Source organism: Trachurus japonicus, chromosome 11, assembly GCF_045865225.1.
Source record: "Trachurus japonicus isolate A0001 chromosome 11, Traja_1.0".
NCBI lineage: Eukaryota > Metazoa > Chordata > Actinopteri > Carangiformes > Carangidae > Trachurus > Trachurus japonicus.
In genome coordinates this window covers 13783903-13924890 of record NC_140917.1, presented here as the reverse complement: position 1 = coordinate 13924890, position 140988 = coordinate 13783903, and the positions used below count along the sequence as shown (strand labels likewise).

The following is a 140988-nucleotide window of genomic DNA, read 5'->3' as shown; positions in this document are numbered from 1 at the left end:
AGAAATCCATAAAAAGTGAAAACACCAACCCTGATCATTTCCTACAACTAATCCATTTTTTGTGTCAGTCAAACCAATCTCAACCATTACTGTGCATGTTTAACGTAGATTCATTACTGTTACCATGATGAAATCAGTTCAGTACACCTGCCTCAGATCCACTCCCATGAATAAACTGTGTGTGTGGAGATAAGACTTAAGTCTATTTTGGTTTGTGGTAAGCCTTCACTCACCCATCTGTAACTTAAAGAGGCCACGCCCCCAAATATACATATCTCTATGACTTGACAGGTGAGTTAACTCCCACACACTCGCCATAAAGGAGGGAATTACCTGTAAAGATAAAAAACTGTTTTCAGGCTGTTTATTTCTGCTGTGAAGTTGGATATTTTAACATTTTTAATTGACTCACTACTTGATCCAGACTCTAGTGGTCATTAGAGGAACCACAACTGCTGAATTAGCACCGTTTTGTAGACGCACATGTTGACTCTTATCCTGTCTCTTCTTATCCCCAGAGAGAAGGGATAAACAACACATAGCGGCTGTTTAGGTTGCAGAGCTCGGTTGGTTAAGATACAGCGAAGCAGCTGAAAGGTGAAGTGGACAGAAGGACGGAGGACAGCGTGTTGTTTGTGGAGCAGTGAGTCACAGTGCACAGAGGATTTACTGTGTGCCTGCTCAATATGTGCAAGATGCAGCACTATTAAAGGAACTGTGATACAGTGTGGTTGGATGGAGCTGATTTCATGCGGCTTAGTCAAATTATCCACCAGCTTAATGTTGTAAATAGGTTGCATTTATTCATGCTTTGAGGTCACAAAAGTGGTTTTGTTTAATTTCTGCTACAAAGGCCATACCGTCTTGTAATTACTTTTTGCATCATATTACCTTATATCATATATATTTTAATTTATAATATCTATGCATAATAAAGTGGTGTTATATTTCATTCTTACCGGAGGGCTTAACGGTATCTTCTTGAGGTCGTGCTGCCCTTTGCTGAAGGTCAGTGGACAATGCTACATAAATAACTATCAGGTCTGAGTCTTAGGTTCAGTTTCTGCAGGATGATATAAAGGTGAGAGTGAGAGGAGGAGAGAGGAAAACTGGACAGAGATCCAGCTACATAAGCACTCATCCATTATAACCCCACCACCACCACCACCACCACCAACACCAGCCCCTCCTCTGCAGATTCATAGCTGCAGCCATGAGATGACTGGTAAACAAGTCGGGGGAACCTGGGGAGCGCCTCGCAGCCTTGACCAAACACACAACACTAAGACCAGGATAAAATCTATAAATGGACAGATATGCTCATCTGTAAACATCAACCCACCTCAATCTGTACACAGATGAACACGTAATGTAATCGTTCCTTTAATTCAACTGCAGCCTGTTTATGAAAAACCATCAGAGAGCAGTGGACTGGTCTGGTCTGTGAGAAACCAACATATAGAAGCTGGAATATGAATATATATGAATGAAGGATGTGCTCTGGATGAATCCTTCCTCACACAACAAGCTGGCTCAGTTTTTACAGCCAAGTCACACACACACACACACACACACACACACACACACACACACACACACACAGACACACAGGACTGATGCCAATTAATGCTCCTGCACAGAGCTGCTTCAGCACAGAGGATGGCTCTGGGTTTCTTTGTCCATGTTTTGAGGTTTCTGCCTCCTCCACAGTACAAAGAAAACCGAATTGAATTTGACTTGAAGTGTTTCTGGCATTCAACATAAAAGGTCTCTGCAGAAACAGAGTTCCTCATTACTCTGGATCATCCATAGGAATCTCACTGCGCACTGTGCTCAGCTCCGCTCAGTCAAAGGATCTGCAAACCATCGCCCCGACCCTTAGATGTCGCACAAGAGCACCGGCTTCGCGGATCAAAAGAAATTCTTCATTGGCCACGCCTCCCCCTCCTCCCTTCATGTTCTCAGTCAGCAGGTGTTAGCTCAGTGAAATCATCCACTAAAACACATGAGAGGTTCATCTGAAAGAAGTTACTCTACGAACACAAGAGCCAACAGAAACAAATCTAACCACAAACATTAGCCCATGGCAGCATCGCTGTAATATGCTCCCGCCACGCTGACAGTTAGCCAGCTGGTTCAAGATCAGCTACCGAAACAAAAACCAGAGAAACTGAGATTACTTTTTTTTTTTTTACCAGTCTTAAGACCAAATTTTCAAGGTTTTGATCTTGTCTCGTTCTCTGTTGAGCTGGATTTGGGATTTTTTCTCAAGACCAGTCAGGACCACAGCTGCAGTGACATCTTTTTTTAAAACCGCAAATGTCTCTTTGTGACTCGCTCCCTTTTGTTTATGTAATTCAGTAATTCTAAGATAATTAAAATTGTATGTGCTTGTGTATGTGTAACCGTCTGAAAAACTTGGTTGCACCAGTGACAAAAGTGACATGAATAAGTCCTTCAGCAGGTTCTGTGTTGTCTTCTTCTGTTAAATCCAAACTTTGTTTCAGTTGTTTTTATAGAAAATTATCTTTTCTTTTTAGCTGAGAAATACCAAGCTACATGATTATTAGGAGTAGGCAAGGCAAGGTAGCTTTATTTATAAAGTGCATTTCATATGAGTAGCTACTGGTACTGAATACAGTAATGGTCTCGCATTGGTTTGGTCTCGGTCTTGGACTTGGTCTAGCTCCCCTGGGTCTTGGACTTAACTCAGTCTTGGGTTAGGTGGTCTTTCACCTTCAAGTATCTTAAAATGTATCCACATCCACAGAGGTAACTGGACCGAGGAGAGACTGTGTGAAAAGAAGCTCATCACTTTTTCATCAGATTTTGTATGTAATTAATATCAACTCTGCAGTTTCCCCCTCAACTCCAGTAAGTTACTTTTTTGTTGTAAAGTTTCTGTCTCCATGGTGCTGAATCAGTGAAAACGTTTGCTTGCAGCAGTCACTGTTGGACTTGGCCTGACTTGGCGAGTGCAGCTATTTTACAAAGGCAAACTGGTGTAGTCTTCACACAGGCCTACAGATCACCTGTCAATCATATCTCCTAAGAAAGGTTGTGCAAATAACTTTCCTGCTCCTCAACAGTCTCTCTCCAAGAGAAAAGCAATGCAGAGGCAGGAACAGTGTTTGTGCTGTTATCAGTGAAGAGACTGTGTAAGAGCTCAGTCATTTGTTGGCTGCGATCCTGGTGGGTGAAACAAAAAAGGACTCTGCTGATAAGTTCCCCCAGGAATCTGCACGCTGTTAAGTTATACTTAAAACATTTTATTACAAAGCTGCAGAGAGATTTCAACTCCTACAGTCACACTATACAGAACTGCTCTGTATTCCCATTTCAGAGAGATATCTCGAGTGTTCGTCAGTTTGGAAGACGGCTCAAAATACAATACCCACGAGCCTCAGGGGTGCAAGTACAAAACACTCTGCAGCTGAGGATAAAATGTAACTGCAGAGGAATCACAAGTCATTTTGTGGATTTGAATGAGATTCAAAGTCAGTGACTTCGTGGGTCGCTGACTTTTTTTCTTCTCCCCCCTAAGCCGAGCAGCCGCAGCAGCTCAGTGCAACAACAGCAAGAAAACACATCACTGTTCGTATACACTTGTTTACAACCGAGTGAGGACACGATTCTATCTTTTAATTAGCATTAATGAGGAAGGAACATGCTCTGGGTCATCAGATAATCCAATAATGATAAAAGGAACTGCCATAAACAAAAAAACAGACCTTTTTTGTTTTAGTTTCTTTTGTTTGCTTGTTGGTTTGTTTTTTGATTCTAGAACCCGAAAATGGATTAATAAATTATGGATTATCCCATAATACTCAGACCCTGTGAATCACTAAGATCACTGAGCTGCATTGCTTAGGGTGTATTCCAGTGGTTCCCAACCTTTTTTGGATCAAGCCCATTTTGACATCACAAATTAATTTCTGACATCAATCAAGATGCGCCAGTTCAGATATTTTTATAAGCTGCATTTTATTTAACTCAATTTATATTCAAGAACGTGAAAGTATAGAATACAGTTGTTTAAGATTGTATGTGGTGTTTTTAATCATAATTTTAAAAACAATAATAATTAGTTTAAGAAAATATATTTTTTAAACAATTACTACACATTTCAGGGGACCCCATTTGAATTCCAGGTGACCCCACATGGGCTCCCGACCCCAAGATTGAAAAACACTGGTGTAGTCAGACCTGTGGCTCATTTGCTTTGTTCTGATTAGGGGCTAAAACGATACAACCAACTGTTCTCTCATTGGTCTGAAATCTTACCTGGAAGGAGGAGGAGGAGTTTACTAAGGAAAAACAAAAACCACGTATCATCAGCAACATGATCGGCTGATTTGTTTTTTTGAGTGAGTTGTGTCAGTTGCTGAGTCGATTACGTTTTCATCATTGCAAACAAACTGCTCCAGGGCTCCACTTAGACTCCATCGATGTGAAGCGTCTTCATGAAGCACAGGCCCAGACGAACAAAGGAGACAGAGTCTGGTCACTGGTCTTGGTGGACAGAGCCATCACGGAGGAAATGTAAACAGATAGGTCACAGCTCAGGTAGTTTCCACCTGGGCGCGAACAGCTCACTTGATTCATGATATCTGAGATTCTTCAGCGGTACAATAATACATTTAGTTTGGGATCGGCTGTAATTTGGGTCTGGTGATGGATGGTAGAAGGAGGTTGTATTGAAAAAGAACAACAGCCTATTTATTTGAATAAACAGAACAATCTAATGTGAACTTGTTCATTTCCATCAAGTGAGAAACTAGCAGAACACAGCAAATGTTCCCGCAAAATGCAATAATGCAATAATGTCTTCAAGAAAGCTTGTTTACATCGTTCTCTGCTTATGAGTGCTGCGTTTTTAAAAAAAATCTGGCTCAAATAACAGGAACTGAGAGAAACTTAATTGTTTAATTATTCAGCTGTTTGTTTGTCTGACACTAAAAGGCCTCTGTGGTTTTGTTTTCCAGCCTACATGTTCTCTTTGGAAATCCATAATCACAACAACATTAGTACATTACTCTGTAATTATTGCCAAATATGAAAAGAGCACAAGCAGTCAGTCATATCTTGAAAATGAGTTTCTGAGTTTAAAGGCGCCATTGTGATAAAAAAAAAAAAAAACTAATTCTGTATCGGTCGGTGACCTTGTGAAGGTTTGAGCGTGATGCAGGACTGCTGCAAAGCGGCGCTCGAAGACCCCAACCACCCAGCTGTTGGTTCACGATGTGGGGAACCAACTTTCCACAGATGAGAAGAGCTTTAAATGCTCTAATAGCAGCTACATTTGAATTGCAAGCAGAGTCTGTATATTACCAACTTTGACAAGCTGATTTCCACACTGAAGTGAAATGAATAAAGAACAAATGCCTGAGGGGAAAGCGGAAGAACAGAACACATTATGAAATCCACACGGTGAAACTCCCACGTGTGATTTGGAAGCGCTTCAGCAACAGTGTCTGCACGCTTCGTAGGAAATGAGCTGAAACGCTGATAATAAATAAATAAATAAATAAATAAAAAATGGGTGAAAACACAAACTTCAGACAATGTGGAAATAATTACCCTGCTCTCGTTTCATCCTGGAGATGCCACAGTTTCACTAATCCCTACTTGCCAAAGCTCTAATGCGTCCGGGGCGTATTTAGCAAATGGACGGCAACATTCACATGCTTGTGCAAATGGTCCTGGTAGCATCTTGAATCAATAGAGCCATTCATTACAGTCAGGAACCTCTCTCCTCTGGTTTTTTTTTTTCTTTTTTTCGCTCTGTTGTGGTTGGCAGTGTGGTGAGAGTTCGAAAAAATCAGCTGAGCAGATGTTCTGAAAAATATGAGCTCAGAGTTTTTCACATCTGCACCCTCTTGACCTCCTGCAAACCATGCACTCCTTCCTTCCTTCCACCTTCCTTTGCTTTTTTTTCGCCACAGAGGGCAGAAGGAGGTCCGACCCCGCTCGACTTTTTTTTACGAGCTGGTGCGAACCCAGAAGCCATCTTGTAAATGACCAATTAAAGGAAAAAAGAGATCACGAGGGACTGCATACCTGCCCGGAAGGAACCATAAAATGTAATAAGAAGGGGGAAAAATTTGGAGGCTGCATGAGGCTCCTGCTGAGTAATTGCAGCTGGGGAGTTCCCCACCAACCACCACCACCACCACTCAGCTCAGCTCAGCTCAGGGCCGCTTCGAAATATCAGGTTGGCGTTGTGGAGCGCGAGAGGGAGAAAATTCATTCCACACATTTTCATTCATCAGGTGATAAAGTGAACGCCGGTCTCTCTCTCGCTCTCTCTCGTCTCGAGCTGGATGTTTTCAGCCTGAGGAATATGGATGGAATGCAAAGTCTCCGTCGGGGTGAGGGATGAGGTCGCGCGGCGAGATGATTATTTGCTGCATGCATGCACAACACAACCAGGTGCTGTTACCTTGACAGTGTGAATATAAGAGACGACAGCACACGGGCACAGCTTTTTTTTTTCTTATTTTTCTTCTTTATATTTGCAACAAAGTCATGGCAATGTTGTTTTTTTTGACCGCGTGGTCGCCACAGCTGTCGATGGTTGTGTGAGACCACTCATCATATTGCTTGGTAATACACACAGAACACAAAGGGTCACACGTGGCATACAGAACAGGCAGCACAGACAGAAAGAAAACCAGAGACTGTTGATCTAAAACAAGGAAGGGAGGGAGGGGCGGGGGGGGGGCTCTATGCAGGGTGTCAAGGGTGGGAATGGGGAGGGGGGTGCATGAGGCTGATTTATCTTCTCTTTCTCCTATTACAGAGGCACACACCTCACTAAATCTAACTGCGGACTCGCCGTCGTACGCAAAATCCATTCTGTCCATTTGATCAAAGGTTGGTTAGGGCAGAGGGGTGGGGGCGGGGCTGACAAGGAGGAGGAAGAGGGTGGGGGGGGGGGGGGGGCTGCATTAGGGAAGGAGTAGATGAACAAGAGAGGAGCAGGAAGACGCACCCCTGTCTGTGTTTCAATACGAGCTGATATCTGAGACTGACAACAAAGAGAAATTTCCTCCTTCATCGTTACTGAAGATAATTTGACTTATAGTCTTATAGAGAGCCTAAGCGGAAGCAGGAAGTAACGCTCGCCACGGGACCTCAGTTCGGAAAAAAACTCCATGTAAGTGAACAGGAGTCAAAATTTTATTTTGTGATCCGATTGAATTGTGCCATGAGAAAAATATATGACCTCTACCCAGGGCCGTTGTATAGGGGAGAAAGGTGATGATAATTCTAGGGGCCCCAAAAAAACCCAGTAGTCTAATCTTTGTATGACTGAATTATTCTGCTTTCAGCATTCACCCGTATTTCCTTCAGGAAATGCATTCTCTAGACCCTGACTAATACTTATAGTAATGCTGCATTAGCATCAAAACAAAGTAGGCTATTTTTTTTTACATTGCGTTGCGTTGCCTACGAACTGATGAAGCCCCTTGGATAAGAGGCGAAACGTCTTCCCAGACAAATAAAAGTCCAGTTGCCTATGATTCAATTCGCCCAGAAAAGAACGATGAGCTGCATGAATGAGAATGTCCATAGACAAAGTAAAGGCTAAATAAAAAATGATAATACATACGTAGCCTAAGAAAAAAGAAAGTGGAAAAGTCAGGGGGGTAGGGGCCCTTTAGTATTCTTCAGGGGACCCAGAATTCCTAGCAACAGCCCTGCCTCTACCTATTTAAAACATTGCGTTTCATGCCAAGAAATCAGCATTGTTGTAAAACTATTATAAAACAAATGAAACGCAATGTTTTAAATAGGTTAAGGTCATCTATTTTTCTCATGACACAATTCAATCGGAACACAAAATAAAATTTTGGCTACCATTCACTTACATGGAGATTTTTTTCCGAATTGAGGTCCCATGGCGAGCTTCTCTCCCGCTCCCGCTTAGACTCTCTATTCTCACGGTTGTAGCCGTCTCTCTGATCAGCGACGACAACGACGACACTGTGATCACCAAGTTCACTGGTAGCTGAGGCCTGGGAACAGCGGTGTCCCTAAACGTACCATAAGTCTGAGAATCAATGCAACTCAACTAAAAGACACGTGATGTGGAAAAGTTAGGCTACATATAGGCCTACTAAAGTCTCCATGTTTACAAGCAGTATATTAACATGTAATAAATAGTTCATAACACATTTAAGTGCTTAGTAAATGTATTTGTATTTGTCATTTGGGAGTTGTAGGATATGTGCTCACTACATGATAATGTGTCGTAAACCATTTAGAAAATGTTTCTACATTAAACCTATTAGGAAGCATCCGTGGATCACCTCAGCGTTTTCACACACCACAAACCAGGAGGAACCAAACCGCTGAACCAAGGTCATTACAAGGAAGTCACAGACCTGAACGTGCTATCACTCATGGTCACTGACTCAGACTTGGTCCAGGAGGAGCTGTGGGGGGGCTGAGGGGGGGTCTGGGTAAAAGATTTGGCCCAGACATGCTGTGCTGCCTTTTTTTTTTCTTTCTTTCCCTGTTTGATCCCCGCAGTGGCTCCGAACTGCACGAGTCTCATTCCTGCGTTCCCTCAGTAGGAGGATGTTTTATTTACTCACATCTGGTTTCTGTTTTGACTCGTGAAGATGGGTAAAAATATGCTGATGTACGCAAGAACAACAGAGAGAATTCAAATGTGGTTTGTGTACATGGTGTGTGAAGGTGACTTGTGTGCATATGTGTGTGTGTGTGTAGATGAACAAAGCAAAGCCTCGAATGCATGATCCAGACCAGCTCCATATAAAAACTAATGCAAACTGTACAGGTATTACCCAGTGTCCACCACAACACGTCAGGGGCCAGATGCATAAAACTCTGTAGCTTCTTAAGGGATAGTTCAACATTTTGGTAAATTGGCCCATTGCCATAATCCCTATAGTCATAGCAGTAGGTTTGTTATCTTTAATTGTCGGTGCAAGATATTTTTAGAACGGCGGAGCAGAGCCGCGAGCTGCTCAGAGCTACACTACGGAGGCTAATGGGATTTCTTCATTAAACTCATCAAATACACAATCAAACAACTCCAAAACAGGTAAATTCATGCAAAACTGCTGATGCGCGTTGCCTTCAGGGACAGTTTATCAGCAAACAGTCTCTGTATTTACCTCTTAAACAACTCTGTCTCGTAACGTCCCGTTATTATCTCATAGCGTGGTGAATGTGCAGGTCACAACTTGTCCACGAGAGCGTTTTTGAGTTGTTGGATTGTGTATTTGATGAGTTTGATGAGGGAAACCAAGAAATCCCATTAGCCTCCGTAGCGTAGCTCTGAGCAGCTCACGGCTCTGCTCCACCGTTCTAAAAATAGCTTGCAGCAACAATTAAAGGTAACGAACCTACTGCTATGACTATAGGGATTATAGCAATGGACCAATTTGCCAAAATGTTGAACTATCCCTTTAAACTACGTGAACACACAAAACCAGGAATACACACAGTCTTTCGATCAGGATAATAAAGCCGTGTACTCGCATCGTTCAGCTTCATAATTGACTTGGTGCATGTGCACGAGCCTCATCTTCACTCCCACAATCAGCCACAAATGGATGAAGACTCTCCCGTTAATCAGTTTAGAGTCTAAATTCACTGAGATCGGAAACAGAGAAGAAAGACGAGACAGAAGAACAATATCATTGATCGGGAAACTGAGGCAACTGATGTTGTGCTTCAGATGCTGTGGAGAATCACATGTGTGTGTTCACACTGAACTGCTGCAGCTCTGTCTCCCTACAACGAGTCTGCAGGCTACTGAAATGTGGGATTTCACTTCATTGTAAATTTATTTCTGAAAGAAAAAATATCATTAAAGTGCCACTGTCTCCACATACGGCTGCTACAATGGTTAAGTAATATACTTATATTTTTCCATCTCTATCATTTTCAGATCGAGTCGAGACAGAGCAGAGGGAATCAGTTTTATGTGATGTTGCTGCTATGATGTAACTATGACATCAACAGGTCTTTCCTCTGTCTGTTTCTGCAGGGAGTCATACCACACATCAAAAAAAAAGAAAAGAAATAGACATGAGACTTAATATCTAGATCACGTTACGCAGCTGAAATGAAAATGAGGATGTTCTACAGCCGCGACACAGACGCCACACATACCGTGTGTTCCAGGCCTTAAGTACTGTCATCGGATGCTCCGGCTCTTCAGCTTGTTTAACTTAAAGCTGCATTAGCTGATTCCTTTGGCCGGAGTTGGTGCCGCCGACTGACATTTGCCAGACAATCTCAGGGGCTGGCACACAGAAACGCACAAACACCCACTCTCCCATTCATTTAGAGTGGACTGTGTGGCAGGAAAAGCAGAGCGCTCGCACTAACAACATGCACCCACAACCTCCGTGCTGTGAGGGGGAAGGTGCTAAATGCTGCACCGCTGAGTTGCTGGGTGTTAACACTGTGACTGTAAAACCAAAACAATGAGCTGAAAGAGGCTAAATAGTAGCCAGTTTGTCACTAACAGAGCAGTGATTGATTATGTGATTTAATAGGTGAGACTCCAGTGCAACCGAAAGGCGTCAGTGTGTTCACTCTAACCCATTAACGTTAGAGAACCAGGACGTACTGCAGATGTGATGCACATGTGCATCCAATGTGTTTCAGGCTGAACAAATGAGAGGCAAAAACCTGCATCAGCTTATTTTAGTATAATCACTGTAAATAGGTAAAGTCCTGTTTTACTCTGAGCCTCATTTACTGAGACCAGAAACGTATTAATGAGGCTCCAAACAGCAAAACTTCTAATGATGATATGATAGTGAATGAATGAAGCTCTCTGAAGTTTGTGATTTTGTTTTATGTTAACTTATGTGTCTTTGATTATTTTGTATTTCCATTTCTCTTTGATCGCTTTGGAAAACTGTGGATTCACATGGTCGAAGGAATGAACGATGTGTTTATTGAGACCAACGTAGGTGCAGGAAATGGTGTACACATGTGTTTTTTGTGTGTGTATTGTAATGTGTATGTGTGCATCATTTATGCATCTGGCCCCTGGTTCGTGTTCGTGTTTCCAGGCCTCAGCAGCAATGAAGTTAAGTGAGTACGACGTTATCCAGACGGATTCTGCAGGGGTAACGGCCAAAACATGAGAAAATTAGACCCAGACTGTAATAAAACAGAATTACCCTTTAACTACCATAACGTCTTATACACATAAAACCAACAATGACATAAGTCTGCATAATTATTAAGATGTAACATACTGTACATCACTGCCATGCATTGCATTTGGATTATGGGACATCATCTGAGGGGGAAAAAGTCCCATTTTCATAGCGCTGTCAGCAGCACCCTCTGTGTGACAGCTCAATGGGCTCCGGGGGGTCCAGGTAGTTTGGTTCAAAAGTGATTGCACAGTGAAAACAATCCTCGCTCCTGCACTTGTTTGTGCTCGCTGCGTCCTGGAAACGGGCAGACCCCATTTTGGCAAGTTAATTTCTCGCACTGCTGCCAAACTGTAGTGAACCGGCCTGTCAAATAGCTTTGCCCATGTCTGACAGTGTAGAGGATCTGCATATTGTTCCTCTCCCTCAGCAACGCAAAACATCTGCCGCATCCAGCCGAGCAAAAAGACGACGAGCTCCGTGCGTTATTATTCCACTGAAGATTGAGAACAGGCTCAAGTTCTGGAAGATCCTTGTGAGAAATACTGTACTCCACACGGTGTCGGGCTCAGTTTCTGTCGGCCTCACGCAGAATTTTAAAACAAAAAAATACAGTGCAGTTTTTAAATCCAGGGGAAAATATCACTTCTCACTGGAAAGGCCCCGAGCCAAAACTCTTATCCCACTGTGAGCACTGCTGCTCTAACTGGTCCAGCAGCTTGTCCACCGAGTCCTCTTTGTTCTCCAGCTTCAGGTACCGTCTGCCGCAGCCCAGGTCGAGCCGAGGCCAGCTTCGGTGAGTCTGCTCCTCCGCCACCTGCCCCAGGATGTTCACGCAAACCTGCGAGCCCGCCTCCCTCCTCGTGACTACTGTCTGATTTGTCTGTCCCTCGTCTGCTGCGGACGTGTGAAGACCTTCGTCCCTGCGCACAGCGCTTCGGCCTACGTAAGGGTTAGTCCTGTAGCTCATGCTGTGGCAGCGCCTCGGCTGAGCGGCTGGGATGTCCACCTCGTCCCCCCCGAGGGTGGACATGGAGCTGGCAGACACCAGGCAGTTGTTGAGCTTGGCGTGCGGGACGGACTGCAGGTTGAAGCCAAAGTTGCACCTGTGCTCAGCTCCAGACTGTGTGTTAAAGTCAATCTGACTGGAATTACATGAGTTGGAGTGGGAGGAGTGCAGGGAGGGCGGCGGCTCTGACTCCTGGTGGTGGATGGCCTCCGTCTGGAGCACGGCCTGTTGGTAGATGCCCTCCGCGCTGTCCTCGTGCTCTCTGTCGTGTCTGGTCTGCAGCAGCGGCTCAGAGCTGGCCAGCTGCTGCAGGCAGAGGATGTTGAGATGGGCAGCTGGCAGGCTGCTCACCCACTGGTAGTGTTTAGCCATCGAGTTGGCGGTCGCTATTTCCTTAAGGTCGGCCGAGGGCACGGCCGCGGACACGGAGCAGATCACGCTGCGCATCTGAGCCAGCAGCATCTGAGTCTCTCTGTCCCTGTTCTCATACAGGACCGTGTTGGCACAGATGAGGATGAAGAGTCCCACCCCCATGATGACCGGCCCCAGCAGCTTCATGCGTTCGCTGTGGATGAGGCTGGCCGTGGACAAGAGGTCCTTAGCGCCCAGAGTCCAACCAGAGCCCTGGGACTCAGACAAACCGTCCTCCTCTGTAGCTTCCAGGATGGTCGGTCTGGTTATCCGATAGGGCCAGTAGCCCGCCACAGCCAGGGCCGTGCCCACCACCACGACGATGACTCCCAGCACCAGGAAGGCTCCGGGCATGGAGCGGATGCGGAGCTTGCCTCGGATCACCCCGTCCTTCTTCTTCCGGCCTCGTAAGGTGAAGCGGGACTTCCGTCGGGAGGAGGGCGACGTCGGTTTAACGCCTCTGGATTTCTGGGTCTTCATGGCGCAGGTCAGTCCAGGGCTTCTGCTCCTGGTCGCACCCTGTCAGCGGACTAAAGGAGGAGATGTCGAGGGTTAATGTACAATAACAGCATGTACATGCATTCATAAAGTCAAATGCAATTTCAGCTTATATATATACACACAACGTCATACATAGATGATCCCAGGCTTGAATACAGGAAATATGCATTTTTCAATTAATTTCAACTATATTGAAGTAATTCTGATGAAGCTGGAAATTTAAGGATATTTCAAGCCTCAGTTTGTATAATCTTAACATTTCTGACAGGTGGGGACCCAGAATGAAAGCGACACACGTCTATGTAAAGCAGCTTTAAAGGACCAGTGTGAGGTTTTGGGGTGTTTTACTGGCAGAAACAGAGTAGTCATTATCAAAACATATTCTAAGTTTCTACAGGAGCCCAGAACAGACAAACCATGCACTGGTGCTAGAGATAATTTTTTGTGTGTTTTTACATAATTTGAAGGCCACCACAGGGGCAAAGGGGTTATTCAATCAACTGCAATCTGCGAATACCAGATGGCACCAAATCTCGTACACTGGTCCTTTAATACCTGAGGGCGTATTTCTGCAAATGTACTGCAGTAATGTAAGAGGCTGTCACGCATCCATCTGCTGTAAGACAAAATGTTTGTGTGACAGTGAATCTTTAGTGAGATTCCCTTCACAATACTCCACTGAATAAACTTTAATTGTTTAAAAGATACTGCTATTTTTGACAGTAATAAGTATAGGGGAGCATCATAGGATATATAATGCACCCATAAGTATACCCCAGTGGACATGGATTTAACATGGAACCATAATAATAAAAAAAACAGATATAAAGAAAATATATAACCTAGATAAGTTGACAAAAAGAAAATGAGAGAAGAATCTAAAATGACACCAAGAGCACAGATTAAACAGCACTTTTTGTTTTGTTCTGGGTCGACTAGTAGAATTTATCCTCATTTGACTTTAATAATTCATTGCTCATCCATTTATTTATTTACTGCCAAAACACACAGGTGGTGATGGAGTTTACAGCTGCTGCACCTTTTGGTTCGGTTCAGATAAACAGTCGTGTATCGTCTGCGTAAATCCTACATTTCTGCATATAGGTCCACATACAGTATGTCCATCCTACTCTCATAAACAGAATCTGTCAATAACACTGAAGGAATTTCTTAAAAATTGGTACAAATCATTCACTTCAATCAAGAAGACAAGAGTGAACTGATTAGAAGTTGGTAAGACATCATAATAATAAATGATTGTTGGACGATTTTCATTACAAATGGTTTTCAGGTTATCACAAAGCTGAACAGAGTGATCATTCAACCAATAAACCATCAGCTATAACAAGATTTTTAAAAAGACCAGTATTGGCTGTGAATTAGCTGGTCTTAATCATAGGTGAATGGTATCGGCATCAGCAGCAAAAAAAAACAAAAACCAAAACATGGTTGGATCATCCTTAGCTCTCTCTGGCCATTACTCAGTGCTGTGACTCAGAAAGGCCACGGAGCGACCATGTTTCCTGCAACTTGGCCCGTTGGCGGAGGAAACAACCACAAGGTGGGATTCCTTAGTTGTGAGAGTGAAAATGATCCAAGTATGAGGCAAGAGGCAGCTCGGACATATTCTTCAGGGAAGGGAGATCTTTCTTAAACTCACTAAAAGTCTTAGCACCGGGTTAAACCCTCTGTTTTATCTGATGTGTCCTTTTCTTTCTGCCTCTGTTTCTCTTTCCTCTTGTTTTATCTCGACAGGGAGAGAGTGTGTGTGCTGTGTGAGAGTGTGACTGTTAACATTGTCCCTGATATTGTGAGGATGGGTGGGTAACTGCGAAGATACTGAAAAACAAATAAAAGGGGAGGATATCAGGAATGTGATGATGTGATTTGTCTCTCTCTCTCTTTTTTTTCTTCCAGAGTTGTGATAGTCACGAGGAGAAGGCTTGTACTGTTTCCTCAATAACAACATTGTCTTCCAGCCACTCTTCTTGTGATCTCCCATCTCCTATCTCTGGCGGCGTCCTCCTCGCCCCTGGGTGCTACCAGTTTTTTTTTTGTGAAATCGCACCGCATCGGGGTGGTTTCCCTGGCAGCACTCGTACATCTGGCTTTCAACAGAGAGAGTTTGCAGAAACGTCAAATGCCTTCCTTCTGAAATGCATTTTATCTGTCATCGTGACAGATGAGACATTACACACAGATGCCGAGGATCCAGACGCGTTTAGCCCGGCCTTAATGCACTCGGTTCAACCATTAGTCAGTGGTTGTTTACGCACGCAGTCCCATTTTCTATGTAATTCACCACTGAAAGTCATTAAGAGTGAAACTCCTCAAACCGTTCCAAAGCCTCCATGTCTGTGGGCAGCTTGTAAACTCAATGAGGTACAAACAGACCCAAAGAAACTCTTGCACATGTGCTGTTCCTCCTGAGCCATACATGGTCCAACAAAGCCCAGTGAAATGGAAAAACAGCTTCTTATACTCTGACTGCAATTACTGTACGGCCCTGAGCCTTTTACAATGAGTGTAAAATGCTCTCACCACGCTGACGGTGAGACACCTCACAGCTAAGTCACTTCTCCTTCCTATTGTGTACAGAAGGGACGAGGGGAGCTGGAGGGGGGGGGGGGGGTGCTCTTCAGATCGGGCTTTGGTTCGTTGGGTTTGAAGAGAGCAAAGCTGTGGCCGTGAAAGTCAAACTGAAAATCATCTGAATCATGTCCTTATAGTAAACAGTATATTCACAGTTAAAGGGATAGTTCACCCAAAATTCAAATTTCACTCATTATCTACTCACCCTCATGTCGACTAAGGGCTGGGAGAAGTTTCAGAGTCCTCCGTGCCTTCTCTGAGTTACAGCGGGGCTCGGTGCAGCACTGCATGTCCATATGACGGCTGCGAACGGAGCTCACTTTTCTTCGTCCAAAAAGACACACCAAAAAACATCCAAATACCTCCATAGTGCTCATCTGTTATATCCCTCTTGTATTGAAGCCCCAACATGAGAAATTGTTCAGAAAAAAATTAAATAAGTCTATGTTTTAAGCTTGTTTGTAGCGGAAGCTCCCAGTGTCTCAGTTCACTGCTTTGCCTGTGTCTGTGCAAATCTTGCGCGATTTGCATTGACACCCAGTTCACGGCTCCGCAAATCGCGCAAGATTCCGGCAGAGCAACACTGGGAGCTTCCGCTACAAACAAGCTTAGTAGATAGACTTATTTAATTTTTTTCGGAACAATTTCTCATGTTGGGGCTTCAATACAAGAGGGACATTACAGACGAGCACTATGGAGGTATTTGGTGTGTCTTTTTGGACGAAGAAAAGTGAGCTCCGTTCGCAACCGTCATATGGACATGCAGTGCTGCACGGAGCCCCGCTGTAACTCAGAGAAGGCACGGAGGACTCTGAAACTTCTCCCAGCCCTTAGTCGACATGAGGGTGAGTAGATAATGAGTGAAATTTGAATTTTGGGTGAACTATCCCTTTAAAGGTCCATATAGTATAAATATAGATGTGCATGTGTGGGTTGATTATAAAGCAGCTCTAGGTTCTATATTAACACTGTGAAAATAATAACAAAGTCTCAGCCGACAGAGAAAACCACACAGCCTGTTTTCAGAAACTCAGCCTTAAAACCAGCTGTCAGGATTACTGTAACGTTGTGATGTCACAACAAAACAGTCACCGCCCCTATGAGACTGGCTCACCAACGTGTTTCTACATGAGCTCCACAACAACAAACATATCTTCTTATGGATCAACACTACAAATAAAACATAGGAGAAGAGGAAAATATGGGACTTAAATCATTTCATCGATTATCCCACTACTCTTTTAGCGACACTCTGCCTCTTTCAGCTCATTGTTTTGGTTTTACAGCTAACCCAGCAGCTCAGTGGTGCAGCATTTAGCACTTTCTCCCTCGCAGCAAGAAAGGTTGTGGGTCCATGTTGTTCTCTGAATGCTCTGTTTTCCTGCCACACAGTCCACTCTAAATGAATGGGAGAGTGGGTGTTTGTGTGTCTCTGTGTGCCAGCCTCTGAGATTGTCTGGCAAATGTCAGTCGGCGGCACCGACTCCAGCCAGCCAAAGGAATCAGCTAATGCAGCATTAAGTTAAACAAGCTGAAGAACCTGAGCGCCCACTAATATTAGTACTTAACATGTCTGACACATCCTACCTGGTATTTGGAGGACAGTGAGGTTGTATATACTTCAATACGTGATCTGAGCCTGAAATAAATACCCGTAATCTGAGCCATAACTAAATAAGGAGAGGCAGCACAGTTGTTTTTCACATTTAAAAAATTAATCTGCACATATAGGATATTTAAAGTCCTAAGACAAACAAAATGAAAGAGTTGAAGTCAATGGAAACTTCGCCTGCTGATGAAGACTACATGATAAAAGTCTGAACTGTAACAACCACACAGCCAAGGTTAAACAACACACAGGTCGTTTTTCAAGAGTCTAATATGAAGCACGGGAGTGTTTGTCATGTTTACCATAATAATGACATGTTTAACTTTGTGTTTATGACTCCAGCTTGAAATAAGCAACACACAGGCTAGTTTCAAGAGGGAGTCAAGTGTTTTAATGGCACATCCATCCATGATCCAGCTCAACTTGTCTACTGATGTGGATTTACACTAGTTGCGGAGCACCTAAATTGGGACACACATCTTTCATGTCTCTAACTTTATCCCACATGATTTTTGTTCCTATCATATTTACTATAACCTCTAGATGTCACCTGGCAACAAAATATAACTATAGATTAAAAAGCTGCTGTATGAATACGATCTATAACTAAAGAATGAACCAGGTTTGATTAAGTAGGCTACGTATTAAATTTATATTATTCCTTCAAGTTCCATATTTTTTTATTCACTTATGTTTTATTCAAAGTGTTGATTTATGTTATTTCAGTTAGTTCGAGTAATTAATTGATTAGTTTGTCGACAGAAAAAACAAAAACAATTTAATTAGCCAAATATGCAGTGGTTCCAGCCTCATAATTATGAATGACAGTGCACTGACTGAATATCAGAAAGTCCAGACTATAACTCCAAGGTGATCATGTCACCTTGAGCTCTGGGGAATTTAGATAATAAAAAATAATCATAATGAAATATTCATAAGTTGCAGCTCTGAATCATTTAGACAAAGGCTGATATTACGCATTGATTAGCCTATTACATGACATTTCTTTACATTACTAATGCTGCTTTGTTTTTGAATCATTCTTCACTGTATCCAGTCCCAGTAACCACCACCACCACCACCATCATCATCATCTGCTTTTTTGGATCATGACTGCAGTAACACAAACATGTCCACCGGTTCACAGCGGACTGCATTCACCAGCCCTGACTACAAGTTTCTGTTGGCGGAGGCTGCAGCCGAGTGTAAACACACATCTCATCCAGAGGATGCTCAGACATCCCGGCTGCGCTGCTGTCATCTCTTTAGGCTCCACAGAGCAGTGTCCGCGGGAAGGAACGCACTTTGATTTCAGCCCCCACGGAGGTTTATACCCTGACACGGGGTGGGCGCGCATCCACTGTGTCATATTAAGTCCTATATGGAGCCACCGGTCTATCTCCCCCTCCCCACCACCACCACCCAAAGGAAAGGAGGGAGCCGAGGGAGCTGGACCGGGGCCAAGTCACTCCTGAGAAGCCACAAGTTGCGCTTCATGACGGGAGTATAGACAGTTTGTTTGGAGAGAGATGATGATGATGCTGTTTGATGCCCCCCTCCTCACGACAGGGTGGGTGTGGGGGGGCTGGAGGAGCCGTGCGCACCGCTCCTTGTGATGCACACCAGCAAACCGCGCTTATTGTGAATGAACATGAGCAGAAAATCCGCATATCTTCTGCAATCAGCAGGGGGTATAAAAGAAAAGAAAGAAAGAAAGAAATAAAAAAGCGCATTATCTATCTCCCCCACCCCCCCAAAAAAAAAAAAATTGTGTCTTCTGCATGGAGGTGAAGAGACAGAGACTGACCGTGCTGCTGCATTCCTCACCGACAACACAACCACACACACACAGACGCACACACACAGTCACTTGTGCAGCTCTCTACCTGCCCAGTAACAGCCTCCACTGCCTCCAGTCCCACTTCTGGAAACTTGCCTGTATTTCTGGGATCCTGTTGCAGCTTGTTCATAGTTTGCGGACGCACGACATCCTGCTGCTGGGTTTCGAACCGGTGCTCCCCCCGCCCCCGACCGAAACCGGACCCGGCCAACAGACGTGTGTGTGTGTGTGCAGAAGAGAGCAGCTTGACCCCGTTAACCCCGCTCACCACCCGGCGTGCCCAGCTGGGAGAGGACCCTCAGCCCGCAGAGCTCAGCCCCTGCTCCGCTCCGTGCTCCGTCTGCCGCCGCCTCCTCCTCCATGGACCAGCAGCAGCACAGTGAAGAGGAGCAGCAAGTCACACCTCCGCCTCACAACACGCCCGCTCTTTCAAAATAAAAGCACGCACGGGTCCAAAAAAAAAAGAAAAGAAAAGAAAAGAAAAGCCAGCAGCATGGTAGAGCTCATAAAGAGGCTGCCTCCGTCTCCCAGGCGAGTCTGAGATGTTTAGACCCTCAGCTCAGTGGTAGCCTACTGGTGGAGACTGAGAGCAGCTACGTTTAGTCCAGAGCTTCAGCCACTATACATCTAATAACAGAGCAGGGGAGAGAAGTGCGGCTGCTTGTCTCCACCTAGTGGAAGACAAGTAAAGAGACACTGGAAACTTCTTTTAGATAAGAAAATAATAAAGACACTTAACAAAATAAAGTAAAATAACATGCAACCAGCCAACAAACTCTTGCATGAACACTGTTAATGTCAGTGTCATATAACCTGACCAAAAAAAGAAACAAGTGTTTATTAATAAAGAAAATTGTAAGAGTTTGATATTCTGGTTGTAAGATACCTCCTCTGATTTGGAGTAAAAAGTCACTTAAGGGGAATCAATGCTTTTTAAAGTGTATTACTGCTGATTTCAAGATTTCTGACAAAATATGTATATATATAATATCTTCATCTCAGACCATTATATAACAGAGCACTGTTATATCAGTCTCTGTTTCAAACAACCTGCATTCTGCTTTTTTTGACTACTGTAACCATGCATGTATGCGTATGTGTGTATGTGCATGTACTACATGCATTTGTGTGTGTGTATGTGATGATATGCATGTTTTCTTGTTTCTTGTACATGCGTTTTTTCATTTTTGTCTCTGCTCTGTGAAGCACTTTCAATGACTGTTACAGGTCTTTTTAATTGTGCTATATAAATATAAGTGAACTTGAACTTTTATACTGGTCTCAGGGGGTCAATAGACTTCACTGCGTCACTGATCCAAATATGTTCACCGACAGTTATGTTTATACTAACTCATAAATATTGACTTAATAAATTCATTACATCATCAAGGGTGTGATAATGATTCAAAAACAGCAGGAATGATTTATTAGGAAAATAAGTTAAATTCAAGCTCCACATTTTCCTATTCTCTATAAGCAGTTTTAAGACATTGGATCCATAAGAAGACATATTTGAGAACCAAAAACCATCTGTAGTTTTACATCTCATCTCTCGGGCTTCTCTCTGGAGCAGGTCAGTGTCGGCCAATCAGAAGAGAGAGGAGGCTCTGAGCTGTTTTGTGGTAGATAGATCGATAAAAGTATACTGGTAGCCGATTTTAGGTAAAACACTCAGGAAACCAAGTACTGCAAGGTTGACTTGTGGATCCTGGTGGGCGGAGTTTGGGGGAAGTTGTGACATCACAAAGTTTACAAGCTCAGTTTCTGAATACAGGTTGTGGACTGAGGCTTCGACACTTTCAGTGTTCATATTTAAACTTTTCCTGTTTGGACATGTGTTACAATGACAACAGCTCCAGGTATACTTTTTAAATCAGGCCTGAAAACAAATTGGACCAACACAGAATGATCTACATTCCTACATGTGGGGCTTTAATGACAAATACTGTGTATATACTGTATGTGTAGAACAAACAGTGACACAAACCTGCATTAGGTCAGTTGGTTGTTTGCTGTCAGATTTCTGTAGTAAATCAACTTTATACTGATGTACCGAGTTCAACCTTCAGGAATTGATCATATCATTACAACATGTTTTTTCAAAAACATTTTCAACATTAGAAAAATCGATTTCTCACTTGAAACATGTAACATGTTTTTGCAGATCCGCAATTAAATCAAAAATATTTATTTGTCGCAACTCAGAAATGTGCGCGGACACACACACACTCGGAGTCTGTACACGCGACCAAGATCTGTTCCCATGTGTCCTTCCTTAGAAAAATAATCCACGCTTCAACATTTCAGGAAACAGGGGGAAGTAAAATACCCATCAGGATAAAGTCCACAGAGGAGGGGGGGCGTGTTGTCGTCTCAGCAGGAGATGGGTTCTGGTAAACTGGACAACATCTGTTCCTGCTCTATAGAGAACTCCGCCGGCTGCCACTGACATTCGATCAGAGCGTCGTACAGCTCCTCGCTGACCTCCATGAACTTCCTGTTGGCCTCCACCACATCCAGCGCTGGACTGGGATCTACAGCACAGAGACAGGTGATTAGTGGAAGCTTCACAGACATACAGATGTGTACAGAGGTTGCATAAATGGAAAAAGTATTCGCCCCCTTCTTGATTTCTTACTTTTTTGCAATTTTTTGTTTGCTGGAGTCCCAAAGCTTTGTAACACTTTCCAGACTGATACATGTTAGTGACTTTGGTTTTTTCCATCTGTTCCCAGCATGATGTGTTGCTTTTTGAGGTCTTTTACTGTACGTTCACACCAAAAGTTTCCAAAAAGGCAAAATATTTTAGACAGCAGTTAACACTTTGGTCGCTCAGGTCGCCAGGCTCTCATTGAAAATGAATGACTTCTGGCGTTTTTGAAGTTTTGGACACTTTTGGTGTGAACGCACAGTTAGCCTACTTCAATTTGTCAGACAGGTCCTACGTAAGTGGTTTCTTGCTTCAACTGGTCTGGCAGTGATCAGGCCTGGCTGTGGAAAGTGAAATTGAACTCAGCTTTCCAAAAAAAAAAGATTTATCACAGTTACGTCATGATTTAACAAGGGGGGCAATTACTTTTTCTCACAGGCCCCGGTAGGTTTGGATAGCTTTTTTCCCTTAATAAATGAAATCATCATTCAATAACTGCATTTTATACTTGCTTGGGTTATCTTTGTCTAATATTAAAATTTGTTTGACGATTTTAAAACATTTTAGTGAAACAAATAAGCAAAAAAGTAAGAAATCAGGAAGAGGACAAATACTTTTTCACAGCATGTATAGTGATCAGTCATGACAGCTGAACCTGATGGCCACCATGCTGCAGCTAAAGGAACAGGGTGAAACATGGTGGAGGCGGCAGCACCAGGCTGTGGGGGGACAGGGTGACTGATGGATGAACGGAGCCGGGAATTAAAGTCCTTTGATTAAAAAACACAGCCCAGTGAAATGTTAAATCCCAGGCTTCAGTCTCCATCCTCCGGCCGTGGTTCACCGCTCAGCAGGACAGTGACCTGAGGGGTCGAGGTCTGAGTCGTCCTGAGCTCAGACTCAATTTGTCTTTATTGATTTTTGAGTGTAGATTTTAAATTAAATCTGCAACAGTTGAGTGTGCTGAATGCGAATGGGATACTTACTACACAACATGTTGTATTTATGTTTGTGTATAGGGCAGAGTTACTGTATCCCTCTGCTTTCTGCCTTCATGTCTCAACTAAACTAACGACACACAGACTCCAGAACAGCACAGATTTGATGCCCATCTCACTCTGTGAAAGAAAAATCTTCATCTGTTCCTCTTAAGGCCATAAATCCTTTTGCTGTATCAGATTCAAATCGCTTTGCTCTCACCGCCAAACACAGAACTGTACCAGAGACAAAGCTAGAATAAACAATCTGAAGTGATCACTGTGGCACGAAACAGAGTAAAAGGGGGAGGTAGACACACGCACATCCATGTTGCCAGGTGCTGAGTCCAAAAACATGATCAAAAATCAAATCATAATATAAAGCAGACAACGTTTTGAGCCAGTGTTAACCATCGGGGTGATGATCCCACATAGAAGTCGTATGACAGCCTTAATGGTCCTGAAAAACCCCACAAAATAATGTCTGGCCGTCTATAATTGTTATTTTGATTTTTTTTTTCAGGACCATTAAAGGGATAGTTCAACATTTTGGCAAATTGGCCCATTGCCATAATCCCTATAGTTTTAGGAGTAGGTTTGTTACCTTTAATTGTCGCTGCAAGTTATTTTTAGAACGGCGGAGCAGAGCGGCGAGTTGCTCAGAGCTACGCCACGGAAGCTAATGGGATTTCTTGGTTTCCCTCATCAAATACACAATCCAACAACTCCAAAATGCTCTCGTGGACAAGTTGTGACCTGCACATTCACCACGCTAGGAGCTGTTATACGACGGGATCAACCCCTATGGATAACATTGTTGTGATATATTGGTTGTTATGTGAATTGATTGATTATTGAGGTGTTGACCTGCTAATTTCATAAATGTGACCAGCTGAATAAAGTTCCATTTTTTTTATTGGGAGCAGTTACAGTGTTGCAAGTCTTTTTGACCACTAAACAGAGAAAACAATTTAAAAAATCGAATTAATACATAAATCAACAAAGAAAACGGCAACACCAACCTTCAACTCCATCCTCCTCCTCCTCCTCCTGAGGAGTTTCGCTCTCCTAAAAGAAAAGAAAAACACTTTGTGAGTTAACGACAACAACTGAGTGATGGGTGTGAATGCTGGCTGTGTAACAGAGAGCTTACCTGTGGGGGGGGGTACTGTGTGTAGTCGTACTGCTGGTAGTTGTAGCCGTACCCTGCTCCGGTCTGGTCGTAGCCCCAGGAGGGGTAATACCCGGGGTACGCCTGCTGCTGGTACTGGTTGTACTGGTCGTAGCCCTGTCTGTATCCCGAGTTCTGCTGCCACGACCTGTCTGTCTGCTGTTGCTGCTGCTGAGGCTGCTGCTGCTGCCGGTTCCTTAAACTCACAGAGGAGAGACAGACACACTGCTGAACTGCATCGATCGTCAGAGAGCACACGTCAATCAGCTTTCTGACAAAAAGGAGGCAAAATAAAAAAAAAGTGGTTTTAAAGAACTCACTTGTTCGCTGCCAGGCTCAGTCTCAGAGGTTTACTACCCAGTCCCGTGGCACCCTGACACTCCTCTAACGCCCGCTTCTGCAGCCGCTCATCTGGGAACTGAACAAAGCCACAGCCCCTGAAGGGACACACACAGAAGGAAAAACAAGGTTTAATCCTACAGCATCTCTACAGCTGCAGTGAATAACGGCCCCCTGTGTTGAGTGTCTGCAGCTCATGTGTTGTCAAAGTGATGAAGATGTTTGCTGTATTTGTTTGTGTTCAGGCTATTTGGCTGGGTTTGCCTGGGAGCTGTTCAATAATGGAGGATCGGTACCTGCATCTTTAGAAATCTTTTTTTTTTCAGTTTAGTTTATTTCAAACCAGACCACAGTGCACAATAGACACAATTCAACAAGACCATTAACAACCAGACAAAACAAACAATAGACACTAACATATCAATACAGTAACAGTACAGTTAGAAAATAACAATAGCTAGCTTGAAAAGGGGATGGATGAAACATAGCTTTTAAATTTCCATCCCCATTCCCTCCACTCTGAGTGATGGCACTTGAATTACTCACTTGGAGTTGCCCATGCTGTCCAGCACCACTTTGCCTCCACGACAGGAAGGGTAGCGGTTGTAGAAGAACTCATAAAGCATCCCATCATCCACCTCTGGGGTCAGATCTCCCACAAACAGAGAATACATCTGACTGGAGCAGAGACACACGACACAAAAACATGAGTTTCTGACCTTTAGCAATAGTAACTGTCACTAAAAACAAAAAATTATAGCTATAAAAATGCAAAACACAGAGACAGGACATGTGCTGACAAATCATCTGTGATACGTTGTTTCTCGAGTTGGACTCACCCAGGTTCCTGTTTCCCAAAGGTGGCCCGGTTTAACTTGAATCTTGTGGGCTGTGTGAAACAAACATGTAACATAACATCATAAACCACGACAAGAACACAAAAACTGGAGCTATACTGTGTCAATCCTCAATGCTCCTCCTACCGGAGTGGCTCCCGGTAGAGCTTTTCCGTTGATCTTGCGGAGACACCTCTCGGCCGTGGCCTCGTCCGTCATCTCCACAAAGCAGTAGCCCAGGGCGCCCCTGGAAGAGGACATACTAATTTAATTTAAGAGTAACGCAACTGCAGCGCGAATGGCGGCTCGCGGGTTTTGCCCTTACCCAGTCATCTTGTTGCGTATGATCCGCACGTTGACCACCTGCTCGCCCATGGTGGAAAAGGCTCTGGTGATGAACTTCTCGTCCATGTAGGTCTCCAGCTGCGGAGCAACACAAAGCAACACAGTGTCCATCAATCAGACAACCATCAGATTTATTCTATTCATCTCCATTTTTAACAATTTTATATATTACAGTGTTTGAGTTGCACCTGTATGGAGCTACAACAGATACAGCAACAGCATTTTGACATTGATAAATAAAATAAATGGCACTGAATGTAATGATTTGGACTTGTGGAAAGCATGTGAAAAATATGGATCTACTCTCAGTGAAGCATTGTATCGAGATTTTATTCATACTAATGTATATAAATTAACAGTAAACACACTCATGTCACTGCTCTGAAATCTGATTCAAATGATTAAAAATGCACAAAAGACAATGCAACTTTAGTGCACATACTGACAGTGGATTGTTGAATTGAGCTCCAAACCCCCATAACATGTCATTGCACACAACACTTTGTTATTCTGCAGTGTGTTGTTTGATGCTCATGCATTTGTTTTCACTCCATGCAGCAGACATTTTCATTTTAGCATTTGTTTTGCATCGCCATCATTTCTGAATTTGCTGCTTGTTCCTCGTGTTTTGTTATGGGGTCATTGGGGGTTTTTGTCCCTTGTTGGCGACTGTAATGCAAACTTTTTTTTGAGTACCAATATTTATTCCAGTACCGTTTTCCTTTACAGTTCAGAATTTACTTTCAATAATTACTATCGATGTCACTTTTCCAGCTACATGTACATGAGACCTTGTGAGTCTGACAAACAGGTATTTGGTGTTGTTGTCTAGTCTGCAGTAATAAATCCTGCAGCATTATCTTTGGGGCTTTGTGATCCGATCAGTGGCCAGAGTGAAACCAACTTGTGCTACATGTTGCATCACTATTGTGCTCAATAATAATAATAATAACATTTATCAACTGTCAAACATGTTTACACTAAAGTGATAGTTATTTTCAAAGCAGTTTTGTGTATCATTATGCTACTTAGGACGCACCGGGTTGTTGTTAACAAAGCTAACACGGTACCCACACTTTAATTTACTCTGGTGAAAAAAAAAAGTTAGAAAGTACTCACGTTGCCCATCCATAACGTGCTCATGGTGCCGCCGGAGCTGTGGACGTGGATTAACCGAGAAAATAAACTGTTAAATGGGACGAAACTTCATCGATAAACACGCTAACTGTTAGCAGCGCAGCGAGGGCGCGAGACGAGCGGCGACATTGTGACGTGACGTCACCGGAAGACGTCTTCTACTACGACTGAAATCCCGGCAGGATGTTACACGTAAAAGCTCAACACCGCCCCTCACAGGCAGGCGATGGGTACTTTTTACTTTTCTAATTTGTGTCTTTATTACAAAAAAGTTGATTTAAACAAAAAAAAAATTCAATCAAATAATAACTCACTTCAATAATAAAAAAGGAACCTTTTCAATCAAAGAAAAAGAGGGTTCAAACGCAATTTTGGGGGTCTCATTAGGCCTGAATAAATATTTTTTGCATTCAAACACTTTTTCTTTTTTGATTGAAGTGAAGTGAAGTTTGCTTTGATTGAAAGTATCTTTTTTATTTTTTATTTAAATCAACTTTTTTTTTGATTGAATAATAAAGACACAAGTGTACCTCCACAGCAAATTAGCTTCAGATGAACAAATAGATTTAAAAGACCCAGATCCTAATAAGTGTTTCCTTTCTTCTTCTTTTTTAAATGTCATTCATGATAATACAATACGGCAGCTGCCCCCATATCTCACTACTCAAGAGATAGATACCATCTGGATGTTTGCCATAACTTCCAAATACCTGGGTAAATCACAGCCTAGTTACAACATCATCCTCTTTATTTTAACAGAGGGCTAGAAGGAGCACTTTGCTCTTCCCTAGACACTTTTTGCCATTAAAAACTAGTATAGAACTTGCAAATTCAAAAATCATTCACATCATTCAGACTAATTTCCCCACTGTAGGACGAATAAAGGATCAGGGCTCCAGGCTGTCCCGATATAGAGGTATTTTGCCCCTAATTTTCTAAACAGTGCAAGTAAATCTTGATCTACGTACTTGCGCATGTGCAACCAGTTTTTTGTTAACGCTGGTGAAATGTGAAAGGGGCGACTCAAAGAATCTGGAATCAGAAACAAGAACTGCCTCCTTCTAAACACCTCAGGCGGAATGGGCTGTTAACGTAAAAGAAAAACAAAAAAACACAAGACTGTGCGTTCATTGAAGTTTATTGACAATTACAGAAACCACTGGATGATGTCTCGTTCTGGAAGGAGAGCAGTGAAAACCGCTGAGGAGAAACACAAGATCATTTACATGTTCCACCACAAATTAAACTGATGCTGTCCTCCAGTACCTCAGCTAGGACACATAGATATTGTTCCTATCTTTTTAAAAATGATACATTTAGAACTATACATCCCCAATAATGCTCTTCATGTGACACTTAATGAGCATCATTCCCCACACACATTAAAAACATCGGCTGTCCTGCACAGGGTTGTAACATCATCTGCAAACCTGTAACACAACTTGTAAACATGTTGGGAAAATAACCGTGTTTCCCCATCTTGATCCCAAGAGCAGCTTGCAAACAGATGTTGAAAGTGTTGATGTTGAAAATTTAATAGAGTCCTGCCCCACATTTCTAAAAGTCCCAAATCCCCAGGAAAAAAAACAAAACAAAACGACAACAACAGGTAAAAAAAAAAAAATATCATGAATGAACTCAGTGTTGATTAGTAGAGATATACTGATCACATCAAAAACAAATCAAAGTGCACTGAATAACTGAAACCTTCAGGTTGTGGATGAGAGACAGAAAATATTTAAATGACCCGCTGTCATTGCTCGTCATAATTTTCCACCCATGAATTACATGAATCACATCTGTCAATACAGATGTCAGTTTAAAATGTGCAGGTATTTCAAAAAAGGACCTCGCCTGCACAGCACAGATGACATGACATCACTGGACATTCATCATTAGGTTGTGAAAGGTTGGACAGACAACGGTGCCCTTATGAACGATGTAGTTAAAAGTAGTGAGTACAGAGCACCTGAAGTCCTGAACTTTCTTTTTTTTTTCTTCTGTGCTTTGGTTAATACCCACAATTTATTAACTTGTGTGCACAACATCTCATCTTGTTAACACAAGTTATTATTACGCATTATAATGATGTTATTGTGTTGACAAAAGTTCTCCTTGAGGTCGTCTGCCTCCTCATCAGTTAGTCGAGTCCAAAAAATATGAATGAACCATTTGTGTTGAGTTTTGTCATGATCGCTGTGTGAAGTCTTGAGTTACGGATAAGATGTGTGGTAACACTTTTTAATAATAAGTACACACTATTGAGCATTAGTTAAGCATTAAATACTGAATTCATCATTTATAACACATGGATACTCATTAGTATGTAGTTTATAAACACAGTTAAAAATGTTTTACTCATCATTGATAAGCACCAACTTTATTTATAAACTACATACTGATACTATATAAATGAAAAATTCAGTATTTATTAATGCTTAACTAATGCTTAATAGTGTGTACTTATTATAAAGTGTTACCAATGTGTTTTATGAGGTCACACATTGACCTTGACCTTTGACGACCATAAATCAAACCACTTCGTCCTTGTGAATGTCTGTGCCAAATGTGAAGGGATCTCCTTTAAGAGCTCCCAAGATACAGCGTTCACAAGGCAAAGAAAACAGACTGTTTGACCTTAACCTCTTGACCTTTTGCCACTAACATCTACTGGGTTTGTCCTTTGGTCCAAATGAATGTTTTCCTCCACGGTGTAACCGAGATATCATGAGAATGGGGCACCAGGCAGACAAGCTTTGGGCATAATGTCTCTGGTTTAGACCGTCGCCAACACAGAGGAATAAAATCAGCACTTCAGGACTCTGTATCAAAACCCTGCAACCTTTTGGAAATGCCGCCCTGATTCGGTCCAGCTGGATAAAACGTTGGACTCTGACAGTGGCGTGAAAGTGAAACTGATCACTGAATCGATCACCAAACGGCACGCTGGCCAGCCTGATCCGAGAGAAGACGAACCTCACACCACACCACACGCAGACCAAGAAGGGACGGTGACCGATCCTCATACGACTAGTTCAACTCAACATCAGAGGACGGTTTCAAAGCCCCATCAGCTCTTTTTTTTTTTTTTACTGACGATATGAAAGGTTCTGCGCCCTCTCCACTGAGGGGCAGCTGTAAGGCAGTGATCTAGAGAAGAGTCCAACTCGTCCTGTTCTACACTAGAGAACCATAAAAACCCCCAAACTCTGTGAGGAGACAGGGATAAGTAAATAGGTTTGTACGATATCATGGAGCCCGAACATCTCTGCTTAAAAAACAAAACAAAAAACAACTTCAGCACTGGTTTAAATCACCGAACAAATCAAAGACGTGGGCTGAGGTGCACAGGTCTGGATATATCATATACAGCTGTGTGCAGCTGTGTTTCATGGTTCTCCAAAGTGCAAAAATAAGATGGTGAGAAAGGAAAGTAGTATGGTGTTAATAAAAATGTAATCTTTGTTAAATCATCTTAATAGGAAGACATACTATACTGTTCACTTCAATTACATTAAGATTAGCCAAATACTTGTATTTAATGTGCAATTCCGTAAGGCTCATTACAATTAGATGTACAGATTTCTCTATATATTTAAGTGCCACATCTTTCAATGAGATCGTTCAGGGCTGATTGACTTTAAGGAAACAATCATCGGTTTCGGTTAAGTATCTTTAAAGCTGCAGCGATCATTGTTTTCCAATATGGAAGGTCCACATAGTATGAAGACAGATGTCCTTGGTTGATCCTGGTCCTGTATTATTACTTTGAAAGTGTCCTTTGCTCTCTCTCTCTCTCATTCCTGTCCCTATCAAATTAAAAGCAGCAAAACCACAACACCTGTCCCACACCAAATCAATGGACAAACAATTAATGCAGCTTTAAAGAGTCCTATACATATAATACACCCAAACAAGTATTTCTCCCTCCTCTGTTAGGACACCTTACACCGTTTATGGTTTTTATTGTAGCGTGTTTGTTGCCTGAAAACTTGACTGAAAACACCTTTCACTGCAGAGTGTACTGGTTTTTAAATGGTAAACAAATAAGAAGTCCCACCATACACTGTCTGTGCAACCAACAACCCAACACCAGCAGAGCCGACCTAAAGAGACAGTGTGAGTAAAAGCAAACCGTGTGAAGGAGTGTGAGCAGAGGAAAGGTCGAACAATGACAAACTGACTGACAGCATCTGGAGGACAGTGTGGAGGCAGATCAGTCTAGAGTCCAGATGTGAGGAAGAAGACAGTGAAGATGACGAGGTATATGAGCCTGCTGGGCCCAGCTGCTCCACGCATACACACACACACACACACACACACACACACACACACACTATCACACACGCACGCACACACAGAAACATCCCCACTCAGTCCATCTTCTCCTTGTGAACCAGTTTGGGGGCGTCCACAAAGTCTTGGCCGTTAAACATGATGATGGCGGCAGTGATGGCGCTGGAGGCGCCCCAGAACATCACGTAGGCCAAGGTCTCTGTCCACGTGTCACCTGGAGGACAAACAGCAGCGGTCACCTGAAGCCGTGAAACTTCCCTTCACACCCTCCCACTCGCCATCTGTTCCAGCCGGAAATACAGCTGATGATGGATGTAGTCTCCATGACGATGGAATACAGGTTTCTGAAGAGCTGCTCAGAGTGAGCTGCTGCACCATCGCCATCTTGGCAGAGTCTGACCCCGCCCCTTTACTGCTAACTCAAAGACACACCAAAAAACATCCAAATACCTCCATACTACTCGTCTGTAATGTCCCTCTCGTATAGAAGCCCCGACATGAGAAATTGTTCCGCCGGTCACAGGAAGAGCAGTGAACTGAGACACTGGGAGCTTCCGCTACAAACAAGCTTAAACATATACTTTTTTTAATTTTAATTTTTTTCGGAACAATTTCTCATGTCGGGGCTTCAATACAAGAGGAACATTACAGACGAGCACTATGGAGGTATTATGATGTTTTTTGGTGGGTCTTTTTGGACGAAGAAAAGTGGTATCCATTCACAACCATTATATGGACAAATGCTGCTGCGCAGACCCCCCCGTAACTCAGAGAAGGCACGGAGGACTCTGAAAATTCTCACAGCTCTTAGTTGACATGAGGGTGAGTAGATAATGAGTGAAATTTGAATTTTGGGTGAACTATCCCTTTAAATAAAAATTACAGCAGAAAAAAATACATGTCTACATGTGTTTTGGTGCTTCTGGAGGTTTTCTATGCAAACATGACTCAGATATAATTAACTGATTATCTGATGAACATATAATATAAGGAAGCACATTTACAGTCTGTGATTGTTCAGCGCTACACAAAAATGTTAAAGTAGAAACATCGATGTGACAAGATAACTTAAATTAAAATCCAGAATCATTAAATATTAACCACCCGGGTGAAAGTTTGTCCTAGTTGCTGTGTGAAGTTTTTCGACTTTCTGTTCACTCTAATTTAATCAAAACTAAGTTCCAGACTTCGAAGTTTCATTGTTGCTCATGTCATCATAAATATTTTATGCTGCAAAGAGACATATGTTTTTTTGATGCCATTGTTTTGTGAAATATCAGAAGACTTCCAGCATCACTTTGATCTGATTGTGCTTCAGTAGTCGAAGACTCAAAGTGTCCAAAAGACGATACGAGCGCAGGCTGAACTTACCCGCCATAAGAAGACACACGATGCACATGGAGAACGCCACCAGCATGATGGTGGGCAGCTGCAAAACAGAGGAGCGGAAGAGATCAGTGGATGAACAACAGTCACATCAGTGCTGCTGATGACTGAAGAAAAACACGTTTGTACTGACTGTGAGGAACTTCCAGTCCTTCTGCACACGGAGAGGAGTCGGCCCGTCTGACTCGTCGACGGCAAAGTTACCCAGGAACAGATCAATGGAGTCCTGAAACCAACAAAAACACAGCAACACTGTGACGGCACTTCACACACACACACACACATGCTATTCCAAATACTATTCATTCTACTATTGATGCTAATCATTTAAGGTTAACAAGAAACACAAAGGAATTGAGATTAAAACAATTATGAGAAAGCTGTGATTGCAATAGATAAAATAATGCAACTATTCTACAAGGCTGATATTTTCTTAAGCGTTCAGTGTGATAAATTATTTACTATTGTGACGTGATTGAAGCGGTCGTGTTGTGTTGTCACCGCTGTTCCCAGATTATCATTCACCCTTTCACCAAATCACATCTACAACATCATCAAACTGATGTTCCCTGCTTCTATCTGCTATTGGTTGAAGCCAACACTACAACTTTTATTTTAAAAATTCATCAATCAATCTGTCACAGCCAACTTGACTAGAATTATATCATATCAATCAGCTTTTAGATTCTTGTTTTGTATCATTAAGAGCAAAACAACCACTACATATACAGTAATGTTGCTGTTTTACATGAGTTTCAACAGGTATCAGACTGAAGAAAATCATTTAAATTCAAATTAAGTAAATTTCTAGTTAACATTGTGTCTGATTGACATCTCCATCGTACCTGTCTGAATCCATCAGAGAAGTTGTTCTTGTAGTAGCGGATCATGGAGTTCCAGCCGTCCATCAGCAGCCCCCACCTGGTCCTCTTCCCCGTCCTGATGGAGAAATCAACCTCCGATTACACACCGGCCACGGATGGTACAGTAATAATGATGCAGCAGCTGCACTCCACAATGCAAAACACATTAGTCAACTGATATGTTGTGATGTTGCGAGGTTGTAACGGTACCGTACCTGGTGAAGTCTGTTTTCAAGGCTCCGGTTCCTGCATACTGTACAGCGCATGCATTGGCATTGTCAGCCCATGCTGGTTAGAGAGCACACACAGAGAACAGTGAGGACGCACTCAAGAGGTCGGAGCTTCTACTTTACAAAACAAAACAAAACAAAAAACACACCACACATGCTAACAGTCTGGCGCAGAAGAGGGAGGAGTTACCGTTCTTGTAGATCTTCTCGAACTCGGCCTGCTCTTCAATCCGCTGGCCCACGTTCAGTACGCCCATTCTCTGTCCACACACACACAGGTCAGTAAAAAAGGGGACACACCACCCTAAAGCATTTAGTTGTTATGCTGCACACAACTGGAACAAACTACCAGCAGGACTGAGATCAGCCCCAACTGTGAGCACTTTTAAATCCAGGTTAAAAACATTTCTCTTTTCATGTGCTTATAGCTGAGCTCTTTTTAAGAACTTTAAACTTTATCTATTTTCTTTTGTTTTACTTTTTTATTCTTCTTTGCTCCTGCATTTAACTCTGTGTTTTTATGCTGTTTTATGCTGTTCTTAAAAAAAAAGAAAAAGTTTTGTCTTATGTAAAGTACATTGAGTTGCCTTGGTATGCGCTATATAAATAAAGATGTCTTGCCTTGCCTAAAGCAGCACAATCCACCTACATGTATCTCCTTGTGTGTTGGTTCCCAACCTCAGATCTCAGGAGCTCCACATAGCTTTGCCCGTTCTGAGGCTGTGAGGTTATCAAAATTGTATTTGTGCATATTGAATTGATTTCCTGTCTCTCTCTCTACTGTGCTGTCAATTAAAGGCAATAAAAAAGCCCAGCCAATAACACACCCAATTGGCTAATCAGAATTATGTATAAACAAAGACAATAGGAACAAAAAGCTACAACTGCTGTTTAGTTTTGTAAATAAAAGTTTGTAACTGATCACTTTATTGTTTTAGTGTGGGGCTGTGGATGGGAGGGCCTGGCTTGTCAATAGAGAGTAGATGGATGCGCCTGAGAGCTCTGGAGATATTGTCCAAACTGGATTATTGTTTTATATAATCTGCCATGATGTGATTTATCTGCACTCTTCTCTCATTTCTGCACACAACGAGCTTGACCTGGAGGCTGGAGTTCCAGCTGAACCCTGCATTACTGGGTATTGCATGATTTTTTTTTGCTATTCTTAGAGGCTCAGAGCAGCAGCAGCAGCAGGGTTAGACGTACCTGGAGCTGAGACTGTAGGGAGCGTCGGGCCAGCAGGCTCTGGATGACGTTGGTCCTGTCCAAGCAGTCCATGCAGTTGCTGCGGAAGACTCCCCTCTGCTGGACCAACGTCTTCCCGTCTGAGTTCACCATATAGTAGCTGCGCACAGACAAGCATCTGAGTTAGTCCCTCGCAGAGTTACAACTTCATATTCATCCACAGCAATCGCACGTTACCGGTAAGTTACCTGTATTCTTCTTGTGTCTCGGCGACAGAATCCACTAAGATCTGGAGACGGTCCCATCGCATGTGGCTGCACTCTTTGTGGAAGTCGAAGGCGATGTAACTGAGGACAAGAGCAGACCACGTCCGAAACAGTTAATGCTAATAATAAGTCTGTAACTTCTGCCTCGAAGGGGGCCTCTCGATCAAAACAATAACAAGAGACGGAATCGGGTGACGTCATGAAGCAGCATGGGGTCATGGGAGTTGTTTTCTTTTGATGCGATCAGTGGTTCAGCAGGTTTTTAGGCGTCTTCCTCTCTTTCTTTGACAGTTTCTTTCATGTTATTTTTTACTTTTTTCTTTTAAAGAGGAACTATGCAGGATTTGTAGCGTAACTATGATACATTTTTACCTTAATTAAACAGTTTTGGAATAATTATGATGGTTTAATAAATGACTTTTAACTTGTTACAGGGAGACTGGAGGCTCTCTGCCTTTCACCTACTGTAGCATCTCTTGGCTGATAAACAACTTTTCAAGATCGGGGCCACCGCCCCGGTGTCCTAGCTCTCGTCTCTGCGCACCGCAACCCGTAATCTCTTGTTTATGACAGATTAAACTACACAAACATGTCGTAACAACATATATGATATATAATGTTATCTACTGCTCTGTTGATTGATTTCTCGCCGGCTTTGTTGTAAACAAATGCACATGGCTGAGAGGAGGGTTAGCAAAACAGCGGAAAAGAAACTGAACTTGCATAGTTCCTCTTTAAAGCTCTTTGTAACTTTATTAGAATTATACAGGTAAGTGGAATACAAATGGTGTTAGTTTTCTTACCATTATTATTGTCATTATAAGTGACTGTGGCACTGGGCAACACTTACTTGAGCATACCGTTGTTCATGCCTGACACCATCTTGGCAAAGGCCTGTTCTAGTGGCTTCTCTGAGCCCTTCTGATTCACCTGGAACAACAAGAGAAGACGAAAACACACATCGTTCAGAGGCTTTCTTCTCTTTGCTTTTGAAAGAAGATCTTAAAGAAGAGTCCTCACCAGGTTGAGGATCGTTTGCTTCCCATAGATGAGGAGTTGAGAGTCAAAATGCCTCTGGAAACCATCCAGCTACAGACAGATTTCACATGGTCAGAGGTTTTATCAAATCTATCAGAATTTGGATTAAACAAAAGTGCACAATGCCTCCTCTTACGTGACTGGTGGTTTTGCTGATTATAGGTTTAGGTTTGTATTTCAGGTTGGGCCTCTGGCTCCAGAAAAAGGGCATCGAGCCACGTGTCTGGGGACAGAGAGAAAAAAAAGTTACATCATTTAAAAAATCATCTCTGAAACATCTGATCTAAAAGTGAGAGTATGAGCCGCTGTAATAATAATAATAATAACACTCACCTGAATAAATGAGGCCTTTGCTCCTTCATACAAAACGATCTGCTCCGTCTCCACAAAGTTAGCAGCATGGCCCTCAGAGTCGATGCCTGTGAGGAGAGCAGGACAGCGGTGTGGAAGACAACATTACCTAATGCTACTAGTGAAGTGCATTGGAGATTAAAGTAGAACTAGTTATCGAAAAGTGAAAGTCGTCAGATTATTTGCTCTCATCGAGACGTGACGCTCAGGGTCTGTTACCTCTGACGTAGTATCTGACACCGGCCCGGAAACAGCTTCTCCTGGAGATGAGGATCCACTCAAAGATCTTTCCGTTTATACGACATGGCTTCATGACGATGACTGAACCAGAGGGGTCAAGGAAAGGCTCTAAAGCTGATCTGATCTCAATGAGATAGATTGTTTTATCTCATCTCATGTTAAAAATGTCTCTAAGCACTGTACTTATAAACTACATACTAAAGAGTATTCATGTGTTATAAATGAAGAATTCAGTATTTATTAATGCTTAATAGTGTGTACTTATTGTTAAGTGTTACCTCCCATTGTATCTCATCTCAGAAAATCAGAAGACAATCGATGAAAAAAGGATACATCCATGGACGACAGGAAGTGCAAACCTATGAAGCTAGAGGGGAAATAGTCACATTTATTCTGATGAAATAAAATGAGGTCAAAAACACTGACTTGCATGATGGAGAAACAAATAGGCCACGGTTTCAGAATGACATGCGTTACCTCTGGTTGTGCAGCCAATTCTCTCAGGAGGTTCCCGTTCCACACAAACCTCTGATCTGCCTGAAAACCACGAGACAGTCGAGACGTCAACACACGCGATTCATCAGTCACGGAAAGCAAAAGCGACATAGTAATGATCATTGTGCAGTGTTGCTATTTCCAACATCTTGCAGAATGCGTGACATATTTAAAACAAAGGGAGGAAGTGCCCAGTGTCAGTGTGGTGCTGCTGATGAAGTGCTTGGTGAGAGTCAGAATCAGGCTTTCGCATACACACAAATGTAATGTTTGTTACTGTTAGTGGTCGGGTAGAGCAACACATTGTGCTCTACAGTTGTGCACACAACGATATGCATACACATACCACAGATGACACAGATGGCTGGTATGACAATTGAACAATTGTAAGAATGCACCAACTTTAATTAATTATTTATAATAAAGTTAGGAGCATAGAGGAGACTGTAGATTTAAGTGATTTACAATTGAGGTTGTCACATTGTGGGTCATTACTGCAAAGGCAGTTGCTGTGTTATGTTTTGGTTGGCCAAACATTTTTGGATGTGTTTACTGAGCCAAGCGGCGCCTGTAGTTGTGTCTGTTGCCCGGAAGTCACAAAGTAAAGACGTATCCTGAGCCTAATTGTCTATCATTTCTATATATATATATAAAAAACCATAAATAAATCAATTACTTGTCCCACTTCCTTAATTAACCTTCATTCTATTGTTAGAAAAAAGAGAAAATGAAAAAATATAAGGTAAATAAAGATAAAAATAAAAAAAGGAAGTGCTTGTAGTTCAGTAGTATTGCTCATGCAATAGCAGTGATGATGTCTCGATATTCTTGTCATAGAAACTAAATGGACAGCACTTTTTTCTATGATGCAGCACTTTTCTGCGTGGACGTCTCACCCTCTCCAGCAGACTCATCTCCTGGAAGTCAGGGCTGGTGTTGGCCAGCCGCTGCAGAGTGTGTGTCAGGTCGTAGTCCGTGCAGAAGTAGAAGCCGTCCGTGGTCAGCACATTGTTAATCATCGACAGGAAGGTTTTATTCTCCTGCGACTGGAAGAGGAAAGAAAACACACTTTGAGTGCTCAGGGAAAAGTCATGACAATACACTTTGCAGGAAACCGCCTGTACTGTCTGTGTTGGGGATGCACAGATGCGACTTTTTCCTCTCTCATCTATCTCAGCCCTATCTGCTGACTGCCAGGGGAAAAAAAGCTGTGGGCCTGCGTTTATACAACTTTCAAGAACAACATTTAGGAATGCTCTAAAGTAAATATGAACACGAGCTCCACGTTTCTCAAACAAATCGCTGCACTCAGGCACTTTTCTCCTCCTCACAGTTTTAAAGGTTTATTAAATTGACTTGATTTATTTTCCCAGTTCATTTTTACTGGCGATTTAAAGGTTTTATACCAGAGATTTTACACAATATTACAGCAGCACACACCTGCTCTATGTAAATAAATAGTACAGTGAAGGCATCCTGAACAAAGCCATGGTGTCTCTACATGTTTTGTAATTCAAGTATTTTTTCTTGATGGTTCATAATGTTATAGGTCTGTTTGCATTAGTCACAGCTTCTCTAGACATGGTAGAGTTAGTTAACCAGCTATTTCTGACACTAAAAGTGTAAATAGTTGACTGGCTAACTGTTGATGCATATCACAGCAGAGCTAACATGTGCTAATGGTTGTGGTTAGACTGGTTCTGTTGGCTCTTGTGTTCACAGAGTAACTCCACTCAGCTGAGCTCCTTGTTGTGTTTTTCTTTCTTTCACCTGCTCGACTAAAGACAGTAACGACTGTTTATATACTCGTTCATACAGATAAATCTGTTTTTTACAATAATGCTAATTATACATATGAACATTTTTAAACAAATGTACAACATGGCTGATGGAGGAATCAGCTAAACTTGAACACTTGGCTGGTGGTAGGATACAGTCAATCAATGAATCTTGAGTGACTGACAGCACGGCTACAGTGTTGTGTTTACAGATAGATGTTTATTGGATAAGACAAGAGGTCAAGGTTTTGTGTTAGCTACAGCTACAGGAGACTGACTGCATCTGCCAGATGACAAACTTGATGGTTGGAAACTTGAGATGAGAATCTGCTTTTTGTTTTTCTGTCTCATATCAAGGAGTCATTGTTTCAAAGGGCAATCATTTCAAATCTAGATGCTCCGCCATGTACCAGGCCTGAGTGAAAAGTCTGACACTAACAGAGACATGGGTTTGGTGAGGGGTCAGTTTTGACTTTGGCCGTTGTTGTTGTTGTGCTACTGTTGCTTGGTGAAGCTCAGCTCCCCCTCCTCCCACCTGCCCATTCAGACTCAGAAGAGAGTTTCGTGCTTTGTGTGTGTGTGTCTGTCATGTTAATAGGATCTGGATGCTAAGCCAGTTAGCACAGAGAGTGAAGCCTGACGTTACACCTCCATCCTTTACTTCTTACATTCCTGTCCCTTTATCTGCTCTGTGTTGTCCGCTGTTACCATAGATTAGCCTCAAACCGACGACTTAGAGCCTCACTAGATACTATTAGACAAAAAAAAGACAGGAAAGAAGTATCATTAAATAAAATCAGCTTGATAAAAGCCAAACACCATTCTGTCACATCCAGTTTCTCATTATCATTTGGACACTGGATACACAGCGTTTTACCATGAATCACGTTTCCAGCCAAGGCTGATCCTTCAATTAGTACACCAAGAATAGAAGCAGCAGCAGATTAATAATGCACTGCCTGCTTCGCTGAAATGAGATAGCGCCGACTGCAAAGACTGAAACATGAGGTCTCAGTCAGAGAGAGTGGACGCCTGAGAGACACCCACAATCCATCACACTGTACCACAAATGGTGTTCACAGACTGACTCTCATCATTAACTTCAGTGGGAGGCCAGGTCAGAGACAGTAAGCGACTGCTGTTGGTCTCAAATGTCATGTCAGGAAATTTAGTCATAACTGCTGTGTGAAGACTCGAGTTATGGCTGTAAAGTGTTCAGCTAGCTCATCACGTCAGTCTTCACCTTTGACCACCATAACCTCATCAGTTTGTCTTTGAGTCCAAGTGAACATATTTACCAAATTTGAATAATCGCGTCAAGATGTAACTGAGATATTGTGGTCAGTCACATGACTGAAGCCATGTTTTGTGAGGTCACAATCTTTGACTTTTGACCCCCAGAGTGGAGACATATAATAACACAACAAACTGAGGTAGAGAAGGGAAGGGAATTACAACTTAAAGGAGAATTACGATCATTTTCTAAGTAACGCATCAATCAATCAATATCAATATAACTGCTTTTTTTCCCCATCCAAAATCATTTTTTCCCTCCTAAATCCATGATTTCCTCACGTTTTTGTCTTTGTTGATATGGAAACAGTCCCGAGCTCGACAGTCGACTAGTATGGTCTACCCAGGAAGCTAGAGTAAACAGAGCTACGTGATAAAAACACACGTTAACACTGCTTTCTCATATTAACAGAGTTATGCACACTCAGTGTTGTGTGGTGAGGAACTGGTGGATGTTTCAAAGCATGTGTAGTGATATTTTGAGCATTATATAGAGGCCAAAGTCGCGGTTAGAAGAACTGCCCCCATTACTTCGCTGTTTAACTGCAGCGTAGCGCAGCTAGCAGGAGGAGAGCTAGGTCCAGGCTGCACATATTTTTCTCAGATTTTTTCCTATGGTCGCACTCGGGGACCTAGAGCTGTAGAGCGTTATTTAGAAAATGACCGGAATTCTCCTTTAAGGGGAAGGGAAAACTTCAAAACCTCAAGGGTACGCACCGCTAAGAAAAGTTTTTGTGTCTCTGTTGTAAGATTACAATGGATGAGCAGTTAAAATAATGCATAAACACAAATCAATGAAAAACACATAAGGAAATGATGTTCATGAAATATAGAAGGGAAGACGTTGTTTAAATACTATCTGATGGTCATGGTTATACTGTTTTGTTTGTTAATTTGTTTGTTTTCTGTTGTTGTTGCTTTGTTCTCTTATTCTTTTCTTTTTCTTTTCAACCTTATTTGTTGTGTGCACTGTGCAGGATAGATACATTATAGTTTTCTATGTGGATGTAGGGGTAGGTAGGGCTAAATAAGTGTTACACTTCCTCCTACTCCTTTTCAGGCTTTTTTGTTATTAGGACTTATGTCGTCTGTGAGCTTATTTGTTCGTTTATTTGGTTTGCAGTTCATGTTGTTTTTTCGTCACATCACTTTTTATATATATAAGCTTGAAATAAATTGTGGAAAATAAATAAATAAAATAACTGAAGTATTACAAACACTTACAACTATTGTGGAGAGCGTCAGTTTTATAAAATGTTTCTGCTATGATTTCAACAAGACTTTTCTCTGTCTGTTTTGTTCACAAGAATGGGAAGGACAAACAATCAGCTTCTACCTTCAGATGCTCTTGTTGAATAAAAAGACCATCGCCATGAAACAGGGTGAACCTGCAGCAGTGTGTACGCTATTAACGAGAGCACAAATCTTGCTGACCTGTATCTCCGAGAGGTGCAGCACTGTCTTCTTGTAGGAGATCACGTCAAAATCCACGGCCTTCCACACGGCGTGGCCCAGGAGGCTGCCCACGTTCCTCTTCCTGGTGATGACGATCAGGTACATCCCTGTGTGGTGAGGTGAGGTGTGAGCGTGTGAGGTCAGTCACAGCTGTTTGACTGTACAGGTGTCAAAGATATGACCGTCATGTCACGGAGGAGCCTACCTGCTACCAGGCGAATGGTTCCCATGATGCCACATATCGGCCTGGTGACTGCCGAGGGTGGAACATCCTTTTTACCTACGGTACATTGATAAGACAAAGAAAGTCAACAAACCATATGAGTGAATGTTTTTTAATGAGGATTAGTTGATTATTTGCTCAAAAGGAGCTTTGAAAATCTAGCTCTAAAAATCTAACTGCATGATAAAATCTCCACAAAGATCATGTCTTGAAAGAATGAAAGGAGAAGTGGGCAGATGAGTCGAGCAGACGAAGACACATTAGAAACATCCAGTGAGGAGAAGCTGCAGTGCAAACAGAGGTCAAGCTAAGCTAACAGGCTGGGCTATGAAAACATACTTAAGATAATTATCATCTCAACAACTGTGACCATTTCATTTGTTTTTATTGGCTCTGCAAACGTCTGACATTTTATTTAATCAGCTCTAGCTAACTTTCACACTCACAGCTGGATGATTAACATGAGAATTTGCTTAGTAGTACTACCATGTATGTACTACATTAGGAATTGAATTACAATGTAGGGCCACATGTCACATGTCGAAACAGCTACTGCTCAAAGCCTTATTGGAAACAGTCACACACATGTATGCAATTAAATAAGCAGACATCAAAGTGCAAAAGATGCAGAAATGCAGAGAGGAAAAGGTGTTTAGAGAAAACACAGATTTCTTTGGCCCCTTCATCATCCTCCTGGAGGTGAGCAGTCATGGCCCCTGACCCTGTGTTTTCATGGCTAAAGGAACATTTCAGAGAGAACAGACCAGTCTGGACTGTGCCAGTCATCCTTGAGCCGCCCTGTGCCGGCTGCACGTCACGGGATCCTCTGCATGTCACCCAGGTGTATAAAGTTCCCATAAAAGGTGGTTTGACAAGGATTATAGTGCAGATTGCACAATAACAGCCACAGCTGCCTTTCCCCTGATGTAATACCATACCACTGGCTGCACAGTGTTGTTTTTCTTCAGTGGTTTGAGCTACAAACATCGGTTTTTCCTGTTAAACTAGAAAATTAACGCTTTCTGCAAAGCCCATGTTTGTCTCTGTGAGGTATTTACTTCCACCAATTAACAAATGTTTAATGTTGCAGGAAAGTCTGGCCTTTTGTCTCTTCATGCCATAAACTAATTGAATCATGCAAATCAAGAGAAAGTGAATTTAAGTGCAAGACAAAAGATGACGGTTAAGAACATGTCAGGATCTCACTGCATTAATTGTTTAATTGAAGAAGTTGCCATATTTTTTGAATGGTTGTGAACTGGATGTCATTAAACTTTCAAAGCGTTTCTACCTGTGAGGGTCATCTCATTTGAGACCCTGTCGATCGCCAGCACAGCATCAGCCCCCTCATCGCAGGCCTCGATGAAGAACTTCTCTGGGGTGGTGTGTCTGGGAGAGAAAACAGAGGTGGTGTTAAAAAAACAACCTGAGCTTTAAACCTGCAGCTTGTAAACGTTTCATCAGGTTCACCTTCACTTCGCTGCTGTTCAACATCTTTTATGTAAAAATCTGTGTTTAAAGACAGTAACACTGATAGACAAATGAAAACGTATAATTGGATCAATTGGTGAAATAAAATATCTGTATTTAAGGTCCATACAACATAAAAAGTTAGATGTCCATGTAAAGCAGGTCATGGTTTCATATTAATGCTGTGACAGTATCAAAGCCTCAGTCCACAGAGAGATGCACACAGCCTGTATTCAGAAAACGAGCCCTAAAACTTCTGTAACTTCTGTAACTCTGTGATGTCACAACTACAGAGAAACATCTCAGAGCCAGTAGCAACCATGTGATAATGTGATATTTTAAGTCATCTAATTGACCATTAGTGAAGACATAGACGGTGGCAGGTGTCTGGGTATGCAGCCTGAACACCAGGCGACCGGAGCTGTCAGGTTGAGACACGTTTAACCTGGAACACCTAAAAATACACAACGCCCAAAACACAAAGGTGCAGTGACACTCCCGATCATATCAACTGTGATTAGGTGCTGCTGGATGAATCATCGTATTCTCCCTCCCTACAGAGATGAAGCAAGGCACGAACGATGGCTTTCTGGACAGGGAGGAAGGATCCTGTGAAGTGAACCAGAAGCATGATGATGGGAAGTGCTTCATTTTTAGGACCTGTATGGAGGAGGTACATTTGTGTCTTTATTATTCAATCAAAAGAAAAGATATTTTCAATCAAATAATAACTGACTTCAATCAAAAAAAACCTTTTCAATCAAAGAAAAAAAGGGTTCAAACGCAATTTTTTTGGGTCTCAACTATTTTTTTGCTTTCAAACACTTTTTTTTTGATTGAAAAGGCCAAGTTTGTTCTGATTGTTTAAATCAACTTTTCTTTTGATTGAATAGTAAAGACACAAATGCACCTCCATACACCTGCACACTTCCCTATTCGGCAGCTCCCACACAGACAGAGTGGAGAAACATCCGCTATGTTCGGTCATGTATTCTCATGAGGAGAGATGAATAAATCGATGATGACACAACAAGCAGCTGTCTGTTATATTTCGGAGATCGCAGAGATTGGCAGTGCCGGTGGGCAGGAGGAGGAGGAGGAGGAGGAGGAAGAGGAGGAGGAGAACTGGGGAGGAGCCTCTCGCATCCTCTGTCACTGTATCATAAACATTCAGACTTTGTTTTGCCAGTGAAGCAGAGCTGTTGCTCCATGAGTCCTATACAAATATAAAAGACGTCAACCAACTCACTCATTATTTCATCAGTGCTCAAACACACACACAGCTGCTGCAGCCGTTCACACTGTGTTCTTGTGTGTAACGCTGCCTCAGTACGCCACAGGAACAACATGCAGATCAATACCCATGCAGCGTTTTAATTCACTGTTTATGGAGAGCGTTTTGAACTGACTGAGAGGCATTTTCAAGTTCAAGTTGATCGATTTCTAAAGGGAGCTTGGAAGGATGTGTGTGTGTGTGTGTGCACAGTTTGAGGCATCTTATTACTGTTTTGCTGGATCCTAAGTGCTGTTTTATGAATGGTGCTCCTGGTCTGAATCAGTGAGTTGTGCGTTTTAGCGAATCATCTGGTTGCTGTTGCATGACTTCCTGCAAAGCTATGGATGAGCAGCTTTACAGTCGACAGCGACCTCTGACTCCCCTGGGGAAGGGTCCTTCTCTCTGTTGTGGGTAACTAACAGCATTACATAATCTATGTAACCCATGATCAGCCCGGCCTCCCTGCTGCCAAGTAGTGCGAGGAGCGCAGTGAGCAGCCCCAGCTTCTTTCATGTTATCCTCACACTCTCTCACTCCGTGTCTGTCTACTGTCAAAACAGTGAATAAAATCAACATGACAGAACAAGTTTAAAAACAACACTGGGTCTAAAAATCGAGTATATATCTGCACTGCCAGCAGCTGGATGGACTGCGGTTATAAGGGTGGTCCCAAACATCAAGTAGAGGAGAAGAAAAAGAAAGAAAATGAAGACAACTGCCGATTTTAGTCCATTGATTTGATATGTTATCTGGAGCAACAACTATTTGAGCTTTAAATCCCTGCAACACACAAAAAAGTGACCTCAGTGGAGCTCAGGGTGATGTAGCGAAAAGCTCAGCTGCTGCAGCGGTGACAAAGCCACACAAGCGCTCTATTGTTGGCCTTGAGTAATCTCGACACACTACACATGCCTGAGCTACGACAACACAAAGTCGTATTAGTGATATAATAACTATTATACGAGGACACGCAGACCCTTTCACATGGTTCAGCCTATCTTCCTCAAACCAGATGTGCTTCACTTAACATGCTGGTTTTCATTCACTCCTCCTTAGGCATCTTCCACAATCGACATCATGTGTCTGAATGAGCTAACCTACACACAGTCTTCACTGGAGTTAATCAAGTTGATCGAGATTTCTCAAAATGATCAATGCACCATAATGAAAACCGAATTTTAAAGGCACATATATTATCATGGTAGAAACCTGGGACTCCCCTTGGAAACTCCTGTGGATACTACAAGTTCAATGACCTCTATGATTCTAAACATATTTCTGACAAATAATATTGTATATTTGTCAGACTTTACATTATGTTTTTGCTTTTTCTTGTAAAATACCTGTTCAACTTGCCCATATGTATACAGTATGTCTATGTTTTGTTTGATTATATAAAGCAGTTCTATGTTTAATAGTAATCCTGTGAATCCACAGAGAAATGTACACAGCCTGTATTCAGAAACTGAGCCTTAAAACCAGCTGTCTCGGGACTTATGTAACTTTGTGATGTCACAACATAGCTGTCACAACCAAAGCTCTGAGCCCCCGCCGCCCACTTGAACCCACCACACAGTGATCACAGGATTTGGTGTCTCTATGGATATTTCCCTGAAATCTGCTATATTTATTTATTATCACACAGAAAACTATCAGACAAGACGATCAATCAGAGCCTCCTCTCTTCTGATTGGCTCACTGACCTGTTGTTACAATGAGATATAAAAACTACACCAAGATGTTATTTTGGTTCTTGAAGCCACAAATGTATCATGTTATGGCTCAACATAAAAAAATACAGTCGACCAATAGTGGATCTTTAAAGGCTGTTAAAAGAACAATAGTTTGGAGCAGGACTCATTGGCTGATACACTGCCAGAAAATTAACATTATTGTAAACATCAACAAACCGAGTCTACTTAGAAAATACTGAATAGAATATAAAGATTTCTAAACTTAAATCAATTAATAGAAAAATGAGGATATGTAGCTCATTTTCACCTATCATGAGTTTAAGTCTAATGTTTATGACTGAAGTTGTCTTATACAAAATTATCATTCATGTAAGTAGAATGATCTCAGGTAGGTAAACAATAGTAGCCTTGGCTGTCTGTGGTGCAATAAAGATGATGTAGCCCAGATATCAGATCCGATATTTCTTCAGGTAATGTTGATAATTCATTAAATGTCCTGTTGGTCAAACTGATTGATCTGTTGAGCTCTAAAAGCACAGCAGGAAACGAGTCAAGTATGGACCTTTAAATTAAATGCTCTGCTGCCCCTCCTCCACAATTTCTATATGTGTCACTAGATAAATACAAAACCCTTTAATTTCAACTTGTCTGTGACCCCATCATGTCAGGGATACACCATGCAGAAGATGAGGAAAGCTCCTTATTCTCACTAACACAACTGTCAGGCTCAAAGGTATCTAGGCGGACAGGACTGGGCAGCTCACTGGGGGATCGAACAGGGTGTGTCTGACAAAAGTACACAGATCCCTGTCAACTTTCATGAAAGTAAGAAAAAGGACAAGACGCAGCAGGGGAGTCGAACAGCGGACCCCCGGACGGACAGAGCCGTCAACAACAACCCTGCTGCTGCCGCCGCCGCCGCCGCCGTCGCTGCTGCTGCTAGCTACGTTACCCGTTAACTAAGTTTCTTCCTCCTCCGTGTTAGCAACAAACAACTGCCCGGTGCTGAGCGCTGACAGCCGCTCACGCCTCCCGCCGAGCCCGCATCCAGGACGCCGACGTATTTTCCTCCATAATGAATGAGAGCGGAGTGAAACTTGGCCGGTTCTCGCTCTACCGGCCGAGCCTGTCAGCGAACTTCAGCTGCTGTGTCATCTATCTAACGTTAACCCGCCGCTGCTGCCGCTGCCGCTGCCGCCGCCGCTAACTCTCGGGCTACCGGGCTAATGTACCGGCTCGTAACCGCCGCGTTTTAACCGACGTTCTAACGGCCGTTGACGTTATAACGGCGGTTCAACAGAAAAATAATTCAAACGTCTTTAAATGTTACTTACAGGTTGTATCTCTCGTAGGCGGTCGCCATCTTCGCTCCGTCTACCTGACCTCAGTGACGACAGCCGTGAGTGGGTTATGTGCGAGTGTGTTGTGTGTGTGTGTGTGTGTGTGTGTGTGTGTGTGTGTGTGTGTGTGTGTGTGTGTGTGTGTGTGTGTTGCCAGATACGAGCTGTGTATCCCGTAGAGGGCGTAGTATGTAAAATGTGGATTTCCCTCCCAGCCCATGTGAACCTGGAGCCCATGGAAGTCCCGATGATAGCTGGTACCTGTAGTTCAATAACTAAAACTAGACTACAAATAGGTGCCTTAGAAAATGAATGAATGAATACATATGATAAAATATAAATAAATAATGATAAATAATAAACAACAATAATGATAATAATACGATTGAGAATAAATAATAACAGAAACCAATTAAAAACAATTATTATAAAGTGTTTATACATATATTGAAATAAATAAAGGGGAAAAACGAATGGTCAGTCAGGTTTAAATGGGAGAAAGTACAACTTAAAAAAAAAAAAACATGAACATGTTTGTATGAGAGGTCTTTACACAGATGTAAATTTCATTCAGTATCTGGGAAATACTTTTCTCCAGTCTGAAACCACTGGATGATTAAAACCCAATTCTGCCCAAATGTGAAATTATATGGGCCAGACTAGGGCAAGCATGGGCCCCATAAGCAGCATGGATATTTCCTAAGAACTTTTTTATAGGGTATTATTGTTATAATTTGGTTTAAAAAAAAAATCTATCTAAAAATGTGGCTTAGCGAAAACTGATATACAATTAAAGTCAATTTTATGGTCGTTGATATGGTAGGTTATGTGTTAAAGATGCTGTTTAAAATGTAGTAATCCGTGGAAACAGGCAGTAGTCAGGATGCCCAAACCACGTGACGTAGTGAAGGCCCCTGCTATATAATGCGAGAGCGGACTCCTCCTCAGTCTCTGTTTCCTCTGTTTGCTCTTGAGTTGGTTGGACTGCCGCAGGGGCTCAACTTTAACTTTAGTATCTAAAAGCTGCCTGGAAAACAGATAAGGTAAATATGATTCATTTTATTGCAGGTTAAGTTATTTTAAGTCTGAGGCCATGCTCTCCACAAGAAGTGGCGCGACCAGCAGCCTCTGTGCTTTTTCATGTACGCAACACGTGGTAATAGCCATGTACAGTAATGGTGGAGTAAGGCCCTGGCCTAACATGTGGTCTCTGTTTCCTCCAGGAGGTCCGAGGATGAATCTCCATCACGGATGCACGGGGTCGGTTCTGCAGAGGCCCAGCCGGAGCTCCAGGTTCAGATATGGATGAAGTGAGTACTCTTTAGATTTCAGGGCTGTAGAAAGATAGATATGTCAGATTTAGCAGGTGTAGCTTATAATATAAAAGCATCCTTTAAAAAAAAAAAGTTTTTTTTAATACAAATACCTTAAAGCCTTCGATATAGATGCAATATACGTATTTTTCTCTTAAACCGAGTGAGGATCCATTGCACAAATCGAGCTCCTAGTGTGTAAAGATGGTATTTGCAAAGCTGTTGCACCATCTGCAGGACTCTGGCATGGTCTGCACAATAAATTGAAATGGCGCTAAATTCAATAAGGCCAAGTGCAATATCCAGTGCAGGAGCTGCAAAGTTAATAGTAAAATGCATTTTTTTCCCCAGAGATAAAGGAACACGTGGCTAAAGACCCAACAATCACTTTTAGTGAAAATGCTGCAGAAGAGCTACAGTTAACTTTTCTCTTGCATAGACAACATGAAGCCCTGCTCTAATACAATAAAACTTAATTGATACTGCAAAGCATGTATTGGGCTTCAGTGTCCTTTCATAACTGCAGTTAACAAATGTATGTTTCTGTTCATGCTTTTTTATATATAAATTAGGTGAGTAGGTATGTACTTTATAAGCTTATATTACAACATGTATATAATTTCAGATCACTGTGAAGATGGACACAACAACCACCTGAGCACTGATGGAGCAGTTAAATTCCTGATAAAGGAGTGGAGTCCTGCAGATTGAGCTGATGTGAGTATCAACACTGAAAACTGCTGACTGGTTTCTGAAACGACCAACATGCTACTATGATGATTCATTAGACTAGAGTCTCTGATATACCATGAAGCTCTTTCACAGTGCACTGAGCATGTATAAAACTGGTTCTCAATACAATTTGAGAAGTTTAGGACTTATTCTAATAACCTTTTTTTTTGGGTTGTGCTCAGCAGGTTTCCACACCCAGGAAATGGAGACCGTGGTGCTCTTCCTGGTAAGTGAAGGATCTAAGTGCATCTCCGCTGTCCATTTTTGTTATGTGGGATGATGATTCATAGACTAGAGTCTCTGAAAACTCATGAAGTTATTTCACAGTGCACTGACCACATTACTACACCACAGGTATGCTGTTTAGCCCATTTACTGCCAGTATAAATGTAAATCACCATGCAAATTTCTTAAGCCATGATGGCATTTCATCTTAAAAGTGCATTATCAGTTTACAGCAACACAAATATAATAGAAAAGACACAGAGTTACAGTTTGTCGTGTCGCTTTAATGTAATGGTGATTAATTGGTAGAAGTACCTGGGCTAAAACAATCAAGCACACTGTGGTGGTCTCAACATGAGTTTTGTGCCATGTTTGGATGTCTGTATTGATGGCTCCTTGTTTTGTCTCCTGTAGCTTGTCCACCACATGTTGAAAGGAGTTGCCACGACTGACCTGAAAGCAAATTGTAAGTACCAAAACCTGTTGTAGAGCCCCATTAGGATGCAATTATTTTGTCAGGGTGAGGTGGGGGTTAAATAGTGTGAAATGAGTTGGCCTTATGCACACCAAAGGGTGAACTATGACAAGCTAAAGTGCTCTTAATGTTGAAATTGCCCAACCCTCTTGATGAATTAAGACCATCCAACTGGGGCTTAAAAGGGCTTTTAACCCTGTAGCTTTTTTTTTGGTCTGAGCTTGATCGATGATGATGCAGTTTTCGGTTCGACTGATTATAATGAAGTTTACTCGCAGCGCACTGAGACACTCAGACCAGATCCTCTGTTGAAGAGTTGTTGTATGAAGCCCAACGGATGTGAAATCATTGATTTCAAATCTTTTCAGATGCAACTGGATCCTGACTGTGGAAGACACGGGACAGATAATGAACCAGGTTTGTATTTGTAGCTTTGCTGACTTTCCTTACAGACTGTATGACTTGTCCTTGGTGAGTGATGCTAATGTGGCGTTTTTATTTCTTATAACAGGTATGGCAACTTGTGAGCTGGGACTGCCTCAAGGCTCTAGAGGGCAAGATGGGAGTCGTCCAGGAAATGGAAACATTCCTGGGAGTTGGAAGATAAATTCCCACTGTAGCAATACAGTTTGAAGGGGCCTTGACCTTCCAATTTTCCACTCTATGTAATGTGACTTAAACATGCAGATTCAAGAGTGAAATAAAATGATTGAAACACAAACTTGGTTTTTTCTTCCACCCATCCACCCACTGTCATATTGGTTATAAATAAATCCCAAGCAGTTGATGGCTGCTGCTTTGATTGTAATATGCTGTGCAGCCTGGGGTCCTCAGTTGTTTCTAACTTCTGTAGTCCACTGCATTCTTATAAAATCTGTATTGTTTTTGCAGATAATGACTAATCAAAGCATTGTTGCTGTTGATAAAATCTCAGAAAGTTGTTGACTTCATCTTATTGCATCTATACAATAACTTCAATCTAACATACCAGAAATACAGTTGCATCATGAGTTAATGCAATCACAAAATAAAGTACATTTGCTGCCCAAAACTATCTACAAAACTCATTACACCATCTTTTTGACAAGTTCATAAAGAGCCAAATCAACAGCAGGACTTTACAATAGTACGGTGAACTGTAGTTTTATTTTGAAAGGCTAAAGCAAACCGGAAGTTCACTTTCACCGAGGTAAACGCCTCGATCGACCCAGCGGGCGGAGTCGGACCTGTACCAGTGTCTATTGTGGCTCCTTGTTAACTAGTAGTACTGTGAACTGTACCTGCCGGTTAGCTTTAACCAGAACCAGAGGGGACTGTCTTAAATTTCCCAAATGCTAAGGAAAAAACACGTTGGTGTGTCTCCTACACAACACAACAGCCGGAAGTTGAGGAAGTTGGTCTTCGTTGTGTCGAGTTATTTGCTGCTAACGGGAGGCTAACAGGGGAACAGAAGCTAACATCTCCGGAGGTGAACATTTATACATTATCAAATTAGCTGCTGTCGCTTAGAGACACTGAAAACTAACAATGTTGTTTTGCTTAGATTAGATTTAAACGTTAAGATAGCTCGCGTCAGTTACTAACAATTTGATTTTCTGTTTTTTAAAAGAAAAGCCTTAAAGGTTAGCAGAGGCAGAGACAATTACCAAGACCCGTAAACTCGCATTGTTGTTGACGTGGAGCTGGAGGTATAAGATATACGGGTTAAAACAACTATAAATATCTTTCTTTTTCCTTTTATTGCAGGTATGAAGACTGGAGCAGTTTGTCTCAGCAGACATAAAGAGACAACTTTGTGAAACCTTCGCATTTATGTTGCTTATCTGACGTTGTTGAGCTGAAAGCTTTTGTCAACTCAACCAGCTGAGTTTTTTTTTGCAGTTGTAGCTCGCCGGTGCTAACTGCTTATCCAGCACATAGATATATCTGAATGTAGTGAAAACCAACGTCCACGGCTTCAAAGGTTGCCAGTTTTCAACCAAAGACATGTAGACAAGACGTGACACACACCCACAGGTGTGTCTGCAGCCCGAGGACGTCACCTTGCCCCAACCTGGGTCCTAGCAGTGAACTAGTATTACAACTTCTATCACCTGCTCTCTTTTCTCTTTCTCTGTGTGAATGCAGAGCTGCCAAGGCAAGAAGAGCTGAGAAGTGACAGTCTGTGATTTTTTTTTACATATATATAACTCCCAACAAGCTCAGCAAGAAAACAATGACAGCTGTGGTAGGTAGAGCACTGGGGTGGGTGCGCTCATGGGGCAGCAGTAGTAAGGCTGTGTCAGAGAATACCACAGTGGTAAAAGATGAGGGGGAGAAGCACAGCTGTGGCAGCCAAGGCCTCAGGGGGTGGACCTCCTGGATCTGGGGAGGGTGGAGGCGTCCAAGTGACCAAAGTAGCTCAGCGGAGGAGTTCTGGGAGGCGCAGGAGAAGATTCAGCCTATGGAAATCGAAGATCTCTGTGCAGGGAATCAGGAGGAGTCCAAACAAGTTCCCAGATGGTGGAATAAACTTCTCCCGACTTATTATTTGTGGCCAAGAAAAACAGAGGCAAGCAAGCTGAGACAAAGGAATGGAGGTGCGGGGGACAATGACATTGATGGGGACTTTGCAGACTACAGGACACCTCCTCCGTCTCCTCCGCCTCCGTCTAAGCTGACCTCTCCTTTCCGACTCTTTGCCGAAAGCTGGAAGGTGGAAATCTTTCCCGAACACTATGAGATCTGTTTCAACTTCCTCCGCCACTTGTTCGACCTGTTCGTCGTGGGCTTCCTGTGGACCGTGTCCCCTCCGACCAAGCTGATCCTGGAGGTGCTGGGCGTCCAGGGGGCGCTGAGGCTGTGGCTGCATGGTATGGCCATGTTTTTTGTCTCCACAGTGGGGATGGCGGGATTACTCTGGTTGATCCAGGAGTATCTCCCTCAGTTTGCGTTGATCTATGGCATCATACAGGCGGTGGTGATCTCTGTCAGCATCAAACAGAGCGTGATAATGGGCATTGAGGAAGAAAAAGAAGAGAAGGACGATGAGGGAAAGAGCACAGATGGAGTGGCAGACAAGGGCAAGGTGAAAACAAGTTAAACACCAGGTAAGCCATTCTCACTTCTGCGTTTCACCACCTCTTTTCTTGTCTTAATTGTTTGGATTAGTGGTTTGTGTAAACTGAAGCGAGATGTCTACTACCAGAGTTTCAAAAATGAAACTGATAAATAAGACAAATATTGGCCAAAATGAACTTAAGGGGATGGCCCATTGCCATAATCCCTACAGTTTTAGCAGTAGGTTCGTTACCTTTAATTGTCGGTGCAAGCTATTTTTAGAACGGCGGAGCAGAGCCGCGAGCTGCTCAGAGCTACGCTACGGAGGCTAATGGAATTTCTTGGTTTCCCTCATCAAACTCATGAAATACACAATCCAACAACTTCAAAACGCTCCGGTGGACAAGTTGTGACCTGCACATTCACCACGCTATGAGATAATAACAGAACATTACGAGACAGAGTTGTTTTCATGGCGAATGCAGAGACTGCTTGCTGAAAAACTGCCCCCGGCGGGAACGTGCATCAGCGGTTTTACATGAATTTACCTCACAAACAACTCCATCTTGTAAGGTTCCGTTGGAGTTGTTGGATTGTGTATTTGATGAGTTTGATGAGGGAAACCAAGAAATCCCATTAGCCTCCGTAGCAGCTCGCGGCTCTGCGCCGCTGTTCTAAAAACAGCTTGCACCGTCAATTAAAGGTTAAACGAACCTACTGCTATGACTATAGCGATTATGGCAATGGAGCAATTTGCCAAAATGTTGAACTTTCCCTTTAATGCACATGTGTCAGTGGATAATTACCAAGACATTAACATTTGAAATGCAAAATTAAGGCTGATAACAATTTATCTGTGGTATCTGGTTCAAGTCTGCTAATCTATTCCGATCCTGTTACCATAGAAAAATGAGTGTGACATTGTGTGAGTGGTGTGAAACCAGCTGCAGCCACAGAGAGAGGATACAAGGATTCATCTGGGAGCCAAAGATAATTCATTTCACTTGCCTGAAGCCTCTGAGCTCCCACTGCTTTAGTTTTATTATTATTAGCAGTTCACAGATTAATGGACCACCAGTTGTGTGGGGAACAACTAACACTAACCAGCCCCGAGACATTGGAAACCATTTTATTGCTGTAAAAGCTACACTAACTATAATTAGCTGCCTTCTATTTAGATGTATGGAGGACAGGTGATGGTTATTTTGGGGTCTTATTTGTAAAGCTACTGTGTACCCTTCAAATGCATCGCTGAGACCAGGTGCTACTTTCACAAAGTTTTTCAAAATAAGTGTCAAGAGCAAGAGTTCAGCGGTTACAACGATATTTTACAAAAAACAAAACAGCTGCTGTGGTCTCTAAAAACACTTTTCTCTCTGTTCACATTATGAGCCATGTTTTTCCTGTTTTTTTTGTTGCTGGTTGCTACCGGTAAGTGCAGATGTCACTGATAGTTACCATAGTAACATTGGTCTTGGCTCTGAATAAGCCTTGGGGTAAGATGTCTGATGTTGTTATGTTATGATAAAACGAGTCAGTCTTTATTTGTGTGAAATGATCTAAGAGTGGATTACAGGAGCAGGCCAGTCTGAAGTGTCTTTGTGGAGCCGCCACCTGGTCAGTGACTACAGACGGTCAGAGGATGAGGCAGGTTGGACAGACATGTTGTGCACACCTCCACAGTAGCAGCAGGTGAAGATGAATCTGTTTGCAATAGATCGAGTAGTCATTGAACTGCACTTTTTTGTTTTCTCATCCAAAAACAACCTGGAGGTTTTTATGTATCCAGCCTGTCTCATCGTCTGACTGCTCCATCTCTGACCTGTCAGATATAGTTGAATTTCTTTATTTGGATAAACCCCCTTGAGATGAATCATCTTGTTTTTGAGGGGGTTCAAACATATAGACGAACATGAACTCATCGTACAAACATGTTCTCAACAATACAACAAAAAAAACCAGTCCATAACAATAAAACAAACAAACAGAAAAAAAGAAAGAAAGAAAAAGGACAGCCCACAGTTAACACTGGAACAATACAACCGTAAAAAGGCCACAATGCCCAACACTGAGACTGAGATAGCGGTATACAATGATTACTATCAATTCACCAAATCAAAAGTCCAAAAAATATGTGCTCACCTGTTTATTAAAGGACTTGTGTCTTTTCCACAGATGCCCAGAAGCTTTTGTATCAGACCGTGTCCAGGTGTCGGACATCACGGCGCGGTGGAGGACGACACACACACACACACACAAGAGACTGTTTCACTTCACTGCTGTGATCTGCAGTGTGATTTAATAATTGTATTGCACATTCATTACAAACTCCGAGTTGTACTTTTGTCACTTTACGTTCAACACTATTGATTCTCTGCATTTTATAGGTGTCTGTCCTCACTTGATCTTCTTGTCATTAACAGAGTGTTGACATTTGATATCTATTTAAGGTTTAGCATCAGAAAGTATACTGCAGTACCACTACAACTGGGGTCAGGTAATAATAGGGTCCATGAATGTTCAGGAAGTGCTTGTTGTATGAAAAGAGACATCATTTCCCCAGTACTCTGTGAGACAGCAGGGCTGATTTAGTCATGATTCTCCAAAAGACAGTCAGGAGCAGGTGAGAGGAACAAAACAACTGAATGTACAGCCTGATGTACTAAAAAACCAAAATGTGGTTAAATGAAAACATTGTAGGCGTGTTTGAGGATGGAGAAGTCTTGAGGTGAAGGCAGAGCTTCAGACAATCATCACCACTACCAGAACGTCACACAATATAATCCCCCTTTTTAAGTCAGCTCTGTAATATAGCAAATAAGGAGACTCTCACTCTGCGCAGCACCTGCTACTTTCTTCTGGTTAGATTCAGGCGACATCCACACACCACTACCTTTTAATATTGAAAACAGCATTTTTAAAACACTACCACACCTGAGCAACACTTGTGTGAACAGGAAGATTGTTAATTAATCGCTATAGATAGCATGAATGAGAAACAGCAAAGAACTGCAGTGTTGAAATCTAAAAACGAATTAATTAATTAATTAAATAGCAGCAATTGAGACAATGAATTCAGGGTCAGAGTTTCAAAATGTTTCTGAGGTCAGGGTTTGTAAAGTAACAAAGGTGCGTTTTAAAAGGAAACTGTAGTAGTGTGTCCTCATGTTTTCTTTCTGAGGAGTCAACTTAGAGATAAAAACAATCCTGAAGCCTTTTTTTAAATTATTATTTTGTCTTTTGCCACCATCTTATCGGTGAAGGTACGGTCACTTTACCTTCCGCCCCTCTGCAAATATTCAATCCATCTTAAACCAGTGAAGCTCGTGCACAGTCAAATTGAAGCATGCTTTGGTGGACTTGCTTGAATTTCGTCCATCGTCCTGTCCTCGAATGAAAATCTGAATTTTCACACACGTAGTTGTAATGTATTGAAGCCATAAGATCTCCTTAACCCAGCAGTGACCTTAGATTTTAGCTCTTCAAAAATAGAATGTGCATTTTTAGATAATTGAGAACAATTAACCTACTATGGAGGAACAGGCCTCAGTGCTTAGGCTGTGATTGTTGCCGTTTGCTCTCAACCATAAATCAAACGCTCATTTCAACAGGTGGAACCGTTTTGTACAATATATATTTTCACACATTGAACTGAAACAGACTAAAACGACAAGTTACCACTGATCTGCGTAGAGATTTTCACTATTGACACATTAATACCAGCAGCAGATTTGAATCTTTTCTCTGTGCACACTTGTATTTTTGCCTTATGTCTTTTTTTTCTGTGCAATTATCTTTGCTTGTTAAAACTTTAATGGGAATATAGGCTGCACTTTTTTCCCCTACTATCTTTTTTTTTCATACTTTCAATTTTAAGGCACAAAAAATGTAGAGACCAAACATCTCTTGTGGTTTTTAGCGCACAGTGGCATGTTTTGCTCTCGACACTCTTTTCGTTGTACGATGATTTTTCTGATGGTGTGATGTGATGTGCCAATCAACCGTTGGCACCAGCTAAGAAATGCATCCTGGGTCGTTGATATATATAGTATCTTATCTGTGTAAACAGCCTGTTAGATGTGGAAGTCTTGACCCTCCCTGACAATATTGTAACCAAACACTTGATTTGAAATGAGACGGTCCATTTGTGTGCACAAGAATGAAAACACATAACTGTGCTCAAACTTCAAATCAAAACATTTTCAGCACACTACTAAAGATAACACTGCAAGTGCGTCACCTCGCATCGATGTGAATTAAAGAAAGCCAAAACTTTTCTAGGAAAATGTATTATTTTTATAGTCAATTGAGCAGCAGTTGACTGTGACAGAGGCCTGCGCTGTCTGTAGCCAGGTTTTAATTTCATTTGAGTTCAAACTGGGTCACTGCACAACAATGTCCCCAACGTTATTATGACAGTGTTCGGCTATTAGTGTCCTGAAAATGGGTTTCTCTGCTAATTCTGTTAGCCTTGAAACACTTTCAAGCTGTATCATAATTGTATTTAATTCATACTTGTTATGATATCAGCAGCCACAGACTTCCTTAGACAGAATGTAACTATCTTGTTTTGTTTTTTTATTATTCCACCAAATTTCTATGAAGAGTTTGAGTCCGGAGAAGAACTCACTCATCGATGCCTTTTTATTCATCGTTTTTGCCTGTCTGGAGCTTTTAATTGCAGTGATATTAACGCTGACTATTTTTCTAAGAGTTACCAGAACACCTAACAAGTGTATAGTTGAATAAACTCTGTCCTGCACAACTTAGTGGTGTGAGTTTAGAGAGGAGTCCGCTCTGACCTGTTACTGTACGTCTCATTAGTGGCCACTTTGAAGCGAACACTACCCCTGAGGTTCAAACACTCCCCAATAAACTGATGTTGTTTTACCAACTGGTGTCTGTGTTTTCATTTCATTTCCTACACACATCTTGATTATGGAGGGACGAGCCAGTGCAGAAGAGTCTGTCTAAACACACTGGTCGCTGATAATAAGCAGTGAAGGCAACACTCGTGATAACAGAATAGATAGAAACTAAACTTTTCCAACAAACAGGAAGTTTGTAGCCATGGATACAGTGAGTCCAAGAAATAAATTGGAGCAAAGTGAACGATTTATTTTAACTTCCTGTTTTTTGAGCTGATGAACTATTACATTTGTTGAGATTTATTAGCCGTGGTCTTTTCATGTCCGACTGAACCATGACGCAGTTTTTTTGTCTTATGACTTTCAGATGTTTTTGGTAGCCTGGAAAATAAGTTGATGGCTTGTTAAATGGTCCAATTCATCTCACTGAGTGTTTTGATAGGATACTTGAATTATTATAACCAGTAATATAAGACATGAGGAGTCTCAGCCCCTTTGATTTAGTCAGAAACACAAAACTCAATAACTGCTCCTCTAAAAATATTATTAAAATCATATACAGTCTTTTGATTTATATTGCAGATACAATGTTAATGTGTGAAATGTAATGTATTTAAAAAATATTGCAGCCCTCTACAGGATTGGTTAGAGTAAGTTTTTTTGTTCAAATAAATATGAATGATTTGTCCCGTTTAGTTTTCTATGTAGTTTTGGCAAATTAGGTTTGCACATGTTTGGTTGGTCCAGTCCAAATAAGTGACTGAGAGAAATATACAAAATGTTTTAACCGCCTCCAGCCTCCTCTGCCAGCTCGAGCACGTGGTGACCCAACATCCCCCAGTGACTAACGGTGAAGTGCAGACTCATATCCTCTTAAAGCTGCACAGCTGCAGCAGGTTGGCTCCACACAGTGATTATAAAGCAACCTCTGTCCTGAAACAAAGGTGGATAATAACATGAGCATGACGCTAGGAGACTGAACTGAGAGCTGCAGCTCAGTGTCAGACTGGTTTCACTGGGAGGGAGCATTCATCCACTATCTTGGCCTGCACCTCTGTCCAATCACTCCTATTTTCTGTATGATAGAGTAATATATAAGTCTCTACTGTCAGATAACAGCTGGATGTTCAATTCTGGAGAGAATAACCACAAAACTGAATCGTAATCTGTCTGACTGGATTAATGATGATATAAACTCTGTGTCATTTAAAGGTCAAAGTGTCTCTGACCAGTTACACTGTGGGAGCGTTTGAAGAAGACAAACAGTCTTTACAAGTCGGATCACAAGTTATTTATCAGCTCTCAGTTAAATTATGATGTAATTATTCTCAAATTATTTATATATTATTAGTAAGAGCTGTGTTAATATGTAAACGGTTTTCAAAAGTCATCTACAAATCTTTAGTAAATCATGAAACAATCATTTGTAAATGATCAATACATAGTTGAGATCTTATGAATCACTTGATATTTCACTAATCTGTACATCTATAGGCATTGGTTAATCAATTTTATAAGACTTGTCTTCTTATTAATGATTATAGGTTATGTTTGTTTATATTTGACACATTCATACAGAAATGCAGATGATTCACCGACTAGCTGTTGCCTCTGTGCATCATTGGCGCCATGGCGACTGCAGAGGAGTCTGTGACTCAACATTCCTTCTTGGTAACGTGAGACATAACTTAACGAGGCGTCGTAATCACAGTTCAAAACTTTTAATTCACATTAAATCTGCTCTCATTATGCTTAATAGTATATACAGCACGGTGCATTTACCAGTACAAGACCAATGTACATTATGTAACAATGTCTATGTGTGTCGATAGAGTACAGAAAGGAGGCGGCATAAATCAAAGTGTAATCCACAGTTACTGTCACATATCAAAACAGCTGGGTGTGAAACTGAAAGAGGGGAGGAGGAGGATGAAGATGATGATGATGATGGAACCTGTATCAGGTGAGTTTTGGTCATAGCTGAGACATAGTACAAAGCCTGGGCCGGCGGTCATGCATCTCCTCGTCTCCCGTCCTGCTCTCCACGTCAGTCAGTGAGGAGGAGGAGGAGGAGGAAGAGGAGGAAGAGGAGGAGGAGGGAGGCGCCATCTTTACAGCTTCATCCCCCCCTACGTCAGTCAGTCACCCTCACACAGCCAGCTGGACGCAGCAGGAAACCTACAGGTGCTTCGCCCAAGGGATTAAAGTGAGTGAGCACTTATCAGTCTGAACTGCTGCGACAGCCCCAACCCCCTCCCTCCGTCATACATACGCAAAAAAAACAAAAAAAACACAAAAACAAAGAGATTATCTTATGAAAACCAGCAGAGTGAGGTTTCATCAGACCCACTGCTGCAGCTCCGCCTGTGATCAGTCACTGCATGTCATCACTACTATCTTGTGTGACTGTGTTACATGTGTGGTCAACGCCTTGTTGCTACGACAACAGCGTCAGCAGCTAAACTTTGAAGGAGTGATAAAGAGAGAGAGAAAAAAAAAAATCCAGACTCACGTTGAAATCTACTTCAAAAAAAGTGAGTCACACATGAGGACCGGCGCTGAGCTGTCTGACGGTTTATACTGATGCTGCTAGAAGCATGCGCAGTGATGATGTCATTAAGACATTAAGACTATATATATAATGTGTCCTGTCAGAAATCCTCACAAAAAGGTGGAATTAACTCTCTGGTCTCTGGTCTCGGATCAAACTCTCTCACATCATGGTTCGCAGCTGCAAACGCATCGTTCAGAATCAAGACCAGCAAATAAATAAAAATAATAATAATATTACTAATAAAAAAAAATCAAATGAAATTAAAAGCAATGTGCTATATTATATACAATTAACTCTGCCACTTGTCGAAGGGAACATAGACACGTTACAGCCTCTCTACCTCCGCTCCCGACTCGCTGGATGCTGCGTTCCAGAGGCGCTTCACTGTCCTACACACTGCTGGAGGAGGGGGTGGCGGGGTGGGGGGGGGATGCGACATGTTGACAGAGGGGCTCAGTAACCACCTGACTGTGGCAACATCACTGTAAAGTATTTTTTTTTTTTTGCAAATTCATGACAAATCGCAGACACTTTGTTTTGTTTCCTCTGGTTTCCACTCAATGCTTCAGTATGAAACTCGACTCCTTCGCTTCGTACCGGTGTGAGTCTGTGGTTTAGTGTAGTACAGGGGCGAAACAGTTGGCACTTTTGTCGACAGGGACAGGGCGTTGTATTAATTCATTAAATGAATAATCCATATTTTCATGTACAGTGTATCCCTACACGATGGGATCTCTGAAACATGATATGCTCTCTGTTTGGGCTCATCTGACAAATCACATTTCATTCACTTGGCAGCTGCTTCCTGCACCCGACGGAGGGGAACAGTGTCAGAAATGAACATTAACTGGTTTATTGTTGGAGTTATTTTATCAGCAAAACTCCCTTTGATTTAACCCAATGTGGTCTGTGGGTTGTTGTTTTTTTGTTACATTTTAACAACATTTTAAGATGTTAAACTTGTGATGGTTATTAAAGTTTTTTATTTCTTTTGACATCCTAAAAAAAAAAAACACAGGGAAAAATCTCCAATAAAGCAGATTTCTGAGTGTGTCAAATCATCTGTATTTGTATTGATAAGTGATAGAAATCAGTGTGTAGCAGTGACACGTGGACACTCGCTCAAAACTTCTATCTTCATATCACTGTGAAATGAGTGGAAACCAGTGTCTGCCTGGAAAATATGGCACCATTTCAAACGATACCATCCTACACCCACTAGAGAGCTAGTGCATAGTGAGCGTGGTTTTGTAGCAACAACAAAAAACAAAAAAAGGTGCAACAACATGCACACAACAAAACACCGGTATGGCCCTTTAAATCTGATTCTCATTGCAGCATGTGTTCATAAGAGGTCGGAGGAGGAGGAAGAAATCGAGAAGAGCAAACTTTGCTTTTATCTTTTGGTGTAATGTTTGTTTGTTGGCACGGTGCGGAGCATGCTTTCAGCGGCTGAGAGGAGAGCAGGGTTTCAATGAGGCTAATTCAGTGGGGGCCCGCTCCAGCAGCCGGGGGTTTGTGACTCACGACTAGAACGCAGCAGCGCCAGGCCCGCCTGTACCTCAGTGATGGAACTAACCTAAAAAGAAAAGAAAAAAAATAAAGAGTGCAGCTTTGTAATGTGTCGTTGTGGTGGTGACGGTGGCGGTGGCGGTGGTCGTAGTAGGGAAACCACTCTGGCCCACCGCGATCAACCGGCGGCGCTCATCATTAGTGAGCGTGGGACCCTCCGGAGTTGGGGGGCGCCGTGGTCCCCCCGGCCCCTCTCTGTCCGTGGCCTCTCCTGCCGTGGCCCAGGATGCAGTGAGCGCTGCCGCAGCCTTCGTCGTCGTCTTCGCCCTCGCTCTCGGAGGACGACTCTCCGAACTGTTTGGGCTTCTCATAAACACAGCAGCCTAGAGGACAGAACACACACACATTTAAGATGTTAATACAGGTGATGCCTTCACTGCCTCGCTGGAAACGTCTAGCTCTCTTGGGGAAATTAAAAATACAGAACAACATATTATTCAAATGCACCCAGACAGAAATAGCAGCTACAGGGAGTGAGTGTGAGCGGTAAAAATAGATTTAATTCATGATTCATTCTGAGGAAAAAATTGTGATGTAACTACCTAGAAAACAGCAGAATAAAGTTTATTGTCTCGTCGATCTTTTTTATGTGGTTCTAGCCCAAATACATGTTGACACAGTTTTTTTTAGTTATTATATTTAGGTTGTCCATCAATATATAGATAAATATATATAGTCCCATTCTCATGGACGAGATATCTCAGTAACACCTTGACAAGATTCTTCAAATTTGACAAGCAAGGACTGTAGTGATGGATCTGTCCCATCTGCTGGAGCTTCACTCTAGAGGTCATTAGAGGAGCTGTGATTTTTGGGGTCTTCATTTTTCCCCCTTAGAGGTTCACGCTTGGTATTTTTCCTTTATGCAGAACTGCTTCATTACACAAATGATGGACCTGTCATTCAAATGTCTGCACCTGCTACTGACGAGGCCTCCAGTCAGGACATTGCAAGACAATTATGGCACTTACTAAATCTATTTTAGCAACAATCTTAGTACATGGCAGGACTGTGGGCTGAATTTTTAAAATACTATTTTTTTTGGTCCATTTAAAAGCATATTAATCAGTTTTTTCAGTCTGATTTGACATGTTAATCATGTACTGTAACATACATGTGCCATTACAGCCACCCATAAAAATGTGTAGTGGCCTATAAAACAACAATATCTCAAAAGCAGCTCTAGCTACTAAATTCAATAATCCACGCTGTGGTGAAGGGGAATCAGCTATCGCATGCGTCCTGGTGAGGAAGATGAAACTCACATTTTGATGACCTTCTTCCCAGGTGCTCGTTGTCCACAGTGTCACTAGACCACTCCACCTTCTTCTCAGTCTTCCTCTTCCTCAGCTTGATTGTCAGGCTTCGTCCCTCCTGTAACATGTGAGAGGTCTGCTGTGAGATGCTGGGAAGCAAACGTTCATTCTGAGTTAAAAGACGATGCAGGATCCGTTAGAAAAAGGCCCCGAGTCCAGCAAGAGCAGCCTATGAGACTTTCTATGAGGAGTTTTTATGTTCTCTGCTATTGCCAGTGCTGCTGAAAACAATGTAGAATGTGTCAAGGCTCTCCCTTGTAGTTCATGAACATGGATCCCGGGCAAAAGGCTAGTTCTTAAAATCACATGACAGCATGTAGTTTTTCACATGTGAAATTGCACATGTCAAAAATAATGTAAAACAGAAACAAAACAGTGAACCCAGGGGAAACTCTGGGGCATGAACTGCAGACCCAGACCTGAGGCACAAAGACCAGACCAGTCCACATTATACACATTACTACAGGGCTCCATAACTTTTTTTACTAGGAGCACAGTGACCCCTGACTTAAAATTTTAGGAGCTCAGGCAGGAAATGTACAGATATAAATCAACTTGCAAGGCATTCACATTTTCTTTTCATTCATGATCCTCACACACCTGTAATGACAAATACTTTGGTATCTGTCATTATTGTCTTTCTTTGAGTCGCCCCTTCCACATTTCACCAGTGTAAGGTAAATTTACTGGATGTACATGTGCAAGTAGATGAAAAATTGACTTGTGCAGTCTCAAATTTTAGAGGCAAAATGCCCCCATTTAGAGACAGTCTGGAGCCCTATATTGATATATATTATATTTGAATTAGCAAATAATTCAGCACCCACCGACCTCATTTATGAATAATCTTATATTAATATGGAATTATATAGCGTGTCATAGCTGGTGTGTGTCCTAGCCACACCTGCAGACCCAGCCCAGAGAAGCCCAACACGGAGTTATTGTTATGTTTAATAGCCCACACAACGTTACACAGGAACAGTTTGTGCACTGTGAGACGTGGGACTGCTGCTGTGGTGATAAATAATCACACCTGACTGTTGTCACTGTCATTATAAAGGAGCTTATCACGTTAGGGCCTTGTCCAGCTTCTCACGGCCGTGTTATTACTCCAGTACTGATGCATGGTGGCCTCGTTACTGCTGGGCAGCACGGCTCGGCTCGGCTCGGTTACGGTGCAACAACCAGGTGGGAAATAAAACACATAATCATAATGTACCTGCTGGGGCGGCGGCGGCGTGCTGGTCTGAACAGTCTCCGTTATCGTCTCACTTGATGTCCCGGGAACCTCCGCCATCCCTGGAGCTGCTCTGCTAACGTCACCGTTAAAAGCGTCAAGACGTAAAACAACCACCGAGCTTTCACTTATTATTATATATATATATATATATAACTATATAATGCTGCTAACTACAGTAGCTCACCTTGGCTGCTCAAATTACAAACTGTTGTGTTAAAAAAATGAAGGTTGTTGACTACTAGACGATTAGGATGTGTTGAGCACTTCAGTGGGATGTGGCCAACACAGAGTCAAGCTGCAAATTGAGTTAGTTTTTGTTCGTCGGACTCAAAACGGAAGTTTGAATGTTTGTAGGTCAAAACGATTATTATGGAGCCGCAAAATTAAACTAAAATATTGCGAATCATCGTCATATTCAAAATGTATCGAAATTTAATTTAAGGTGTGGATATTCCCTTTTAGTTGATACGATTTGTACAAATTATTTTATTTTTAAAAGACCAGGCATGTTTCCTGTTCAGTGTCCGTTGACAGCAGTTAATATTGTGGGGAAGACATTTCCAGACGGACAACGCAACGGTCACTTCCGGTTGTCCGTACGTTTTTACTGTCCGCCCAAAAAACAGCATGTTCACTGTCATTTATATATTTATTTTTTATCAAAGTAACATGACGAAATGAGTTGACAAAGCGACAAAGGGGATGTAATGTTTATTTATCTGTAACGGCGGCAAATTAGTGGCATTGCACGTTGTTTTCTTTGCAATGACGAGGCAGCGAAGTGAAGGTGACTGACATCCGAGCACTGACTGGACTCAAAACAGTAAGTAGCCTTTATTGGGGGAAGAAAATAGAGATAAACTCAGCTGAGTTATCAAATGTCAGCGTTTGTGTGACAGTGACACTGTGTGTTTTGTTTCCGTGTGTAGTGTTTGTGTGACTGAAGATGTGGAGAGCAGGTCGCGTCCTCAGTTGGAGGCTGGCAGGGAGAGGAGGAGGAGCAGCCAAACTCTGCACCAACAACCAACTCAAGTATTCCTCCTCTTCTTCCTCCTCCTCTTCTTCATCTTCTTCTCGGATAAATTCCTCCTCTGTGCGGCCTCAAACTGAGAAGCAGAGACGCAGACGAGAGCGAGAGGAAGCCATACTGTCACGTCAACACAGAGTGAGTAGGAAACAACCTTCAAGAAAATAGTTTAAAAGGTGTAACACTAGTGCATTCATTGAAAGTATATTATCCATGGGGAGTTCATGGTCAGTCCGGTCTGAAGTGACGTTGTTGATCCAGCTAGAGTGTCTTCTTACTCCAGAAACTAAAGTTAGTTAGACTTAAAGGGATAGTTCAACATCTTGGACAAATTCTCCCATTGCCATAATTCCTATAGTCGTAGCAGTAGGTTCATTACCTTTAATTATCGGTGCATGTTGTTTTGAGATCAGCAGGGCAGAGACGTGAGCTGCTCAGTGAACACAATGGAGGTGAACGGTACAGGTCCCCTGTCCCTCATCAAACTCATCAAATACACAATCCAACAACTCCAAAACGCTTTTGTGGACAAATTGTGACCTGCAATTTACCACGCTATGAAATAATGATGTAATATTACTAGACAGAGTTGTTTTCAGAGCAAATGCGTAGCCGAAACTACATCCCAGACACTTTTGTCCTTATAAATGTTGGCACCGTAATGGGACACTTCATGTACTGGTTAAAACACTTGATCCTACACACCCTGAGCAGAACAATCACAAAGTTGTTTCACATTGTTGTTTCTGTTTCCAGGCTGCTGAGGTTGAGTCGGTGAAATGGAGTGAGAAGCAGAAGATCGTCTACACTGCTCAAACACCTCCTGGGACAAAGAAAGGTGACCAAACTCCTGTCGTTTGTGTTCCAGCACCAGCTTGTCTCAATGTTGTGTTTGTGTTTAGACTTTTAAAAAGTTGTTGTTGTTTTTTCCTTGCAGACACCAGCCTGCCATTCCCACCCTCCTACAGTCCAGATTATGTGGAGTCCAGCTGGTACCAGTGGTGGGAGAAAGAGGGACTGTTCAGTCCAGAGCAACATGTAAGGATTTCATGACATGCGTTTAAATACTATACACTTTTTTTAAGCAACAGATTCTTTAATGTAAAATGTGGTATCCCAGAAAAGTGTAAGTAAAGGGAATGGCCCAAGTTAATGCTTACTACTCATTCATCTTTCTACCTTGCCCACACATGAGCTGTGTCTGTTTCATGTCCCTTCAGGAGAGGTTGTCTCACGCTGTGGATCAGACCTTTGCTCTCTGTATCCCTCCACCAAACGTGACCGGTACTTTGCACCTGGGTCATGCTCTGACTGTGGCCGTGGAGGATGCTCTGGTTCGATGGTAACTGCCATTTCTGTACATCATGTGCAGCATGTCGTGAGAAGTATCAGTCGTCACTTACTGTATGTGGTAATATATTGATGTGTGATCCATCAGGAAGAGGATGAAGGGCTACAGAGTGCTGTGGGTGCCTGGATGTGACCATGCAGGTATTGCAACACAGGTATGACAACTTCCTCTCACATGACAAACCAGGATTTAAAGGGAAATCCCTGTCAAAACAAATATTCACATTTGAAAGAGTAGATGCTTTTACAGTTCAAACTGGCCTTGAATGGTCTTTTCCTAATTCAGGTCCTGTGATGTTAAACAGATCCACAGTCCTGTTGAGCAGACGCTGAATAAGGACCAGTTTCACAGAGACAAACTGTTCTGGTCTGTGACTGCACCAACACGACAGACCAGTCTGACACATCTCTGTGTAACTGGAGCCTCTCATCAGCTTCACTCTGCTTTAGACTGTGTTTACTCACAGAGTGAAGACTGTGGATTCAGCTCAGCATCACTTACACTGTAACTGCATCAGCGGATGTTTTCATAGACTATGACTGAGCAGTGTGCAAAAAAAACAACAACAACAATCTGAACGCTTTTGTTGTTGTTTTATGACAGATTTGCAATGAGTCCTGATTTTCTTTTTCATTGTTCATTTTTCCACAAAACAAAACATTCACCTTATGTATTAAAATATAAGTAAATAAAATGCAATAGAAATACCATAAAGGGAAATCACATGGAAAATAGATATTTTGCACCAAGGGGAGTTACAGCAGTACAATATCAATCATAGAGATGCACAACTATCTTATAATAACCCATATTCCTCCATTAGTCCTCCAAATAGAGAGTAAAACAGTTCAACTTTTGTTCAAAAGTGTCCATTTCCAGTTGTAGACTTGCAGTCATTCACTCCATTATGTAGACATTTCAGTCTCTGTACCCACTGAGTTATGGTCTGTGGTTTTGGATCATGTTATCATTTTCTTAGCAATCAGTAAAAGTATCCGTAACATGTATCTTTGATCTGAACTATATGTCTCCTGAGGTATAGAGTCCTGATTTTCATTTTCATTTTTTTGAAATTGATTTTGTGATTGTACATCGGTGATTCATATCCACATTTGTGACACACAAAAAAAGAAAAACTGCAAGTACTTTTCGATACTACACTTGACCTTGTTGCAGTTTTGATAATACTATCTTACACCTGTTAAAGCACAACACACAAAGTCCTCTCTAAGTTCAGACTGACAAAGCTGCCGTTTTCCTCTCCGGTTCCCACTTTGTTTAAATAATAAACACACTTGCAACGATCTGAGCACCTATGGGTGTGTTGGCCTGAAAGTGAGGTGTGGTCATGCACATTGTTGGCACAGTGTCTCACTGTTGTCTTAAGGGGCATTGTCAATAGCATAACATGTGCCAACATACACAAGTGCACACACTCTGCCTGTTCCACACAATCAGACTCACTGTTCCTCATTCATCATCTAAATTAGTTTCTTTTCAAACTGGAGACTTATTCAATCTTTTCATCATGGTATTTTCTAAAGTTGTGATCGGTGCTGTCACTTCACTCTGTAGCTCTGTTGTCTCCCTCAGCTGAAGGACGAGCTGATTAGATTCTATGATTTGGGCCATAAATCACAAATTCATTCACAAATTGGGGCACAGTTAAACTCAGATGTCTATGAGGATAAAATGAAATGATTACATTTAACATTTAAACAGTCAAATTTTATTGTGACATAGTTTTGTGCAAAAAAAACAAACACTTGTTGTTCTTACATTTATTCAACACTGCCACAGTGAGTAGAGACTGTGACCACATTTCCTGTAACTTGGTTGGTTGGAGGAGGCGAGGCTGTGATTTTACTTTAATTGCTGTCTTCATAATGAGTAAATTGAACTTGATTTGAACTTGATGTGTCTTCAGGCTCCTTGTAAACGAGCCGCTAAGTGTGTGAGAAGAAGCTTGGTAGATGGAGAATTAAAGTTAATTATCATCTGTCTGAAACATAACTGTGAAGTGACACTACCGGCTTAATGTGGCCCATGGGCACTGCTCAAAAGTGTGTGTATGTGTATGTGTGTGTGTGTGTGTGTGTGTTTTAGACAGTGGTGGAGAGGAGGCTGCTGAGGGAACAGGGGAAGCACAGACAGGACTTCAGAAGAGAGGAGTTTCTGCAGGAGGTGTGGAAATGGAAGAACGAGTAAGTCCTCACCTTCATATCATCATCATCATCATGGCTTCCTGTCGACTGTTTGATCAGCAGAGTGTTTGTCTCCCTCGCTCACCTCAGTCCCTGTGTCTCCCAGGAAAGGAGAGGAGATCTACCATCAGCTGAGGAGGCTGGGAGCCTCTCTGGACTGGAGCAGAGCCTGTTTCACAATGGACCCAGTAAGACCACAGCACCGTGTCACACACGTCTCGTACACATGTATGTTCATTTACTGGACATTAGTAAACTATGTAATCAACCTTTTATTTTTGGTTTGTTTTAAACCAGAAAACGTAAAAACATGCAAACATAAAAATTGAGCAGTTGCAAAACGGGAAACATCTAATCAGAAAAAAATCTCCAACGAGAGAGTTTCTTTTTTACATTTTTACATTGTTGAAATAAAAAAAGGAAAGCATTTAGTCAAGTGGATGAAACTGAAGAGGATGAATTTGTGTGGTAGAGTGATTTATTCACCATGTGGTGTCTAAATGGATTTCAGAATAAAGGTTGTGGTGTTGTAAAACGATGAACAGTGGCGACCTCAGCTGGTTACTGGAGACAACACTACCTGGGAGGAACAACCACACAGTGTATTTTCACATACCAGTAGGATATTAATTCATGCGTCAATAGTAAATAATACATCATACATGTCTGATAAATTACTTTCATATCTTAATTCAAAGAAAATAAAACATCTCATTTATGTGTGTGTATTTGCTACACTTTATTGAATAGTCGTTCAGACTCTTATTTTGAAATATTTATCTCTGGTTCCACCTGACAGCTTTTCTTCATTCCTCAACCTTCACTGATAAATAAAAAAGGAATTTATAAACAGCTGAATATAACTTATTTAAACCAAAAACTGCTTTGATTTGATGTGTTTCTGGTTTAAAATGAAATGATCAAAGCTTGGATGTACATGCACCACCTCACCGTGTCTGCCTGTGTCTCAGGGCTTCAGCAGGGCAGTGACCGAGGCCTTCGTCCGACTCTGCGACTCCGGTCTGATTTATCGCTCCGAGGGTTTGGTCAACTGGAGCTGTGCTCTGGAGTCGGCCATCTCTGACATAGAGGTGATTCCGGCTCACACTTCTTCATAGACGCCAGGATGGATTTTGCATGGATTTTCTCAAAGGAATTTTAAATCGAAAGCAACTGGACTTGGTTATTTGTCTAGGAAGACGTTTCACCTCTCATCCAAAAGGCTTCATCAGTTCATGCTCGCATCTGACCAGGCTGAGACTGGTCCAACTATCAACCCAGCCTGGTCAGATGCGAGCATGAACTGATGAAGCCTTTTGGATGAGAGGTGAAACGTCTTCCTAGACAAATAACCAAGTCCAGTTGCTTTCGATTTAAAATTCCCTTGAGATACTATGGCCTGGACAAATGAGAATATGCACAGGCTTACTGCATGGATTTTGTTTTGTTTTTTGTTTCATTTCATTTATTTTTGTGGCTCTGCTTCAGGTCGACTCCAAGGAGCTGTCTGGACAGACCCTGCTGTCTGTGCCTGGTTATGAGAACCAAGTGGAGTTCGGTACAATGCTGACCTTCGCCTACCCTTTAGACGGCCATGGTGAGTGACCTGTGACCACCGCCTGGAGATATGATGCATGCGTGGACGTGGGTTTGTTTATGTGTGTTATGTTATATAATGATTTCCCCGTCGCACTGTGTTGTAGATGGAGAGGTGGCCGTGTCCACCACCCGTCCAGAGACGATGCTGGGAGACGTGGCCGTAGCCGTGCACCCCGACGACCCTCGATATCAGGTGAGAGCTGATTTGTGATGGACTGTCGGCACTGTTCTCTTTAGCTTCTATTTTGAAATGTTGACCTTTACTTCCCCACCACCTGACTTCCTCTTCATGCTTCAATTTAACAAGGAAAATAAAGTTCCAGTTCTCCTCTTCTCCTCTTGATTTTTGTGATTTTCACTCCTTTCTCATCCCTCTCCTCACCTCCTCTCCTCTCTCCTCTTCCCCAGCAGACCTATAGATGGAGATATTTCCCCACTATTAGAGCTCTAGTCTAGTCATGTGTATCATTATATTGCTGTGGCTGCAGTTTCACAGCCGTCTCGTGAGGATAGATTGCAATTTTTTTCCTCAAAAATCTATATAAACTATTATTTTTTATGCCTATATTTTCTTACATCATAGTACTCCTCCCGTACACACGGATAACCATTGGTTTATGCCTCAAACACAACATAAAATCCATGTAAACTATTTATAAAATATTGATACAACCCTTCAGAGAATCGATACAGTTCTACATCATAAAATATGGTAATATAGTGATCAATATTTTCTTATGCCCATAATATATTCCTGAACTGCTGGAGGCATTACTCTCCTAGTCAAAGATAGTTGATAGTTGTCCAATTTGTTTTGGACAACTATTAGAGGCATACATCGGTATACAAAGTGTGAACAAGGTGTGTGTGTGCATGTAATTCAAGTGTAATAAGTTATAGCAGCGATAAAGAAAGAAATTAATGAATAATAATAAGTCGTCCAACTCGTTAAGTGCAGTTCTGTCGTCCATGTACTTGGGTTGGGAAAATCAGAGTGCTACAAAGACATTTCTGAAACTGCAGCCATCCAGCGAGACTGAGGGGAAATTTAAAGTTGAAGTGGTATAATGAAACTCCACACGTGCATCAGTTGTGCTCAGGTTTCTCTGCTCTGTCTTCTTTTCTCTCCAGGCTGTTCATGGGAAGCTGTGCAGACACCCCTTCACCGACAGACTGCTGCCCATCATCACCGACTCCATGGTGAACATGGAGCTTGGAACTGGTGACAGAAACACACGGTCACATCTCAAACTGAGCATCAAGACGCCTGGTAGCCTGTTAGCTCCTGTATGTTGCTGCTGATGCTGCTGTTTGCGTCTCGTTCTGTAGGTGCAGTGAAGGTGACTCCGGCTCACGACCACACCGACTTCCTGCTGTCACAGAGACACTCGCTGCCGCGCCTCACCGTGATCGGAGGAGACGGCACCATGACTCCCTCATGCGGACGGTGGCTGGAGGTGCAGCATCATCATCATCAGTATCATGTGTGATTTAAAGTGTAACGTGTCTGTCGGGACCGAAACCCTGAGCAGGTTTTGTTATAATGTTTCGTTTTTTGCGTCTTCTAAGGGAGTGAAGCGCTTCGATGCCAGGCGGCTCGTCGTGGACGCACTGGTGGAGAAGAAGCTGTTCAGAGGAAAGAAGAGTCACGCCATGACGTTACCTGTGTGCAGGTAGAGGAACACACATCATCATCAGACATCTGACTTTCTGTGTTTACGTTTATGCCTCTGCTGTTAATCATACAAAGTATATGTTTATAGCGTATGCGTATTTTTTGCATTATAATATTTTAAATGTATTTTATTTTATCTTATTTTATTGCTACTTTTTTACTATTTTTGCACTTTTTCGGTCTGCACCTGACACCATGTCAAATTCCTTGCGCTGTAAAGTGACCTTTACTGCTCTTGGAAATAAAAACAATCTGATTCTGAAAGGTTTTTGACAACAGCTATGAGCTTTTTAAAGAGACCCTGAGGAGTTTGCTTTTGGTTATAAAAGAGTCTCATATTAATGTGGATGAATCTACATTACCCACACTTGTTAATGGGTCCATTTTCGATAAATATGTCATTTTGTCTTTATAGTTATTTTGATATTATTATTATTTAGTGGTCGACTCGCCCAGCATTTCCTAGTTTCGGTTTCCCGGACGCTGCCCGGTGGGTCATGGGAATAATGCCGCCAAATCGCCGTTTATGGTCGGAACTACGACGGTATCTGATCGTCTTCGAACCTCCGACTTTCATTCTTGATTAATGAAAACATTCTAGGCAAATGTTTTCACTTTCGTCCGTCTTGCACCGATCCCAGAATTTCACCATGTGCGCGGAGGCTCATGGGAAATGTAGTGTGAAAACACTTGGCTTTCCGAAACTCCTCGTAGTCCCTTTAATCGCTCTGGCTTTGGGCATAAACTGCGCCACGTTCACCTTCTTTCCTTCCTGAAACAAGTATGGTGATGTTTTTATTTTCATATTTTCTTCCTTCCCTTCTGTCTCAGCCGCTCAGGAGACGTCATTGAACCTCTCCTAAAGAAGCAGTGGTTCGTCCGCTGTGAGAAAATGGCTCAAAAAGCCATACAGGTAAGTTAGAGGCTCAACTTTTACATTTGTATCACCGACTCTATTTGATTCAGACTCCATCATGGAAAACATCTGTTTTATGACATTTATTAAATGCTCAAACGCGACTTTGTGTTCACCTGTCAGGCCGTGGAGGACGGACAGCTGGAAATCATCCCTCACTTCTACACCAAGACGTGGAAGAACTGGTTGTCCAACATCAGGTAGACTCGCCCTTTGACCTTTGACTCGGACAAAAAACACTTCATGCATTTGTACAGTGGCGTGAGGAGGAACAATGGCGGCGTCTGTGTCATTGTTGCCGGCTCGACGTGCGTGAAATGACACCACTCTGATGATAAATAAGCTCTTGTTTCAACACTTGGGTCGTCAACAATGTCCCTCTGTTTACTTTGCAGCGATTGGTGCATTTCCAGGCAGCTTTGGTGGGGTCATCAGATCCCTGCTTACCGAGTGGAGCTCTCTGACCGCGCTGTCAAAGGAGAGGTATGTGGTATGTGGATGTTTTATGAGGGATTCCCGCTGAGAAACATTATGTCGGTATGTTTTACAGCAACAGTGCACCGACTGAGTGATGAGATGAATCCACTCCCCACATGGCACACTGGTGTCAATCTGTCCCACACTGTGGCGTAGGTTCCTCACCCTGTTTGTTTGTTTAAAGGGATAGTTCACCCATAATTCAAATTTCACTCATTATCTACTCACCCTCATGTCGACTAAGGGCTGGGAGAAGTTTCAGAGTCCTCCATGCCTTCTCTGAATTAAAGGGGGTCTCGGCACAGCACTGCATGTCCATATGATGGTAGCGAACGGGGCTCACTGCTCTTCCTGTCTGCCGAATCTTGCGCGATTTGCATTGACACCCAGTTCACGGCTCCGCAAATTGCGCGAGATTCCGGCAGAGCAACACTGGGAGCTACAAACAAGCTTAAAATATAGACTTATTTAATTGTTTTTGGAACAATTTCTCATGTTGGGGCTTCAATACAAGAGGGACATTACAGACGAGCACTATGGAGGTATTTGGATGTTTTTTTGGTGTGTCTTTTTGGACGAAGAAAAGTGAGCTCCGTTTGCAACCGTCATATGGACATGCACTGCTGCACGGAGCCCCGCTGTAACTCAGAGAAGGCACGGAGGACTCTGAAACTTCTCCCAGCCCTTAGTCGACACGAGGGTGAGTAGATAATGAGTGAAATTTGAATTTTGGGTGAACTATCCCTTTAATGATATTTATGGGGGTTGTAAAAGGCTGTGTGGCGACCAAAACGCTGGGCCGACTGGGGAAAAAGCAGATGTTTGTGCTGGCACTAAAAGGGTCGGAGTCGAAGGACGTCTCCAGGAAATGACTCTAAGTTTATGTCATGTCTGCAAAACTAACGTGCGTGTGTGTGTGTGTGTTTGTTGCAGGAGCAGGAGCAGTGGGTCTGGGGACGCAGCGAGGACGAGGCTCGACAGAGAGCTGTCGTCAAATACGGCGTCAGCCCAGACGCCGTTACTCTGACTCAGGGTGAGTCACCTCCATCTTATCCTGCCGCATCTAATGAAAACCTCAGCCTGCTCCAACACTAATACATTTGCTGTTATCACTCCGTATCACCCTGGGAACTCATCTCACACGGCCATTCACAGGCACATGTGAGCCGCTGTAAACAGGAAGCAGATTGTCTGAACACGAATTTGTTACTCATGTTGTATTCACCGCTAGTTGTCGAGGGCGATGTCATGTCGATGTCTTTCTTTCAGAAGGTCCTAATTTTTTCAAACTACAACACAACCCCAGTTTTTTTCTTTCTTTTTTTAACTCTCTTTATTTATTTTTCTCATTTGACACAACAGACAATAATACAGACATCATACACATTTACACGTACATGTTTACATATAAAGTATAAAGATCATTAAAGTTATATTAACTCATGTATCTCAAAATAAAAAATAAACACAGATGAATAATTATAAAAAATTATACATAAATAAATGAATAAATATATATATATATTGATAGATATCACGTGACGTCACACAGCGTTCGCAGCCGGTCACAGCGCCATCTTGGGTACCGACTTCCAAAGGCAGTCTATGGGCTGTGACATCAAATCTCACAAAAATAGTGGATAAACCTTTTTTTATTACATGGCTCTATTGAATGTCGTATTCCGATAATTTATTGATATTTCTGATATGTATTTACATCTTGATTTTGCATTTAACAGTCTGTTATTCCTGTTTAACAGATCGTTGCTAAGTAAAATACACCGTTGCTAGGGACGCCGCTCTGATCAGCGCAGCACAGAAAAGAGAAACTATGCAGGATATTTACTTTGTTTCATTTTTACCGTCATTAAACAGCTTGGGAGACATGTAGCCTACGCCAAGGGAGGCTGCCTCACTCTACTGAGTGTAAGCAGCATGTACGTTCACGTTGCTTTCGTGAATTGTAAACACACAGACGCCCCCTCGGTTTTAGCGTCCAGCAGTTTAGCGGCTAATTCAACTGCAGTGATGGATAACTGTACCGGAGAGGCTCAACATGAGCTTCATCTGAGGAATAAACAGCAGCTTTTACCTGACGGGAGACCGACGCCTGAGCTACGGTAGCTAACAGCTAGCAGCTTTTACCTACTTTCTCTCTCTCCCTCCCTCCCTCCCTCCCTTTCTTATACACGCACACGCGCGCACACACACACACACACGGCCCAGGTTGTCTGTCATATCTGTTGTAAACCTTGTAATAACAGCTTGTTGAGTACAGTTAACACTATTGCTGCCTCGGTTTGAGTGTGGATTAATAGTTAACGGTTTGTTTAATGTGAGTGGTGGTCATCGCGTCCTGATGAGTTGGGTTTTAATAACAGCTGAGCTGATAACGTAGCTGTGTAGATGGCGTGGATTGTGATGAGAAGGTGTTGCGCATATTAAGACTTATTTGTGCAAACCATTGTGCAAAACCTGTTTGTTGTGCCTTTTTGCGTGATAAGATGATTTGCCGAATTCTTCTTCCATTCCTGCAGCCTTTTGTCTCAATGTTAACGATGGCAAAATGTCCAGATATTTTATTACTTTATGAAAATGTCTGTGAGTTAAAAAAGAAAAAAGAAGTTCCTTCCTTCTATTGGGGATTAAGAGCACTTCTAAAACTTGCCATATGTTGCTGTTAAAATAATCAACAAGCGGCTACCAGATTCGATTGAACTTTCTTTCCTAATTATTTAGTAAAAATCTGATTTTCTCCAGCTCTAAATGTCTCATAAACATTTGACACAACCCCAGTTTTCAACTTGAGCAGAGTTTCCAAACATCTCTGTGTCAGGTAATGGAAAACTGTGTAGTTGTGTTTTCCTACAGGAGGAAACGTAGCCGTGTGATTCGTCAAATTAAAATGCAGCAGAGTGGACGTGGCCATCAGTCTGCCGCTGCCTGACTGAGTGAGTGATGATGTATTTCTTCATCACTTTACACCTTTTTATTCTCCCTGTTTCAGACCCCGACGTCCTGGACACGTGGTTCTCCTCGGGTCTGTTTCCCTTCGCCATGCTGGGATGGCCTGACCAGGTACTGCACCTCCTCCGCCTGCTGCCCAATGTAAACGACCCTGTGTCTTTATGTGATAACGCCCACCGGCCTTATTTCCCCACAGACCACCGACCTTCAGCGCTACTACCCCAACTCTGTTCTGGAGACGGGCAGTGACCTCATCTTCTTCTGGGTGGCGAGGATGGTGATGCTGGGCACAGAGCTGACGGGGCAGCTGCCCTTTAAGCAGGTATTTATTTATAGATGAAGAGGAACTCCTTAGAAATAGAAACGGTACACAATCGTTACTGCCCAGTGATCACAGTTTGCCGGTGTTTTCCTCTCTCACCGTCCTGCTCCCATCATGCCTCTCAGGTCCTGTTTCACTCTCTGGTGAGAGATAAACACGGCAGGAAGATGAGTAAATCCCTCGGAAACGTCATCGACCCCTTGGACGTCATACACGGAGTCTCTCTGGAGGTAGGTAGCGTAGCGCCAGGTTCCTGAGTTTACAACAACCGAGCTGAGCTGTGGAGCCTCTTCTTTTACTTTGTCTACATCTGTGTACAGTCAGTGTTGTGTTTAGAAGCTTTTATCCCTGCTCATTTCTTCACCACAGCTTTGCGTGTTGAATATTAAAGCCCATAATTTCTTCTCCTGTGCTTTATTGACGTGTTCATCCATAAGAAGATATTAGTGGTTAAGAATAAGAACTAAAAGCCATCTGTCTCTCAACTATCATCACTTGTTCATCACTTCCAGCGGCTGATGAATGGACTCACCCAGAGGTGAAATTCATTTATTCAGCCAATTAACGTTATTGATATTCGATAATTCAGTAACTGCAATCTACTTGGAGTTATTTAGAGAAATTAAAAGCCTATGAATGAAATGAAAATATCTGTTTAGCAGCTTTCAGAAGCGTGTAATCATCATTGGTTCCTTGAATGACGTCTCTGAAACTCCCACTACCATGGGATCACTGTTAGTCCTTAGAAATATAGGAATAGATTAGAAATCCACTACACTTCTCTTCTTTTAAAGGGATAGTTCAACATTTTGGGAATTTGGCCCATTGCCATAATCCCTATAGTATTAATTAGCCTTTAATTGTCGGTGCAAGCTATTTTTAGAATGGCGGAGCAGAGCCGCGAGCTGCTCAGAGCTACGCTACGGAGGCTAATGGGATTTCTTGGTTTCCCTCATCAAACTCATCAAATACACAATCCAACAACTCCAAAACGCTCTGGTGGACAAGTTGTGACCTGCACATTCACCACGCTATGAGATAATAACAAAACATTACGAGGCAGAGTTGTTTTAGAGGTAAATTCATGCAAAACCGCTGATATGCACATTCCTGTCGGGGGCAGTTTTTCAGCAAGCAGTCTCTGCATTTGCCTCGAAAACAAAGAACATGTGACATCTTCTTTGCTTAAAAACACTGGGTTGACACAAAAAAACAAATTCCCATCTTTCATACACACTCAGATGTCTAAGTGTGTATGAAAAATGATGGGAGGATTTATCCTCCATAGAGAACTGATAAGGATTTCCTGCTGGAGGTTTCCTGCCTCGACTTCTGTCCTCTTTCTCTCAAAAACACATTTTGTTATGAAACTCTTCTTTTTTTTTTTTTTTGCTTTTTCCTCGCAGAGACTTCAGGAGAAAGTGGCGGAGGGAAACCTTCACCCCAGGGAGCAGCTAGTTGCCATGGAAGCACAGGTCAGCTCCCCTCTCCTCTCCGTCTTCTTTGTGGCTGACTGAGCACACTGACTCATTACTTCCTTGTCTTATCTGGCCGCTCCATCTGCTTCCCCCCCAACAGAGGACAGACTTCCCCAGGGGGATCCCTCAGTGTGGGACTGACGCTCTGAGATTCGCCCTCTGCTCCCACAAGATGCAGGGTGAGTGACTCTCATCACTGCTGCCTTTATCTGAGGAGGAAGACCATTTGTCAGGAGGATGAATGTGCCAATGTGTAGAGTAGACGAAGCCGAGAGAGAGAAAGTTCTTGTGGCAGGACCGCAGATCAGTTTTCTCACGTCTTTTGTCGCTCGCTGGTCGCCCGACCCAGTTTTGTAGACGAGCTGCTTTGTGTTTTCAGTTTCTCTTTTTTTTTTCTCCACACTCTTCCATGAAATATTTGGAGTTCAGCTGTTAAATGGCTCTCGTTAGTCCTCTGGGATAATTAATGCGCGAGGCAGATTTGATGCGATTGTGTAATAGGCCTGCAGCACATGTCACCTCAGTTCTCCTTTTGGTTTGGACTGAAATATTCACCCCCTCAAAGACTGTGAGGATTTACCAGTGAATGTTTTCACAGCTGCTTTTAAAGCTTTTTTTTGACTGAGGTGTTTTAATGACCCTCAATTTGCTCCAACTGTGAGGCATAGAAGAGTCTCACCCATTTTTCTGCAGCTCTCCTTTTACGCAGACTGCACTGACGTTGATGCAACCAACAGTGATGCAGTGTCTCTTAGAGACAGCATTGTGCGTGTGATCATCTATTTGCCTTTTTCTCTGGGTGGATGTGTTTTGATTTAAACATGAGTGAGGGTGAAGTGTTGGGGTTTTACACATTTTTTTAACATTAAAAAAAAACAAACATCTAAAACCTCAGCTTCTTTTCATTAAATGAAATTCTTTTGTTGTCTAATTTAAGTGCCAACATAAAAAGTTTTGTTGTTTTTCCACCGTAAGTCCATCTGTCCATACGTCTGTCCCATTCCTATGGACTAAATATCTCGGTAACACTTGCTGAAACATCTTCAAATTTGCCACAAAGGTTCACTGGGACTCGATGATGCGCTATTTTTAGTGATCAAAGGTCAAAGGTTTCACACAAAGGGGTCATATTAAAGCAGAAGTAAGTGATATATTTGTGTTAATATAAGTCATATTAAATCTGACTCGGCATAAACGGAGATGAAATCTGAAACTAGTGCGAGTGCAGGAGGCCGACGACCACGAGGAGGTGATTGTGGTTGTGTTTAGTCCTTTGTACTGTGAAAACAAATAGACACCGTTTGACTCCCTACAACCGTCCAGCAATGAAAGGAAACTTTTCAACATAAAAGTCTATTTAACTTCACTTTGTGTGTTTTTTTTTAACACAGGAGAAGACATCAGTCTGTCCATCTCTCAGGTCCTGAGCTCCAGACACTTCTGCAATAAAATGTGGCAGACTCTGAGATTCACACTGGGAGTGTTGGGTGACGACGTGGAACCAGTGGGAACGCTGGAGGAGGTACGGGAAAGAAACCCTGCAGCCTGTTGGACTGTGTTGTTCTCATATGAAGAATATGTCGCTCCACATGTCAGGAAGAAAAGGGACTGTAACATCACACAACAAACAAAAATATATAATGAAGGGTCTTTAATCGAGCCTGGACGGAGCTACACACTGCAATGTGTGTCCCTCAGGTTGCCCATCTTCAGTCTCACCACGTCCCCAGACTGGGCTGCTCTTCTGTCCTCAGATACAGTTGTTGGATAGTTTTTGGGTTTTTTTGCACTTAATGTGACAAGTTGTCGACAGCGAAACTCCTGAGCAAAGTGATAATGTGATGATGTTATTATGGCTGAGCTTTCGTCCAAGAACCACAGTGATTAGTTCATGGTCTGAAAACACATGTGCAACATCCTACAGCAATAATAATAACTAATAATAATAACATAAAAGATGGTGTTTATAAAAGTAGTGCACTTGTATGATAAGGTTTGAGTTTCAGGGAAGATTTAATTTCACAATAAAAACTCAAAAAAAAAAATTAAAGACAAAATTTCTTTGTGATTTTGGTCTCGTGCGTTTAGAGTCCTCTCCTCTCCACTACGTCCAACTTCTCTCAGACTTAGGAGCTATTTTCAGTGCTAAGACGCTTAGTGAGTCACTCTTAGTCAAAAAGAAATCAGGGTCCTATGTGAGGAGATTATTTTTAGGAGTTTCGCCCTATATCAGCAAGTTGGAAGCTACTTTGAGCCAGGATATGAATTTATGTATTTGCTGATAAGACCGTGGAGTCGCCTGGTGAACACCCAGCGAGGTGGGATTCAAACCGAGATCCTCTGTGGCATCATAAAAGACGTTAAAAATCATATAAATGGATCTACATTAACACAAACTCAGCTGACAGTATGTTTGTGTATCTGTTGTTTCACAGTTTTTCCTCTTTTTCCAATCTGTAGACGACTCCTCTGAGCAGCATGGACCGCTGGATCTGCTCCAGACTCTACAGCACCGTAGTCCAGTGTGAGCAGGCGTTGGAGGCCTACGAGCTCCACGCCGTCACGTCCGCCCTGTACTCCTTCTGGGTCCACAACCTGTGTGACGTCTACATGGTGAGAGAGGCGTCGCGGGTTGCACTTTGAAGCACAGATTAGAAATGAGATCCCCTGCTCATTTCCTTTGTATCAGCAGTAATCTGCTTCCCGTCTAATAGACAGGGGAAGATATATTTACCTGATTTATTCATAGCGACAGCGAGGCTCTGTCACAGGGAATCAAAGAAGACAGATTAACCTAAATAAAGCTGATTTGGTGTCAGTGTGGAAACCTATGTGGTGTTTGTCAGCTCCTTTTCTGTGTGTGTGTGTGTCCTGTAGGAGCATGTGAAGCCGGTGCTGGCCCAGAAGGAGGAGCATGACGGTGGCAGAGCGAGGCAGGTGGCCAGCAGCGTCCTCTACCACTGCGTGTCCACGTCCCTGTCCCTCCTCTCCCCGTTCATGCCCTTCATCACCGAGGAGCTGTGGCAGAGGCTGCAGCCGCTCAGACCCGGAGCTGCTGCTGCTCAGAGCAGCCTGTGTTTACAGCCGTACCCCTGCTCCTCTCAGCTGGTAGGCCTGCAGCCGCCGAACCGCCTCACAACCACCACATGTACATATATTTATTTAAAAAAACGATATATAAACACATAGGCTGATACATTTTATATATTTAACTTAACTTAATTACAGTGTTTACAGTTGGCACCAGGCCTTTAAACTCAGCTACTCTGAACTGAACTGTGGATCACCTTCATTGCTTTACAGTTGTATTGTACATTTAGACTGTACAACATACACCGACAGAGCACTTTATTAGGAACACCACACTAACACTGGGCTGTTCCTCCGTTTTTTGTCTTTTTAAAGCAGAAGTAAGTGATATATTTGTGTTAATATAAGTCTTAAATAGTTATATCTTCCGACAGCAATCACTTATATAGAGTGTTTGGACTGAAACACGGGTCTCTCAGTCCCTCTGCTCTGCTCTGAGCCGAAGAGAAAACATTTATCGTATCCTACAGTTTTTATCCAATGAGGAGAGAGAACGGCATGCAGGGCTGTGTGTGCAGCCAAGGAACGCCGTGAATGTGGCGACGTAGGGACGAGGACTGTTATGGTGCGTTCAAGGAAACTCGTATTTTTCCGACCGTGAAGTGGTACCAGTTCGATCTGGTACGAGTTCACCGGTCGGAAGTTACGAGTGGCCGTTATAGTGACTTTCACCGCTAAAACAGGTCGGAGAAACACGAGTGGGTTGCCTGAAACGCTACAAAGTCGTAAGTTGTGACTTGAAGCTGTAATTTACGATTTCAAAAGCCTGCCTGGAACGCAGCATTAGCGAAAACGACCGGACCACTTACTTCTGCTTTAATGTCTCCAGATCCTTTTTTAATTCATTTTATTGTGTGTGTGTTTCTGTTTCTACAGGTGCATCTCAATTAATTAGTCCATCCGTAAAAAAGTCAATTTCCAGTAGTTCAAGCCAAATAGCCCCAACCAGGAATTGAGTACATATAGATGGACATACTTTCTAGAAGGCCAACATTTCCATATTAAAAATGCTTTTTTAAACTAGTCTTTGGTAATATTGATTTTTTTTTAAATAAAGACATGAAATGTTTCATTTTGTGTAATGGATCTATATAGTGTATTAGTTTAACTTTTTTAATTGAATTACAGACACAAATATACTTTTCCATGATATTCTAATTTATTGAGATGCACCTGTATATGGCCGCTCTCACATGATGATGAGCACAATGGCTAGTTAAGCAGGTGAACAGGTGTAAATATTTCAAGCTATCTGCTCTTCTTGACGATGATCTTCCTTGTGAAAATCGTTTGCCCAGCTCCATTTTCAACTTTTATTTTTGTATAACTTCATCTTCATCCCACCAGACTCACTGGCATTTCCCTGAAGAGGAAAGATCTTTCCCGCTGGTCCAAGAAGTGATCCGCGCGGCCCGCTCGCTACGAGCCCAGTGCGGCATGACCAAAGAAAAACCTGCCAGTGAGTCATTAAACAGCTGAAAGCGACCGCTTCAAAATCACAGAAAAGTTCGATGTGAATCCGGGACGACGGAGACAAAACTGTCGGTTTTAATGAGAACCTCATTTGTTTTCATGTTGCTCCGTGTGTTTCAGTGTGGGCAGTGTGTTCGCCCAGCCAGGCCCAGGTCCTCCTTCACTTTGAGTCGGCTGTTTGCACCTTAAGCCGGATCTCCGACCTCCACATCTTCTGTCCTCATGGTGAAGACGACCTCCGCTCCACTGCTCCGCCTGAAGGAAGCCTCATCGACGTGGTGGACCACACGTGTCAGCTGCACCTCCACGTACAGGTACCAACTCAACCTCAGCCTCCCTCCGAAGCACAGACATGTGGAAGTCGACAGCTGCTTATGTTGTAGTTAATTCAAGTGGGATTTTGGAGAGCAGATTGTGATACCGGACCCCCAACTGACTGATTAATTAAAAACAGTGTGTAGTACAAACACACACTCACCTGATGCAGCCTAATATATAGAGCACCGCAGTGAATCCTGCTTCATGATGTTGAAACTGCTTTAGAGGATTTATTATTGTTACTGACCCACAGCTGCAGAGCGAGATGTTTAATGTTAAACATAAATAGAGGCAAAGTCCACAGCAGTTATAGCACTTAAGTACCTGATTTTAAAAAATACTTAATATAATAGATAATTCAAAAGCACATACAGCTGTAAAACCTGTTCTTCTTTCTTGATGTTTGGTTGTGGTAAACACAGCAAACATTAAAAATTAAATGCATCCTTCTTTATTTTTAAATAATTCAAACACAGACCTCTGATCAGATCATGGTGAAGAATCTTCTGCTTCATCTTCATCTAACGTAGTATCATTAGGACACTGACAGGTTCAAACGTGACTGATAGTGGAGGAGTCGGCTCTGATGATTTCTGACAGAGTCCAAAGAGCCAGGGCCAAACGAAGACAAGGAGGAGGCTCTGAATGGTTTTTCTCTCACCTTTTCAAAATAAAAGAAAATAAATCCCACTGACTAAAATCTCTGCTTCAAAGTAAGAGTCCTTCATAGAAATATAGTGTAGTTAAAGTGCTATATATATACTATAAGTAAAGAACACACACTGTGAAGTGAAAAAAAGAAAAGAAAAAGATATTGTACATTGTTACTGTCCACCTCTGAATATGAATAGAAACAATATGATAAAATAATAGAAATAACTGCAGCTTCCAAAGGGACACTGAAGCTGCTTGAGCACTGGTCCGAAGCAGTTTTAATAAATACTGAACATCATAAACTCCATTTACAGACTGATGGATATTAAACTGCATTAGTTTTAGTTGCGTGTGTGCATGTGGATGATGATAGTAATATTCCAAGTATAGCCCTGCCATAATAACCAGAAATTGATTGTGAAATGTGCCTAGCATTGACTTTACTATGTGCTGACAGCAAAAGGCAGTGGCACATCCTCACGCTGGTTGGTTCCACTATTTAGGATTATGTCTGACGTCTAGTGTATGTATGTTTCTTCTTCTCTCAGAGTGGGATGAACGTGGACAAACAGATCCTGCAGCTCTCTCAGCGCAGAGACAAGCTTGCTCCAAAGCTGGAGGAAATCCTGCGCAGGGTCGGGTCTTCAGACTACCTGACCAAGGTTCCTGCTCACGTCCGGCAGCAGACGGCGAGTAAGGTGAGAACTGGACACTCGGGTGCAGCCAGGGAGTTATAACTTATAGCTATAGGATTGACTGATGTGGTCCTAATGGCTGCCCTGACAACTGAATATGCATTAAGTAAAAAAAAAAACACACCAAATACACAAACTGCTACACCTTCATCTCTGATCAGATGATTAATTGTCATTTTATTTTATTTTGATAGAAAGCTATAAACAGGATTGAATAATTGGGTGTTGATTGCAACTGTAATGCTATACTTGTTAATTATTGGATAATTATTTCTTTCTACAACTTTGATTGCAACTGTAATACTGTTTAATTATCTATTTGTTTTATTTTTGGCTACATTTGTTAATTATTGGATACTTGTTTCTTTCTATGACTTTGAAATCATGAAGAGCTCTAATGGATATAATGGAAAATTGAATTAAAGGGCAGGCATCTATAAGCTAGATAGCTTCAGCCTACACCTTTTCGATCTATTTATGAACTAGTTGAACGAATGATGGTTTTACGGAAGGTTGACTGACTGGGATTGATGCTCAACTGTAAATAATTCGGTGTAAAAGATCGAATAAACTACTACTATTATTACTACTACTACTATCATTCTACATGGTTGTCTACTTCATACCAGCAAATATGAGCAGTCAGAGTTTTTATGTGACTGACATTTCCAACTCCTCCTTCCTCCTGTGTTCAGATGTCGGCCGTGCAGCAGGAACTGAAAACCATTGAGGAGCAGCTGAAGGTGCTGCAAGAGACTCAAACAGCAAAATAACTACAACCAACCTGGAATGACAGTGACTTCATGGACTGCTGGACATTAGACCTGATGAACTTGATGATTATTTATTATGTTGTCTCCGCCTAAGATCTGTATACTGCTTGAATGAATGGGACTATTATGTTGTTCACATAATGTACACAATGTCACGGTCCAGTTCTGTCACTGCCTACTGCACAATTTGCCTCCAGCAGAAAGGAGTTGTGACAGGCTGCAAGTATCTACGAAAGGGATGTAACTGTATTATGTTAATATATAGAGATGCCATTTGTGTCCTATCAAGAACTGTGATTGTTGAACTGTGTGATCGTTACTTTTGTACAATGAACGTGTTTTATCCGAAACTTGAGGAGTGTTTTCTTGATGGGGAAGGGCTTTTTGTTGTTGGACCCAGTGTCAGTAAACGTTGGGTGGTTTGCATCCTGCACAGAGAAAGCATGCAAACTCCACCCTCCAACAATATAATAAATTGAAATCCAAATACATACAGTAAACACACAAGATATGTAGGATTAGTACAGAGACTAAAGGTTGGGCTGTCAAATTATATGCCAAACAGTGGGGCACAATTTTGGTGAAAAGATGCAATTGTAAGAAAAAAAAAGCAACAAATACAAAAATAAGTAAATATTTTTTTCTCCTGTCAAGGCCAATCACAGTGATAAGACAGTGACAAAAACTTTCATGTGGTCGCCACTGGATGACCGCATGACAACCACATGATAACCACATGACAACCACATGCTAGTGAAAAAATAGACAGCTGGTTAGCCTCAGGAAACATTAAAAACAAAGAACTGAATTTTCCTCTGTCAAACAATAAAGAGACTAGTCCATTAAAATAAAATTTTAAAAAGGCATTATTTGGAGATTTGCAGATACTGGCCATCTGGCATTTCTTGGAGACTTGAGTAGGAAATGGTTGGGAACCACAGTAGACCTTCATTATCATTACAAAACAATTCACTTCACACAAACTGAAGATGTTATCAAGTTGCATTATGGAAAGTGCATGAGCCAGTATTTAGTATATAGCCTGTAGCTTGGTCCATACTACAGTACTACTACTACTAATAATAATAATATAATAGCAATAATAAAAACTAATCTATATTGTAAGAAAGAGGGATTCTGAATTTTATAACATTTGGAAGATGTTTCTGGAACTGATTAAAAATGGGACTATGGAAGAGGCAATGGGAAAATTAGATAATGAGAAAATATTTTAATTAATCGTTGGGAATGTACCATAGACTGTAGGAATGTACACTGTGACTTACACTGAGAATACTGTTATTAATTAATTAATATTATTATTATTTTACTTTATTTGTTTTTATTTAATATTGTCATTTATTTTGGTCCATATATTTTACGATGTTTAAAGTGTTAGATTTTTGTATACAAAAACCAATAAATATATGTCTAAAAGGACATAATAACTAAATAATATAATTTATCAATTCATTGTATTATTATTATTATTACGTATTATTAATGTGATAACGGAGAGTGATATTGTGGGGGACAGGACCTGGCTCCGTTTAGGTCAACTCGATTTTTTTATTTTTTACGCGAGTCAATAATCCGGAAGTGCAGTTCTGTGTGGTCAAATGAAAGATGCCGTCATCAGAGGAGGCAGCAGCAGCAGCAGCAGCAGCAGCCTGTGGACACAGCTGGAGTACGAGAAACTGAACCAACCGAGGAGGCAGCAGCAGAGCAGAGGACGGGACAGGAGGACTTCTCTCTCTCTCTCTCTCTCTCTGCAAAGCCTCTCCGTCCGTGGTGGACACGCACTCACACACAGACACATGCCCGGCGGCGGCGGCGGTGGCGGCGGCAGCGGCGGCGGCGGTTTAACGGTCTAACCACCACCAGCACCAGCAGCAGCGGAGCTCCAGCAGCACCACCACACCGTAGTAGCCTGCTAACGGTAGCAGCAGCAGGCTACACTGGTGGAGGGGAGGAAAAAAAAGGAAGAGCCGAGCCGAGCCGAGCCGAGCCGAGCTGGGTGCATAACGTGAACCCCAGAGGTGGAGTGGAGCTGGAGGAGGAGGAGGAGGAGGAAGAAGCGTTTTTTAGTTTAGTTAGTGGACCCCGCTGTTGTTGTGAAGAGGATGTGCAGTGAATGTGACACCGAGGGAAATGCACGGGTGGCTCCGGTCCACTAGCTACCGTTAGCGAGAGGTGAGTGACCGGCGGCGGCGGCTGCCACATCCACCACGTCTCCGCTCAGGGTGGAGGAAAACCTACACACAGCTGCTTTTTCTTTCTCTCTCTCATGCTCGGCGTTAGCCAACCAACCAGCCAGTGTGCTTGCTAACTAACTAACTAGCTAACTCAACAGCTAGCTTGCTCTTGCTTTTGCTCTTTAAAGGGATGGTTCAACATTTTTTTTTTTTTTTGCAGACTAGCCTATTGCCATAATCCCTATAGTCATATAGCAGTAGGTTCATTAGCTTTGATTATCGGTGCATGTTGTTTTGAGATCAGCGGGGCAGAGATGTGAGCTGCTCAGCGAACACAATGGAGGTGAATGGTACAGGTCCCCTGTCCTTCATCAAACTCATCAAATACACAATCTAACAACTCCAAAACGCTCTCGTGGAGAAGTTGTGACCTGCACATTCACCACGCTATGAAATAATCATGTTTAATTCTGTAACATTATAACACATTAAGTAAATACTCGGAACTACTTGCACTTCAAGTCACTCCGCTGGCATGTAGTTCCGGCTACGCATTTGCCTAGAAAACAACTCTGTCTTGTAATGTTACATGATTATCTCATAGCGTGGTGAATGTGCAGGTCACAACTTCTCCACCAGAGAGTTTTGGAGTTGTTGGGATGAGTTTTATGTGGGGCAGGGGACCTGTACCATTCACCTCTATTGTGTTCACTGAGCAGCTCACGTCGCTGCCCCACTGATCTCAAAACAACATGCACCGATAATTAAAGGTAATGAATCTACTGTTATGACTATATGGATTATGGCAATAGGAGAATTTGACCGAAAATGTTGAACTATCCCTTTAAACATCCTCCCAAGTGCCCTGACGGCTGAGAGATGATGGAGGTGGAGAGACAGTGACGAGGCTCTGGCTGCATCTGACGTCCATTGTGTCCTGTGTTGTTGTGACGTAACTAATGGTCAGTTTGCTGTCAGCCAGCTCGACACCTTCAGAGAAGAAAGTATGCAGCAGGGCTCCAGACAGACGGCCCCTAAACGGACCCATTTTGCCCCTAGAAATTTGAGACAGTGCAAGTAAACTTTTCATGTACTTGCACATGTGCAACCAGTACATTTGCTGTTGTTTTTTAACACTGGTGAAACTTGTAAGAGGGCGACTCAAGGAAACTGTCACACGCAGTGTGTGTGAGGATCATGAGTGAAAAGGAAATGTGAATATTTGCTTTGCAAGTCAATTCACGGTGTGCGCCCCTAAATTTTCTGCTTGCACTCCTAAAATTTTAAGTTAGGGGCCTCTAAGCTCCTCCTAGTAAAAAAAAAAAAAAAGTTAGTCTGGAGCCCTGGTATGTGAAGCGTAACAGCTGGGCTTCATCTCCACAGATTAGTAGACCATACAAAAAAATTGTATTATTTTAGTGTTTTGCAAACTTGGTCCACTCCACTGCCTGGGCTGAGTGGGTCGGTGGTGCCGCCGCAGGCTCCTCTGGATGTCCCTTCCCCTCCCCTCCCCTCCCTACCAGTCAGTCAGCTCCACGTTGTCTGGCCGAGGGAGGGAGGAGGGGGTTAAAGAAGAATAGAGTTTCAGCTGGTACAGTTTGTTAAGAGGAGCAACAGTTCCCTCCCTCTCTGCCCACCACCATCTCTCTCTCTGTCTCTCTCTCTCTGTCCATAGTCAGCTCCGTCCTCTTGTATTGTCTTTTTAAACTCACTACACCGCTGAAGGGGGGAGAGGCATGGCAGGTTTGTAAAGCTGATCTGAGTTCAGGTTAGTTTTTTTTTCTCCCCTTTATATCCCTTAATTTACTGATAAGAGCATAAGAGCCTCTTTTACACGTTCGGTTTTCTTCTGTCCCTGAGGACTTGAAGTGTCCTGGCTGTGTCTCTTTTCCTTTTTTCCCCACACGGTTTTGACTTGTCTGCATTCATCGAGCCATTGTTACTTACAAGGTTTTTTTGTGTGTGTTTTCAGGGTATAAGTAACAACTTTTTAATTAAATTAATTAACAGATTTTTAAAATATGCACCCACTTGCCACAGCTGTAACTGATATAACAGTCCTGCAATAAATCCCACCTTCATGAAGGCTCAGTTTTTGTTGAACTTGTTTGAATTATGTTGATTCATCTGCATGGTCAAATTAGAAGATGTAGATTGTTCTCCTGTTGAATTATATGACGTAGATTAACACTTGTGCCTTCATTATACTGATTCAGTGAAGGATTGGAACTATTGGACTGCACTGATCAGGTGTAGCCTACCTAATAAACTGGAGCGTACTCTATTTAGAAAGTAGAAACATTGAACAGAACACTTTGTCATGTAAATTTTAGGAGATGGTTTTGTGAATGAAGCCGAGCAGGCAGTCTGTCGATCGATCAGTTATTGATAGATATATTAATGTCCTTTATTCAGCCGTGATTATGATTAGTCTTTTTTGTTTGTCTCGTGAAAGTTTTGACATTTGAATATTTTCAGGCATTTTATAGACCGAATGGTTGTTACTGAATATCACGAACAACAAATCAGTAGATTATCAGAGCGGTGCTTAGTTACATTTTTGTAAACTATTTTTTTTAATTCTTTTAAATTGTGTGTTGGTTGTATGCATATGAGTAAAGATAAGATTTTAAGGAATAAGAAAAAGTTAGAAAACGAATGGCATTTGTTAAAACTAGAGCTGAAACAATTAGTCACTTGATTAGAGTGAAGTCAAGCTTGGTTGAAACAATTGATTTTCTGGTGTTTGATGGACATAATGATTGATTAAGAAAAAAAAAAACCTTCTCATCAATAATGCAAATAATTGTCAGCAGGAAAAACCACACTTTATTTTGAAAACTGTGTGTGAAGACCCGAGTTTTTTTTAAACACTCTTTCTAATCGTTCTTTCTCCAACTGAACTTAAGAAGTAGATAAGTATAAAAGTGCTTTTGTTGCTGTAGTGTGAGCACAGCCTTGGCACCACTCGTATTTGGTAAAACATATTACTGCTCTACAAAGTTTATAAGGTGATGGTGACAGAAAGACAAACAGGCCTGATATGTTAATGCCCTGCAGAGCAAAGTCTGTCCTGTCCTGTCCTAGAGCGTTGAAGCACGGCCAGGAAGACGCTCCTAATCAGAGCATCTGTTCCTCGTAGTCAAACATCCATCCTTACAAGATTATGGAGCACCGCCTATATTTATCGGCACTAATTGGTTTAGGCTTTTCTAAATCTGAGAAGCTCCGGTAGAGGAGTTTTTCTTCATCCCTCCGTCGGTTTACAACAACAAAATACAAAGTGAATCTTTTTTTTTCTGTTGACACTGTTTGACTGGAGCAGCTCTGTTCAAGCTTTACTGGAGCCTTGTTTGTTCACGGGAAGTTGGACTTTGACTGCGCGGTGAAATGTCAGGTATTGGCAGACATTTAAATAGAGACCTTCTTTAAAGCAACCGCTCAGCCAGTTTGTATAAAAGCTATTGTTTAGCCAGAGTTTTACGATATTTAGTCTCAAATTCCTGCACCTTCTGTAATTTAACAATCCAGCTCTGAATGTGTTTGTGTGTGTGTGTTTAGTACAGTCCTGCTTTATTTATACCAACCTGTCTATCCAGAATGTGTCAGTCGGGGTCAGGGGGTCAAATCAGATGTCGTCAAGAGATGTGCAGATCATTTCTTCTGTAAACATGAAGATAAAGATAAAATGCTTGCAAACAGATTTATGATGCTGAACCCGGAGTTGGTGTAAACCGAAAGCTGAAGATGTTGGGATCCATCACAGCAGCCTTTGATTGGCATTAAGATTATCTTGTCCAGTCAAATCACTTCCCTGTGACATGATGGGGTATGAATCTATTCCCTTAGTTAGCAAAGCGGTCCGAACTATTGTGATCTTACCAGTAATCCCCTCTTATGAGAATCCCCTTGATTAATGGAGAGTCACACATTCATAGACTCTACTTGTCCCTCGGTTTTCAGTCTAAGTAAATCTTACAGTCTGGGACTTCATCTGCCTCTTTTCAAACTGACCAGTGTTGGCCACCAGCCTGTCTGAGTCACTTCAAGATGCACAGGACGTCCTGTCAGTCCTCAGTAGGCCTCTGGAAATAACGTTGCTTGCTGTTTATCTCCAGTTAAGAGGAGCACTGCAACACTGCTGCTGCTGCTGCTGCCTGATAACGTCGTGAGTTTTTGGATTTGGTCTCTGCAAAAAAAAAAAAAAAATCCCACAAACCTGGAAGTACCACTGAGATAAAGAGCTGATGTGCTTGTTTGATATTAGCCATCCTCACCATGTAGGATAGGATGAGAGACTGTTGCAATGATCTATAACACCGTTGTGTCTAATACTGAGTGTTGGGTTTAAGTATTTGGATACCAGTCAGTGCCAATATTGAAGATTTGATTGAGCACAAATTTTATAGAAAGTCTTAAACCGTCACTTTTTTCCCCCATTTTCATGTGTTAAGTTTTTGGCGTCATACCCAGAAAGGATTGAGGCCGTTATCACTGCAAATGTGCTTCAGCTGAGTCCTTAACTCTGTTTTTACTTTGTGATATCTTATATGGTATAAGAGCAGCCTGAAAAAAATGCATTAAACTACATCATGGCAAAATATGAAAAAGGAGGAGGTGTTTGAAGTGAATTATTTGTGAATATAATAAATTCTTTGCCTGCTTCAATATTTAAGTTCATATGAGCTGCATTCATTGTGCTAATGGTTTGTTTTCCTGCTCTTTTCAGGATGATGGCTGAAGGATAACATACAAGCAGTGACATTCCCTCAACCTAAACTGACCCCATTTCCCCCTCCCTTTTTTTTTTTTTTATAAACCTCCATCTGCACTTTTACAACCTCCCTCTGCTGAACTTCTTCAAGTCCTGCCCCGTCTGTTTGGGATTTTTGATGGAATTCACCAAATCATTTTGAAATTGACTTTCCTCCTGATGCCCCTCTTTCCGAAAGACAGGATGATCCCAATGTTGAAGTGATTAACAATGTAACGGGACGTCAAATTCCTGCCCATCTGAGATCGCCTCCTCGGTCTGAAGGATTCTCACTCTGCTCCCCCCTTTTTTCAGCCTTTTTCACAACCCCATCCCTTTTTCTTGTGTCATTGGGCCATGGTTCGCAAGAAAGGTTCTCTTATACTATGTGGTGCTTTCCTGTTTGTTGCCTGGAATGCTTTGCTTCTACTTTATCTTTGGGGTCGCCCACCCATCGGCCGCCTGGGAGAAGGTGGTGGAGCTGAACCAGGAGGAAAGGAGGAGTGGGGCCTGGGGAGGGGGAAAGGAGGCCAAGCCAACCTGGCCGGCGAGGTGATCCGGCTGGCGGAGGAGGTGGAAGTTCAACTGGAGACCCAGAAGAAGCTCCTGAAGCAGATCGAGAGTCACAGGGCAGTGTGGATTCGGCAGAAAGATGTCGGGAAAAGAGAAACGGATGATACGAAGGTCAATGTTAAGGTTGTCCACCAGACGACGAAGCCTCCACTCCCTGTCAAAGATGGCGGGGACGAGCGGCCCCAAACGGAGGCGCAACAAACAACACAGAAGCCTGTTCATACAGCAGCTCCAGACTCGAAGTCGGAGCAGGACCGGGCCATTGAAGTGAAGGAAGACAATGACGATAACAATAACTTGGCGACCACCGTTTCCATCCCAGAGGTCGTCATTCCCATTCTAGTCATCGCTTGTGACAGAGTGACGGTCAAACGAAGCCTTGACAGACTGATACAGTACCGCCCCTCTCCGCAACTGAACCCAATCATCGTCAGCCAGGACTGCGGCCACTCCGAGACGGCTCGCGTGATCGCCTCCTACGGAGATCAAGTGACGCACATAAGCCAGCCGGACCTGGCGGACATCAGGGTCCGGCCGGAGCACAGGAAGTTCCAAGGCTACTACAAAATCGCCCGACATTACCGCTGGGCTCTCAACCAAGTGTTCAACACCATGTCCCAATCTGCCGTCGTCATAGTGGAGGATGACCTAGAGGTGAGTGTCCTTGGACTTCTACCTCATTGTGGTTGCATAACCATGCGTCACGGTATCATCAGGCCAGATAGCCGGCTTTTATTGGGCCATGTTGCTTTTCATTGGACAGTTTCTCAGTAGAAACACAGGATACCCAGATAGGTAAACTGGTTAATTAAGACACAGTGAGGACATCCCAACACAGAAAGCCAGTCAAACCAGTGTGTTTGTATTTTTCTCTAGTCTTGTCATCGGTGGCAGTGACAAACTTTGAGTCATCTCTGGTATTTTCAGTCGGGTAGGCGCTTGTGGTTTGTTGGCTCATGCTTTTTCCTGCATATTTCTCTTTTTCTAAACACTCAACGTTTGTGGTTGATGCCTTCTCTTCATTACACCTCATCTACAAATAAGCACATCACATGTCGTGATTTATGGTTAACCTTAAAACTCAGCGTGGAGCTACACAAACCATCAGCTGCTATCAGGATGAGTTTCTGAAGTGCTGTATTTTTCATCCTGCTGAATGTCAGAGATGTGAGCATGCATACTAAACGGGTTTACAAATACAATGTTGTAAGACGCCACATATGGCTGGGAAGAGTGAATCAAAATGTCGACTGGTGAAGCTTTTATATTTTAGTCTTTGGATGGGATGGAAATGGAGAACCAGGCAAATGCGAGTCATCAGAATCATAGTATACATAGTATAGTACACTAAAATGATCATTCCAAGTAAGGTTAGAAACACCTATGTCCATTAACAAGGGTACATAGACTGTTGTAAATATACAGTTATTTTGGGATTGAGTGCTTACTGCCATTCTGTCCACACAGAAAATTGATCAAGAATCAATAGATCTGACCGATAAGCAGAGTTGATATTGGCAATAGTATCAATAAAATCTCATCAGTTCACACATCACAAGTGGTGATATTGATTAACTTGGCCAAGACAAAGCATTTTAAACACTGCCCTGAGGTTTTTTAAAAACCACAACAGAGTTACTCATCACTGTTTTCCTGATTCTTCACTCTCCTCTCAAGCCGTTTCCATCAACCTGCAGTCTAAAAATGAATAAAAAACAATCGCATCTATCGTTTAAATAACGACATACGGTACATGTTTTTTTGCATTCAAGATCATTCAAAAATATGATGGCTCATATTAAATTGTGTAACTAATCGAATGTTTAACAGTCACTCTGAAGTCTGGGATCCACAGTTCTTCTATAAAATCATTGCAGACTCTAAAAAAAATAAAAATAAAAACCCGACACTCACTAATCATCAGAAAAGTTCTGTTTGGCAGGTCTGATGAGGTTGTGCAACCTTTCCATGGTCAAAGTGCAATTACATTTGGCTTACAGCGAAATGTGGGTTAATGATGACTGAAGCTGCTTCCACAGGTTCCACATTTGTCTCAAGTTGTCACCAAAGACTGTTTCCTCATTTGGCTGCAGCGGCAGCAGCAGCAGCTTATTCAGACTGTGACTGACTCTACCCAGGATCCTTTTAATGTGTTGTCACAAAGCCCAGAGTGGATGCTAGTCAGAACTGTTGCACAACTTGTATATATCATTTTAACTACAGAGGTTTGTGTGTGTGCGAGTGCGTTTTGAATCACAACAGAAACAAAAACTCTTTCATGGGAGAGAGAACAAATACCAGATGATGACGATCATCATCATCATCATCATCATATGTAATCATCTTTAATCCCAGAACATTTAACTGGTGATACTATTAATTATATACGCTACTGCTGAACAGATGGGCTGTAGGCGGATGTGTGTAAAACTTCACCAAGCAACCAGAGGTGGATAAAAAAAAAAAACATTTTTAGTGTGAATATTCAGCTGGTAAAAAAAAGTGCCTCAGCAGCAAGAACCAAGTTACAGGAAATTCAAAGTAATTTTGACTTGAACCAGGAGCTAGAGGGGAAAAAACTGTGCCCTGTAAATCAGCAATTATTTTGCCAGTGAGCAGGGAAAATCTGGGTTCACTTATGTAACTGTTCTCCACTGGTTTCCTCTTTATATTACTGATAACTCACTGTTTGTTTCCGGCTAATCTCTCTTTAAGTTTGCATTAAGGTTTATTTATTTAACCAAAAGTGGGCTCATCATACAGAGTCCTTCAGTCCTTTGTGTATTTTTGCCCCTTTTTAATAGCTAACAGCACAGATATGTATAAAGGGAGAGGAGGGGAAAAAAAATTGTTCAGGAAAGTTTTTGTTTTTCTCCAGAACGAAAGACTGGAATTCAATCCAGTTTTATTTGTGTATCAACCAGCCTACATACATTATTTCAGAGTATTTTACAACGTAAGGTCAAGACCTTTACAATATTATAGAGCAAAATCCAATAGTTTCTGCAGTGGACAAGTACTTGGAGACTGTGCGGAGGAATGATCTAGGTGTAATTAAAATTATAAAAGTCTTAAAGTGCACACAGATTAGCATCATTTTTTAGCAGACGTTTTTCCCTCTATCTTGGCCCACTGGATTTATTTTGTCATCTTTTTGGGGAACACTTGTGAGCTTGTGTTTCCAATTTGAGTTATTAACTAATTTTTATGATCATCACTGGTAGGAATGATGGTCAAAACTAAGAAAATAAGAGACTTAAAGTGCAAGTAATCTTGGGGCAGTGTTTAGCTCAGTTGGTAGAGCCCCCGCCCCATGTGTTGAGGCTATAGTCCTCACTACAGGCGGTCCTATCCTGCGTGTCATTCCCCCCTCTCTGCCTCCCATTTCCTTGTCTCTCTCTCAACTATCCTGTACATTAAAGGCAAAAAAGCCCCAAAAAATATACTTAAAAAAAAGTGCAATTATTTATTTGAGTGTCTCACCTCTGTGCATCTCTCTCCTCTCATGTAGGTGGCACCAGACTTCTTTGAGTATTTCAGAGCTCTGTACCCGATCTTGCGCTCCGACCCCACCCTGTGGTGCGTTTCCGCCTGGAACGACAACGGCAGAGATGCCTTGGTGGATCCGTCCAAGCCCGAGCTCCTCTACAGGACAGACTTCTTCCCCGGTCTCGGCTGGATGCTGCTCAAGGACATGTGGGCCGAACTGGAACCCAAATGGCCCTTGGCCTTCTGGGACGACTGGATGCGTCAGCCGCAGCAGCGCAAGGACCGCTCCTGCATCCGGCCCGAAATCTCACGGACTATCACTTTTGGCCGAAAGGGCGTGAGTTTAGGTCAATTCTTTGACCAGTATCTTCGATATATTAAGCTAAACACTCAATTTGTGCCTTTTACTAAACAGAATTTGTCTTATTTGCTAAAAGAAAAGTACGATGAAACGTTTATCAAAGAGGTTTACAGCGCACCACTGGTGAAAATTGAGGAACTGCAGCAAGGGGGCAGCTTAAAAGGTCCTGGACCGTACAGGGTGCAGTACTCCAGCCGGGACAGTTTTAAAGTCTTCGCTCGAAACCTGGGAGTGATGGACGACTTGAAATCGGGAGTTCCTCGTACAGGCTACAGAGGAGTTGTCAGTTTCCTGTACCGGGGCCGGAGGGTGTTCCTGGCCCCGCCGGAGGGATGGATGCAGTACGACATCAGCTGGAGCTGAGAGACTGATCCGGGAAGTACAATGCAAATGGGGTTGAAGAGGGGAAGAGAGCCTTACTCAAGAGGAGCACCCTCTCAAACCAAAGAATATCAGCAGACGCAGTGGTTCGTGAAGGAGAGAAAGCAGCACGGGTGGTGGCTGCACATCAGTGGAGCTGTGAGATTGAGTGTTGAGTTGACCCAGGTCCTGTTGGGAGGTAGGGAGGCTTCGGAAAGCCGGGGTGCTCAATCAGGATCAGCAAGTTCAGGGCCGTACAGATTTCACATCGAGTTAAACCTTGTGGGAAAGGAAAATTCCACCCTTAACCACTGTTTCAAAACAGCTACTGGCAACGTGCCTTGCTTTCTGGGCCCTTTTTTTTTTCTTTTAGTTTGTGTTTTTTATTCCTGTGAGTATCGGCCAAATGAAGACGTACGATCACTTTGTTTGCTGCAGCTGTAAATGGAAGTTGGTAGAAGATGAAGAAGAGGAAGAGTGTTTTTCAGTGTTAGTGAAGACCACACACAAACAGAGTCACTATATCAGAGAGATAAAAAGTCTAAGGATTAAAATCTTGGGGGATCTTTTTTTTTACTTTTAGGAAAGTTTTTGAAAACAGTTTTGACACTGACCCAACTCTTCGGATCGCGTTAGTGTTCAAGTCTATAAAACTAATCCGAAGCAGAGTTGTGTGCAAAGGAAAATGAGAAGCTTCTACTGCTGTGTCTTCGAGTTGGTAAACAACAGGTCATATCCAGCACTGAGCAGAGTCTTCAGAGTTAAAACCACGTCAGTCACGGTCCTGATGGTTATCATTAAAGATGAAAGGCTTCTTCATCGATGATACAGAGAGAAGGAATTGCAATAGAAGCAGAGACACTAAACCTCCCAAAGTGTTGTTGAGTTGATCTTGGACAAAACAAACAATCACTGAGACGTTCAGACTTTAGTTTCATGTATCGACTGTAGAAGGAGAGAGCCTACAGGTTGCTTAGAGCATTATGGTAATAAGGTGAGTATGAAGTTTTAAAATTCACCCCACAGCAGACATAATGAGGTACGGGTGGAGCTGATGGGGTCCAGAATCAGGGTTTCACAAGACCAGACCTGTGAATATCATGCCCCAGATGTCGAGAAGTATTGTGTCTCCACAGGGGATTCAGCTTTGGTGGGAAAGTCGATAAAGGTGAAGTCCGAATTAAGCAAGAACCTCAAAACTGAATGACACTTCCTAGCAAAAATGAGTCCTGTTAGTGTTTATTTTGCACAGGACATGTAGCAGACATGTAACAATGTAGGAGGTGAAAAGGGTGGAGTTTTTCTTGAATTATCAGCACTGCAGTTCTCAGATCAGGTTGTGAATATTGGACATGGCCGCTTGAAAGCAGTGTGGCGACGACGGCGTAGGGCGCTAACCTCAAAGCAGAGATTATCTCAAGGCGTTAAGGCCTCGTATGCTTCAAACCAAGTAGGTCAGACTTACTAAAGTGTTACTACCTGTTCCCAAGGACCACACACTCGAAGAGACGCAAAAAAAAAAAAAAAAAAACTGCAGCATTTTGCAATCTTGACACAATTGATTGTACAAACGGGGGATGAGGACACACACTTTAAGACCATCTCTCCTCCAAGGCATTATGCTGTTGTTCACGGGGGAAAAGAGGAAGTTGTCAACCCCAGACCACTTCTCACACATCCCCACACCTGCCCAATCACTGTGTACGGTGGGAGGGATCGACGGCCGAGGTGTCAGACTCGGCTCCTTCAGTCCAGCTGTCGGGTTTCTAGGTTTCTCTCTCGACCTGACGAGCACTTTGTTTGAAGCATACTGAGGCTTTACGGCTGGAGGGAGTGACTTTCTTGAAGGAAACACCACATGAATTCTCCAGCTCCTTTTTTTTTTTTTTTTTTTTTTACCCTTCAGAGGGTCATGGAAATCTGCGTTTTCCAGCACACGTCTCTGTTTGGGTGAACGAACTTGGCGTCTACATGTGTCGAAGGAAATGATTAATATGAAGGATGAAAGAGACTTTAATGGTAAGGCTATAATTGTGACATTATTTAACTATCTAGAACTTGAAGTTCTAACAGGTTTGCCAAGCTGCAAATGAGATTCAGATGTTGCTGAGTCTGCCATTTTACTGATGAAGCCCTGAAGCCCTGGTACGGGGCAGAGTTGTAATTACGTGACATCCAAACCACGGTTTGGCCGGCTTAGGTTTGTTGAAAAACCAATGATTGTTTAATAGTTTTTATTTGTTTCTGCAACAGGAAGGCTGTGAGATGGCTGAAGAAATGATTATCACTGTACTGTAATTAGGTTTGGGAGGTGATCCACAAGATTGATCGATTCCCATGTCTGTATGGTGATGTGTAAAACCACTGCCTGACGTGTTTATAACTTTAACACAGTATAAATAAAATCAACTATTTTGATATTTGTCCACATGCTGAAGGAGTCGCTCTTTTCATTGACGCAGGTAGTTCAGCTTTCGTCCGCGCTACCGAGCAGACTCACTTTTATCTCACTGGAACATGAACCCCTTGAAAATGTGACCAGTTCAAGAAAACATTGATCAAAGTGAAGAGGAACTGCGCAGGTTGAATGATGATAGTTCCCACTATCCTTACAGTTTTTAATGTGTTGGACATTTCTTAACCCAATTTTAGTCTCAGCAATCTCCTTAGATGTTTGTTTTATTTGCTTGATACCAATAATTTGACCCTTCTGAAACAGATTAACATCTTCTCCACAACCACAGGATGTGTCTTCCAACATGGGTGTTTAAGAAATGAGACTGCATCAGTTAGGGTTAAATAAGTTAAAACAAAGCTGAAACATAATCACCCATGCAGGCTCTTACCTATTAGCTTAGTTAAATCCAAGTGGTGACTTTTTTTTTTGGACGGGCAGTGTATATAAACTGATGTTCACTGGACTGAGACAACTTCACATTTGTGGCATGGAGTATGAATATCCTGCTGGAAGTTGCAATTAGAAGATAGTCAGCAACAATACTCTGTGGCATTCAGACCATGATTGATTGGTAACAAGGAGAAAACAAATCCCAACACCACTCCGAGAAAGTTGAATCTAGGTCAAATGGATTTGTTTTCTTGAAGAGGTTTCATGAATATATGTATAAACTTTATTTATTCTCGAAAGGCATTGAGGTTACCCTGATTTTCAATGTTGTTGAGTTGACAAGCACATTAAAAAACATTGACAATGATTACAAACAATATATACTGTACATTTGACAAGGAGGAAAGAGAGAACCAACCAACCAACTTTTTCATAAGGAACACAATGGTGAGTATCATATTTAGCACCAGTAATAAATATAAGCGCTGAATGATACACCGAGTCCAGATAGATTATATCTCCATAACATAACAATCTTCTTCAGTTTCTGAATTGAAGAACGATGTCTAATGTCTTCAAGAATCTACAACCAAGTCCATTTGACCTTGATTCCACTTTCTCAGGCAACTACGACCTGGATGAAGTAGGTTTTCATTTCAAATAAAGTGTCTCAGTCAGAGATAGAGTGAGCTGAGCTGGTGAAGATACATTTATTTACAGCGAAACCTCACATTTGGTGGTGAAAGGTTAGATAAGAGGTGACGAACTTTCCCAGAGCAGTGACACGACAAAGGTAAAACAAACAAATCGAACAAAAGAGATAATGATTGTCTGTCCTACAAACCGAGCTGTGATCAGCACTTCTCTGCCCACTTCCTCTCTTCTCATCCTGTTGGATATCAGCTCCACTTCCTGTTTCACAAACATGCTATAAAGTCGGCTGAAACCAGCCCGGTCGGTGAGCCATGTGGGAAAGAAGCAGAAAGTGTTCTGGGGTTTTAAATTCAGGTTTTACAGCAGGATACGGCTGATGGTGCTGTACATTAACCAGCCACTGATCATCAGTTCTCTCACCAACACGACTCAGACAGTGGAATAAAACCAAAGTAAGAAGCCCTGTCCACCCCCACCGACAACCAGGCTGTTTTCTTGGATGTGGCTTCCTCGCTAATCTCAGAATAGCATAAAATATACTGATGTAATACTTTGACAGTAGAAAATAAGTATCTTAGGTATTTTTTACATGATTACCTACAACGTTGAAGGGAGAGTTAAACATTTTGGCAAATTGCCGGCGCTGTCATGGATCCTGGACTGATGAGGGCCAGGGCCCAGTCAGTCACCACAACGCCTCAGCAAAAACATCCTAAAACTAAAAACTTCTATTGTCAGCATCGATAATCAAGCTATCTATGATCATACTATCAAAATAAAACCTCTTCTAAAACCCTGAAACACCTGTTTCCTCATAAGATTTAATAATTCATTCTCTACTGATATTCATCTCTTAAAGGGATAGTGCAACATTTTGGCAAATTGGCCCATTGCCATAATCCCTAAAGTCATAGCAGTAGGTTTGTTACCTTTAATTGTCGGTGCAAGTTATTTTTAGAACAGCGGAGCAGAGCCACAAGCTGCTCAGAGCTACACTACGGAGGCTCATGGGATTTCTTGGTTTCCCTCATCAAACTCATCAAATACACAATCCAACAACTCCAAAACGCTCTGGTGGACAAGTCGTGACCTGCACATTCACCACGCTATGAAATAATAACGGAACGTTACGAGACAGAGTCGTTTTAGAGGTAAATTCATGCAAAACTGCTGATGCACGTTCCTGTCAGGAGCAGTTTACCTCTAAAACAACTCTGTCTCATAACGTTCTGTTATTATCTCATAGCGTGGTGAATGTGCAGGTCACAACTTGTCCATGAGAGCGTTTTGGAGTTGTTGGATTGTTTATTTGATGAGTTTGATGAGGGAAACCAAGAACTGTATTTATTTATTGTAGCCAGGACACAGTTGTCGCCTCTGATGGATTAACATGTTTACTACAAGGTTTAAACTACAACTACTTCACTACTTATTACAAGGAGAATACTAATGTCAGTAATTTCCCACCACAAACTGAAAGAGCAACAGATATGTATTTATCTACAACAAATATAAAACCTCCCCTGGTTTGAGCAGCGATTGATAAAAGGATGAGAGAGACGTTACCAAGCAAAAAACAGATTTATTAATCCACACAGCAGTGAATAGTTTTAGTCATGTCCATTTCTCTACTGCCAGTCCTAGAACTACTTCTTATAACAAGTCAACTATCTAGAAAACTGGCTATCCTTCATAAAACAACTCAATACCAAAATTAAATAGTCATTAACAAATACTGACATTAGAAACTTAAATCAAACAAACATTATGAAACAAAGTCAGTCCTGATTTCTCCCTGCAGAGGGAGCTGTGCCACCACCGCCTCCGCCACGGCTTCATTCTCTCAAAAAGCAAATGTCACAGGATTAAGAAAATATCTGCTGTCCGACATGCCAGGGTTTATATAGAAAGACGGTCTCCATCTGCCATCATCATGAAACTGGAGATATAAAGTGAGTGGAAGCCCCCGGGGGGATGAGGGGGGAGGAGCAGGTGCCTCATCTACCGGGCCGGTTCGACTGAAGGAAAACACACACACACACAGGGAGGGAGGGTCAGTGAGGGGGGAACTGAGTGAACAAGACTTCAATGAGAGAAGAATAACTGAGTTCTTACTGTAGGAGGAGATGTCGATCTCGTCCGGCAGCTCGCTGATGTTCACCTCGAAGCGATCCTGGACGTCGTTGAGCGTGCGGGCGTCGCCTTCGTCCGACACGAACGTGATGGCCAGGCCCTTTGTCCCGAACCGGCCGGCCCGGGCCACCTGCACCAACACACACCAACACACACCTTCATCACACCTTTGTCACACCTGCTGACCTCAAACATCTTAGGATGGCTACAGAGATTTCATTTGTTACAGTCGGTTTACTGGCACTTTTACTTGTTGAGAGATTCAGTCGGGATCTATTTTCATCATGGCCAAAAATCACTTCATTTTAGTCTTTTTCATAGGGTAATTAATTCTCTTTTCTTTCTTTTTTCAGAAAAACAAATCTAATCTTGCTGAAATGAAGTACAACAACTTTAACAAACGTGTCTTCTTTTGTTTCTGATTAAAACTAAATTCCAATGGAAATTCTTCTGGAATATTTTTTTTTATAACCACAAGTTTGTCCATTAGTGAGTTTTTCTGGCTCCTTCTCACAGTTTTGGGTCAACATTTTTAGCTGTTGAACTACCATATCTCTATGCACAAACACACCTACGCCTTGCTATGTCTCACTTGTGTGTAGTAATACTGTATTTCGGCAGTTTACAAAGTGTAGTTTAAAATAAAAAGACTTATACAGGCGTTCCTACATCTGAATTTTGTTTGATTTAGTTGAATTCAGTTGATGAGTTTGCAAACTTGTAGCCGTTGGTTTGGTTTGGTTTCACACTGAGAAAATGAACCCCAATGCATCATTGTGAACCATGTCAGCCTTACCCTGTGCAGGTAGGTGTCAGAGTCCTCTGGCATGTCATAATTAAAGGCAATGTTGACTCTCTCGATGTCCATCCCTCGTCCAAACAGGTTGGTGGCCACAAGGATTCTCCTCTGGAAGTCCTTGAACTGCTGGTAGCGAGACAAACTACAGACACAATGGAGAGGAGTGGAGCTCATTAAACCGTGACATCCCACTGACTGCTGCACTACAACACAGCAAGGACGACCTCTGTCACATCCCTGACCTATGACACTCCAGCAGCAGAGCACAGATTTGTTCAATCTGAGATAAATTAAGAGGGGAGCGATTTAGCAGCAGAGACGATGTCCTACTACACAAGGCCAACGTCAAACATAAAAATTAAAACTGGTCATACTTGATTCAGAATCCCCCCCATCCACCGAGTTTGGTGCAAATCGGTGTAATCCTGCAGAGTCTGACACGTGTAAAAACACGACCTCGGTGGCGGAGGGAACAAACAGAACAGGAAGAGTCCGGAGGTCACAGCAGGTTCCTTAGATCCTGTTCAGAAACCCCACACTGACTGTGCTGAGAGCTGAACTGTATTAATCCTCGTTATTCGTTTGTTGTCGTTTCTCTGAAAGCTCCAAAAATAATTGAACTCCCTCGTTTGAAGGCAACGTCTTCATTCAGCCGGTGTCAGACCTCTGACCCGAGACATCTGCTGCATCAGCTGATGTTGGCACCGACAAATACTTTTTCACAATTCATTAAGGAAGGGTCAAGAATGGGACAATAGTTCCACTCTTCACAGCCAAATACTGAGCTGCATCCATTAAATACAGGAATAGAAAGTGGCCTCAAGAATAAACGAGGCTGCAGCTTTACAGACTTACAGAAATAACAACTATTAAACCAGCAGATTTCTTTGCAGCATCCTTCAGAGGCTGCGTTTGAAGACGGCATCAGAGCACTGCTCTGTTTCAAAGGCTCCTTCAAATGCTTTTCTGCTGAGAAAAGCGGACAATTACGGGGTGGATGCTTTGTGGCCCGACCAATCCCAAGATTCATTGCATGCCAGTAATGAAAAGAATAAGTTTCCGCTCAGTTCAACGGCCACAAGTGTTGAAAAAATGGATCTAAACCCCCAAGAAAGTTTTAGAAAATAACTACAAGTAGCCCAGTAGGGAAACAGTAGGGATGTGTCCCCTGACTTGGGGAAAAGGAGATGACATCATGCAGATAACACTTCTTCCTCCTGGCTTCCAATTAGATAACACTACTGTTTTCAATTGTGTTTCATTTGAAAGTGTGTTGTCTTGTTTTCATTTTCATTTATTGTAAATTTTGTAACAGGACTTGACATATTCATGAACATACAAAATGTAAATATGCCAGATTTAGCTCTAAAGCTAATTTCCATCCACAGTCCCGTGGTTCACGGGACAAATTTGTTGCATTCAATGTTACATTCACACCTAATCTGTCAGTCACTGCCATCAGGCCTGCATATCTATATCAGTCATATCATTCAATGAGTTGCACCAAATCAGTTTCGTCATGTAATCTCTATGGTTACGGTGTTTAATGCTGTTTTATTTCCTCTTTCTTCAGAAACCACACACCTAAACCTTCCGGAAAAAAAGGTGTCTGATTGTACACCTCAAGTCATTTAATCTGTAATCATGTGACCATTTAAAACAGGGATGTCAAACGGGACGAATTTGCCATGTGTAGAAATCAGATAGAAGCCAAAAGAGGCATAGTATTGTTAAAAAAGTATTTTTCTCAAGAAATTCCAGGTTGCTCATTAGATGTTTTGTAAAACGGAGGGTTCATTTGCACTAAAACAAATGGAACATTTAGAGTTCTCGTTATTTATAGGTTATTATGCTTTTATTTTACTGGTCCGTCCCACTTCAGATCAAATTGCACTGAATGTGGCCACAGAACTAAAATGAGTTTGACACCTAATTTAAAGGATAAGTCGTGATCTGAGCAGTCAATGGTCAATTTTGCAGCTTTCTCTGCATTGTAGCTATTTGGTAACACTTTATAATAATAGTGTGTGCTTATTATAAAGTGTTTCAAGCTATTTTAATATGTTATAACCTCTGTCGATGTGGAGTTTGTGTTTGATTTTCACAGTTACCGTTCCTCCTGGGGCATCCCTCGATGGATGGCGATCGCTGGGAAGTTCTGCTCCACCAGAAGCTGAGCCAGAGCTACGCACCGCTGGACAGACTTCACGAAGATCACCACCTGAGCAACGAGGCGATACAGTCACTCAGCTGCCGTCGGCATCTCTACAGTCAATTTGTGCATCCACCTTTAAAAAAAACGCAGTACCTGATTGAACTCTAGTGCGTCCAGGAGGTCAAAGAGCTTTCTGTTTTTCTCATTGTCCTTCAGTTTGACGTAGTACTGCTGCAGCCCGTGCAGAGTCAGCTTGGTCTCATCATCCACAAAGATTTCCATCGGCTGGAGCAGGGCAGGAGTTGTAAAAGGGTTAGGAGGAGGGGGGACGGGGTCGAGGAGAATCGAAGGAGGGAACATGGGTGTGGGAATAAAGGGGATGTGGAAGTGGAAGTTTGTTAAAGCAGGTCAGACAGAATATGGCAGTGCAAGGGGGGGCGGGGGGGGGGCTTTAAAGGAGAGATTAACAGATTTATACACTATGGGGAAGGTTTGGGAGAGGGATGCAGAGAGAAATGTATCAGTGAGGGGAGAGGGGGAGGGGGGCTGAGTGAAGGAGGGACTGAGACAGGAAATCGTCAAGAGAAGGTAGAAGATGGAGTGGAGGACAGGTGAGAGAGAGGAGACTGAGGGAGCGCACACACACACACTCTCGGTAACACACCAAAGACACCAAACTGATTGGAAGTGCTCCTGACAAGATTAAAGTGACTGAAAACACAACAAAATCGATTCCGAGCTCTTTTTTTTCTATTCTGCTTTAACTCCTCTGTTCAGGATCTCAGTAACTAATCCCTCTCTGCTTCTTGATCCAATTTAAGAACAAGGAAGAATCTGTCACATCGCTACAACACACAAATCTAAAGCTGCCGTCTTGTAATGATGCACGACACGTCAGGCATTCAATGGAAAAGCTTTACAGAGCTTCGCCTGGAGGGCTGATCGACACAACGCTACCTTCCCAATTTTTATCAAATTCATCAATTAAAATCTTCAACAGCCAGTTGAGGCACCTTTGGGGATGTCACGATTACTTGTTTTCACAATTAATTGCAGTATTAAATAATTAAAGCAGAAGTATGGTAGTTTTTCTGACTTCTTGTCAGCCGATGGAGTTAGCAGCCCCCGTCCTCGTCATGGATCTATTGGTCCTCGTCCCTACGTCACCACATTCAGGCGCATCCCTTGGCTGCACACACAGCCCTTCATGCCGTTCTCTCTCCTCATTGGATAAAGGTTGTAGGATACAAGGAAATAAAATAAAAGTTTTCTCCTCGGCTTACAGCAGAGCAGAGTGACTGACAGACCCGTGTTTCAGACCAAACACTCTATGTAAGTGATTGCCGTCGGAAGATATAACTATTTAAGACTTATATTAACACAAATATTCTGCTTACTTCTGCTTTAATTAATCATAAAGATTCCTAAATACTGCCACTTTCCAAAATAGATTGTATTGGAAACACGGAGGCAGATGTGCACCAAAGTAAAGGTAAATGTAAGAAATATTGGTCCATTTACCTAACGTAACATACAAGTGGTAGGAATTTAAATGTTAGTGTGTAATTTGTGATTAAAAAAACAAACAAACAAACAAACAATTAAAATAAACTAAAGCATTTGGTATAGATGAGAATTAATGATTTGAATATTTAAACATTTCCGGTGGAGGATTAATAATTGGTTATATATTAAGTAGCTACTTAAAATATTTAGTGTAAATAATCATTAATGTAATTATATTTTGACTGTATTTGATTTTACACTTTCATATGTTGTGAAATTAAATAATGCATAATAATCGTGATAATACCGTGATTATTTCTCTGACAATAATCGTACAAAGAAAATCTATAATCGTGACATCCCTAGACACCTTTGTTTGTTCCACTTAGTAATAACATGTTCAACTTAACCATCAAGCACACAGACAAAGCCACAAGCACTCAACACCACCCATTGCCAACACAACACTGAGCATTTCCTCTCTTTTTGCTCCGTGTTTGGTCTCCACCAGCTCATCTCTAACTGCCTGCTTGCTGTTTGCTGTTGGATCTATCTGAGCTTTTTCTGAGCTACTTCATCCCACCAAACATGAGGATGATGAGAATGGTGAGACCGAACGACAACAGTAAAATTACAGCCCATAACAGCAAAAGAGGCTAAAAAAACCCACAACAGAGCTGAAGAGAGCTTAAATCACTACAGTCTACTCTGTTCTCATTGCTCAGCCTCGACCTGTACGTGACGCACAAGACGCCTCTCACTTTGATTTCTGTCTACCCAAGCAAGCAGTGATAAAAGGGTTAAAGCTGTCACATAAAACTACATTAACTTTACCTCAGACTCAGCTGTGCCTGCCAGTGAATCCAAACACTGAATTTCACACCTTTCTAACCAGTAACAGACTACACTGTCTATAACACACCAAAACAACCCTCAAGTTGTTCCTCAGCTGCCAACAACACTATCAGATGAATTATAGCTCAACATCGAGAGAAAATTTTAAATCTAATTTCCTTCAGAAAGATAAATGGTTTGGCTATGAGGCATTCTGTTTTGTTTTTGTGTGTATTCATTGCTTTGGTATTGTTTATCATCTATTTGCTTTGGGTTTTTTGTATTTTTTTTTCCCTTCATGGGATCTTTGTGTTGCAAATTAGAAAAATGATCTTCACCACTCCTAAGTCGGATCTTGGTCCTGATCAGACATGGACCATCCCGAAGAGTTAAATGTACAACCTTTGACAGTTTCTGGGTCTATTTGTTTTGTCTACAGTATTTTATCTGAACATTTAAAAAAATATATACACTAGGAAACTATATTTGTGGTTTTAAGATCCAAAAAAACATCTCAGTGTAGTTTTACATCTCCCCTACCAGGCTTCATCTGGAGCTCTAGTAACAGTAACAGTTTAGTGAGCCAATCAGACGAGAGGAGCCTCTGAGCCTCTGTTTTGATTGGCTCACTGTTTTCTGAGTGATCCAATAAAAAAATATATCTGGTAAACACTCAGAGAAAGCAAAAACCCTGCAAGGTTGCACAGTGGATCAGGTGGGCGGGGCTTGGGGCATGAGTGGCGACTGCTTTGTTGTGACATCACAAAGTTACATAACTCATACTAACATGCATGTATGTATGTATGTGTATTTCTGTGTGAAATGAGTGTTTAATACTTAAACAGCATTAATATTGAAGCTACACCTGCTTTATAATCACACTACAGGAGGAGGTTAGGGTTAGGGTTACTTTATACTATATGGACCTTTAAAGTCACACATGTATAGTAATGGCTATTTCTGACATCTGGTCTTAAGGCTACAGTATAAAATGTGTGTTAAACTACAATTCCTCATAAATGTATCTATGGGATCTATGACTGTGTCCCTGTGCCTGAGTACCTGAAGCTCTAACACTATGGATGTGTGGCGCCACTGAAATCAGCCTGGCTAACACATACACTCCCTGTGTTGAGACCAGATGTTGCATAAAGTAGCTCTAAGTCAGGATGAACTAGACTAATGCAGCGTGTTTACAGCCACATCAGGCTGAGGCACAGCAACGGCCAGTCGTAGCAGTAAAGGGCCACGACGTGACGGTGCGGAAGTGGGCGGAAGCCTCCCCACGCTCCACGCGCACTGAAGTGGCTGCTCGGAGCAAAAAACTTCTTTTCTTGCTCGTAACTTGGATTCGTGGAGGTCGCAGGGGCAGCGCGGGCTCTGTTAGCCGCCGTTCCAGCGGGCGCGGCGCAACAGAGGGAGGAGTAGTAGAGGTGTGGAGGGAGCGAGAGCGGGCATGGTGGATGCAAGTGGGGGAGTCGTATTTACGTCTTGCATGAACTTTCTGCAGACTGGACGGATCTCTTTGCTCAGGGTGGCGCTGAACATCATGACCTGCTTCTCATGTGGAGTCATGCGGAAAATCTCCTGGACGTCTCTGCGCATGTCTGCAGAAGAGAGTGAGACTCGGATCAGGATCGCACATTCACACACATTATGAATTTTAAAAGTTTAAGTCTACCCAGTTATTATATTAAATTACTAAGCGACTAAATTATAGATATACACTAGAGAATGCATTTCCTAAAGGAAATACGGGTGAATGCTGGAAGCTGGAAGCTGAATGAGCTGAATTAATGAGGGGAAGTGCTGAAGCAATCTTGAAGAGATGAAACAATTTATGAAGAGTATGAAATGGTTGGAAATTTAAGTCTACCCAGTTATTATATTAAATTACTAAGTGAATAAATTACAGATATACATTATAACTACAGAAAATAATGTAGAAATGCATCAGATGTATATATATTAATACAATACAATATACAAATATGGGGACATTAATTTTGAGTGAAACACATGACAGAACATAAACAAATTCTGCTCTCCCTTTGCATTTTTTATCATAGTTGAGCACATTAAAATAATGACATTAAGATATACTTCATATCAAACACAATATGCTAATATATGGAGACTACTCTAAACTATAACTTAGATTCAAATATAACCTCTACTCCAAATTAAGTAATGAAGTAAAGTAAGTAAAGTAATAACAAAAAAAGTTGCTACTGACTGTGACGTGGAGATGAACATGATCAGAACCCTGTTTTTTGTCGTAATGCTGTCAAGTCTAATAGTTGCATTTTGCCTTTAGATATAGGGACGGTCTACGTGACGGTGTGTTTACTGACCGAGCTGCTCGAGCATCTTGTCGCACTCATCCAGGATGAAATGTTTGATGTGACGCAGGTTGAGAGTCTTGTTGCGTGTCAGTGCCAGGATCCTGCCTGGTGTTCCCACCACGATGTGAGGAGAGTCCTTCTTCAGCACCTCCTCGTCCTTCTTTATAGACAGCCCTCCGAAGAACACCGCCACCTGCAGCCGCACACACAGCACACAACAACAAGCTGTTAGACAGGTGAGATTCGGGTCGTGGGAGGGAGGGAGGGGAGCGGCAGAATCAGGAGACGGTGCTTTACCTTGACAGTCGGCATGTACTTTGAAAATCTCTCGTACTCCTTGCTGATCTGAAAGGCCAGCTCCCTGGTGTGACACATCACCAGCACCGACACCTGGAGCAAAACAGTGGGCGTCATCATCAAGCTGTAATTGCAGACTTTACTAAATGTTAGGGTTGCAAAGGGGCGGAACATTTCCAGTAAATTTCCAGAAACTTTCCATGGGAAGTTAAGTTGGGGAATTTTGGAAATATTCCAAATTGGAAACTTTCCATGGGAATTATGGGAATAATGGGAATTTATGGGAATTAACTGGAAATTGGGGGTAATTAAAAAAAACTGTATCATATCCAAACATAAATGTAAATATTTTGTTTTGTCTTAAGCAGACCTCCATGCAAAATAATACAATTAAAAAACATGACATTTCGACAGATTTATTTGTGAGTAGAACTTTATCAATTCTTTTACTGAACAACAAAAACATGTATGTTGAGTAAAATATTACTCACCCCCCAAGTTCCCTGTTCAGGGCCAACCTTCAATTTTGTTAATTTCGGATTTATTCTCGTTTATTCCCATTAATTCCCATGGAAAGTTCCCAGAATTTTGCAACAACTACTAAATGTCAATAAAAACACAGTGTGTGGAGATTATATGAGATATGAGTGGACATCGCTTCCCTCAGCACTGGCTGTGGGTTTTCTCTCAAAGTATGCATGGTAATCATGAAAGGTAACTCAGATGTGTACATCTACATCTACGTGATTTTGATCATCTGGGAGGATCACCTGTCCAGTGACGGGCTCCAGCTGCTGCAGCGTGGCGAGAACAAACACCGCAGTCTTCCCCATCCCAGACTTGGCCTGACAGAGCACATCCATACCGAGGATGGCCTGAGGGATGCATTCATGCTGAACTGTAATAAAAACATAAACATAAACATTGTTAAACTGGAAACAGGCAAACCCACCACTTGGCGATCCTTTATAGACCTAGTTGCTGGTTAGCCGACTAACTCTTATTCCCATTTTTCAACTCCTTCTACCATGTAAACTGTACGGTTCTATTCTTACAAATGAATGAATGACTCATAGTAAAGAAAAGATGTATAGGTAACACTGTGGTAATTTTATAAATGGCTTTTTTTCCCCTTCTTTTTCATTTTCCTTTGTTTATATTCCTTGTCTATGTGCTGTTTTTTTAAAAACTTTTTTCCTTTCTTGTGTGTTGTCATGTGCGTGTTCTATGTGGGATGAAAAACAAAAAAATAAACCAGGCCGGAAGGAACCACTTGCACTCATAGATCTAAACAATTATTTTTTATCAAAAGAGTAAAAACATATTATTTTACTGGGAACTCCTCTGACTCACCCTCAGATGGATGCTCAAAGCCACAGTCCACTATGGCTCTGAGCAGCTCCGGTTTCAGCAGGAAGTCTCTGAACCCCGAGGAGTGAATGGACACGTAGGAGCCCTTCACTCCCTCCTTCCTGATCGACATGTCGCCTGCACCTCCCACATCTCCGACCCCTGCAGCCTCCACCTCATCGTCCTCGTAGTCCAACAGCTCGTTGTCCACGTCATTCTCAGTCATCCTGACACAACTGTAGAACACGTGTGTTGTGTGAATGAAACTTTCTATGTGTAATATTTATGACTGTACTGTTACATTAACAAAACATTATATTTCTGGGTAAACCACCTCTCTTTGGACACTACAGAACTTCTTTGATTTAGAGTAAATGATAGTGCTGAAACCCACTGAGACATGTTATTGATTAGTTCATTAACTAAAAAGTCTACTCATCCTTTAAGTGATTTATCCTGCACCAAACTAGTCTTTTGTTTATTCAGAAATCCACAGCCTCCAAAAATGACCCTGACAGCTGATCTGAGCCTAAGCAGAAGCATTTGTGTTACAGCAGAGGTCTTCAGAGGGGTTGTGAAATTTTTGGTTCATGAGACACTTTTTAACAATATTTTTTCGTTTCTACATTTATGTTTGATCAGAATAGCTGAATTATTTGAATATCTCAGTATTGAATGCACAATAACAAGGTACTTCTTTTTTCTTTTCTTTTTTACATGGCACTAGGTTTAGTTTGATGTAATAGCCTACTACACAATTTTATGCAATATGTAGTAGGGGGTCCCTGCTCCATCTCTCCATCACTTTGGGGGTGAAAGACCCCTGTGTTACAGCCGCTGATTGTGCAGCAGTACTGATTGTGACCTCCGTCCTCTTTAACTCTTTACCCCGTGCACTGCCCCTCAAAATGAAAAAACAAGTGTCATATTTCAATGTCAAGTTCTGCTCCTTTATTTTGAAGGGAAAATCCGGAAGCCTATTTTCATATTACCAAAGATATTCACCGTCTTTGATATTACCTTAGTTGCCGACAAGAAAGCAGCGATCAAAACACATGCATTTTGACAACAGAGGGATGGTTTCATTTCAAAAATATATATATCTTTTCATGTTTTGTTTTTTTGTTGTTTTTTTGCATATGACTAATATTATTCTATCTGTAGAATTAAATACGGCACGATGCTCTCGCATACACGAAGAAATGCGTGATATTAGGTTGACTTATGTACATATTAGTGGGTAACTAGTTACTGCAACATTAGCCTGTCACAAATAGCTGGACGGGCTAACAAGCAACTCGTCAAGTTGCCTATTTAACCGGTTCCGGGCCGAAAATTGGACATAAAACTTGACACACATATCTCGGCGAGTAAACTTAATGTTGTCGGTTAAAAACATTCTAGTAAAAAGCTACATACCTTTTCTACGAGGGATTAAAAAAATGAACCACAACAACAAACGTCTGTTCAAAGTAAAGCGCTAACGTTGGTGCAGCGTAATGACGTAGCAGTGTGCGTCGATTCGTAGGAGAAGGACCCCGCAGTGAGTGCGACCGTGCAGATGCCGAAACTTTGAGTAACACCACAGAAACGCTTTGATATTTTTTGTCAAATTGCTGTGTTATTTGTCGGTGGCAACGCATATCACACGTTACAAAAGGTAAGTCACTAAACTCTGGTCTGAAACTGACTTTTGTGGCTAAAAGTTCACTGTAACCGGAGCCAACAGAGGTAGATTTTTAGTCCTGTTGCTCTCACGTGTTTCAGTGACATGCTGTAACTTTGGTGAAAATATTTGTCACATTTAATCCTACAGACACGCATGTTAACATGTTGATTTATTTTGAAGGCAAGGCCTGAGAGCATGTGCAATTAATCGATAAAGAAATACGATCGCTTTCTAAGGTTTTGTTGGTGATGATGCTCCTTCTCTTCACACAGAGATGTCGTGTTTTGGTTGTGACCACAACTTCTGTCCAGAGTGTGGGAATGTCCTTCCTCTGCCAGGGATGCAGGACACAGTCCGGTGCCTTCGCTGCTCTTTCTCCATCCCTGTGACAGGTACTGAGTTTGGTCTACAGACTGCACACACTACTCTTTATATTCTTATTCTTTATATTCTAATACTCTATATGTTGTTATCGTCACTGTTTGTCTGTGTAATGCTGCTGCTGCACTGTAATTTCCCATCTTGGGATCAATAAAGTCTATCTATCTATCTATCTATCTATCTATCTATCTATCTATCTATCTATCTATCTATCTATCTATCTATCTATCTATCTATCTATCTATCTATGATAATAATAAACTTTATTTATAGAGTACTTATCAAACGAAAGTACAAAGTGCTTAACAGAAAAAAATGAAGATAACAGATAAAACAAGAAAGTAAAATCATAGGGGATGAAAATTAAACATTAAAATGACAATAAAACTAGCAGGGCTGTATAGAAACAAACAGGTAAAAACAGGGGAAATAAGTATCTCAGATAAGGTAAAACAAAAGAAATCTGTTTTAAGTAGAGACTTAAAAGACGGGCAGGTCATTCCTCTCACAGCAAAAGCTTTGTCCCCTTTAGTTTTTATTTACATGTGTATGTATTTCCTTGCTCAGAGTTCTCAGGTCAGGAGATCCGCTCCACAGTGATCTTTAACCCCGTGGAGCAGGCGTCTGTGGTCCTGGAGGATGAGGAGGGCTCTGAACTCAAGGGACCTGTGGTAAGAACAGACCAGCTGCTGCTCACTGACCGCTGGGTGTTAAGAGGCAACAGCTGTTTGTGGTATTAATGAGGGCATCCTCTTCCTCTAGATTGACAGACGCTGCTCTCGCTGCAATAAAGAGGGAATGGTTTACCACACCAGACAGATGAGATCTGCAGATGAGGGACAGACTGTCTTCTTCACCTGTATACACTGCAGGTAATCTATCTATCTGTTTTATTTACATTTGGCTGTTTCAAGGAAATATCATGTGGACAGGAAACCTTATTTGTTTAGGTAAAGCTCCTTTTCTCTCCTGGATTTCTCTGCAATGTTTACTGACCAATTTTGTAACTTACTTTTTATTAGTACACATGTGCATAACAAAAAGCTACAAACAAAACAAGGAGAGATATAAAGTAATGCGTCTTAAATCACCATTAAATCTAAAATCCAGCTGAAACAGAAACTTGCTCAAAGTTTAAATAAGTCTATCTTCACATTTGATTTTTGGTCTTTCAGGTATCAAGAGAAGGAGGACTCCTGAGGAGAAATCGGCTTTACCCTCTCCTGCCCTCCCCATGTCTGTCAGTGTTGCTTTGAGATGGTTGAATATATTGTAAATATAAGTTTGAAGATGTAAAGAGTCAGCAGACAGTTGACTCTAATTTCTCTAATGAATCAGGAGATGAAGATCTAGATTGAAAGTCTAGGATTGGCAAAGAAGAAAATGTGTGACTGATGCTGACAGGAGGAAAACTCCTCAGCAGGAGGATTTAATGCATTAGATAAAAGGAGGAAATTTGAAATGTGTCCTGTTCAAGTGCTGAGTTATACCATCAGTATAAAGAGTAGGCTATGGGTTACAAAACTCCTGATGTTCTATAAACAGGATGTGACCTGTTGTCAAATCAATTGTTTTGTATGGCTTTTTATATATGTATTTGTTGAATTAATTAAAAAAAATACTTTCTATCCATTTACAGCTGTTGAATCATGAATGTTGTTTTTTAAATACATTTGAAGACATGGTCTATGTGACATGTTTAAAACCAGCTCAATACTTGACCCACAATTTGCCCATGCTGCTTTTAAAGTGTTGCTGTTATTGCTGAATGTATTGTAATATTTACTACATGTTTGGTGTGCCAGCATTAAGATCCGTTTTAAATAACATCTAACTTTGTGAGCCATAAATATTTGTACTGTTCAGTGAACAGTCTGAAGCCTATAAACTGAATAGTAGAACAGAATAGAATAGTACTTTATTACTCCTTTATTGTGTCACAGCATACTATACTATAATGATACTGGAAAAACTGGAAAGTAATTGTTGTACATATTCACATTCTGTTTTCCCACTTCAATCTCCGATGATATTTTCTTTTTATATGTAACGATAAGCCCCGGACAGCAGGTGGCGCTGTTGCTCCCTTCGAGCTCCTCAATGAAAACAGCTGAAGAGCGCGAGGACCAATGAGAACCCGAACGTTGCATGACGTCACGTGACCCGGAAGACTTTACTCCAGTGGAAACGGAAACATGTCTGCGTAGCGACACAGAGCGAGGCTACACGAAGAAAACAATGCCATTATTTTGTATAAAAGAGGGATTTTAAAACCGGGAACTCCTTGATATTTCAAGTCAAACCCCCACGGTAAACAAATTTTCTGTCTGCGGTAGTTGCTGAGTTTTGGAGCAACATTTTGGAGCTCACTTAAGCTTAACTTTGCATGATGTGTTTTCAGGAAGAAAGAGTTGGTCCAAATAGTAAAATAAAATAAAAATCCATCTAGATAATTCGCTCCGGCGACTGCAAGTGCCCTAAGAATATCGTTGTAAAGCCCCAGATGGCATTAAGCCAGTGAATGGGCTCTATGCACAGCTCAACCACTTCCTGAATTTAAGGCAGCTCCTTTATTTCCTGTCTTACATTATTGGACAAACTGATTAATCCAGATGTGTCTGACCATTGTGACTACTCAGACACACCTGGATTAATCAGTTTGTCCAATAATGTAAGACAGGAAATAAAGGAGCTGCCTTAAATTCAGGAAGTAGTGGAGCTGTGCATAGAGCCCATTGTTTGTTTCTGGACGAGTTTAATACACTGTAAAACTTCCTGAGAAACTGAATGTAATAAGTTAATCTGCCGTTTAAATGATCGATCTATCTAAGTATCTATCTATCTATCTATCTATCTAAGTATCAGTTGGAACTGACCACATTTTAAAGGAAATGTGGAACAACGTTACATGATCTAATGCCACTGTTCTTCATTGTGGTAGATAATGAAGCTGCGGGTCCAGCTGCAGTGTAAGAACCTGCATGAATACCTGAGAGAGCTGAGCCCTGACATACTGGACAGACTGTACAACCATCCAGCAACATGTCTGGCTGTTTACAGGTATAATGGCTGTGGTTATGATGACACGTGACAGGTGTGACAGGTGTGTTGCTTAGTTTTTTATTACATATTATTGTATTTTATCCTCTGCAGGGAACTCCCCTCTCTGGCCAAGAATTATGTGATGCGCATGCTTTTCCTCGAACAGCCCCTACCTCAGGCAGCGGTGGCATTGTGGGTGAAAAAAGACAGTCAGAAGTAAGTTGTTAGTTTTATGCAGAGCGATTTATGTATCTGCAGCTTTTGGCAGCATGTGGTTGGTGTGTGTGTTATGGCTAAATGTGATACTGGAGACACCTACTGTGGTGGGAATAACCACACAGGTGCTGTGATCCCATAAAGATGTCCTCAGGTGGTTATTCTTCTTTGTTTACATCCACTTCAATTCTCTGTAATAAATATGTGTTGTGTGTCAGCGTCACTCCTGCAGCCATAATGTAATACAATACCGTAGGTTTCTGGCATTCGTACTGTAACAAATCATTTCCTCTGATGTCTAATGTCAGATCTCTATTGAGACTAAATCTGATATCTGTAAGGAAAAAAAGAAAACAAAAGTTAAATGTAGATGTACTGAAGTGAAACTACAGATTAGCACTGACCAACCACACGAATCATCCACATTGGATACAGTTTCTTTGGTTGATCCAGCGGATTAAATTCTTGTTAACTAAACTTATTTTATGCATGTTACGTACATATGTATTTTTTTCAGGCTAACACAAAATGATCCTGTTAATTCTCATCCATTATATTTTGTTTTTAAAAACAATCCAAGGTTAAATGTATTGTTATAGTAGTAATGTACAAACAGCTTAACCATAAACACTGTTGAGGTGAAAGTGAAACTGTAAATGAAATTCCTCCAGGCGCGGCAGCTCTTTTAATGTCTGTTCAGCAGGAGAAAAACAATGGACACATCTCAGAGCGATAACCAGTTCACTTCATTGTGCGTGCGTGTGTGTTTTGTCTTTGACTTCTTCCTGCAGGGATCATGATGAATGTGTCTCAGTGCTGGCAGGACTCCGCCTCTGGCACAGCCAGCAGCTGCAGGGTGGTCTGCAGGGATACATATTAAATCCAGTGTTCAAAGACAACCTGAGGATCGCTCTGCTCGGCGGGTAGGTCCCCCTCCCTGTCAGCACGCTGTTTAATCATAGGGCAGCAGCAGCAGCAGCAGCTTTCTCTCTCTCTCTCTCTCTCCCTCTTTTTTTCTCCACAAACGGTTCATTTCACAAAAGAAAAAAAAATCAGGTATTTCCCACAAAAATCTGTGTCACAGGACATTTAGTCTAGTCTGTTAGATGTTTTTATTACAAGGTTAAATGGTTTAATTATTATCCAAATGCACCTGCTAGTGCCTAGCGTAACTTGCATTATTAGCAATATGCAAATATAATAAATGTTATGCATTGACTGATATGTTTTTTCAGGGCTGATACCGATACTGATGATTAGTAATCAAGGAAACCGATAACCGATATTTGGAACCGATATTCATTTGCAGTAAAAATGAAAATTTTGGTGTCAGAATTTAGAATAACAAACATTGGATTAGACTGAATACAGTAAACTGTTTGTTTCGTGATTAAAAAAAAGACCGTACATTTTTGTAGAATAACACTTAAACTCCAACGCACATCTTTCTTGGTTCAGTGGGTGGGACATTGTTACACAGCTAAGAGTGGTGATCTCAGGCAGAGAAACGGCTACATTAGAGCCAAAGGAGTGTGTTTTAGAAATACATTTATTTTATTGGTCGGATATCGGCCGATATTACCCGCCATGCTGATAATCGGTCCATCCATCCTTAATAAATGTACATATTGAATTACCATATATGACATACTATGATCAGGATTCATTCAGACGTAGTCTAGGCTTCATACTCATCTTGCTTTTTAACTTTTACTCCAACAACACAAATGTGAGACGGTTAAACAGAGGTTGTTTTCTAGTTAAAGACGCCCACTGTCCACACACAGGGGCCGGGCGTGGGCTGACGAGGGCAGCACTCTGGGTCCTGACCGCCATGCACGGGACATTGAGAGCCTTGACCGCTACGCCATGGAGCGCTGGGAGGTCATTCTGCATTTCATGGTGGGCTCACCCAGTGCTGCAGTCAGCCAGGACCTGGCTGAGCTCCTGGTTCAAGCAGGCCTCATGAAAAGGTACACAGCACTAACGCACAGAGCGCTGATCTAGTTTCAGTCTGTTCTACTCTTTTCTTCCACTTAAAGGGATAGTTCAACATTTTGGCAAATTGGCCCATTGCCATAATCCCTTTAGTCATAGCAGTAGGTTCATTACCTTTAATTGCCGGTGCAAGCTGTTTTTAGAACGGCGGAGCAGAGCCGCGAGCTGCTCAGAGCTACGCTACGGAGGCTAATGGGATTTCTTAGTTTCCCTCATCAAACTCAAAAAATACACAATCAAAGAACTCAAAAAAACGCTCTCATGGACAAGTTGTGACCTGCACATTCACCACGCTATGAGATAATAACGGAAAGTTACGAGACAGAGTTGTTTTCGAGGCAAATGCAGAGATGTTTTATTAGGGAAACCAAGAAATCCCATTAGCCTCCATAGCGTAGCTCTGAGCAGCTCACGGCTCTGCTCTGCCGTTCTAAAAATAGCTTGCACCAACAAATGAAGGTAACAAATCTACTTCTAAGGCTATAGGGATTATGGCAATGGGCCAATTTGCCAAAATGTTGAACGATCCCTTTAATGCAGAGCTCCACAGCCTGATGCAGACACACAACCTTAAAAACACCAAGGAGCTTCGACCTTTTATTTGTGTTAATGACGTTAGTGAGAAGTGATGAAGCTCAGGTTTTGTGCTGTGCCTCATGTTGTCCTGTTGTCATCTGCTCTGTTGGCCAGAGAGGCAGGAGAAGCGCCCTACATCACCTCAGCTGGTTTCCAGTTCCTCCTGCTGGACACAGCGTCTCAGCTGTGGTACTTCACCCTGCAGTACCTCAAAACTGCTCAGGTATCTTGTCTCTTCTTATCTGCTGCTCTGACCTCATGAGGTTTAAACAAGCTCAACTGCTGGTTGTTGTATGATCGTATCCATTGTCCTGACTGTTGAAGGAACCTCACTGGGCACAGGCAGACTCCAAAAGTCATAGTAATAAAAAAAAGAATGACGAATTTGACAACCTACGTATAAATCCACCAATTTTCCTCCAATTACCTAAGGTTCAGTCATGGTGGCATGTGATAGTTTTGAGTGCCCACTGTTATTTGGGGATTTCTACTCACATTTGTGTTTCTCATACTTTGTCGTTCGCAGTCCAGGGGGATGGACCTGGTGGAGATCTTGTCGTTCTTATTCCAGCTCAGTTTCTCGACTCTGGGCAGGGTGAGTGCGTGGCAGTTTGCATCTGTGTGTATGTGTGTGTGTGTGTGTGTGCTGAGAAGTGGGAGGTGGTGTAATTTGAGTTCCCTCTTTGTTATTGATCATGTGTTGCCTCTGCACCTCAGGATTACTCAGTGGAGGGCATGAGCGAGTCATTACTCACCTTCCTGCAGCACCTTCGGGAGTTTGGACTGGTCTTCCAGAGGAAGGTGAGGCACTGAGAAAAACACTGTCAGCATCACTCGCCCCCGATCGCGTCCTTCAGATGAGAGGAGACTCGCTATCCTCATGGGGAGAGTGGGTGACTCCAAAATGCCCTTGCAGATACACATTCACCTCTAGGATGTCAGACATGAAACTATAAAACATTGACATTTACAAGTTGTAGTTTTAGCATCGTTTTTGACTGAGTCTGGTTTCCTGGATCCTACATTTCCTATAATGCAAATTTATAGCTGATCTTCATTTACTATTTTTCTCAGATCTGAGAGTGTTTCTTTAGATCATGGCCTCAGTGAGCTGATCTAAACCCTCATCCTACATGCACAAGTTCATTGACTTTTTTGTGACTCTTTCAGAATTTACAGCAGCTTATGTAATTATGATACATTTTTACATTTTATCAATTTGGTCAGTTGCATAATCAATATGAAACTGACCAAAAGTGATTTGGAATACTGAGTCTAGCTACTAGAAAAGCAATTACAAAAAAAAGAAATGGCTCAAGCCAGACCTCCCATCTATAGATGAATGGTATGATATTATTTACGATGTGTATGGAAAATGTACATTTCCCTGAAACGCCCTTCTTTTGTTTAAAGGTACATTGTGTAGGAATTACTCCCATCTAGCGTTGCATCATATTTTTCATGCTGCATTCACGTGAAATTGGGCAGACGGACGACAGCCGCTGCACTTAACGGCATAAACAAGCCTCTATGTAAACAAGTGGTCCGTCAGCACTTGGCAAAACAATACACGTTACAATATGTTGTCATGGCGATGTCGTATTGTTTACCTGACCCACGTTTTACCGGCTTTCTCTCGACTTCTGTGAATATACTTTTGAACGAAATAATCGATTTTCGTGAATAGATAACAGGAGAAGCTACACAATGTCCCTTTACGTTTCTTTTCTATATCAAGATGTACTTGATTGGTTAATTATTTTGCTGTTCATGTTGTGTTACTTTATAAAATGCTTTGTAAAAGGAAAAACAATAAAAAAATAAAAAAAAAAGAAAGAAACTGACCAAAAGTGATAGAAATCAGCGTAGCTACACTGTATAGAGTTATATGTTTTTTCCTTTCGTCATCAGAGGAAGTCAAGACGCTACTACCCCACCAGGCTGGCCATCACTCTGGCAGCAGGGGTCACGACCAGCTCTTCATTGTCCTCCTCCTCCTCCTCTTCTTCGTCCAACTTGACCTCCGCCACAGGTTCTGGAGATTCAGGCTTCATTGTGGTGGAAACCAATTATCGCATCTATGCCTACACAAGTATGTGAACACTGAAGCTTTTACGGTTCCATGTCATCACTGATAAATACACAATGCTAGTGATATCATCACACTGTAGAAATGGCGGGACATCCAGTTGCAGAGCACACACACCGTGTAAACTGGTAACACAGATCTTCACGTGTCCATATGAGATGTTTCAGTCAATAATTGTGTGTTATTGAAACTTATTGTGAGGCTGTTCATTCAATTCAATTCAATTCATCCTGGAGTGCAGTGTAGTCGCTGTTTGCTCATGTTTTAAAAGACGTCATAGCAGAAAAAGGGGTGAAAATGAACTGTTTGACTCGGAGTGTCAATCAGAGCTATAGCCACTAAGAACATTTGTCCACTGCCGAGTCATTCAACCGTGGTTTCGTTGTTCACAAAAGCCTGATGTTACGTTAGCAGGTCTTTCAACTAGTGTAAAAATGGCTTCAATAAGAAGACTAATAGGAAAAATTCAATGTTGTCTAACAATCATATTGTTATTTTACTGAGGGTGAGATGTTCAGATGGATCTCTGCATACATTTTATTCAGTTCCTTCAAAGTCTTGCATGTAAACTGCAGCTTGACTGGTTAGGGGCAGACATTTTAGTTTATATCATGTTTCTCTGATGATATCTTCATATTGTGTGTGTGTGTGTGTGTTTCCCTCGCTCAGACTCAGAGCTTCAGATCGCTCTGGTGGCTCTCTTCAGTGAAATGCTGTATCGCTTTCCCAACGTCGTGGTGGCTCATGTGACACGAGAGTCAGTGCAACAGGCCATCGCCAACGGCATCACTGCACAGCAGGTACTAAACAAAGTCTGCTGTAAACATAAGTTCATATCTCAGTCATTGGACAAAGAGGACAGGAAGTTTATGGGGTAAAAGAAGCAGGTTGAACTAAAAGTACTTAACAGAAAGTAATTTATGTGCAGAACAGAGGGTAAATATGCTGAGGAGGTTGTTTGTGTGGATCAGATTTTCTTTGGAAACATCTGATATAAAGAGAAGTTAATGAATCATTTCTCTGCACCTACAGATCATCCACTTTCTAAGGACCAGAGCTCACCCTGTCATGCTCAAACAGGTACGTCACACCCACCTGTCCTGTAAGAATTGGGACTGTGCACAGTTATTTCCCTGTGTCTGTCTCATCCTCCGTCTCCTCCTCAGACCCCAGTGCTGCCTCCAACCATCACAGATCAGATCAGACTGTGGGAGCTGGAGAGAGATCGGCTGCAGTTCTCAGAGGGTGAGCGCGTTTGTTTTTCCGTGTGTGTGTGTGTGTGTTATGTGTGAAACCGTGGCAGCATGTCTTTACTTTCTATGTAGTTATATTAGGAAGGGATTTTGTGCTGCTTCTGTTTTTACAGTTCATCACTACAACACCAGAGTTGTGTCCTTATCACCTCTGTTGTGTTGCTGTCCCTTATTAACACAAAAAATGTTTTCATTAACCAACTCATGTCGGTCACTTCTCAGCCCTCAGTAAGTGAGCATCTGAAAAAGAAAAGTTTTGAAGTCAGATGAAGTGGTTCATTTATTTCCCTACAAAAAGCCCTGTGTTTTTCTGCAAGGAACTGGAAAGTGTGTGCGTGAGACATGGACATGCTTTGAATGATCTTGCGCCATGTTTCAGACCGTGAGCTTTGGACTTGGTAGAATAAACCGTCTGCAGGAAGATTTAGGTTTGACTGACAGCTTCACTGCAGTGATCAGAAACACAGCACGTGGAAGCAACTGGAAGTAATTGGTGTTGAAATTAAAAAGAGACTGTGTTCTCAGCAGAGTGATGAGCGCGGCATGACGCTGTTGTTGTGGTGATGGAATTAATTCAGTGGAAATGTGCTTTATAAGCTCCAGTGACATTATGAAACATGATTCTTCTAGTTCTTCGTGTGTGTGTGTGTGTGTGTGTGTGTGTGTGTGTGTGTGTGTGTGTGTGTGTGTGTGTGTGTGTGTGTGTAGTTCCTGAGCTCTCTGTGAGACCGCTGCGAGCAGATTGATTTCTCAGAGCTTTTTCCATTTGTCCCGCCTGACGGTGATGACTGACAGATGTCAGCCTCGCTCGGTTGATGGAGCCGAGCTATTACAGCTGTTGTGCGTTGTCATTGAGAGGCTGAGTATGAATGTTTTATCAGTCTTTTGAGTTGTTGCTGTCTGTGTTTCCCTCAGGTGTGCTCTACAACCAGTTCCTCTCCCAGGCGGACTTCGAGGTGCTGCGAGACAGAGCACAGGTCGGACTTTGTTTCCTAATAGATACTATAACACATGCCATAACATTACCACAATTAGCAGTTGAAGCGGATACAGTTTGTCATCTAACAACAGCACAGGAATTCTGGGATATATTCAACATGATCTGGTGTCAGAGTCCATCCCAGTGACAACATCATGGACGGGAGCTTGTCAGTACATTTAGGAATCAGTGAGATTATAGAGTTCAGATTGATTGGGCCCACAAAACCAGCTGGACTCGACCCAAGCATGTGTTTTTTCTAATAAACTTATCATTTTTTAGATTTATCCTTTATTTTTATAGATTAAAGCTACAAATAGTCTTGACAGAAAAAAAGAAAAAAAAACTGGAAGCCGTCTAGAGATATTTATCTGTACATACAGGCTTTTATCTGGAAGCGAATTCGCTCCCGTGGGAGTCAGAGTATTAATGGACCTGGGCTTGCTTTAAATATGGCATTTTTTTATAAACTGGCTGTTATAATTAACGTTTAAAACTGTAATTTTAAAAGTTGTTAGAATGACAGAAACCTGTTTGGTTGAGATTGTAATGACAGTAACAGGCTACACGGCTCCTGGCCCAGAGCTGGGTCAAGTCAGAATCTAACCTTTAAGAGATTTTGTACTCTCTGCTGTTTTACATTCAGTTAATGTACATTTTACCAATGGACCCTACAGACCACAGCAGCAATTTTGCTAAAAACACACATACACTTTGTAGTAAAAATACAGCACATGGACATATTATCTTTGCACTTTAGCTCTTTAGCTCCTTGTCTCATCTTCTTTTGTAGCCTTGATATCACTTTTATCGATTATGACGACATTGTAGTCAACAGGAAATAACATGTGTGTCGTGTGATGAGATAACATCACTTTGTAATAGGTCCTTCAGGATGAAAACACATAAATAAGAAAACGTTTCTATAGACCTACTGGTTGGTTGCTTCATTTACCAGGAGCAGTGTGCTGCTTTTAGTTGATCAGAAAACCAGGTGCACTTCATTCAACCATTTTACAGAATGAGGAATAACCAAGTCTACAGCTGATACACTTCACACGATGGTTAACAGTTACAGCAGCAGTCGTTCAAAGTCCTCTAGCTGGCCCTCAGAGAGGTGGCTCAAGGTTGACCTGGTCGTAGCCTCCACCTCTCAGGTCTAGGTTCAGGGAGGTTGCCCCAGATCCTGCGAAACCTTTGGACCTCTTTAATGAGATCGCTGTTGGTGAAGTGCTGATGCTATGTGCTGTTGTTGTGATGCAGGGCCTGGGCTGTCTGGTGTGGCAGGACGTGGCTCACAGGGTGATGGTGGTGACGCAGCAGGGACACAGCGAGGTCAAGAGGTTCTGGAAACGACAGAAATCTCACACGTGAGCGGAGATGAGAAGGAAAACGTACTCCTTTGTTTTTTTCTTATATACTTTTTGAGTTGTGAAATACTGTTTTGTATACTGCAAATAAAAGAAATGATGTTAAAATAAGGGTGTGGATTATGATATTCTGAGCATAATATCAACTAAAGGTGCTATACGGAGGCTTTGAAGTGCCATGCATAGAAACTTTTTTGTGCATTTTAACAAAGCAGCTGACTCTGCCTTAGATTTGTAGTTGGCATTTGCTCATTTTTGTATGAAAATGCAGCATTGTTTTCTGCCAAAACCCAGGATCAAACCAAGGACCTTTAGATCTTCAGTCTAACGCTCTCCCAACTGAGCTATTTTGGCGTTTAAGCTGTCTGTATACTATAGAGGCTCTGGAGTGCCAAACATGGAAATGTTCACATAAAATTTTCATAGGGCACAAGATTTGGAAATTAGATAACACACCTGACTCTACCTAAGATTTATAAACAGCATTTGCTAATCTCTGCTTCCCTCACTGGAGTCTTTGTTGTATCCACAGAACAAGTACCTGTAGTCGTCTAACATGTAGTGATCTACAGTAAGTGATATTTTCTTGTGAAAACACCAGACTGTTCTCTGCCGAAACCCGGGATCGAACCAGGGATCATTAGACCTTCAGGCTAACGCTCTCCCAACTGAGCGATATTGGCGTAAAAGTTGTTATTATGGTGGCTATGGGGGTGCCAAACATTTAGGAAACACTTGCTTGTTAATGCTTCCACTACTTTGTTGTATTCACAGAACAAGGAGTAACATGTGATCTACTGTCAGAGAACCATCAGGGTATTGTCTCATGAAAACACTGCCCTGTTCTCTGCTGAAACTCAGGATCCTTTGGGCTCAGTCATGCACTTGGCTTTTTGCCTGCGCGTAATCCATTCATTTTAATTTGGCCACCCGTGCCAGCAGAAGTTGATTTTACCTGCTTAGCTTTTACTGATTGAGATTCAAATTAAATGTAGGCTACATCTCAGCTGAGCCAATTTCTTACTTGTAGCTATCATTTCCGATCTCTGTGTGTTTGTATGTCATGTATGTTCCTATATCAGGGGTGACGTTTTGCCACATATCACTTTACATCCTCTGGATAGATGAAGATAGGCTGAAGTAGGAAAACCCATAGTTAAATTTGGCCTACATTCACAATTAATTAAAATTAAAAATGTTTATATTTCTTAACATAATGCCAAAAATTCTATATGTTTACATATGTTTTATGTTATGTATTTTTTTTTATCTCATTATCTCAATATCAACATTTACTGGTATATATGGTATATATGTAAAATACAACATCAAGTTGTATTTTTACAACATTATGACATAATTTTATGTAGACTATGTTTACGTCATAAACATAGCCTACAGGCAGGCTAAACATCACTATCACTCTTATATTTCTTATTTTATGTATGTTTTATGTTTTTCATTAGTATTATATGAATAGCAGAAGGGGGTAGGACCAGAAAAGTTTTTAACTTCTTCTTTTGAACATGACAGACATCTTCTTTAGAGATGATGATATACATTTATTCATTGTTTTTATTTTTATTTTTGTTTTTTTGTTTGTTTTGTTTTTACTCTTGACACGTTCAATAAAGAAATGAAATGAATGCCTACAGTTCTGGACAGAAAAATATATCTTACATAAACTTATTAACAGGCTAAACACTTATTGTTGTTATTTTTGGATAATCCGTCTCAAACACTGTGTGGGAAAACCTCCTGAAGTCTTGGAGCAGCCCAGGCAACAACAGACTGTGGTTATTATAATAACAATAACAATTTCAATAGCAGCACAAAACAATAGTTTATTATCAAATGAATGTGACTGAAGATGGCAAACAGAAGCAAAAGCAAGAGAGCAAGAGAGCAGCGGAGCGGAGTGACAGTCAGTCGGTGCAGCCCGGATGACAGCGGTCAGGCTGGGGAGTGACGGCAGCGACAGCCGTGCGTGCTTCCTACCGCACGCACGATACGTACACACACACACACACACACACATACAAGTAGCTACCCGACACACACACCGTGGCTGTTTAACACCGAAGTCCTCGACACGTTTCCCTTTTTTTAAAGAGTAAACAGGATAGCTACTGCACCGGGAAGCTGAGCAGAGACAGGCCGCGCATGGAGCCAGGGACCTCGCGTGACACTCCGAGCGGTCCGGCGGCGGGGGGCTGCGCGCGGGCCGCCGCCGGCATGCGCGAGGAGACCCCGGGGAAAGAGGCGCGAGGCGGAGACGGTGGCACCGGGATGATGAAGCGCCGAGGAGCGGACGCCGACGTCGCGGAGGAGGTGAAGCCGGCGGCTCCCTGGGAGGAGGACGAGGAGGAAGAGGAGGAGGAGGAGGATGGAGAGGCTGGGAACCAGAGGAAGCCTGAGGAGGGAGAGGAGGAAGCCGGCAAATACGAGGAAGAGCTGGACCCAAGAATTCAGGCATGATGCAAAAAAATGTTAATTATCACTCAGGCAGTTGAATAGATGAAGCCTGTGTTTTACTGTAGCCACACCGTTCCCCCATAGGCCTATAAAGCAGAATCTCTGCATGACTTTAGACTGGTGTCTGGGCTGCTGCATCCCTCCAATAACATCTAGGCTCATTAACTCCAATATCTCTTCATACTTTCTGTTGATCTTCTGCCTTTAAAGGGATAGTTCAACATTTCGAGGGAAACCAAGAAATCCCATTAGCCTCCGTAGCGTAGCTCTGAGCAGCTTGTGGCTCTGCTCCTCCGTTCTAAAAATAGCTCGCACCGACAATTAAAGGTAACGAACCTACTGCTAAGACTACAGAGATTATGGCAATGGGCCAAGTTGCCAAAATGTTGAACTCTCCCTTTAACATCTAGGCTTATTAACTCCAACATCTCTCCATACTTTCTGTTGATCTTCTGCCTTTAATCAACTCTGTCCACTGTGTTTCCAGGAGGAGCTGGAGCACCTCAACCAGGCCAGCGACGAGATCAACAAGCTGGAGCTGCAGCTGGACGTGAGAGAGAACAGTTGTTTAGTAGTGACACTGACTGACTTCACTTAGTTATCACAGCCCCCCAGCTGTCACACACACACTGCGTCGTGGCAGCGCTCTCACTGGATGTCACATCTGTAATGTTGTGTCATGTTGTGTGTGTGTGTGTGTGTGTGTGTGTGTGTGTGTGTGCTGCCTTCAGGATGCCAGATCCAGCTACAGAAGGATTCTCACCGACTCTGCCAGGAAACTCAACGCTCAGGGCTGTCAGCTCGGCGCCTGCATCGAGAAAGCGAGGCCCTACTACGAAGCCCGCAGACTTGCCAAAGAGGTGAGGCATGTTACAGGTGCTGCACACGAGTCTGCACGTTCTGTATGTGCATGGAGCAGCGAGCAGAGTGAGAGATAAACATCAGTTAATTAGTACTACCTGATGTAAACAGGTGCATTCAGAATAGTCAGCTTCATGAAGGCTCCAGTGTCCAGGGTTTACTTGAACAGTCACAGAAAGGTGCTGTAGTTTGTGCTGTTATTGAACTATATTGTGCTTGTGATTTGTAGGCTAACCCACAGTGTTATTAGAAAATAATTATTGGATGTTTTCATTATTCAAATTCAGTGCAGTTGAATGGGAGAGTGTTCTGGAAAGTCCTCAGCATTGCCTCGTTCATTAGGACTGCAGAATAACTCTTTTTTTTCTTTTTAATAGTTTATATACTGAAGTAAAGAAAGTTCACGATGTAGTGAGTAAAGATGAATTTAACATTATAGCTCTGTCTCTTAATCAACATCACTACTGTAATCACAACAAAAACAAAAATAAAATCAACATTTGTTATTGTTTCAAATCAACTCAGGGGGCAAACGAACTGAAAATGAGCAAAATCAAGGCAATGATGGCGAATTATAATTGGCTCTAGTAATCAGCAAAAAATGTAATTATCTGACTTTTCTGTGTATTTTGGCCGATAGCGATAGTTATTGTGCATCCTCAGCATTCATGAACAAAAACTTGTCAGATCTCGGTTATAAAACAGAGCTTTTTATTTTCCCCATACAATTCGCAGTTGAACTTGATAAATTCAACATATATCACATATAATGATGATGCATGTGCAGTCTCTGTAATGCCACTAAGCGATCGCTGACAGTGAATGATTTGTCTGTAATGAAGCCAAATTGATTACGTAAAACTTCTAACCCTTGAAGGACTGGGGTCTGAGTGACAGTCATGTTTAATCAACATGCTGAGGAGTCACTTGAAACTGTAATTGAACTAATGGAAATTGTGTGGAGAAAGAGCAGAGGTCTAATTGAAAGCAATAAAGCAAATAATAGATTATTAATCTGAACCGTTAAGCAGTGTCATTTGCAGTTATAAAAATGCAAATTAGAAAACGAGGAAAGCAGCATTAGTATTACATCAGTGCCGTTTGCAGGTTTCAGCAGGTTTTGCATTTTTAATCGCACGTCATGTTAAGATTCTGTATGATAAAAAGCATCAGCGATGAAGTCAGTGATCACTCAGCAGCGAGCGACCTCCGGTATCTGCCTGCCTCCCACCAGCCGGGCACTTCCCGCTGCTCCCTCACGCAGAGACGTCAGGCGAACCTTCCCGTGTGATCAGAGTAACCTTGACTGGAGCAGCTTTCTCACAAAGCAACACAGACACTGGCACAAGTCCCTGAACTGCTCGTCTGGGGTGACTTTGTTCTCAGTCAGGATAAACCCACATGACAGTGAGCTTTTATTTTAAAGGGAGACCTCAAGCACATAATATTACAACTAGCAGCCTTAAAATTATATTAAAGGGACAACAAGGAGTTTGCTTTTGGTTATAAAAGAGTCTCATATTAATGTGGATGAATAAAAAAAAAACACATGTTAATGGGTCCATTTTCGATAAATATATCGTTTTGTCTTTATAGTTATTTTAATATTATTATTTAGTGGTCGACTCGCCCAGCATTTCCCAGTTTCAGTTTCTCGGATGCTGCCCGGCGGGTCATGAGAATAACACCGAGTTGGCATCGTTTATGGTCGGAACTACGACGGGATCTGATCATCTTCAAACCTCCGACTTTCATTCTTGGTTAATAAAAACATTCTTGACAAATGTTTTCGCTTTCATGCGTCTTGCGCCGGTCCAAGAATTTCACCGTGCGCACGGAGGCTCATGGGAAATGTAGTGTGAAAACACTTCGCTTTCCGAAACTCCTCGTCGTCCCTTTAAAATATTATATAGAATTTCAAAGGAAATGCATCCTTTTTCAATACACTACACAATCAGACAACAAAACACAGGAATATAAAATTGTACAACATTCTCATTCTGCTCATTGTAAACTCTGAACTTATTTTTCATATTTAATTGCAGAAAGTGAGTCAGATGGCACTAAAACGGAAAGTGTATTTCAAAATAAAAGTCTCTTCTCATGTAAATATCAATGTCCTCTTCATATACAGTAGTCCACTGTGATGCTGACAGGACCAGCTCCACTTTGTTTCTAGATCACAGTGATTAGTTGCGGTGTTTGTTAGCTGCTGCTCTTTGTTTCCCCCCCAGGCCCAACAGGAGACCCAGAAGGCAGCTCTGAGATATGAGAGGGCCGTATCCATGCACACTGCAGCCAGGGAGATGGTGTACGTGGCGGAGCAGGGCCTCCTGGCCGACAGGAACACCATGGATCCAACCTGGCAGGAGATGCTGAACCACGCCACCTCCAAGGTAAACTCCCCCTAACCCTGGAGCTTAGGTTTGAGAGACCACGAGCAAATGTCATGCATGAGTTCACCGTCATAGAAAGCAGGTATCGTCCCAAATGTAATACACGTTTGAATGTACTTGTATGTCTAAAAAACAACAAAACCTTTTAGACACGTGAAGAATTTCTAATACAGACATACAGTATAGGTCTACCCCATATACAGTATAACAGAGTCATGTACAGTATTATGTGAATAAGCCTTTCAATACACATTGATATTATACACTGCAAAAACTCAAAATCTTACCAAGAATATTTGTCTTATTTCTAGTCAAAATGTCATTTCTAGACAATAATAAGACTCATCACATACACGCTACAAAAGTAGCTTGTTTTTAGATTGTTTTTTACTTCTTTCAAGCATATTTTCCACTTGAAATAAGTAGAAAAATCAGATAATGGAGCAAGTTTTTCTTTCTTATTACAAGCACAAAAAACTTGCTTTCACTGGCAGATTTTTCTACTTATTTCAATTGAAAATTAGTTTGAAACAAGTGAAAATTATCTGAAAACAAGTTATTTTTAAGGTGATGAGTCTTATTGGAAAGAGATTAGTTTTGACTAGAAATGAGACAAATATTCTTGGAAAGATATTGAGTTTTTGCAGTGTACATTTAGATTTAGTCAGTTTAGTTTGAAGTTATGTTACAGCTTGTAGTGAAAATGGACAATGAGCTTGATAATGATAATGAGCTTAATGATTTTCGTCATCTTTCCCGTCTGTAATTTCCCATAAAGTCAATTAATACTTTGGTTTGTAGAGAATCTGAAAACTGTCCAAAGACCTGTTTTCACTTTGTGATAATGAATTATTGAATATACATTGAAAAAAATAATAATCTGCCTCATTAAGTCCATCTCACAAAGATTTTAGTAAAATTGACTTCAGTCCTAATTATATTACAGACGGATCAATAACAGCTTCTGATGATATCACAGCACTTGAAACACACTCAGTATATAATATTACTGAAAACATTAACCTAAAGTCAAAGTGTAAATACCACAAGGCAGAGATGATTAATTATTAATCAGATTGGTTAGATTGTGTTATTGTATCTGTGTGTGTGTGTGTGTGTGTGTGCCATTGCGTGTGTGTGTTTGAGAAAGAGAGTGGCGAGTGTGTACTGTATCTGCAGGACGGAGTGAGGACAGGGGACAGTGTGTGACAGTGAGCAGACAAAGGCTTTCTTATAATAGCTACAATGCTGTGCTGCATTATAGAAGCACAGTGACCGTAAACAACATCAACATGAGTTCGTCACCTGTGCACTGAAGGTCTCAAACCACCAGATGGCGGTGTTTCAGTATCACCCACTTCCTGCAGTAGTTTTCGCCTTGTTGTTTACATAGGCTACTTCCGGGTAGAAAACCAGCAATAGTGACCCTTTCAGAGAGTATAAACAAAGACAGGTGTGGCTCATTAGAAAACGCTCTGGTACACTAAATGGAATGGAGCCTTAATTAGTATCCTTGGTAACACCTGTGTTTGTTTATACTCTCTGAAAGGGTCTATAGTGACAGATGAGAGTTTCGCTATATCTAATTTTTCAAGTCACTATATCACCGTTTAGACTAATCTGATGTTTGTAAAGTCTATGAAACCAATGTTTGGACAAACATTACTATTTCTGTGTGTATGTTTTTGTAATGAGTCATGGTTATCGTAAATTGGCGGGGCTAACCGTTACCTGTTTAACTTTAATAACTCAGTGACTCAATGAAATGGTCTATGAAAAAATTTTTTTTACAGCGGATATCTTTACAACATGATTGAGCAAACTGGAGTAGTTTCATGTTGTGTCCGAAAACGGGACGGTTTTAACAGTTGACGTTAGCTTAGCTACTGTCATTAGCTTAGCTACTGCCGTTAGCTGTCCCTGTCAGCTGCAGCTACTGCTTTCTAGACACTGTGATTCCTCAAAACTGAATAAATACCAGACATAGCAACACAAAACTGCTTTGCTTGTGCACACAGAAAGGGTAATATTTCTTCAATCATTTCAGATTTGTCTAAACGGTGATACTGGCGTGAAAAACATGATATGACGACTTGTATTGGCTGGTCTATGTCTCGTGAGGGAGTGGCGGTGCGTAGCGAAGTTTGCTAACCTTATGGCCACCTAGCCTGGGTGGAGGACTGGAGCAGGGTTAGGGTCTGTCTGTGTGGAGCCAAAGTGTCTGAGTGGGTTTTGTCCCCATGTACAAAGACGTGCAGGTAAACTGGTGGCGACTGGTGAATCAGTGGTTGTTTGTATCCAGGTATCAGTAGTAAGTATCCTGCCTGTCGTTCAGTGTCAGTGGGGATCAGCTGCAGCCCACTATCCCTCTGACAGGACGGGCTGGTAGTGCTGACGGATGGATATATCGATGGTGTTGTTCACAGCGACTTGGAGGAGATTCTCAGCTGAATGACTCACCGGGACGAAGCAGCTCCTCGAAACGAATATCTAGTATCCCACTGTAGCCAGAGGGAAAGTTATAGTAGCATGGATCAAAGGGGTTCAGTCTCCTTTTCTCTCAGTATTAAACTTTAAAGGTCATTGTGCAGTTGCAATTTTAATGATAGATGGAAGTGGGAAAGGAGCCTGCAGAGTTCAGCCGAGGCTGCAGCTGCGGTTCCTTCTGTTCTCCAACCAGGCCTCCCGCTCTGGTCGGAAAATGTATGGAATATCGTGGAAAATAGAAAGAAAGTGAAGTGGATATTGAGGGAACATTGAACAAAAAAACCACATAGGCCTATTTTGGCTTTGAGGCCACAGTTCAGTGTCAAGTCTTTGGCCTGGGGTGGTAAAGAAATGAACATGGAGCGGTTTCAAATAACTTAAAGGGATAGTTCAACATTTTGGCGTTCTAAAAATAGCTTGCACCGACAATTAAAGGTAATGAACCTACTCCTAAAACTGTAGGGATTATGGCAATGGGCCAATTTGCCAAAATGTTGAACTATCCCTTTAGATGGTCACTCATTGGATGCCATTTTTACTATAAGAATCATAGAAACTAGATATTGACATACAGTTATGAAAAGATGCAAGTACCAACATTCAATATTGGTTTTACAGCGGCTCAAAACAACACAAACACAAATAAAGTCGCAATGAAAGTGAGAAGAAGTTCATCTACTCTTTTGGTCCTGGTTGCCAGGGCAATATTATAGATTATTTCAACATTGTTTGAAAGTTTGAAACGTTGTTGCTTGGTAATTTAATTTGACATATTGTTCAATGTGTCCATATTTTCACATTTACGAACACCAAAACAAGCGTGTCCTCGCTCTTTTGCGATTGTCGACTTATGTTTTGTATTTCCAACTGTGTCCACTAGGTGTCACTAGAGAAAACACACCAACCGTTCATTATGTGGCCATAGATAAACCAGACTGTGAAATTGTGTGTAAACATGATAATTGGATCTCAAGGGTATCAACAATGTGTTGATTTCAGTGCAAGTCTGTCCAAAAACAACACGAGCATAATGAGCCAGAGAGCACAGCCCATAATTAATGATGTGTGATGAATGTGCATATTACGGTTTACAAGAGACATTTGTGCTGGCAGCAATGAACAACCCAGAATGACAGAGAGTTTGTGAGGAGCTCGATGTGAAGTAATGAGTGGGAAAAGTTTCTCAAGAAGGAAACATGCCTGTCAGAGACGGTTAGCTCCTCTCGTCTCGTCAGTGTGCCGTTACCTGCCAGAGCTGCCACACGTCGGTCTGTGAGGTAGACATGAGGCGGTGTGGGGTCAAAAGAGGTACGCAACGTGTTTCATACTAGTTCACCTCTGAACAGTGATTTCCCTGCCACAGTTTTACTACTAAATAGTGAGAATTTCTGTGTAAAAGCTGCCACGACACAGTGGAAGCATGTTTTCCAGCCCAGTGCTGCGAGCGCGCCGTGTTGTCAGGAAAATCCATTAAAAAGTGTCACAGCTGGTGCAGCAGGGCAACAAACAGGAGCCGAATGCAGAGAGTGAAACACGGAGCTTCAGCTGCTCGTGACAGAGAGAAGATCAAATGGCCTCCAGGGTAGAGAGGCAGGGAGGACAGAGGTGGGTGCTAGCAAAAAAGAAGAAGAAGATAAATACATAATATTTTTGTTGTGGTGATGAGTGGTGAAATGGGGCAGAGATGGACGAAGAGGATGTAGACAAAATCATGTGAGGATAAGGTGAAGTGTAACCTCAGCGAAATGGCCACTATAGATATACACTGAGGATACAGGTGAGACAGAAAAATACAAAGACAGGAAGAAAAGATAAATAATAAAACAAAAAGTTATGTCATTAAAGGGATAGTTCAACATTTTTGGAAAATTGGCCATAATAGTAGTACGTTTGTTACATTTAATTGTCGGTGCAAGCTATTTTTAGAACAGCGGAGCAGAGCCGCGAGCTGCTCAGAGCTACGCTATGGAGGCTAATGGGATTTCTTGGTTTCCCTCATCAAACTCATCAAATACACAATCCAACAACTCCAAAACGCTCTGGTGGACAAGTTGTGACCTACACATTCACCACGCTATGAGATAATAATGGAACATTTCGAGACTGAGTTGTTTTAGAGGTAAATTCATGCAAAACCGCTGGAGGCAGTTTTTCGGCAAGCAGTCTCTGCATTTACCTCGAAAACAACTCCGTCTCTTCTCATAGTGTGGTGAATCTGCAGGTCACAACTTGTCAACAAGAGCATTTTGGAGTTGTTGGATTGTGTATTTGATGAGTTTGATGGGGGAAACCAAGAAATCCCATTACTCTCCGTAGCGTAGCTCTGAGCAGCTCGAGGCTCTGCTCCGCCGTTCTAAAAATAGCTTGCACCGACAATTAAAGGTAACGAACCAACTCCTAAGACTATAGGGATTATGGCAAGGGGCCAATTTGCCAAAATGTTTAAGTTAACACTTTCTTACACACAACTGCAATACAAACGACAAAAGGCAAAATACAAACCAGTGAAACAGCTGAAGAAACAAAAATCTAATAGAGAGAAAGACAAAAACATTCATAGATGGAGTCAGTGGTGGCTAATAAAGGGAAAAGGTTGTGTACAGGTCACCTCACTCACTTTCACAGCCAATTTAAAAGTCACCAATGACCCTGTGTGTATTAAGCTCAATGGTACAGCGACCTAATAACACGCTCTACATCAAAGTGACACCACACAATATAAGAATTAAGTTTTTATGCCTTACAATGTTATAGAAATGTCGACCTTGTAGGAGGTTGTCTAATCTCACAGCGAAAAGCTTTTATATCATTTTCTTGAAGGAGAGATCGTACGTTTTACTGAAGTGTTTAACTTGTCATTTGAAAATGTTGAAAATCAAACTGTCTATTAGTCTGTCAGGCAGAAAGGCGTGTGTGTGTGTGTATGTGTTACTCTCCTCCGGCGATCATCAGTCACGTCTGCTCTGCTGCGCTCCTCAGGTGAACGAGGCGGAGGAGGAGCGCCTCCACAGCGAGCGGGAGCACCAGAGAGTCACACAGCTGTGCCAGGACGCGGAGGCCCGAGTCCAGACCCTGCAGAAAGCCCTGAAGAAGGTCATCCTCAAGTCCAAACCCTACTTTGAACTCAAGGCTCAGTTCAACCACATCCTGGAGGTGCGTACCTGTTTGTGTGTGTGTGTGAACAGCAGAAAAACCTGAGAGTCAAGGGGAGGCTGAGAGTTGATGTGGTATTGATGCGTGTCCTGCAAACTCTGACATCATCATAGTGTGATTTTATTTGGAAATGTTGTTTTGTTTTGGGGTTTTTTCATTGAAAATAAATTAAAATCATGAGGATTTTATTTAATTTTTGTTTGGTCTTGGATGAAATAACTTAGAGAAGAGGATTGGTAGACGGGGGCGTGACGTCTCTGTAGCAACACAACACTAACAATGCACAACAACGTGACACATTACCTGAGTCACAGCTCGTGTGATTTCAACCGTGCACTCGGCCATATTACATAAACTGTGCCTCGCTATTTAAAATCGAGGGATGAATAATCGTGACTTTAGGTTCAAACCAAAGTATAATGACAGAAAAGTGAAAATGAGCGACTCTCGTCTGTTTAAAGACCCCTTCCGATGAAAATCATGTTTTTCATGTGGAATTTTTTTTTTTTTTTTTTTTTTTTTTACAATCTGTTTATTGAATTTTACATAATAGAAAAACAATAGTGTTATAATTACACATATAAATTCAGCATACCCCCACCCCCATCCCTCCGGCACCCAGCCCCAGCAGATGGACACATATAGTTAAAAGTAAAAAAACAAAAGGAAAGAGAAAAAAAAGATGGGTTGATGGAGGAAGAGAAAAAGAGGGTAAATAAATAAACAAGTGAATAAATTAATGTATGAATAGATAAAAATAAATAAAACAGTCCCACTGTATATTACCTGTCATTTTTGTTGCACCAGGACTCAGAGGCGTATTGCTAATGAGCTACTGGCGCTCTGCAGAAGGAGAGCCCTGGGAAATGGCACAGGCTTTGTGATTTTGGCTAAAAACCTCATAATCACAATCTAAAGACCACTGAGAGCGGTTTAAAATAGCTCAAGAGGAGGACTGGAGTGGGTCTGTAGAGACACTTCTCTGACTTTTCTTCTGAACTGTTATTCTCAGGAACACAAGGCCAAAGTGGTGCAGCTGGAGCAGCAGGTGGCGAAAGTAAAAACGCGTTACTCTGTGGCGCTGAGGAACCTGGAGCAGATCAGCGAACAGATCCACGCGCAGAGGGGGCGGATCCGCGCCGGCAGGAAGGGGCGTCCGGCGGTCTGCGGAGGGCGGAGCTCCCCCGTGGGCGCCGAGGCCGAGGTCAGAGCCGCCGTCGGGGTCCACGTCGGCGCGGCGGCGGCGGTGGGGGGCATGGAGAGCGACTGGGCCGACAGCGAGAAGACGCGGCTGTGGGTGGAGCGGCACAGGGAGAGCGGCTGGGGCCAGAGGGAGCGGCTGGAGGCGGAGCGCGCCGGCTCGGACAGCATGTCGGTCATCAGCCTGCAGACCATCGCCTCCGACCTGGAGAAGTGCGACTCGGTGGAGCACCTGGGCGACCTGAGCGACGCCGGCAGCGTGCTGGGCGAGGAGGTGTGCGTCCGCAGGAGGAAGCCCTGCAGCGAGAGGCCGGTCAGCACGGTGGTGGTGGTGGTGGTGCCCGAGGGGCCGCAGCCGCAGCCCGAGAGGCCGCAGCAGCCGGACAAGAAGAGAGGGGCCAGTAAAGAGAAGCAGGAGGGTTTTGTGAAGCAGCACTACAGAAGTGTTAGTCTATGATAGTCAAGGAGGAGGAGGAGGAGGAGGAAGATGATGAGTGATGATGATCATGGGGACTTAGGAGGGATCAGAGAGGAAGTCAGAGGTGGGAGAAGACGAGAGGCCGGCGGTGATTGACACGTCCCAACGCTGCAGTTAGAGGAGTGGGAGGGTCGGCGGGTCCGCTGGCAGCGCGCTAATGAATGAATCTCTTCGTGACAGCAATACAGTGATGGAGCAGCAGCCCTGCAGAGAGCACTGACCTCTCCTCACATGCACACATACTCTTCGTTGAAACTAAAAAGCAAGGCTGAGGGGGGAAAAAAAACAAAACAACGATCACAGAAGAGTACGAGCAGGACATTTAAAAACGGCGCTAACCCGTGCTGATGTCTGTTTTCCACAGTCGCTCTCTCTGCATTGATTGTGCTCGTTCAAGTGAAGTTTATTGTTTTTATCGGTTCTGTGATTACATTAAACAACTGTGTAGATACGGGAGCTTCAACTTAAAGGGATACACCAACATTTTTTTTTTACGTGTTTTGCCTCACTCCCGAGTCCATCCACCATCCTTTCGACTGTGCATGCAGTAACGAGGGAGAGCCCGTATCGCCCGTAATTAGCTTAGCTCAAACGCTGGAAGTGTATGGGTAATGGTAGCCTGCCTCCACCTAAAGTCATCAGAGACAGTCTTCAGCAACTCTAAACGGACCGATCTTCATCTCAGAGCTGACAAAACTCTCCGGTAAGGCATCTTGAGTGGTCAAATGCCGGTAACGGGACGAGATCGGTCAAAACGGAGGGTTCAAGCAAAGACGGTTTATTTTGGTTCCAGCTAGCCACATCAAGGGTAGGTTAGCTTCCTATTTCAAAGTAAAAGCACTTCTGTATGTAAAGGGCAACGGGTGTTTTATTTTGTGAAAGTAACCAGAAGTGTGTTGGTCACAACGGCTAGCTTGAGTAGCGCCGAATTCATCCGAACAAAATTGTAAACAGCTGGTATTTAGACAAATTAACGACACACTGCTGATCTAAACGGCTACTTTCTCACCTAAAAATGTTTAAAATGGTGATAAAGTGATATATTTACAGAGTTTATGCTAAAATCAGCTTCTGACTGCTGATTTCGGCTCGGGTAGGAGGCAGGCTATCCCTTCCTATACACTTCCAGGGTTTGAGCTAAGCTAATTGCGGGCGATACGGGGCTCTAACTCCCTTGTTACTGCACGCACAGTCAAAAGGATGGTGTCTATCTGCTTGTCATGGACTCGGGAGTGAGGCAAGACACACAAAAAAAATGTTGGCGTGTCACTATAAAACAAGCCAACAGTTGATCCAGATTATCTAAACTGTACAACTTTAATGTCGCTAACCATCCCAACACCACGCAGAAACTGTGCGCACACTACCAAATGGATGACGGGCACGTCGGGCAGCATTTTCTCTATGAACTTGTTGACCACTCATTTCTAAAGCCTCGAGCTGTGAGTCACATTAACATCAAAGAGGTATTGAGGGGAGATGAGTTATGTTTTATTCAGCCAGATATTTTTTGGTTTGTTCCTCAGCTGTCTGATCGGGTTGTCTCGATCCGTCACTTATTTTATTATCTTTAGTGATGTTCCCACATCTCGTCCAAAAAGTGCAGTGAACAGGCCGAGACGTGGAAGGAAAAACAAGAAGTGTAAAAGATACTAGAGTTAAATCTTTAATCTTAATTTAAATCGTTAATGAACTCTAAATAATTCTTAAACATCTGAAAGGCACAAGCCACAAGTTACTTTTTGGACAGTTTTCCTTTTAATTGGACAGTGACAGGAGGAGAGCCGGGTCGTATGGGTCAGACTGGAGCCCATAACAGCTGCGTTAAAGTGGTTTGCACTCCACCCGGTGAGAGTTCCCTCAGCTATCTTTTAATGAACTTTTAATTGAACAGAAATGAACTTAGCA

At 42.1% G+C, this 140988-nt stretch overlaps 11 protein-coding genes, 1 long non-coding RNA gene and 1 other non-coding gene across 18 annotated transcripts; 8 read left to right on the top strand and 5 right to left on the bottom strand.

Moving 5' to 3' along the window:
- Positions 1-11158: 11158 nt before the first annotated feature.
- tmem200b (transmembrane protein 200B) lies at positions 11159-19660 on the bottom strand. Its single transcript, XM_085791144.1, has 2 exons — positions 19390-19660; positions 11159-13106 (listed from the first exon to the last, which is right to left on the bottom strand). Exon 2 carries the CDS (start codon positions 13054-13056, stop codon positions 11806-11808), a length of 1251 nt encoding a protein of 416 aa, XP_085647270.1. The 5' UTR covers positions 13057-13106; positions 19390-19660; the 3' UTR covers positions 11159-11805.
- A 1611-nt stretch (positions 19661-21271) lies between these two features.
- LOC146978439 (tRNA selenocysteine 1-associated protein 1-like) lies at positions 21272-26721 on the bottom strand. 4 transcript variants are annotated; one of them, XM_085791140.1, is made up of 9 exons: positions 26556-26721; positions 25417-25514; positions 25239-25353; positions 25095-25144; positions 24802-24933; positions 24237-24353; positions 23899-24118; positions 23768-23813; positions 21272-21652 (listed from the first exon to the last, which is right to left on the bottom strand). In XM_085791140.1, exons 1-9 carry the CDS (start codon positions 26577-26579, stop codon positions 21492-21494), a joined length of 963 nt encoding a protein of 320 aa, XP_085647266.1. In that variant the 5' UTR covers positions 26580-26721; the 3' UTR covers positions 21272-21491. The 4 variants fall into 4 exon arrangements, with proteins under 4 accessions (XP_085647266.1, XP_085647267.1, XP_085647268.1 ...); XM_085791141.1 differs by having other exon boundaries at positions 23899-24112; XM_085791142.1 differs by having other exon boundaries at positions 25239-25338.
- A 3880-nt stretch (positions 26722-30601) lies between these two features.
- On the bottom strand, positions 30602-47553 carry sacm1la (SAC1 like phosphatidylinositide phosphatase a). The gene is made up of 20 exons (XM_085791139.1): positions 47447-47553; positions 42964-43061; positions 41655-41729; positions 41429-41556; positions 37820-37969; positions 36906-36965; positions 36762-36795; positions 36408-36509; positions 36171-36256; positions 35974-36060; positions 35820-35888; positions 35650-35729; positions 34782-34880; positions 34555-34693; positions 33539-33608; positions 33334-33406; positions 33101-33194; positions 32389-32481; positions 32241-32298; positions 30602-31083 (listed from the first exon to the last, which is right to left on the bottom strand). Exons 1-20 carry the CDS (start codon positions 47473-47475, stop codon positions 30947-30949), a joined length of 1761 nt encoding a protein of 586 aa, XP_085647265.1. The 5' UTR covers positions 47476-47553; the 3' UTR covers positions 30602-30946.
- An 854-nt stretch (positions 47554-48407) lies between these two features.
- Positions 48408-50906, top strand: LOC146978436 (uncharacterized). Its single transcript, XR_015036967.1, has 7 exons — positions 48408-48495; positions 48676-48762; positions 49391-49482; positions 49680-49723; positions 50137-50188; positions 50566-50614; positions 50709-50906. It is a non-coding gene; the product is annotated as an uncharacterized LOC146978436 (long non-coding RNA).
- Positions 49770-49835, top strand: LOC146978437 (small nucleolar RNA SNORD52). The gene has a single exon (XR_015037167.1). It is a non-coding gene; the product is annotated as a small nucleolar RNA SNORD52 (small nucleolar RNA).
- A 483-nt stretch (positions 50907-51389) lies between the features above and the next one.
- Positions 51390-58130, top strand: c11h6orf47 (chromosome 11 C6orf47 homolog). Its single transcript, XM_085791135.1, has 3 exons — positions 51390-51665; positions 51944-53286; positions 55412-58130. Exon 2 carries the CDS (start codon positions 52413-52415, stop codon positions 53277-53279), a length of 867 nt encoding a protein of 288 aa, XP_085647261.1. The 5' UTR covers positions 51390-51665; positions 51944-52412; the 3' UTR covers positions 53280-53286; positions 55412-58130.
- Positions 58131-62218: 4088 nt separating this feature from the next.
- ppp1r11 (protein phosphatase 1, regulatory (inhibitor) subunit 11) lies at positions 62219-65050 on the bottom strand. The gene is made up of 3 exons (XM_085791134.1): positions 64766-65050; positions 63496-63604; positions 62219-62553 (listed from the first exon to the last, which is right to left on the bottom strand). The coding sequence occupies exons 1-3, from the start codon at positions 64841-64843 to the stop codon at positions 62369-62371; spliced, it is 372 nt and encodes a 123-aa protein (XP_085647260.1). The 5' UTR covers positions 64844-65050; the 3' UTR covers positions 62219-62368.
- A 298-nt stretch (positions 65051-65348) lies between these two features.
- vars2 (valyl-tRNA synthetase 2, mitochondrial) lies at positions 65349-86155 on the top strand. Of its 2 annotated transcripts, none has more exons than XM_085791133.1 (30): positions 65349-65609; positions 65716-65951; positions 66570-66651; positions 66751-66851; positions 67034-67155; positions 67252-67318; positions 69271-69368; positions 69475-69556; positions 70340-70459; positions 70857-70965; positions 71072-71160; positions 72099-72189; positions 72297-72424; positions 72537-72640; positions 73474-73555; positions 73682-73758; positions 73954-74041; positions 74975-75068; positions 77043-77113; positions 77199-77324; positions 77450-77554; positions 78731-78799; positions 78903-78981; positions 80194-80324; positions 81263-81415; positions 81680-81910; positions 83240-83351; positions 83486-83679; positions 84886-85035; positions 85728-86155. In XM_085791133.1, the coding sequence occupies exons 2-30, from the start codon at positions 65733-65735 to the stop codon at positions 85803-85805; spliced, it is 3252 nt and encodes a 1083-aa protein (XP_085647259.1). In that variant the 5' UTR covers positions 65349-65609; positions 65716-65732; the 3' UTR covers positions 85806-86155. The 2 variants fall into 2 exon arrangements, with proteins under 2 accessions (XP_085647259.1, XP_085647258.1); XM_085791132.1 differs by having other exon boundaries at positions 74969-75068.
- Positions 86156-87707: 1552 nt separating this feature from the next.
- mgat1b (alpha-1,3-mannosyl-glycoprotein 2-beta-N-acetylglucosaminyltransferase b) lies at positions 87708-99966 on the top strand. 2 transcript variants are annotated; one of them, XM_085791131.1, is made up of 3 exons: positions 87708-87998; positions 92730-93980; positions 96838-99966. In XM_085791131.1, exons 2-3 carry the CDS (start codon positions 93111-93113, stop codon positions 97537-97539), a joined length of 1572 nt encoding a protein of 523 aa, XP_085647257.1. In that variant the 5' UTR covers positions 87708-87998; positions 92730-93110; the 3' UTR covers positions 97540-99966. The 2 variants fall into 2 exon arrangements, with proteins under 2 accessions (XP_085647257.1, XP_085647256.1); XM_085791130.1 differs by lacking the exon at positions 87708-87998 and adding an exon at positions 89607-89768.
- Positions 99967-102600: 2634 nt separating this feature from the next.
- On the bottom strand, positions 102601-113963 carry ddx39b (DEAD (Asp-Glu-Ala-Asp) box polypeptide 39B). The gene is made up of 11 exons (XM_085791136.1): positions 113877-113963; positions 112461-112693; positions 111878-112005; positions 111108-111200; positions 110820-111003; positions 109954-110072; positions 106279-106410; positions 106082-106191; positions 103968-104112; positions 103154-103301; positions 102601-103056 (listed from the first exon to the last, which is right to left on the bottom strand). Exons 2-11 carry the CDS (start codon positions 112681-112683, stop codon positions 103040-103042), a joined length of 1299 nt encoding a protein of 432 aa, XP_085647262.1. The 5' UTR covers positions 112684-112693; positions 113877-113963; the 3' UTR covers positions 102601-103039.
- Positions 113964-113994: 31 nt separating this feature from the next.
- On the top strand, positions 113995-116144 carry polr1h (RNA polymerase I subunit H). The gene is made up of 5 exons (XM_085791138.1): positions 113995-114117; positions 114399-114518; positions 115075-115178; positions 115270-115379; positions 115683-116144. The coding sequence occupies exons 2-5, from the start codon at positions 114401-114403 to the stop codon at positions 115705-115707; spliced, it is 357 nt and encodes a 118-aa protein (XP_085647264.1). The 5' UTR covers positions 113995-114117; positions 114399-114400; the 3' UTR covers positions 115708-116144.
- Positions 116145-116667: 523 nt separating this feature from the next.
- Positions 116668-126132, top strand: gtf2h4 (general transcription factor IIH, polypeptide 4). Its single transcript, XM_085791122.1, has 14 exons — positions 116668-116817; positions 117449-117567; positions 117661-117765; positions 118557-118688; positions 119553-119738; positions 120454-120562; positions 120866-120934; positions 121057-121140; positions 122251-122431; positions 123098-123228; positions 123461-123508; positions 123595-123673; positions 124597-124658; positions 125924-126132. Exons 2-14 carry the CDS (start codon positions 117452-117454, stop codon positions 126032-126034), a joined length of 1413 nt encoding a protein of 470 aa, XP_085647248.1. The 5' UTR covers positions 116668-116817; positions 117449-117451; the 3' UTR covers positions 126035-126132.
- Positions 126133-128145: 2013 nt separating this feature from the next.
- sh3bp5lb (SH3-binding domain protein 5-like, b) lies at positions 128146-139550 on the top strand. The gene is made up of 6 exons (XM_085790370.1): positions 128146-128502; positions 128993-129055; positions 129237-129365; positions 131601-131762; positions 137229-137402; positions 138415-139550. Exons 1-6 carry the CDS (start codon positions 128194-128196, stop codon positions 139057-139059), a joined length of 1482 nt encoding a protein of 493 aa, XP_085646496.1. The 5' UTR covers positions 128146-128193; the 3' UTR covers positions 139060-139550.
- Positions 139551-140988: the final 1438 nt, after the last annotated feature.

Coding starts and splice junctions, on each gene's coding strand:
- polr1h (XM_085791138.1), top strand. CDS start 114,401: ATGTCGTGTTTTGGTTGTGACCACAACTTCTGTCCAGAGTGTGGGAAT. Junction 115,179..115,269: donor CTGAACTCAAGGGACCTGTG/GTAAGAACAGAC, acceptor CTCTTCCTCTAG/ATTGACAGACGCTGCTCTCG. Junction 115,380..115,682: donor TTCACCTGTATACACTGCAG/GTAATCTATCTA, acceptor TTGGTCTTTCAG/GTATCAAGAGAAGGAGGACT.
- sacm1la (XM_085791139.1), bottom strand. CDS start 47,475: ATGGCGACCGCCTACGAGAGATACAACCT. Junction 41,557..41,654: donor AACCATTCGCCTGGTAGCAG/GTAGGCTCCTCC, acceptor CTCACCACACAG/GGATGTACCTGATCGTCATC. Junction 36,061..36,170: donor CAAAGGCCTCATTTATTCAG/GTGAGTGTTATT, acceptor CTCTGTCCCCAG/ACACGTGGCTCGATGCCCTT.
- c11h6orf47 (XM_085791135.1), top strand. CDS start 52,413: ATGACAGCTGTGGTAGGTAGAGCACTGGGGTGGGTGCGCTCATGGGGC.
- vars2 (XM_085791132.1), top strand. CDS start 65,733: ATGTGGAGAGCAGGTCGCGTCCTCAGTTGGAGGCTGGCAGGGAGAGGA. Junction 65,952..66,569: donor TACTGTCACGTCAACACAGA/GTGAGTAGGAAA, acceptor TTCTGTTTCCAG/GCTGCTGAGGTTGAGTCGGT. Junction 69,557..70,339: donor CCTGTTTCACAATGGACCCA/GTAAGACCACAG, acceptor CCTGTGTCTCAG/GGCTTCAGCAGGGCAGTGAC.
- LOC146978439 (XM_085791140.1), bottom strand. CDS start 26,579: ATGAGCACGTTATGGATGGGCAAC. Junction 25,515..26,555: donor GCACGTTATGGATGGGCAAC/GTGAGTACTTTC, acceptor GTTGCTCCGCAG/CTGGAGACCTACATGGACGA. Junction 25,145..25,238: donor CTCTACCGGGAGCCACTCCG/GTAGGAGGAGCA, acceptor TGTTTCACACAG/CCCACAAGATTCAAGTTAAA.
- ppp1r11 (XM_085791134.1), bottom strand. CDS start 64,843: ATGGCGGAGGTTCCCGGGACATCAAGTGAGACGATAACGGAGACTGTT. Junction 63,605..64,765: donor CGCCGCCGCCGCCCCAGCAG/GTACATTATGAT, acceptor CACATGTTACAG/GAGGGACGAAGCCTGACAAT. Junction 62,554..63,495: donor GGGAAGAAGGTCATCAAAAT/GTGAGTTTCATC, acceptor TCTGTCCTCTAG/GCTGCTGTGTTTATGAGAAG.
- sh3bp5lb (XM_085790370.1), top strand. CDS start 128,194: ATGGAGCCAGGGACCTCGCGTGACACTCCGAGCGGTCCGGCGGCGGGG. Junction 128,503..128,992: donor AGCTGGACCCAAGAATTCAG/GCATGATGCAAA, acceptor CTGTGTTTCCAG/GAGGAGCTGGAGCACCTCAA. Junction 137,403..138,414: donor AGTTCAACCACATCCTGGAG/GTGCGTACCTGT, acceptor TGTTATTCTCAG/GAACACAAGGCCAAAGTGGT.
- tmem200b (XM_085791144.1), bottom strand. CDS start 13,056: ATGAAGACCCAGAAATCCAGAGGCGTTAAACCGACGTCGCCCTCCTCC.
- mgat1b (XM_085791131.1), top strand. CDS start 93,111: ATGGTTCGCAAGAAAGGTTCTCTTATACTATGTGGTGCTTTCCTGTTT. Junction 93,981..96,837: donor TAGTGGAGGATGACCTAGAG/GTGAGTGTCCTT, acceptor CCTCTCATGTAG/GTGGCACCAGACTTCTTTGA.
- gtf2h4 (XM_085791122.1), top strand. CDS start 117,452: ATGAAGCTGCGGGTCCAGCTGCAGTGTAAGAACCTGCATGAATACCTG. Junction 117,766..118,556: donor GTGAAAAAAGACAGTCAGAA/GTAAGTTGTTAG, acceptor TTCTTCCTGCAG/GGATCATGATGAATGTGTCT. Junction 122,432..123,097: donor TCGCATCTATGCCTACACAA/GTATGTGAACAC, acceptor TCCCTCGCTCAG/ACTCAGAGCTTCAGATCGCT.
- ddx39b (XM_085791136.1), bottom strand. CDS start 112,683: ATGACTGAGAATGACGTGGACAACGAGCTGTTGGACTACGAGGACGAT. Junction 112,006..112,460: donor CTTTGAGCATCCATCTGAGG/GTGAGTCAGAGG, acceptor TTTTTATTACAG/TTCAGCATGAATGCATCCCT. Junction 106,411..109,953: donor GCAGAAAGTTCATGCAAGAC/GTAAATACGACT, acceptor GCCCTGCTCCAG/CCGATGGAAATCTTTGTGGA.